Source organism: Simochromis diagramma, unplaced genomic scaffold, assembly GCF_900408965.1.
Source record: "Simochromis diagramma unplaced genomic scaffold, fSimDia1.1 OVJJ01000355.1, whole genome shotgun sequence".
Taxonomy (NCBI): domain Eukaryota; kingdom Metazoa; phylum Chordata; class Actinopteri; order Cichliformes; family Cichlidae; genus Simochromis; species Simochromis diagramma.
The window spans coordinates 2,343,216-2,458,705 of NW_024387174.1; the positions used below are offsets into that span (position 1 = coordinate 2,343,216).

General features: G+C 40.7%; 11 protein-coding genes and 1 pseudogene across 19 annotated transcripts; 8 read left to right on the forward strand and 4 right to left on the reverse strand.

Moving 5' to 3' along the window:
• Positions 1 to 943: 943 nt before the first annotated feature.
• Positions 944 to 8,171, reverse strand: LOC120744766. The gene is made up of 2 exons (XM_040049306.1): positions 7,983 to 8,171; positions 944 to 5,520 (listed from the first exon to the last, which is right to left on the reverse strand). The coding sequence occupies exons 1-2, from the start codon at positions 8,080 to 8,082 to the stop codon at positions 1,844 to 1,846; spliced, it is 3,777 nt and encodes a 1,258-aa protein (XP_039905240.1). The 5' UTR covers positions 8,083 to 8,171; the 3' UTR covers positions 944 to 1,843.
• A 13,015-nt stretch (positions 8,172 to 21,186) lies between these two features.
• LOC120744795 lies at positions 21,187 to 23,475 on the forward strand. The gene is made up of 2 exons (XM_040049362.1): positions 21,187 to 23,070; positions 23,187 to 23,475. The coding sequence occupies exon 1, from the start codon at positions 21,332 to 21,334 to the stop codon at positions 22,994 to 22,996; it is 1,665 nt and encodes a 554-aa protein (XP_039905296.1). The 5' UTR covers positions 21,187 to 21,331; the 3' UTR covers positions 22,997 to 23,070; positions 23,187 to 23,475.
• A 2,041-nt stretch (positions 23,476 to 25,516) lies between these two features.
• Positions 25,517 to 28,272, forward strand: LOC120744881. The gene is made up of 2 exons (XM_040049472.1): positions 25,517 to 25,585; positions 27,246 to 28,272. Exons 1-2 carry the CDS (start codon positions 25,517 to 25,519, stop codon positions 28,266 to 28,268), a joined length of 1,092 nt encoding a protein of 363 aa, XP_039905406.1. The 3' UTR covers positions 28,269 to 28,272.
• Positions 28,273 to 33,190: 4,918 nt separating this feature from the next.
• Positions 33,191 to 35,532, forward strand: LOC120744796. The gene has a single exon (XM_040049363.1). The coding sequence runs from the start codon at positions 33,389 to 33,391 to the stop codon at positions 35,051 to 35,053; it is 1,665 nt and encodes a 554-aa protein (XP_039905297.1). The 5' UTR covers positions 33,191 to 33,388; the 3' UTR covers positions 35,054 to 35,532.
• Positions 35,533 to 39,257: 3,725 nt separating this feature from the next.
• On the forward strand, positions 39,258 to 41,071 carry LOC120744882 (annotated as a pseudogene).
• A 4,805-nt stretch (positions 41,072 to 45,876) lies between these two features.
• crfb16 (cytokine receptor family member B16) lies at positions 45,877 to 54,015 on the reverse strand. 2 transcript variants are annotated; one of them, XM_040049429.1, is made up of 8 exons: positions 53,720 to 54,015; positions 53,514 to 53,641; positions 51,614 to 51,740; positions 49,457 to 49,647; positions 49,102 to 49,226; positions 48,567 to 48,714; positions 47,804 to 47,958; positions 45,877 to 47,515 (listed from the first exon to the last, which is right to left on the reverse strand). In XM_040049429.1, exons 2-8 carry the CDS (start codon positions 53,563 to 53,565, stop codon positions 47,387 to 47,389), a joined length of 927 nt encoding a protein of 308 aa, XP_039905363.1. In that variant the 5' UTR covers positions 53,566 to 53,641; positions 53,720 to 54,015; the 3' UTR covers positions 45,877 to 47,386. The 2 variants fall into 2 exon arrangements, with proteins under 2 accessions (XP_039905363.1, XP_039905364.1); XM_040049430.1 differs by lacking the exon at positions 53,720 to 54,015 and having other exon boundaries at positions 53,514 to 53,713.
• Positions 54,016 to 57,104: 3,089 nt separating this feature from the next.
• Positions 57,105 to 62,845, forward strand: cldn15la (claudin 15-like a). Its single transcript, XM_040049440.1, has 5 exons — positions 57,105 to 57,987; positions 59,880 to 60,044; positions 61,185 to 61,266; positions 61,552 to 61,659; positions 61,768 to 62,845. Exons 1-5 carry the CDS (start codon positions 57,771 to 57,773, stop codon positions 61,844 to 61,846), a joined length of 651 nt encoding a protein of 216 aa, XP_039905374.1. The 5' UTR covers positions 57,105 to 57,770; the 3' UTR covers positions 61,847 to 62,845.
• Positions 62,846 to 65,652: 2,807 nt separating this feature from the next.
• On the forward strand, positions 65,653 to 76,872 carry saga (S-antigen; retina and pineal gland (arrestin) a). Of its 4 annotated transcripts, XM_040049408.1 has the most exons (16): positions 65,654 to 65,827; positions 67,504 to 67,586; positions 69,438 to 69,498; positions 69,875 to 69,919; positions 70,220 to 70,419; positions 70,904 to 70,963; positions 71,048 to 71,115; positions 71,215 to 71,350; positions 71,551 to 71,635; positions 71,743 to 71,815; positions 72,264 to 72,401; positions 72,484 to 72,561; positions 72,743 to 72,757; positions 72,922 to 72,974; positions 73,502 to 73,511; positions 75,989 to 76,872. In XM_040049408.1, the coding sequence occupies exons 2-16, from the start codon at positions 67,539 to 67,541 to the stop codon at positions 76,113 to 76,115; spliced, it is 1,197 nt and encodes a 398-aa protein (XP_039905342.1). In that variant the 5' UTR covers positions 65,654 to 65,827; positions 67,504 to 67,538; the 3' UTR covers positions 76,116 to 76,872. The 4 variants fall into 4 exon arrangements, with proteins under 4 accessions (XP_039905345.1, XP_039905342.1, XP_039905344.1 ...); XM_040049410.1 differs by lacking the exon at positions 73,502 to 73,511; XM_040049409.1 differs by lacking the exons at positions 65,654 to 65,827; positions 67,504 to 67,586 and adding an exon at positions 69,023 to 69,370.
• Positions 76,873 to 78,253: 1,381 nt separating this feature from the next.
• On the reverse strand, positions 78,254 to 83,632 carry LOC120744798 (inner ear-specific collagen-like). Its single transcript, XM_040049366.1, has 5 exons — positions 83,426 to 83,632; positions 82,017 to 82,488; positions 81,728 to 81,808; positions 81,257 to 81,337; positions 78,254 to 80,876 (listed from the first exon to the last, which is right to left on the reverse strand). Exons 1-5 carry the CDS (start codon positions 83,447 to 83,449, stop codon positions 79,963 to 79,965), a joined length of 1,572 nt encoding a protein of 523 aa, XP_039905300.1. The 5' UTR covers positions 83,450 to 83,632; the 3' UTR covers positions 78,254 to 79,962.
• A 4,358-nt stretch (positions 83,633 to 87,990) lies between these two features.
• Positions 87,991 to 95,330, forward strand: proca (protein C (inactivator of coagulation factors Va and VIIIa), a). 2 transcript variants are annotated; one of them, XM_040049395.1, is made up of 10 exons: positions 87,991 to 88,118; positions 88,352 to 88,415; positions 88,495 to 88,578; positions 89,542 to 89,699; positions 89,888 to 89,912; positions 90,286 to 90,396; positions 90,766 to 90,906; positions 91,731 to 91,846; positions 92,208 to 92,325; positions 94,394 to 95,330. In XM_040049395.1, exons 3-10 carry the CDS (start codon positions 88,509 to 88,511, stop codon positions 94,981 to 94,983), a joined length of 1,329 nt encoding a protein of 442 aa, XP_039905329.1. In that variant the 5' UTR covers positions 87,991 to 88,118; positions 88,352 to 88,415; positions 88,495 to 88,508; the 3' UTR covers positions 94,984 to 95,330. The 2 variants fall into 2 exon arrangements, with proteins under 2 accessions (XP_039905329.1, XP_039905330.1); XM_040049396.1 differs by having other exon boundaries at positions 88,035 to 88,118; positions 88,380 to 88,415.
• Positions 95,331 to 96,343: 1,013 nt separating this feature from the next.
• Positions 96,344 to 112,623, reverse strand: dusp28 (dual specificity phosphatase 28). Of its 4 annotated transcripts, XM_040049451.1 has the most exons (4): positions 112,273 to 112,623; positions 107,567 to 107,632; positions 100,508 to 100,927; positions 96,344 to 98,814 (listed from the first exon to the last, which is right to left on the reverse strand). In XM_040049451.1, exons 3-4 carry the CDS (start codon positions 100,850 to 100,852, stop codon positions 98,713 to 98,715), a joined length of 447 nt encoding a protein of 148 aa, XP_039905385.1. In that variant the 5' UTR covers positions 100,853 to 100,927; positions 107,567 to 107,632; positions 112,273 to 112,623; the 3' UTR covers positions 96,344 to 98,712. The 4 variants fall into 4 exon arrangements, with proteins under 4 accessions (XP_039905385.1, XP_039905384.1, XP_039905386.1 ...); XM_040049450.1 differs by lacking the exons at positions 107,567 to 107,632; positions 112,273 to 112,623 and adding an exon at positions 101,661 to 101,934; XM_040049452.1 differs by lacking the exons at positions 96,344 to 98,814; positions 107,567 to 107,632; positions 112,273 to 112,623 and adding exons at positions 100,012 to 100,412; positions 101,661 to 101,941.
• On the forward strand, positions 103,002 to 105,801 carry LOC120744846. Its single transcript, XM_040049448.1, has 2 exons — positions 103,002 to 103,255; positions 104,256 to 105,801. Exons 1-2 carry the CDS (start codon positions 103,084 to 103,086, stop codon positions 104,702 to 104,704), a joined length of 621 nt encoding a protein of 206 aa, XP_039905382.1. The 5' UTR covers positions 103,002 to 103,083; the 3' UTR covers positions 104,705 to 105,801.
• Positions 112,624 to 115,490: the final 2,867 nt, after the last annotated feature.

Consider the following 115,490-nt stretch of genomic DNA (forward strand, 5'->3'; position numbering starts at 1 on the left):
TTCGAGGGAGGAATATCACCGAAAAGTGGGAAAGGTAAGCCCTGATGGGTGTGATAACACCATAAATGTCACTTATGGTCAAATTCTTAAACTGTGACACCAAGCATAAAATTTAGAGACAGAGAGAGAGTTCTAGATAAACATAATTTAGCAAACCCCGTAGGGATTGAGGGTGAGAATCTATACTATTTTGAAATAACACTAAATATAATGTTGACCATGTTGATTATGTTTATTCCGATGTGCAGAGATTGGCTAATGTGACCAGGGAATGTAATACACAGGACTGTCAGAACAGTCGGCGTTAAAGTCACCTTTCACAGTCCAGACTTGGATGGCGTTGGACATCCTCAGGATTGAAAAGGGTTGGTGTGATCAAGGTGTGGTTTGGCTAGTTGTATGTATATTTCAAAATCATACAGCTCTGGAGGGGCCAGTTACCAGGGCATGGAAGGATGACAGACATTATCAAATGAGGAGAAGGAATTTTCTGGGATTGAAGATCCTCTGGATGAGTGGTTGACTGATGCATGCAGAAAATAAAAGCTATTATTTTATCATTGACTGGTAACTGAGAATTGGCCATATTCACAGCTGTACTGACTTGTTGTGGACGCACTCTGTTTCATGTTAAATTAATCTACGTGTATTTGTTGATGAGTAGTGATGGGTCGGTCGTGAACGAAATGGCTCTTAGAGCCGGATCTTTGACGTGAACGACGCGAGCTGGCTCCTTATTGCCAGCCGTGGGTTTTTTTTTCTTTCTCTCACCCTCTCTCTCTCTCTCTCTCTCGCACATTTTTTCTGCTTCACGCTGGGACGAGGGGGGAGTATGGGCTCAAAATGTGGTCATAAATATTTTGTACGTGTAAATCAGGCTTTGTATGTGTAAAAAGAATTTGTGTGTGTGCAACAAAGATTTGTGTGTGGACTTAGCCCAAAAAAACTCCCTGCAACCCTATTTTTCTTCCTTTAATCTGATTGGTCAATGTCATGTCAATCACAAATGTAACAATCCAATCAGAGAACAGATGCGTTTGGCTGTCGAAGGGGCACTTTTTTGAACTGTAGTGTAGAAATGTAATATACAGATATAAGTGATTAGAAATTAAAAAAACAGCTTGAGACAAAATACAGCAGCACATATCCAGCAGGATCATTTATTATCACACCTTAATCATAACATTTGAGCTCACATGTTTTAATAATCAAATTTAAATGGGATTTTAATTCAGCATTTGTAGAAATATTTCTGATTCACATTGAATATATAAATCACAAAAATATGTGTTATGATTTCAAAAGTGACAACATATTTCACAAGTAAATTCTGCATCAATCCAAACAACCGAATGATGTAAAATGAACAACAAATGATCCTAATTACAAGACACTGCCAAACCCTTAATCCAAATTTATTTACATTTTCAGTGTATGTGATTCTAAAGATTCAATGTTCTAAGTACTATAAGTTGTATTACTACAAAAAGCAGGAAATGTTACTTAAGTTCAGCCTTTAAAGATCTGTCTAGAACCAATGCTACACCCGTCAGAGACTATTATATGTTTTAGATATGACATGGCATTCACATTCATTTGGCTTTTGATCTATTAAGTGGCTGTGGAAAAATTACAATGAAAGTCTTTTCACACCCTGAAAATGGAATTTTAAGTCCTGGCATCATGATAACTTTAGTTTGACTTGGACAAAAACTTCAATTGTAACATATTTATTTAATCCAGGAGTTTTCTTTTAAATCATTTAATGTCCTCTTAATGCTGCTGACATATCTGTAGACCTTCGTAATATTAACCTGAATATCCAAATAAATTTAGAACTTTCTTAACAAATGCCTTTCTTTTCCTTCTTCTCCTTTCTTTCCTCGGATAATTCCTCCTCCGTTTTTGAAAGTTTGTCTCGTCGCGTTACCTTGGAGATAAGATTTGCCCTCTCCTTCATTGCCTCCAAAGATTTGATTCGAGCCTGGTAACCCTCTTTGGCCTCTGATCTTTCTCCCTCAATCATCATGTCAATGTACTCTGGGGTGGTCAGAGGGTTTGGCCTCAGGCTGATCTCTTGAAGTCGAGTTATACACTGAGCTGACTGATCTATGAGGGACACCATCGTGTCCTGAAGGTGAACAATCTCTTCTTCCTGCCTCTCAATCAGTTCCTGAACAGTCATCTTTTCTTTATTAGCTGTTTCATACTTGCGTTTCAGCTCTTGCACTGTCTGCTTCTCTTTCACTTGAACATACTCCCAGCTGTATTTCTGATTGAAATGCACACTCCAAATGCATTTTCCAGGACAGACATTGCACATCCCGTCCATATCCATTGATGCACAGCCACGTTTCTCACTATCTTGTGCTATTGCACATGGGTAGTGACATGTTATTGAACATTTCTGGCAGTTGGTGATGAATGCTCCTTTCTCTGTGATTGGCTTTTGGACTGGTTTAATAACATCCACCTCAATCTCAAAGTTTTCATTTGAAGTTATGACTGCTTCATACTCTTTGATCTTTTCTTTGGTTGTCTTAATTTCTTCAAGCTTTGCTAGTCCAGTTCTAACTTGTGGCTGCAAACCTTCGATGGCTGTTTCAAGCTGTTTGCGCTCCTTTAAGACTTCTTTGGTCATCAGCAAGCTTTTGGTTTCCATTTTACCCAAAGCAGTGAAGAACTTCTCCATACTTTTGGCTCCCATCTTCCAAAACATTTCATCAAAGCTGGCATCATCTTCATCAAAATCCACTTCACAGTCTCTGTTGCATCTGTTGTCTGCAAATAATGCTGAGTTATTGAACTTGAAGTGAACCGGAAGCCCTAACTCGTTTTTTGGACACGGGACTGCAGAAACGGTTATTGCCTCAAGAACTGGTGGTTCTTTGCCATCAGCAAAAGTCACCAGCATTTCAATGTTCTCTGCCACATCTTTGCCAAAAATGGAGAGCACCGAGTCAAACACATATTTCTGTGTTGCTGTTAGTCGTGCAAGAGAGGCCTGAGTAACAAAACACACTGCATCAATCTCACTGACTCCATTAGGAGAGGTGAAAAGCCTGCGGATTTGCTCTGTGATCTCCTTGTCTCTTGCTACTCCTCTTGTATCTCCAAAACCTGGAGTGTCCACAATGGTCATGGAGAACGGGATTTTAAAGCCTTCCTGGTGGTGGATTTCATACACAGTGACTTCAGATGTCTGACTGTGAGCTTGTGAACTGGTTGGATCCTCATCAACTAACTTAAATCTGAAACTGTCGTTCCACTCTACACCAACAATGTAGTTGATCATTCCATTGATGAGAGTAGACTTTCCTGATCCTGTTGCTCCAAGAAGCATTATTGTACGATTCTGCCTCATGCTTTCTTTGCCAAAGATATACCTCCGACATCCATCTATGTCCATATCTTCTTCTTCCAGGGGCAGTTTGTAAACTGAGGGCAGCTTTGAGTTTGTTTTCTTGCTGATATGTTTTAGGTACTCAGCCAGACGTGCAAATTCACGCTTTGTTGTGCAGACATTAACAATGATGCTTTCCTTGCTTCTTCCATCTACACCACAGTCACATCTGACCCTGACTGCATATTGTGTCTCTGACTGAAGCCCTGAAATGATGGCCTTCTCACCTCCTGAAATTGCTTCATTCCACTCAAGGTCATTTATTGTTGAGCTGCTATCTGTTTTTGCGTATTCCACTATGTAACTCAATATCTGGACATCCTCTCCAAGCTCAACAGGCTTCTCCCAGCTAACGGATATCTCACTTGAATATGGCTGAGCTTGAGGTTTTCCAGGAGGGCCGCATGGTAAAGTTTTAATGGCATCACTGATTACATTAGCCGGTCCGACACCTGCTGAGGTCACTGCTCTGCATCTGAACACATACTCTGTGTTTGGCTTCAGATCTCTCACTGTGACTTCTTCAGCCTTTGCTTCTGTCTTCTGCTGCCATCCATCCTCTCCACTGACACAGTACTCAACAGAGTAGGAGGTGATGTTCTCTGCTCCAAACCTGGGTGGAGAAATCTTCAGTTTCACACTGTTGTGGTTTATGTCAGCTGCAGTCACAGTTTCAGGCTTTGAAGGAGGCTCAAAGTTCTCACTGACAGCAAATCCACCTTCATAAAGGTAGATGCTGGAACTTTTCTGAGTCTCATTAGTTAACCCCACTGTCAGGAACTTAATGTTCTTGTTCTCCTTGTTGGCCTCTGCAAAATCACTGAAGAGTTTTGCTTTCTTCCTCATTTCATCTGCTACTTCTTTTGAAAGGTACCATTGTTCCTTCTCTACATTGTAAGTATGATAAACGTGAACGTCTGTTTTGGTTGTTTCTTTCAGGTAGTCAGATAAAGCTGAGAGGTACGGTTCATCCTTCCCCAGTGAGGTGAAAACAAAACACAGGCCATGCTCTGCACTGAGAAGTTCCTCATGTAGATTATTCTGAGATGGGACAGTCTTGGTGTTTTTCATCATGTTGGTGAAAGACTTTAAGATACTGATTTCTCTCTCTTTACAGTCCATCCACTCAGTCAGGTTTTTGCTGTTGAAAGGTGAAGAATGTCTCTTCTTCAGGATCTCAGCGAGTTCAGCCTCCTCTTCTCCTCCTCCTCTGATTGATGGAAGTCTCTTCGCTAACATTCGCTGAAATCCCAGCTTGAACTCTGAACACATTTCTTTAAAACTTTTCAGTTTTTTGCTAATCTGTGGGAACTGTTGGACAGTGGAAGTTCTCAGTGCATCGTTACACCTCGTTTCCAGTTCACTGAAGTCCTCCAGGACGCTCTGTGATTCCTGAACTAGTCTTATACTTATCTGACGGACGAGTTTAGCAGCACAAGAATCTAAACTGGTCAAAGGTAACAGCCAGACCTTCATTGGTACGGCCTTTTCGCCATTGGTTCCTAGTAGTGTTGGAAGGCTTTTGTAGACTTCTACAGCTTCCTGAAATGTTGTTGGAGGTTTCTTAAGGAAAAAGTCTCCATAGAATCTGCAGGAGAATTTCTCAACACTTTTTTTGTCCTTATCTTCCATTTTCAGGGACCCTTCACCCTCTATGGAAAGCAAGGGGATCTTCTTGATCATCACCTTCAAGCTGCCCTGGATGTCTTGATGAGTTTCCTCTTTAGAAACCTCACGGTCAAACACAAAGAAAGCTTGAGCCCCATAAAGGATACCTGTGACTACATGTGTTGCTATTCTTTGCTCAAAGACATAGGGATGTTTTACGTTGCCTCTTCCAAGGTGATTCATTGACAGTTCCTGGAACTTTGTTGTAGTTTTGTAGTTCAGTGTCACTCTGGCCTGATTTTTGGATGTTTTGTGATCATTGAGGTATTTGGCTGATCCTCCAACCTCAACCAGTCCACCCAAGAAACTTGCCTTCAGGGATGCCTCAACATTTAATGCTGAAGATTTGTCCTCAATTGATTCAGATGCCACTATTTCAGATTCAGTGTTAGGTTGTTCTTGTTCTCGTCTATCTTTTTCCAGGTCATTACAGTCCCACAGTGTCATTCCTGTTAAAAAATACAAGTTAAAATATTTTTTTTATTTTGGATAGAAACACACTGTGGGGATAGGTTAATTGATTAATCCAAATTGCCCATAGGTGTGAATGCGGGAGTGAATGTGAGCGCGAATGGTTGTCTGTCTCTGTGTGTTAGCCCTGCGACAGCCTGGCGACCTGTCCAGGGTGTACCCCGCCTCTCGCCCTGTGACAGCTGGGATAGGCTCCAGCGCCCCCCGCGACCCTGAAGAGGATAAGCGGAAGCGAATGGATGGATGGATGGAAACAATGAAAAATGACAAGAACATCGATGCTTTTGTGTTTTTCATTGTGGAGCTTCAGAATACTGGATATTTTCTTTGTAGCTTTAACCAGATGGGTTGCCTCTTTATTTTTAGTAATAAGAAAGTTGTTTTCAAGCTCAGCAAAACAAATTACATGTTTGAGAACATGAAAAATGATCTTTTCAAAAGTCTACCTTTAAAAGCAACAAAACTTCACTAAATAGCACCTCTTGCCACTGGAATGCAGATGGTGGCTTAAAATGAGCATCTGTGCACTAAAGTTAATATATTTAACTAAAATTGAACAAAGACAAGTCGTGAAGATAAACTCCAGTGAGCTAAAAAAAAAAAGGCATTTAAAAAGAAAACTGAACTTGTAAAGCTAGCTAAAATAATAACAGTACAGGAAATATTCTTAGTTTTAAGTATTTGTTAAAGTGTATAATCTTTACTTTTGTAAGTTGCGTGACACATGCTTATGACACTTTGGGTGTCTCCAAGCCTGGTAAACACAGCATATTGTTCACAGACAGCTGGCATTAGTCTAATTTTTTTCCACATTGAACAATTTTCTCATCCCTCCCTCTATACATCCATTTTCCAGTTCTACTTATCAGTTCAGTGTTATATGTCTTATCTGTCATAGTACACTGTGCTGGAGGACCAACACATAGGGACAGACAACCATTCATGCTCACATTTACACATGGGGCCAAATTAGAATCACCAGTTAACCTGACATGCATGCCTCCACTCAAAAAGGGCCCGGCCTGATTCAAACCAAGTACCCTGAGGCTACAGGGCTAACCACTGAACCACAGTTTATTAAAACAAATGTGTTTATGTCAAGAACAATATTTATTTCTATTCAGAATTGATGATGGGATGTCGATTGTGGATTTTAGTTCACGTACTGTGGAAAGTTTGGGAACCCCTGATAATTTTCATGATTTTTCTTCATAAAGCATTGGTTGTTTGGATCAGCAATTTCATGTAAATATATCATATAGCAGATGAACACAATGATATTTGAGAAGTGAAATGAAGTTTATAGGATTTACAGAAAGTGTGCAATAGTTACTTAAACTATAAGCAAAACTTAAAATATTAGGAAGATGCATAAATTTGGGCACCCTTGTCATTTATTGATTTGTTTACCTTTAGCACTAATTATTGGTAAACAAAATTTGTTTGGTAAGCTCATTGACCCTTGACCTACATACACAGGTGAATCCAATCATTAGAAACGGTGTTTAAAGTGGCCAATTGCAAGTTTTTCTCCTCTTTGCATCTTTGAAGAGTGGCAGCATGGGAACCTCAAAAAAACAGCTCTCAAATGACCTGAAAACAAAGATTGTTCAACATCATGGTTTAGGGGAGGATACAAAAAGCTGTCTCAGAGATTTCAGCTGTCAGTTTCCACTGTGAGGAACATATTGAGGAAATGGAAGACCACAGCACAGTTCTAGTTAAGGCCCAAAGTGGCAGCTCAAGAAAAATCTTAGATATCAGAGGCGAAGGATGGTGAGAACAGCTACAAAGACCTAGAACATCACCTTGTTGCAGATGGTGTCACTGTGCATTGTTCAACTATTCAGCGCACTTGACAACAATGTTCAAGAATCAGTGACATAGTTGATTTTGCACTGAGGCTGGATATTTCAACAAGACAACGACCCGAAACACTGCTCAACATCCACTAAGGCATTCATGCAGAGGAACAAGTACAACGTCCTAGAATGGCCATCTCAGTCCAGACCTGAATATTATTGAAAATATATCGAACCTGACTGAACTGGAGATGTTTTGTAAAGACGAAAGGTCCAAAATACCTTCAACCACAATCCACACTCTCACTGGAAGCTATAGGAAGCGTTTAGAAGCTGTTATTTCTGCAAAAGGAGGATCTACTAAATATTGATGTAATTTTTCTGTTGGGGTGACCAAATTTATGCACCTGCCTGATTTTGTTTAAACAATTATTGCACACTTTCTGTAAATCCAATAAACTTCATTTCATTTCTCAAATACCATTGTGTTCATCTGCTATATGATATATTTACATGGAATTGCTGATCCAAACAACCAATGCTTTATGAAGAAAAATCATGAAAATTAATTAATTAAAAGTTAATGAATTAGCTTTTGCATACCACTGTATATTGAGTTACTACGCATGAATCCTTACCAGGTATGACTAAATCCTGGCGGCAGTCATACAGCATCCCAAGGCTGAAGGGCCGGCCGAGCGTCGCGACCTCCATCGTTCTGCTAGCTTCAGCATCCATCTCTGTATCTGAGCAGATAATACAAAGTACTGCTTCAACTTCTTTACTCAAGTACAGGCTCTGAAATGTACTCAAAGTAAGAAAGTAAAAGTAGCTCCTTAAAGCTGAGTACATTTTATTTCTAAAAAATGCACTCAGCTTGAATCGGTTAAGTAGAACATGAGCAGAGAAAAAGAAGGAAAATAAAACACATCTCTATTTTCTGTTGCCTCCATTGTAGAGGGTCACTTTGCCTCTAAACAGGAATTTGAGTAGCCTAAAATCAGCAGTAGTGGCTCAGCGTGGGGAAAAGAATCATAACTCACAATAATTTCTATTGAGAGCTCCAGTAGATTTCCTTAGTGTGCAGGCTGTGATCAGCTGACCTGCTGCTGTTTGTGGATGTACACAGCTGAATTCAACCAGATGTCAGCAGATGTTTCACGAGTTCTTTTGGCTGATTTCCATCCTCCACACTGACAGTACGCTGTTTATGCTGTTTATGTTAAACACTCTAAAGTTGAAGGTGGAATTCAGCCAATGGATCTCAGCATCATCAGCTAAAAATCATATGAATCTCTGCTACAGTTGATGTAACCGAACTCTGACCATGAAACCACAGCCACTGTGCACCAGTCACACATTGTAGCAACCTAACCTGTTTATCCTGCACTAACCTGCAGAGGATTTTCATGTAACCTTTAAATAACACAGTTAGTCTGCCCCAGTTTGTTATATGAAATATATATATGTAATATGAAACAACATAATGTAACTTGTACAGACCCAACATCTGATTTAAACACATAAGGACTTGTAAGCTTTACATGTCCAGTTTATCAAACACCACGGAGCAGTCTTATCTTTAAATCTAAGCTCTCTTCTTCCTCGCCTGTCATGTCTTTCTTATTTTTCTCCATCTCTGACTGAAGTGAGCTCTTTCTTTTCTCTCCCTGTGAAATACAGCAGCTTGACCTTGAGCTGGCAACACACTGTGACACAAACGGCACACAAACAGTTTGTGTGTTTGCTGTTGTTTGTTGAACTGATAGAAACGCTGCACTTCAAATTACCTGCCACAGCGACAAGACGTCACTGCCTTTCGTCTTCAGTAGGGGTAGCTGTGCAGAAGTAACTTAAGCTTGCAGTTGTTCTTGTGTTGTGCCAAAAAAGATAAATTAAACAAAAACACCAGCCCACTTTAACACCCCCCACTAACAACCCAATATGGCACACGATTTGGGGTCTTTCATTTCTTTTTATGCAACATCTCCTGGTGATTAATACACATTCACAGGAACACATTCATGTGTTACTGTTTAGGCTTAAATCGTCTGATCTTTGAAGGCTTGGAGTAAATCCGTCAAACCAAAATTAATGGGCCTGTTTTCAAAAAGTTAGGAGTAAATAGGGAGTAAAAGTAAAAAGTTGTCAGAAAAAATAACAAAAATTCTACTTAAGTATAGTAACAAAGTAACAAAAAAAAAAAAGGTTAATATATGCTATTTTTGAGACAGTATGCAAAATACCAGGGCCATCCAAATGAAACGTTTGAGCGTTTCAGAGGTGAAGCATTGAGTCTGCATGTGGTCTTTTAGGGATTTTATTTTTTTTAAAAATGACCAGATTCTCTACGCTGTGTTCGACTTCCTATTCTCATCATTTGATATTGATAAGTATTGTGATTCTGATTGATTTGGTTACTGTATATAAAAGAGACCCAGTGCTGGGCTAGAATAATGTTGCCTCTGCTGTAAAATATGTTTATAGTTATTTATATAACTTACAAAAGGTTTATTTTCTGATAAACCTCAGTCTGTAAACTCAAACACATCATATTGTAAAGGTTACATTAAACATCGGTAACTGTTAGTTATGTTCATGTATTTTCTGACATATTTGATCAAAGAAGAGAAGCAAAGAGATCAAAGAGAAGCAATTTGCATAGGAATTGCATTTCTTGTCAGTCAGGTCAGAAATATTAAAAATCATTTTCATAATTACTAATGTAGAGTACACTTTTTCCTTTTTCCATTGTGCCAGAAAAAGCTAGTGAGTGAAAATACGACATATTTTATGCTTCCTTAAGTCTAAACTACAAAAAAATCCATAATATCCAAAAGTAGTTTATTTTTTCTACAGCTGACACCAGAATATCATTCATCAAATATAATAAACAGTAAATTGTGTTTTAGTTAGATTTGTACATTTTTTTATAAGCATTACTCTTAACCAGAAATGTTCAACCATTTGTCTGAATGTCAGACTGTTCCCCGCTGATCCTCCTACACATTTCTCTTGACTGGCTGATTTCTTTAAACGACACCATTTCATGACATACGTCAGTCTTTAGTCTTTAGAGTGAAGATCACAATGACTCACGCTGATCCAAGCACAAGGAGCTATTAGTGGTGAACACAAAAATAAACCAATATCTTAAGATTTGAAATGCTCACCTACTTCAAAGTTCCAATGATCAGAGATGATGCTAATGTGCATGTGCAGGACCAAAATGAGAGTTCAGGTTTGTTGCACATGTGAGTTAGATGACCCTCTGTTCCAACTGTGCTCAGTTCATCCTACGTATAATTATTTGTGACAGAGTAAAAGTGGCAGAACTCACAGCACAGCTAGTGTACGTGATGAACACACTACAGTCATGGTGTGGTTCAGTCTAAGTCTAATGAATAAATAATTAGCTTGGCATAAAGAAGATGGAGAATCTTTTGAATACTGCACCGTACATAACGTCTGTATAACAAACAAAAACAGATTTAAAAGCAAGTTGTGCTTTAAAATGTAAAATGTAAAATAAATGAATAACTTAAGATACACTTTAGCTTTAAAAAACTAATTTTGATATAAAGCTCTCGTGCACATTTCTTTTTTAGATTCAGTCCTTACCTTCATCAAAACCAATGGAAACGTTCAGCAAACACTAAAACGATGCATATTTAAGTAAGAACCAAAACACCAGGTTACACACAGCATTCACCTTTGCCCTGTGACCTTTGTGAAATGACTTAAATGATGACAGAATTTAGCAAAGATCCACAGCAGTGTGTACAGGAGAACATTAAAAAGACGGAGAGAGCATCAGCGTACTTACAGCAGGAATGTTTGAGTGTCCTAGGGAAGGCTGCAGTTTCACACACTATATCCTCTTTCATAGGGACCGCCCCCAGATCTTTAATCAGGTGGCAGGACAGAAAAATCACATGACATGCTGACTGTACAAAGAGAAAAGCAATAATATATTTAAACTTTATGAGCATTATCTGCAAACTGAAGATGCTCAGACAAAACTAAAATGTGAACTTTCTGGAAAACAACATGGTTTGGGGAGTGGATTCTCTAACTAAGAAACAAAGGTTTACATTATTGAACATTCATGCTGATCAGTTATTTGTCCACAGGTTCAATGTGCCATATGACAACTGCGAAAACAAGATTTATTTTTACGATTGTTATAAACATGACGGCGGAAAATGAAGCAGTTTCTTTCATTTTCTGTCAAAGCCGACGGTCTTCTAACGAGGGTTTTGTGGTTTTTACTCTTAAGTTCTGTTGTTGGTAAATATCTTCGTTTTGTTTCTTAGTTTGCTTTTGGTTTATTTTTTTCACTTTTCCATCTTTCTGCTTCGTTTGTTCTTGAAAATGTAAACTTTTTGTAATTACAGTTCGTTTCCTGAGTTTGTTTTCCTGTCCTCTTGTTCTCTGTGTCGAGTCCACTTTTCTGTTCCTGTATTTTGTGACTTCCTGCTTCATCTTATTAGCATTTTGTCTCTTTGCTTTCTATTCAGACTGACATCCCTTGCCTTACTTCTCAGTTAGGTTCAGCTGCCCTCCCGGATGCTTCCTCTCCAGTTTTTTCTTCGCTCACAGTTTTGTGCTCCCTTGTTGTGTTTTCTCCTAGAAAAACACAAAAAGGTCGTCCAGTCTTCCTCCCCTAACCCCAACCAGTTTCCTGAGCCTGGTTCTGCTGGAGGTTTCTTCCTGTTAAAAGGGATTTTTTCCTTCCCACTGTCACCAAAGTGCTTGCTCAAAGGGGTCATATGATTGTTTTTTTTCTCTTTTTGTTGCTTTGTTGTGCGATCTTTACCTTACAATATAAAGTACCCTGAGAAAACTGTTGTAGTGATTTGGTGCTGTAAAAATAAAACTGAATTTGAAATTCAAAACTACTTCTAGTATTTCAATTCCTGCTTTCAACACTGTCGTTATTTTTAATTTAAAATATTTTACAATTATTTTTAGATTTTTAAAGTTGTTTTGAGTTCATTTGGCCTGCAAAACAGCCATTTATGACACTTTCAGGTTTAAGTGCAATACTGGTGGAGTGTACCTGAAACAGTGGTAAAGTCAGTCTAACATTTAGTCATTATTTGTGCAGTCTATTATACCTCGTATGTAAACTTCTCCCTGTGATTTGTTTAAATAGGCTTAGAAAGCCACAGCTTGTCAGTGAACCCTGGTTCTTAAACATGTAACACAAAACCTGTGCATGAGCAACATTAACATTACCTTTCAGCATCTTTTTACAATATTTTAATCATTTACATAGTAAATTTAATTATGATTAACAAAAATCAGCATATCCATGGTTTTACACATAGTCTATGGACAGTGTAAGTAAGTCCTTTATATGTTTTCACGAGCTTTTACTCGTGTAACTCTCACTGCATGTAAAGCTTTTTTCCTGAGAGTGAGACACATAATCTAATAAGGAATAATAACTCACTGTTTGTAGGTATACATTAACTTAATGTTACAATTTCATGTGTCAACAGATAACAAAGTTTGATGGCTTTTACAAAAACTTTGTATGCTGAGAACAATTTGGTCTTTTCAAGGCACCAAAGTGCATCAACAAAAACAGTGATTTTATTATTATTATGATTATTTTATTAAAGTTAGTAGTCGGTTTCTGGCCTCTGGTTTGTGTGTTTAGACCCAACATAAGCCATAAAGACAGGAGAACAGCACAACCCCCCTCAAAGCAGCAGTAAACTGTTTTGTGAAATACAATTATTTTGTCACTGGAGTTTGATTGAGTAATAACATCCTTGAGCACACATTTAAACTTGCATTCATTCTTATATGTGCTTAAAATCTTGCAGCTGCTGCATCTACAGCAGTGCATATGTGGTTTTAGTTGGTTTTAACTGATGCTGCTGCCCACCTGCGGGCAGACGCTACAGCAACCTGCTGCAAATTACACACTGACTGTGGATCAGAGTCAAACTACCCCCACTTACCATACGTAGAAAAAAAGAACTAGTGTATAACCAGCTGTGGAAACTGTTTACCCAGTGAAATAGAGAATTAGAGAATTTAGAGGAGAAACAGACAAAGGGATTCTGACTGGAAAAACCAACTGTCATTTATGACTTTTTGTCTTATTTATATGTTTCAATTGAAAATTCTTGTCACATTTCAAAACAAATGAAAACAAACAAAAAAAGACCAAAGTGCTCCTCCAACAGCAGGTCCAATGTCTACTCTGATTATCAACTTGCCAATAACAAATGACTAATGACTCTCCAAGTGAGGAAATCAAGTTGAAATTCAATAGTCAGTGTAGAGTGTCACAGCCTTATCTATGCTTTGACATTTAACCATACTGTTATGTTCATTTCTCAGGGACAGCAGTAATTCCCCCCCCCAAAATTTAAATAAACATTATTTATATTTCATTATTAACTCAATTACTAACTGTTTCAATCAATATTTAGTGCAGTGGTGTTATGTACTTCTCACTGATCATGATTAATTGAGGATATATGACGTGATTTCCATAAAACAACCCATTCCTCTGTCTCCTTCTTGGTCTGTATGCTTGTTGGTCTGCCCTAACCTTCAGTCTGAGTGTTGTCTAACCATGATAGCAATCACCTTGTCAGCATGTAAGGTACTCTGTTTTTCTTCACTCATCTTCCCCTTTGTTAACGATGTCCCAGTGGAGGTTATGGGAGAGAGTTTTTGTGTGGCTAAAAAGGAGGAATTAGTTTCTGGAAATGCTGGAAACCTGCATCCGTTGGAGGTGATTCCAAGAGTGTTTCAGTGTATTTTTAGTGTATTTTAGCGTACAGAGTATTTTACAATGTTAAGAGGTAGCTAGTTAACTATGACAAGGAATTGTTTTTGATGAAGGTCATGAGAAAAAACCTTGTAACTAATGATAATGGTGAATGTTTGAAGACAAACAGCTGAGTTAATTCCTGGTGACCAGGCCTGGTACTTCACTGAAGACATTAAGCAAGTCATCCTAGAGTCTGCAACGTCTTCTGGCCTAATTTCTGTGTCTTGCCTGGAATTTGGGCAAAAAAAACCCTGAATGATAAATTGTAACAGTGATAATAGTATAACTAATGTAATTCTTTTTTTGCTTAGATTTTTTTGTCAGTCAGTTGGTTAAACTGAATTGTTTTCATCACTGTTATAAATAAAAATGCCCAGATTCTTAAAATGTTGTGTTTCAGAGACAAGAATTTGTTGCCATGGAAATATGTTCTTTAACAGTTACCCTACTAGTGTTTTTGTCAGTAATTTCTAATAACAATAAAATACATTTAAAAATTGAGCTCTACTCTTACTTGTTGTATATCGGTAAAGAGACTTACTCGATTTGAAATATTATTAAAAATGTGTATAAATCATTTTCATGAACTTTTGTTCATTTAATGTGTTTCTAAATTTGTGTAAATCTAAAAAAAATCTTTTAAAAAATTGTTTGTGGGATGAACTGGATGCTTTAGCTTTACCTTCCCCCACTGATGATGTGTTGTTGCACTTGTAATGCTGCTGGTGTATGTGCTTGGCTTTGGGAGTCAATGGTGCGAAGCTACAATCTGCAGGATTATGACTGAATGCTTCTAAGTCAGAATCCTGGGTAGACGCAGTGATACCGTAGCGCTGTGGATCTTCGGTTGGTCTTGGATCGTCAGCCGGCCGGTAAAGGAGAACCATTTGTGATTGGGCTGGGGGATGGCCAAATGATGGTCGCCCCTCTCCAATCGCACACTGATGTTTGTGGAGAATCTGGTGCTAAATTACTTGTAAATGACCTTTTGTATGATCCTCTAAATTTGTGACACGCCATGTCCTCTCCAGCTTACGAGTCATCTGCTTTAGGCTACGTGTTTGAGAATTATACCACGGAGTCAGGTACTTATGGTTTGAGGCCTTAGTTTTCACAGGAGCTACAGTATCCAGAGTCGTACGTAGTGAGGAGGTAAAATTATTAACAAGATAATCGACCTCTGTTGGAGTAGTATTCAGATAGCTGCTCTGCTCTATGTTGGTACAGGGCATTGAAGATGATAACAGTGGGTGGATTATATTCTTAAACTTAGTTACAGCGCTTTCAGAAAGACATCTACTGTGATAAACGTCTACTCTCCACTGCTGGGGAGCTAAGCTGGTGAATCCCTAAAGACATACTGAGTGAACACAGTGATTATATTTAACAGAGAGTGTGCTTTGGATAAAGCAAGTGAACATTACACTCTGAAATAAGACATTATATATAAAGTTCTTAATTAGATTGGCTACTCAGATAAGCGCCACAAAAAACCCCCACTGTATTTTAACAGGAACAGGAAGTGATACTCTGCCACAGAGAGAGCCACCATCAAGTGAGCGCACCACCCACAGCCAGGAGGACAAATGCTTCTTCGAATGCTGGATCTCTCGTTGTCTTCGTCTTTCTTATCCTTGGGAGGAGTTCAGTCCTGATTCAGACAACTTATTAGAAAAGAGCTGCCCCAGAAACTTTTGGATGAACTTACCTTGTTTTATATTTTCATTCATGGTTTTTTTCCTATTTCTCTTTTCTTACTTTCTTGTTGTTACAAAAAAATAAATAAATCACTAAATTGTAAAACCTGGTCTGTTCATACTTCTCAGTTTGCTCTCCCTGTATCATATGTGTGTATCAGATCTGTATAACATAAGTGTGCATGAGGGGATGTGGCAGTGGGATGGTGTCGTTTCCTTTTTTAAATCTTTTGGTTTGTCTTCCATGTAATAACTACTGTCCTAATTGGGAAGAATGAAAACAGAGCAAAAAAGTTAAAATAGTAGTAGTATTAATAATTATACAAAGTGAGTTGCACATACTGATAATATTGGGGTGTTGGTGTTCTTGTTGTTGTTTAGCAGACAAATGATTGTATCAAACAAAAGGGGCAAAGAAAAGAAACCCTCATAAACACTAATATTGCTGTCAACCCCCCCAAGTACACAAACGTACAACACACTGACCACAAAGAATTCCTTTTCTGGAAACGTTGAATCTCTAGAAAACCTGGAAGCATGAAATCACCTCCCTTGTTGGACCTTGTAAATAAGAGACTCTTGAACTGTGAATAACTAGAAGATTTTATAAATAGCACAACTCACCTTCACTGTAAATAAAATCACTTTACTTGCACAACTGAGTTTCTACGTCTGAATCTGGTCGACACGTGACAATATTTTTGTAACACTGATTTAGAAAAGAAAGTATTTAATAGATGCGAGCTTGTCTCTCAATTATCAAATCGATTACTCTGGAGAAAATACGAAGTCTCCAGAGACATTATGGCACAAAGTAACCACAGACTGGCTGTCGATTCAGCCAGGATTACGACATCTGTCCTTCCAGACTAATTTGAATGAATTAGAGAATTTCGTGATTCTCTGTACCGATTTGGGGATGACGAGCTCGAACGCTGACTTGACGCGTGTCACAGAAGTTCCTGCCAATCTAATGTGTTTCAAATTTGAAGATTTTGAATTGTACATGTACAAATGTTAAATATACATTTTAAAAATTATCTTATTGACAAAATTATTATTTTAAATTAATAAGTATAAAAAGGAACTCTAAACTCTATGTACCTCTAAATGTGATTACTTTTCTTTTTGTCTTTCTTTTTTCTCCAAGTATAAAAATCAGTTGCAATTCAGTCATCGCTGAAGAGTCTGCACAAAGTGAGTCTTTTAACTCATATGTTTCACTTTTTCTTTTTTTTTCTTTTCTTCCCCAGCACAAACAAAGATAGAAATGTGTTCTGAAAACTTCCCTGAAAACTTCAGGTTCTCTCGACAGCTGCTTTTAAATATGACCTGTAACATTTTGTGATTTGACAAAATGTGTCAAATTACACATTTTGTCAATCATGACAACTTGAAAAAAGTTCCAAAGTTCTCCTCCAACAATTGTCTACTCTGCACTCTCTATAGCTACTGTTATCACTAGCTTGCCAATAACTGATAACTTGGATTGGCAATAGTTAAACATGTGACAGTGGACCTCTTTCAGGCTTCGATGTAGTGCTGCTGGAGTGTACCCAAAAAACACGTTTTTCACGCTGCATGAAATGAGCACACTACACACTGTGTGCACACTGCATAAAAGCCCAAAAGGAGCCACAGAGTAAAGCAGACTTGCTCTCCCTTACTGGTCAGAAGCATACTAAGTGGTAAGTTGACAAATAAACTGAGGGGTTATTTTACTGTTTATCTGTTATTGAGTTGTATAAACTGAAAAAGGGGCTATTTATATAGTAAGGGGTGCCTGAGCACCACGTGCCAGTGGAGGTTAAGATCAACACAAGGTTTATGTAAAGTTTGTATTGTTTGGATAGGTTTTCTTTTAACATTGCATGCTACAGTAATTACAAGCTTTATAACTTATAAGATTTTTTGTTACAATTTAATGTAATAAATATTTTATTTTCACTCCATTTTGTGTTCTGTAATCTTGTGATAATCAAAACTAAAAGGAATCCTAATGATAAATGAATCTGATGGGTTTTTCAGACAGGACAGAGTTAGACTGAAAGGTGACAACTGATGATGTTAGCTTATGGCATAATGCACTAGCATGAAGTTAAGTTTGGTTAGAAATGTACTACCCACGTAAAAGTGTAAACATTAAATATTCAAAATGAAAACAATGCTAGTGCTGCTTGTTTCTGTACACTTTTAATCTTACAGAGGCAGGAACTTCACTGATCTGCATGTGGAAAATCTGCTTATAAAATTATTACATTCAGAGGTTTCAGGATAAATTACAATACAAATGACTATGTACCATGTGCTGCCAGGCACGTTTTAAACAGACATTACAAGACACTCGTGGTTATAAGTGGATAAGATACTTTAGTTCTATTGCAGCATATTCATGTTTACACATTTTCCTTTCCACATATAAATACACACACACACACACTCCTCGTGCCTATGGTACGACAACTTTTCTCCATGCCCCTGGTACACTGCGTAGAAGCACTTTGCCACCCACCCACACACACACACACACGCGCACACACGCGCACACACACATGCACACACATGCACACACACACACGCACACACACACACACGCACACACACACATGCACACACATGCACACACACACACACACACACGCACACACCCACACACACACACACATATACATATGCAGATCAAAATAAAGATCTAATTGATAATAATGATACAATCAATAATAATAATCATCATCATCGTCATAGTGTCACCAATAACAATAACATTAATGGGGACATGAAATGCTACACACATAAAGGCTAGTGACAGAATCGATAACTCAGAGGAAAATAAGGACATTAAAAGTAAAAATCAGTCTAAGGGGATCACTTACATGCTGCTCCTGGCTGAAACAATAAGTTTTATGCTAAGAAAGAAACAATAGACTGTCCACTTTTACTTTCATGTCTCTTTAGTAGTGATGTGCGGATCGATATTGAAATATCGATTCTTCCGATACTAGTAATTTATGTTCTAGAATCGATTCTCATATTAAAATATCGATATTTTAGTACTTTGGGGTAAATTTGTAGTTTTTCATTTACAGGAACGCAGTGGGAAGAAACTATAACATTCGGATCATCTAAATTGGAAGGAACTACTTCCTCTTCCGCCATTCATAGTCGTGTGCGAAATACGGCTGTATAAATGTGTCGAAGCCCCTGCTGGCGTGCGCACTCACAACAATGGCTGAGCGTAAACGGAGTCACATGTGGACGTAAAATACGTCGAAATCAGTGGTATCACACATCACTACCCTTTAGCAGTAAGTAGGTATGCGCCGTTTGGCTAGCTGCACTCATATCGTACTGTGTATGACTGTGTACGTGACAAATAAAATTTGAATTTGAATTTGAATTTGAAACAGGAAAATCCAGCTGTTAATAGTAATGTTTGTTTGGAGAGCACTTTAAAAATAAGAACAGTGTAGACGAGAGCCTGTTTGAGTCAGGTGACAGGTGGTTCACTGGACAGAAAATGATTTTTCCTCCTTTGGCCGAGGAGCTGCACAATTAGCCAATGCAATCAGTCTAATCTGACTCCTGCAAATCGGTGCCTGCTACACGGGCTGCCTTGACAGAAAGACATGACCACCATCGACCCAGCAGACTCTAGTTTGTTTGAGAGGATTTGAGTAGGATGCCTAAGGTCTGTCAGTCTCCCGGCTTGGAGAGCTCATTGTACATTGGACTTAACAGCATATCTACTTTAATAGAGGAACTCTTTTATTACTCCAGTTTCCTGAGACCTCTGTTTTGATCAGCACTGATGTTAAAGAGGAACTACAAGCCAGGGACCTGGCTCTCTCCTTTGCCTCCTTTGAAGTCAGCAAGAGTCTGCTCCTGAAGTTTGTGTTTCTAAGCTGGCCGCTGTATTTTTTGTTAATGAGCCACTCTTTTACAAGAATGTGTCTTTGATTCCTCGTTGGTGCGTCCCATTCAGAGACTGTAACTCTGCCCTCGGCCTCACCAGAGACTGGGCTGGGCTCAAACTTCTGTCCAACTAGATCTCTATGTTGGGTCTAGCACATGGTGCTAATTATCATTGCAATAAAACTGTTTTAAAAAAACGGTCTTTTTGAGTAAATAGAGATGACACAGCCTTTACCAACCAGTAGCTCTGGTAATACCTGATATTGCATTTTTTCTGATAGGCCACACCTGCTCCAGCCTCACCTTCAACTTGTCATCACAGCCAAGTACATATGCCATTCAAGGACCCCAGGAAGCAATATCACAACTGATCTGGTTTTATCGTCACAGCCAGGTAACAAGTGTTATTTTTTCTATAATGTCAGAGTTTTTTTTATCGGGTGCAGCATGTGCTGCTAATGCTAACTGCTAACTCAAAGCCAAGGATCCAGGATTTGTTGCGCTGGCTGCTGAGCTCTGTGGGTTTTTGCAGCAGCTCTACCTGTATTAGATGCACCTGCTCCTTGTCGTTTCCATCTCTGACTTTATGTCCTCTACAAGAGTTTCTGTTTTTTTTATCTTCAAATGTTCAATAAAAACATGTATCGCTAATTCATAACGAAGAAAGCTTTGTAACTATCCCCACTTGTGAAGACTGTGTCATTTCCACAACACTGCCCCCCCAGGTCCGCAGCGCTGTTGAAAAGGCTCTGGAGGTCCCTGTATTAAACACGTAGTCCTGTGACACAAAAATCACCAAACTCAGACGACCACAGACTGTTTTCCTTCCTGGTGATGAAGGAAAACGCTGGGCTGGCATGTAAAGGGCATTTATTCCCTTCAAGGACCTGAAGCTCCATAAAGCACCCCTCCAATAGCCAAACCCATCTGTTCTCTGATTGGATTGTTAAATTTGTGATTGACATGACATTGGCCAATCAGATGAAAGGAAGAAAAAAACTTATCTTTTCATTAGCAAAGCACCCTTGCAGAAAACAGACAAAAGTAAAATTTTACTGCATGCTTTGAATGGTAAAAGTCACACCACATTAAAGAATAATATATAAATTTAAAACTGAAAGTGAGTAGTCCAAACTAAAATCTTAACATAAGATTTTATTTTCAGTGGGGATAATTTTTGGGCTTAGAATAAAATGTGGTGGTTTTTGTGTAGTTTAGCCATTTTAAGCTAATTTAAGGATCTAAGGCGACAATTCTACATAAAAAAATAGATCGTTTTTTTCTTCGACATCTCCATGAGTACAGCGATAGAGCAGAATGCCATTCCCTCAATATCGATATAATGTCTTCCCTCACTTAAGATACACAGTCATTGTTAAGCATAGATCATTCCTATTTAAACTTGATGACTCTAATTCTGTGTATTTATATTTTGTACATTTCATATTTCTTCAGATTTGGGCCTGAACAACACCTCCAGAGCAGAAGATATTGATGCTGACTGCACAGAGCGAGAAAGATCAACGAAAGATCAACGTCTTCATAGTAACTTTAGTAATTAATATAAAACAAAACGAGAATGTTCAGCCGCTTTAAGGGAGAAAAAAGCCCCATAAAGCTTTCAGATGCTGTTAAAAAGATCAGCAAACTGCTGGAATCACATTCAGGACATCTCCCGGTTTATGTCATTCCCCTAAAAAATGATAAATTCAATGTCGATGGATGCAAGAGTTTTAGTTTTGGAGAAGAGTCCAGTAAATCTAATCGCACCATAATGGTTCTTGGAGCTACCGGTGCTGGGAAGACAACTCTCATCAACGGGATGATCAATTACATTTTAGGTGTTAAATGGGAGGATCCATATCGCTTTAACTTAGTGAATGAAACTCAGTCAACATCACAAGCTCACAGTCAGACCTCTGAAGTCGCTGTGTACAAAATCAACCACCAGGAGGGATTTCAAATCCCGTTCTCTCTGACCATTGTGGACACTCCAGGCTTTGGAGATACAAGAGGCATAGAAAGAGACAGAGAGATCGTAGAGCAGCTACGTAATCTCTTCACTTCCTCACATGGTGTCAGTGAAATCGATGCTGTGTGTTTTGTAGCTCAGGCTGCTTTAGCACGACTCACACCAACACAGAAATATGTGTTTGATTCAGTGCTCTCAATCTTTGGCAAAGATGTGGCAGAAAACATCAGCATTGTGGTGACATTTGCAGACGGTCAGCGACCTCCAGTTCTCGAGGCGATCAAAGCTGCAGGAGTCCCATGTCCTAAAACAAAAGACGGACTGCCGGTTCACTTCAAATTCAATAACTCAGCGCTGTTTGCAAATAACAAATCAGCTGAAGGAGACAGAATGAGTGATGATGATGATGAAGGAGACTTTGATCAGATGTTTTGGGAGATGGGGACAAAAAGCATGAAAAGGTTTTTTGCTGCTCTGAATAAAATAGAAACTAAAAGCTTGACACTGACACAGGAAGTCCTCAGAGAAAGAAAGCAGCTCGAGATTTCAGTTGAGAATCTGCAGGTGCAGGTGAAACTTGGGTTAGCCAAGCTTGAGGAGATAAAAGAGACGAGGGAAAAACTTAAAGAATATGAAGCAGAGATCAGCAGAAATGAAAACTTTGAATTTGAAGTTACTGTCAAAAAGCCTGTTCAGGAGGACATTTCTGGCTCTGGAAACTACATCACCAACTGTCAGCAGTGTCATGTCACCTGCCACTACCCTTGTGCCTATGCAAATGATGCAGATAAAAGGAGCTGTTCAGCAATGGGATCAAATGGATACTGTAATCAGTGTCCAGGGAAATGTGTTTGGAATGTACACTTTAATCAGAAGTACAAATGGGGCTATGAAGATGTTAAAGAAAAAAGAACAATAAAGGAGCTGGAAGAAAAGTATCGGGAAGCCACAGGAGAGAAGATGACTGTTCAGAAAGTGATTGATAAACTGAATGCTGAGTATAAAAGTTTGCAGGCTGACGTAGTGAAACTGATGGAGAGATCTTCCAAGTGTCTGAACAAACTTAAAGAGATAGCACTGAAGGCAAACCCTCTGTCCACTCCAGAGTACATCGACATGCTTATTGAAGGAGAGAAATCTGAGGGCAAACCAGGCTGGAAGCAACGAGTTCAGTCTCTGATGTCCATGAAGGAAAAAGCAGAGACAATGGCTAAAATAGAGCAAGGCAAGAAACTCCTGCGTCATCAAGAATCACTTGATGTCAATCCTTAGCCAAGTCAACAAGGCAACTCGTCCAGAGTCAGAGAACGACTTCACCACAGTTCAGTTTGAACTTGTTTTGCAATGTAAGTGCGTGCTTCACCACTTGGCTGTACTACTGCAAGTAATTTAAGATGTAAACACAGCACAATGACAAAAATGATTTTTTATTTTCTGGTTGAATTTGTTCTGCTCTTCTCCACAGTCTGCTTGACACACGCTACTCTCAGCTTTGTGTTTATTTCAATATCATTTCTTAATCTGTTTTGTTTACATTGAACTAAATTGTAATTATTAATTTTCTAACCTTAACTCTTCAAAGTAAATTTGGGATAAAAAGATAAATATAGTGCAAAGTCACATTTGTGCAAATGTAAATGTTACTAATATATAAAATCATTTTATGAGCTTCATTATGTTTTTGTCCATGATAGCATTCACGTCTGTTGTGGTGAATGATGGATGCATCAATAAATGTCAAACTATAACTACGTTTGTATTGTTGTGATGTTTGTGTTGTTAGCTAAGACATCTGTCCTCCGTCCACCCACATTAAAAATTCACTCCTTCACCTACTGGGTCTTCACCCAATCACTGCTGAAAGTTATGATTGTCATTTTACAGCAAATCAAATGTTAAGAAATTAGAAAAAGCCAAAATGAATCAAACTTGTGCACCAAATTATTTTTGTTCACAGTCATACAGAAAAGTCAGAATGCTGTCTAAGGAAGTTTTTCCTGAAACACTACTCCTGCATTTCGGCTTAGTTCTTTAAAAGGCCATGTTACTCATATGAGATTGTATTTACCTCATTTACCTCACCTGGTAAGTACTAGATGAAGTCATAGATCAACATGAAACCAACTCCATATCCAAGACATTACATTTTGGTCCATTGAATATAAACTTGAATTATTTTCCTCTTGGTTTTACTGCGGCTACTGTAAGTGCATTGATGTGAGCAGTATTTATGATGTAATTTAGAAACAGTAATTGTACAGATCTTGTGCTGTGTGCTGTTCTTGGGCCTATGGAAAACATCATTTAGTGTATACATTCTGGAATAAATGAGTTTAGTCCAGTTTTATTTGGCATTATATTTGTCTAAATTTCACATGTGAGTGTTAGTCATGAAGACCCTTTGTGTTCATCTGAAGCTCATGTAGGCATCAGGCGCAATTCTCCTGCAGCAGCTCTTCTTTCACTTTCAGCTTTGCTGTAAATGAGGGTGTGGAGGACTTCTGAGAATTCATACTTGTTTACACAGTCGCTGTCCTGTTCACTTCCACCATACGTTCTTCTTCCTTCCTTCTTCCCAGGTCACACACGGCGCAGATGTTCCTGTATAATATGCCAGCCACTGGGTTATGGCATTTCATGTATGCCCTGCCTGCTAGCATCTTGCACCCTGCTGTTATGTGCTGGATTGTCTCAGGGGCATCTTTACACAGCCTGCACCTGGGGTCTTGCCTGGTGTGATAGACCCTAACCTCTATGGATCTTGTGCTTAGAGCTTGTTCCTGTGCTGCCACGATTAGTGTCTCTTTGCTGTCTTTCAGTCCAGCTTTGTCCAGCCACTGGATGTCAGCCACTCCAGAGGTACATATCGTGCAGGGGCCCATCATTTCATGATGATTCCTCCTCTTGTGCCTCTTATTTCTCAGGTTTTTGGTGCCTGAGGTATTCACTAAGCACATGGTTAATAGTGGCCATCTCGTGATGTACTCATGGATGTTTGTTGTCTCACCCTGGACAGTGCTTCTGACAATCACTAGTCCTTGGCCTCCTTCCGTTCACTTAGTGTACAATCTTAGGGTGCTGGATTTGAGGCAAAACGCTCCATGCATGGTGAGGAGCGTCCTTGTCTTGATGTCAGTGGCTTCTTTCTCCGGCTTTGGCCACATCATTATCCCAGCAGGGTATCTGATCACCGGCAGGGTGTATGTGTTGATTGCCCAAATCTTGTTCTTACCATTCAGCTGACTCCTCAAGACTTTCTGCAGGTATTTGGTGGTTGCAGCTTTAGAGGCCTCATTGTGGTTCTCATTTGCTTGTGGATTCCCAGGTACTCGTCGCTGCCCTCGATGTCTGCAATGTTACCTTCGGGTAGTTTGATCTCCTTAGTTCTTTCTCCATTCCCTCTCTTAGTTACCATCCAAGTACACTTCTCCAGTCCAAATGACATTCTGATGTCATTGCTGTAAATCCTAGTGGTGGGTATCAGTGAATCGATGTTTGTTTTCTCCTGGCATACAGCTTGATGTCATTCATGAACAGGAGGTGGCTGATGATGAGCTCCATTCCATAATCAGAATCCGTAGCTAGTCTTGTGAATGATCGCACTCAGAGCATTCAGGCCTATGTAGAACACCAATGGGGATTTCCTTGGTAAATCCTGCACTTGATGGTAACTTGTGCCATTGGCTTGAAGTTGGCCATTCCTGTTGTTTCTCATCCATGAGCAGCTGGTTCGTTTCTGCTGCCAGAGACTCATGGAGTGAAGTCAGCATCTTTAGCCAGTAGGCGCGGATCATGTCAAGGCAAGGTGCTCTCCAACTCTTCATGCTTGAGACTCTTTCTTGGATGTCTACCACAGTGATGGTTAGTTGATCCTGCTCAGGGAGGTTGCTGTGACCTGCTCATACATCCACTAGCCACTGAGCATTGCTGTTATGTGTTGTGTTATGTCATGTGCAGCTGTTTAGTTTCCATGGTGATCGCAGTAGGGACTGTCCATAAGGATGCATTCACATCTTTGACTTTCAGAGGGTTCTTCAAGTAGTCTTGGTAATTGACCATAATGAAGTAGTATCTCAGGTCAGCTTCTCTTACACTCGACGCCCCTTCAGTCACACCTGGGGCTTGGTACCCAATCTCGGGGGGGGGGGGGGATAATGATATCTTCCCCCCTGACCTGATGTCTTGGCTCCCCCTTGCTATAGCATTTGTGTTGTACCTCATCAATCTCCAGTTGGGATTACAGTTCCTTCTTCCGAATGTTGGAACACTGAGCTACTAGTTGTTTCGCCGTCAAACTGGAATTTGGGTGTAGAAGATCCAAGAGGTCTGACATCCTCGTCATGTAACCCCTTCCGCTGGGGTTGCTTGCATAGTAGCATTCCAACAGCTCCCTGTTCTCATCCCTTGCCCACTTATGCCTTCTTGTTCCAGTAGCCCACTTCTCATTAGTGTGTCCTGGTTCCTCAACACATGACGCATACCTTTTTTAATCTGGGTGGGTATGGCTTCAGTTATCTCTCTCTACACATCCTTACTGAAGAATGCACTTAAATGAAGTACAGTATGTACTAGTAATATTAATATATGGCATTATATGGCATTAAAAGTAAAGGTGCTGTCACAAATAATACAATAAAGCATATTTAAAGCATGAGGATTAAAGATAAAATTAGTATATGGTGCCAATGGTTTGATGTTCTCCTCAGTATCCTACCTAACCACATAAGACTCTTTCTGTTTCATCTGGATAAACATAATTTGTTATCACTTTATGACGTATAGCTGCATGTTTCTTGCATTTTGATGAAGAACGAATCTGGAAATTGAAAATTCCAAAGTGGAACAACTTTTGTCAACTTCTGTGCAGTTACAAAGCATGGAGTCCACAATTTTTGATGGCATCACAAAAATGCCCAATATTAGACTGTTGTTGGTCTCCGTGCATATTGTTTCATCGTCTTACAAAATTATCTCTCTGTGTTGTAATGCAGTCTTTTCAGGTTAAATAGAGATCAATTATGGTTAATGATACTGTATTTGAGCACCACTTCATCTTTCTATATGTCATATTGATCTGAGTCTGTGCCAGTTTGTATTATGATTGAATTCTGAGTATTTGTCTTTTTGCAGATTTGGGTCTGGCAGATAGAATAGAATAGAATAGAATTCAACTTTATTGTCATTGCACATGCACAGGTACAGGGCAACGAAATGCAGATCTTCAGTCACTTCGAGACCAGAAGACATTAAGTTGACTGCACATAATTTCAAATATTTGCTTTTTTAGAACTAGAAAAATAACGTTTCCATTAAGTTCACAAAATAATATACAACACAACAGGAAATGTCTGGGCTTTTTAAAGAAGAAGGAGGCTCCATAACGCTTTCAGATGCTGTTAAAATAAAAGTCAGCAAACCACTTGAAACACCACCAGGGTTTCTCCCTGTTTATAGGATTCACCTGGAAAAGAACATGACATTCAATGTCGATGGATGCAATAGTTTCAGTATTGGAGAATAGTCCAGTAAACCTAATCGCACCATAATGCTTATGGGCGCAACCGGTGCTGGGAAGACAACTCTCATCAACGGGATGATCAATTACATTTTAGGTGTTAAATGGGAGGATCCATATCGCTTTAACTTGGTGAATGAAACTCAGTCAACATCACAAGCTCACAGTCAGACCTCTGAAGTCGCTGTGTACAAAATCAACCACCAGGAGGGATTTCAAATCCCGTTCTCTCTGACCATTGTGGACACTCCAGGCTTTGGAGATACAAGAGGCATAGAAAGAGACAGAGAAACTGTAGAGCAGCTACGTAATCTCTTCACTTCCTCACATGGTGTCAGTGAAATCGATGCTGTGTGTTTTGTAGCTCAGGCTGCTTTAGCACGACTCACACCAACACAGAAATATGTGTTCGATTCAGTGCTCTCAATCTTTGGCAAAGATGTGGCAGAAAACATCAGGGTTCTGGTGACATTTGCCAACAGTCAACGACCATCAGTTCTCGAGGCGATCAATGCTGCAGGAGTCCCATGTCCTAAAACAAAAGACGGGCTGCCGGTTCACTCCAAATTCAATAACTCAGCGCTGTTTATAAACAACAAACCAGCTGTGGCAGAAAGCATGAGTGATGATGATGACAATGATAATGATGATGATGAAGAGGACTTCAATCAGATGTTTTGGAAGATGGGGACGAAAAGTATAAAGAAGTTTTTTGCTGCTCTGAATAAAATAGAAACTAAAAGCTTGACACTGACAAAGGAAGTCCTCAGAGAAAGAAAGCAGCTCGAGATTTCAGTTGAGAATCTGCAGGTGCAGGTGAAACTTGGGTTAGCCAAGCTTGAGGAGATAAAAGAGACGAGGGAAAAACTTAAAGAATATGAAGCAGAGATCAGCAGAAATGAGAACTTTGAGTTTGAAGTTACTGTCAAAAAGCCTGTTCAGGAGGACATTTCTGGCTCTGGAAACTACAATCACCAACTGTCAGCAGTGTCATGTCACCTGTCACTACCCTTGCCAGATAGCAAATGATGCAGAAAAAAGTGGCTGTGTAGCAATGGGGGCCAGATGGATTACTGTACTCAGTGTCCAGGTAAATGTGTTTGGAATGTACATTATAATCAGAAATTCAAATGGGTGTATAAAGAAGTTAAAGAAAAACGAACAATAAAGGAGCTGAGAAAAAAAGTACTTGAAGGCCAAAGGAGAGAAGATGACTGTTCAAGCACTGGTTGACAAACTGAATGCTGAGTACGACTGTTTGCAGGCTGAGGTGGTGAAACTGGTGGAGAGATCTGCAGAGTGTCTGAACAGACTCAAAGAGATAGCACTGAAGCCCAACCCTCTGTCCACTCTAGAACACATCGACGTGCTTATTGAAGGAGAGAAAACTGAAGCTAAACCAGGCTGGAAGCAACGAGTTCAGTCTCTGACGTCCATGAAGGAAAAAGCAGAGCTCATGGCTCACGTGGAGAAATTTAATTAAACATTCTTGATGCTACATCTTTGACAATTCACAAATAAAATAAGATAAATAAAGACAGAAGTAGCATCAAATATTTAGAGGCATTAAATCTCAGCCAGCAACAACAATATTAAGTAATTTTAAGTTTTTACAACCTGTGCAATTCTAAATGTTTTTTTTTTACAGTTTAATGCTTTATCATTTTTTACATCACTTTAGACAACATAAAACCTAAATAACATACAACACTGATCACAACATAACTGTTTTATTTCTTCATTCAATTATTTTATTCCCTCCTAACCGTTTATAATGCCTGACACACACACACTGTTCTCCATGTTTTTAAAAGATGGCGCCGGTGAGGTCGGCTGCCGTCACGACTGCTCCGACCACTTTTTCTTTTGTCTTTGTTTTTTAAGTTAGTTTTCAGCGTTTCTAAATCGGCAAAAATCATCACCATTGGGTACATTAGGTATGACAGTGACACTCTTGTTTCTATTGGTTTACAATGTACTCACAATTCGAAGTTTTTAACTCCGGATCCGAGCTGGCCGAGTGAGATCTCGAGGGAGAACAAAGGGAAGCGGAGGCGGCCTAGAGGGAAGCGAGCCGGCGTCAGGAACAGGCTGAGAGCTCGTGCACACCGCACACCTCTGCCTAGCATCCTGCTCGCCAACGTCCAGTCACTGGAGAACAAGCTTGACGACCTCAGGGCCAGGATAAAGTTCCAGAGAGACATTCGGGACTGCAATCTCCTCTGCTTCACCGAGACATGGCTGAACCCAGCGGTGCCGGACCACGCCATCCAGCCGCCCGAGTTCTTCTCGGTTCACCGCATGGACAGGACACGGGACTCGGGGAAGTCAAGGGGAGGCGGCGTGTGTTTAATGGTGAACAACAACTGGTGCAACAGTGCGAACGTTGTTCCTCTCACACGCTCCTGCACACCAAATCTGGAACTACTGTCCATCATGTGTCGTCCTTTTTATCTACCTCGGGAATTTACATCGGTCATTCTAAGTGCGTTTATATTCCACCACAAGCGGACACGGTCACCGCCTTATGCGAGCTGCATGAGGCACTCACACAGCACCAGACACAACACCGGGACGCTGCGCTTATTGTGACGGGGGACTTTAATAGCGCCAACCTCAAACGCGCAGCGCCGAACTTTTATCAACACATCACCTGCCCCACCAGAGGTGAAAGGACACTGGACCACTGCTACACTACGGTCAAGGACGGCTACAAGGCACAATCCCGCCCCCCGTTTGGCAAATCTGATCACGCCGCCATTTTCCTCATGCCAAAATACAAACAAAGGCTGAAACAGGAAGTTCCGGTTCAGAGGAAGGTCGCGCGCTGGACGGACCAATCGGTGGCCGCGTTACAGGACGCACTCGATGACGCAGACTGGGACATGTTCAGGAACAGCTCCGACGATGACGTCAACGTGTTTACGGAAGCGGTTGTGGGATTCATCGGGAAACTAGCGGATGATACCGTGGAGACAAAGACTATCACAACGTTTCCCAACCAGAAGCCGTGGGTGGATAAAACCATCCGCGACGCTCTGAGATCCCGCACCGCTGCCTACAACACGGGACTCATGACGGGGGACATGGACCCGTACAAAGCCGCGTCATATAAACGTGCGGAGGGCGGTGAAAGAGGCGAAGCAGCGCTACGGGAGGAAACTAGAGTCACAACTCCAACAGAGTGACTCTAGGAGCCTGTGGCGGGGACTAAGGACAATAACGGACTATAAAGCACCAACAACCGGTATGACGAACGCGGCCGTGACTCTGGCAGACGAGCTGAACACTTTCTATGCTCGCTTCGAGGCTGCAGCTAAGGTCTCCAACAATGCTAGTGTTAGCGGCGCTAACGGCTGCAGACAGGAAGATACTGCCAGCACCGGAAACGTGCTCGTCATCTCCGAGCATGAAGTAAGGAGAGCCTTCAAGAGAGTGAACACCAGGAAAGCAGCAGGACCAGACGGCATCCCAGGTCGTATCCTCAGAGACTGCGCATACCAGCTAGCTCCTGTGTTCACTGAGATATTCAACATCTCTTTATCTCAGTCGGTGATCCCCACATGCTTCAAAGAGTCCATCATTGTTCTATGCTAAGAAAGAAACAATAGACTGTCCACTTTTACTTTCATGTCTCTTTAGTAGTGATGTGCGGATCGATATTGAAATATCGATTCTTCCGATACTAGTAATTTATGTTCTAGAATCGATTCTCATATTAAAATATCGATATTTTAGTACTTTGGGGTAATTTGTAGTTTTTCATTTACAGGAGCGCAGTGGGAAGAAACTATAACATTCGGATCATCTAAATTGGAAGGAACTACTTCCTCTTCTTCCGCCATTCATAGTCGTGTGGCGAAATACGGCTGTATAATTGTGTCGCAGCCCCTGCTGGGCGTGCGCACTCACAACAATGGCTGAGCGTAACGGAGTCACATGTGGACGTAAAATACGTCGAAATCAGTGGTATCACACATCACTACCCTTTAGCAGTAAGTAGGTATGCGCCGTTTGGCTAGCTGCACTCATATCGTACTGTGTATGACTGTGTACGTGACAAATAAAATTTGAATTTGAATTTGAATTTGAAACAGGAAAATCCAGCTGTTAATAGTAATGTTTGTTTGGAGAGCACTTTAAAATAAGAACAGTGTAGACGAGAGCCTGTTTGAGTCAGGTGACAGGTGGTTCACTGGACAGAAAATGATTTTTCCACCTTTGGCCGAGGAGCTGCACAATTAGCCAATGCAATCAGTCTAATCTGACTCCTGCAAATCGCTGCCTGCTACACGGGCTGCCTTGACAGAAAGACAGACCACCATCGACCCAGCGACTCTAGTTTGTTTGAGAGGATTTGAGTAGGATGCCTAAGGTCTGTCAGTCTCCCGGCTTGGAGAGCTCATTGTACATTGGACTTAACAGCATATCTACTTTAATAGAGGAACTCTTTTATTACTCCAGTTTCCTGAGACCTCTGTTTTGATCAGCACTGATGTTAAAGAGGAACTACAAGCCAGGGACCTGGCTCGCTCCTTTGCCTCCTTTGAAGTCAGCAAGAGTCTGCTCCTGAAGTTTGTGTTTAAGCTGGCCGCTGTATTTTTTGTTAATGAGCCACTTTACAAGAATGTGTCTTTGATTCTCGTTGGTGCGTCCCATTCAGAGACTGTAACTCTGCCCTCGGCCTCACCAGAGACTGGGCTGGCCTCAAACTTCCAACTAGATCGTATGGTGGGTCTAGCACATGTGCTAATTATCATTGCAATAAAACTGTTTTAAAAAAACGGTCTTTTGAGTAAAGAGAGATGACACACCTTACCAATCAGTAGCTCTGGTAATAACCTGATATTGCATTTTTCGGATGGCCACACCTGCTCCAGCCTCACCTTCAACTTGTCATCACAGCCAAGTACATATGCCATTCAAGGACCCCAGGAAGCAATATCACAACTGATCTGGTTTTATCGTCACAGCCAGGTAACAAGTGTTATTTTTCTATAATGTCAGAGTTTTTTTTATCGGGTGCAGCATGTGCTGCTAATGCTAACTGCTAACTCAAAGCCAAGGATCCAGGATTTGTTGCGCTGGCTGCTGAGCTCGGTGGGTTTTTGCAGCAGCTCTACCTGTATTAGATGCACCTGCTCCTTGTCGTTTCCATCTCTGACTTTATGTCCTCTACAAGAGTTTCTGTTTTTTTATCTTCAAATGTTCAATAAAAACATGTATCGCTAATTCATAACGAAGAAGCTTTGTAACTATCCCCACTAGTGAGACTGTGTCATTTCCACAACACTGCCCCCCCAGGTCCGCAGCGCTGTTGAAAAGGCTCTGGAGGTCCCTGTATTAAACACGTAGACCTGTGACACAAAAATCACCAACTCGGATGACCACAGACTGTTTTTCCTTCCTGGTGATGAAGGAAAACGCTGGGCTGGCATGTAAAGGGCATTTATTCCCTTCAAGGACCTGAAGCTCCATAAAGCACCCCTCCAATAGCCAAACCCATCTGTTCTCTGATTGGATTGTTAAATTTGTGATTGACATGACATTGGCCAATCAGATGAAAGGAAGAAAAAAACTTATCTTTCATTAGCAAAGCACCCTTGCAGAAAACAGACAAAAGTAAAATTTTACTGCATGCTTTGAATGGTAAAAGTCACACCACATTAAAGAATAATATATAAATTTAAAACTGAAAGTGAGTAGTCCAAACTAAAATCTTAACATAAGATTTTATTTCAGTGGGGATAATTTTTGGGCTTAGAATAAATGTGGTGGTTTTTGTGTAGTTTAGCCATTTTAAGCTAATTTAAGGATCTAAGGCGACAATTCTACATAAAAAAATAGATCGTTTTTTTCTTCGACATCTCCATGAGTACAGCGATAGAGCAGAATGCCATTCCCTCAATATCTATAATGTCTTCCCTCACTTAAGACACACAGTCATTGTTAAGCACAGATCATTCCCATTTAAACTTGATGACTTGAACTCTGTGTATTTATATTTTTTTATATTTTATATTTCTTCAGATTTGGGCCTGAACAACACCTCCAGAGCAGAAGATATTGACCCTGACTGCACAGAAACAGAGTGAGAAAGATCAACGTCTTCATAGTAACTTTGCTAATTAATATAAAGCAAAACAAGAATGTCCAGCTGCTTAAAGGGAGAAAAAAGCCCCATAAAGCTTTCAGATGCTGTTAAAAAGATCAGCAAACTGCTGGAATCACGTTCAGGACATCTCCCGGTTTATATCATCCCCCTAACAAACAACAAATTCAATGTCGATGGATGCAAGAGTTTTAGTTTTGGGAAAGAGTCCAGTAAACCTAATCGCACCATAATGCTTATGGGCGCAACCGGTGCTGGGAAGTCAACTCTCATCAACGGGATGATCAATTACATTTTAGGTGTTAAATGGGAGGATCCATATCGCTTTAACTTGGTGAATGAAACTCAGTCAACATCACAAGCTCACAGTCAGACCTCTGAAGTCGCTGTGTACAAAATCAACCACCAGGAGGGATTTCAAATCCCGTTCTCTCTGACCATTGTGGACACTCCAGGCTTTGGAGATACAAGAGGCATAGAAAGAGACAGAGAGATTGTAGAGCAGATACGTAATCTCTTCACTTCCTCACATGGTGTCAGTGAAATCGATGCTGTGTGTTTTGTAGCTCAGGCTGCTTTAGCACGACTCACAGCAACACAAAAATATGTGTTTGATTCAGTGCTCTCAATCTTTGGCAAAGATGTGGCAGAAAACATCAGGATCCTGGTGACATTTGCAGACGGTCAGCGACCTCCAGTTCTCGAGGCGATCAAAGCTGCAGGAGTCCCATGTCCTAAAACAAAAGAGGGACTGCCGGTTCACTTCAAATTCAATAACTCAGCGCTGTTTGCAAATAACAAATCAGCTGAAGGAGACAGAATGAGTGATGATGATGATGAAGGAGACTTTGATCAGATGTTTTGGGAGATGGGGACAAAAAGCATGAAGAGGTTTTTTGCTGCTCTGAATAAAATAGAAACTAAAAGCTTGACACTGACAAAGGAAGTCCTCAGGGAAAGAAAGCAGCTCGAGATTTCAGTTGAGAATCTGCAGGTGCAGGTGAAACTTGGGTTAGCCAAGCTTGAGGAGATAAAAGAGACGAGGGAAAAACTTAAAGAATATGAAGCAGAGATCAGCAGAAATGAAAACTTTGAATTTGAAGTTACTGTCAAAAAGCCTGTTCAGGAGGACATTTCTGGCTCTGGAAACTACATCACCAACTGTCAGCAGTGTCATGTCACCTGCCACTACCCTTGTGCCTATGCAAATGATGCAGATAAAAGGAGCTGTTCAGCAATGGGATCAAATGGATACTGTAATCAGTGTCCAGGTAAATGTGTTTGGAATGTACACTTTAATCAGAAGTACAAATGGGGCTATGAAGATGTTAAAGAGAAAAGAACAATAAAGGAGCTGGAAGAAAAGTATCGGGAAGCCACAGGAGAGAAGATGACTGTTCAGAAAGTGATTGATAAACTGAATGCTGAGTATAAAAGTTTGCAGGCTGACGTAGTGAAACTGATGGGGGAATCTTCCAAGTGTCTGAACAGACTTAAAGAGATAGCACTGAAGGCAAACCCTCTGTCCACTCCAGAGTACATCGACATGCTTATTGAAGGAGAGAAATCTGAGGGCAAACCAGGCTGGAAGCAACGAGTTCAGTCTCTGATGTCCATGAAGGAAAAAGCAGAGACAATGGCTAAAATAGAGCAAGGCAAGAAACTCCTGCGTCATCAAGAATCACTTGATGTTAATCCTTAGCCAAGTCAACAAGGCAACTCGTCCAGAGTCAGAGAACGACTTCACCACAGTTCAGTTTGAACTTGTTTTGCAATGTAAGTGCGTGCTTCACCACTTGGCTGTACTACTGCAAGTAATTTAAGATGTAAACACAGCACAATGACAAAAATGATTTTTTATTTTCTGGTTGAATTTGTTCTGCTCTTCTCCACAGTCTGCTTGACACACACTACTCTCAGCTTTGTGTTTATTTCAATATCATTTCTTAATCTGTTTTGTTTACATTGAACTAAATTGTAATAATTAATTTTCTAACCTTAACTCTTCAAAGTAAATTTGGGATAAAAAGATAAATATAGTGCAAAGTCACATTTGTGCAAATGTAAATGTTACTAATATATAAAATCATTTTATGAGCTTCATTATGTTTTTGTCCATGATAGCATTCACGTCTGTTGTGGTGAATGATGGATGCATCAATAAATGTCAAACTATAACTACGTTTGTATTGTTGTGATGTTTGTGTTGTTAGCTAAGACATCTGTCCTCCGTCCACCCACATTAAAAATTCACTCCTTCACCTACTGGGTCTTCACCCAATCACTGCTGAAAGTTATGATTGTCATTTTACAGCAAATCAAATGTTAAGAAATTAGAAAAAGCCAAAATGAATCAAACTTGTGCACCAAATTATTTTTGTTCACAGTCATACAGAAAAGTCAGAATGCTGTCTAAGGAAGTTTTTCCTGAAACACTACTTCTGCATTTCGGCTTAGTTCTTTAAAAGGTCATGTTACTCATATGAGATTGTATTTACCTCATTTACCTCACTTGGTAAGTACTAGATGAAGTCATAGACCAACATGAAACCAACTCCATATCCAAGTCATTACATTTTGGTCCATTGAATATAAACTTGAATTATTTTCCTCTTGGTTTTACTGCGGCTACTGTAAGTGCATTGATGTGAGCAGTATTTATGATGTAATTTAGAAACAGTAATTGTACAGATCTTGTGCTGTGTGCTGTTCTTGGGCCTATGGAAAACATCATTTAGTGTATACATTCTGGAATAAATGAGTTTAGTCCAGTTTTATTTGGCATTATATTTGTCTAAATTTCACATGTGAGTGTTGGTCATGAAGACCCTTTGTGTTCATCTGAAGCTCATGTAGGCATCAGGCGCAATTCTCCTGCAGCAGCTCTTCTTTCACTTTCAGCTTTGCTGTAAATGAGGGTGCGGAGGACTTCTGAGAATTCATACTTGTTTACACAGTCGCTGTCCTGTTCACTTCCACCATACGTTCTTCTTCCTTCCTTCTCCCAGGTCACACACGGCGCAGATGTTCCGGTATAATATGCCAGCCACTGGGTTATGGCATTTCATGTATGCCCTGCCTGCTAGCATCTTGCACCCTTGCTGTTATGTGCTGGATTGTCTCAGGGGCATCTTTACACAGCCTGCACCTGGGGTCTTGGCCTGGTGTGATAGACCTAACCTCTATGGATCTTGTGCTTAGAGCTTGTTCCTGTGCTGCCACTGATTAGTGTCTCTTTGCTGTCTTTCAGTCCAGCTTTGTCAGCCACTGGATGTCAGCCACTCCAGAGGTACATATCGTGCCGGGGCCATCATTTCATGATGATTCCTCCTCTTGTGCCTCTTATTTCTCAGGTTTTTGGTCCTGAGGTATTCACTAAGCACATGGTTAATAGTGGCCATCTCGTGATGTACTCATGGATGTTGTTGTCTCACCCTGGACAGTGCTTCTGACAATCACTAGTCCTTGGCCTCCTTCCGTTCACTTAGTGTACAATCTTAGGGTGCTGGATTTGAGGCAAAACGCTCCATGCATGGTGAGGAGCGTCCTTGTCTTGATGTCAGTGGCTTCTTTCTCCCGGCTTTGGCCACATCATTATCCCAGCAGGGTATCTGATCACCGGCAGGGTGTATGTGTTGATTGCCCAAATCTTGTTCTTACCATTCAGCTGACTCCTCAAGACTTTCTGCAGGTATTTGGTGGTTGCAGCTTTAGAGGCCTCATTGTGGTTCTCATTTGCTTGTGGATTCCCAGGTACTCGTCGCTGCCCTCGATGTCTGCAATGTTACCTTCGGGTAGTTTGATCTCCTTAGTTCTTTCTCCATTCCCTCTCTTAGTTACCATCCAAGTACACTTCTCCAGTCCAAATGACATTCTGATGTCATTGCTGTAAATCCTAGTGGTGGGTATCAGTGAATCGATGTTTGTTTTCTCCTGGCATACAGCTTGATGTCATTCATGAACAGGAGTGGCTGATGATGAGCTCCATTCCATAATCAGAATCCGTAGCTAGTCTTGTGAATGATCGCACTCAGAGCATTCAGGCCTATGTAGAACACCAATGGGATTTCCTTGGTAAATCCTGCACTTGATGGTAACTTGTGCCATTGGCTTGAAGTTGGCCATTCCTGTTGTTTCTCATCCATGAGCAGCTGGTTCAGTTTCTGCTGCCAGAGACTCATTGAGTGAAGTCAGCATCTTTAGCCAGTAGGCGCGGATCATGTCAAGGCAAGGTGCTCTCCAACTCTTCATGCTTGAGACTCTTTCTTGGATGTCTACCACAGTGATGGTTAGTTGATCCTGCTCAGGGAGGTTGCTGTGACCTGCTCATACATCCACTAGCCACTGAGCATTGCTGTTATGTGTTGTGTTATGTCATGTGCAGCTGTTTAGTTTCCATGGTGATTGCAGTAGGGACTGTCCATAAGGATGCATTCACATCTTTGACTTTCAGAGGGTTCTTCAAGTAGTCTTGGTAATTGACCATAATGAAGTAGTATCTCAGGTCAGCTTCTCTTACACTCGACGCCCCTTCAGTCACACCTGGGGCTTGGTACCCAATCTCGGGGGGGGGGGGGGGATAATGATATCTTCCCCCCTGACCTGATGTCTTGGCTCCCCCTTGCTATAGCATTTGTGTTGTACCTCATCAATCTCCAGTTGGGATTACAGTTCCTTCTTCCGAATGTTGGAACACTGAGCTACTAGTTGTTTCGCCGTCAAACTGGAATTTGGGTGTAGAAGATCCAAGAGGTCTGACATCCTCGTCATGTAACCCCTTCCGCTGGGGTTGCTTGCATAGTAGCATTCCAACAGCTCCCTGTTCTCATCCCTTGCCCACTTATGCCTTCTTGTTCCAGTAGCCCACTTCTCATTAGTGTGTCCTGGTTCCTCAACACATGACGCATACCTTTTTTAATCTGGGTGGGTATGGCTTCAGTTATCTCTCTCTACACATCCTTACTGAAGAATGCACTTAAATGAAGTACAGTATGTACTAGTAATATTAATATATGGCATTATATGGCATTAAAAGTAAACGTGCTGTCACAAATAATACAATAAAGCATATTTAAAGCATGAGGATTAAAGATAAAAATTAGTATATGGTGCCAATGGTTTGATGTTCTCCTCAGTATCCTACCTAACCACATAAGACTCTTTCTGTTTCATCTGGATAAACATAATTTGTTATCACTTTATGACGTATAGCTGCATTTTTCTTGCATTTTGATGAAGAACGAATCTGGAAATTGAAAATTCCAAAGTGGAACAACTTTTGTCAACTTCTGTGCAGTACATGACTCAGTTACAAAGCATGTAGTCCACAATTTTTGATGGCATCACAAAAATGCCCAATATTAGACTGCTGTTGGTCTCCGTGCATATTGTTTCATCGTCTTACAAAATTATCTCTCTGTGTTTGTAATGCAGTCTTTTCAGGTTAAATAGAGATCAGTTATGGTTAATGATACTGTATTTGAGCACCACTTCATCTTTCTATATGTCATATTGATCTGAGTCTGTGCCAGTTTGTATTATGATTGAATTCTGAGTATTTGTCTTTTTGCAGATTTGGGTCTGATAGATTCAACTTTATTGTCATTGCACATGCACAGGTACAGGGCAACGAAATGCAGATCTTCAGTCACTTCGAGACCAGAAGACATTAAGTTGACTGCACATAATTTCAAATATTTGCTTTTTTAGAACTAGAAAAAACGTTTCCATTAAGTTCACAAAATAATACAACACAACAGGAAATGTCTGGGCTTTTTAAAGAAGAAGGAGACTCCATAAAGCTTTCAGATGCTGTTAAAATAAAAGTCAGCAAACCACTTGAAACACCACCAGGGTTTCTCCCTGTTTAGGGATTCACCTGGAAAAGAACACGACATTCAATGTCGATGGATGCAATAGTTTTAGTTTTTGGAGAAGAGTTCAGTAAACCTAATCGCACCATAATGCTTATGGGCGCAACCGGTGCTGGAAGACAACTCTCATCAACGGGATGATCAATTACATTTTAGGTGTTAAATGGGAGGATCCATATCGCTTTAACTTAGTGAATGAAACTCAGTCAACATCACAAGCTCACAGTCAGACCTCTGAAGTCGCTGTGTACAAAATCAACCACCAGGAGGGATTTCAAATCCCGTTCTCTCTGACCATTGTGGACACTCCAGGCTTTGGAGATACAAGAGGCATAGAAAGAGACAGAGAAACTGTAGAGCAGCTACGTAATCTCTTCACTTCCTCACATGGTGTCAGTGAAATCGATGCTGTGTGTTTTGTAGCTCAGGCTGCTTTAGCACGACTCACACCAACACAGAAATATGTGTTCGATTCAGTGCTCTCAATCTTTGGCAAAGATGTGGCAGAAAACATCAGGGTTCTGGTGACATTTGCCAACAGTCAACGACCATCAGTTCTCGAGGCGATCAATGCTGCAGGAGTCCCATGTCCTAAAACAAAAGACGGGCTGCCGGTTCACTTCAAATTCAATAATTCAGCGCTGTTTATAAACAACAAACCAGCTGTGGCAGAAAGCATGAGTGATGATGATGACAATGATAATGATGATGATGAAGAGGACTTCAATCAGATGTTTTGGAAGATGGGGACGAAAAGTATAAAGAAGTTTTTTGCTGCTCTGAATAAAATAGAAACTAAAAGCTTGACACTGACAAAGGAAGTCCTCAGAGAAAGAAAGCAGCTCGAGATTTCAGTTGAGAATCTGCAGGTGCAGGTGAAACTTGGGTTAGCCAAGCTTGAGGAGATAAAAGAGACGAGTGAGAAACTTAAAGAATATGAAGCAGAGATCAGCAGAAATGAGAACTTTGAGTTTGAAGTTACTGTCAAAAAGCCTGTTCAGGAGGACATTTCTAGGTCTGGAAACTACATCACCAACTGTCAGCAGTGTCATGTCACCTGCCACTACCCTTGCCAGACAGCAAATGATGCAGATAAACGTGGCTGTGCAGCAATGGGGCCAGACGGATACTGTACTCAGTGTCCAGGTAAATGTATTTGGAATGTACATTATAATCAGAAGTACAAATGGGTGTATAAAGAAGTTAAAGAAAAACGAACAATAAAGGAGCTGAGAAAAATGTACTTGAAGGCCAAAGGAGAGAAGATGACTGTTCAAGCACTGGTTGACAAACTGAATGCTGAGTACGACTGTTTGCAGGCTGAGGTGGTGAAACTGGTGGAGAAATCTGCAGAGTGTCTGAACAGACTCAAAGAGATAGCACTGAAGCCCAACCCTCTGTCCACTCTAGAACACATCGACGTGCTTATTGAAGGAGAGAAAACTGAAGCTAAACCAGGCTGGAAGCAACGAGTTCAGTCTCTGACGTCCATGAAGGAAAAAGCAGAGCTCATGGCTCACGTGGAGAAATTTAATTAAACATTCTTGATGCTACATCTTTGACAATTCACAAATAAAATAAGATAAATAAAGACAGAAGTAGCATCAAATATTTAGAGGCATTAAATCTCAGCCAGCAACAACAATATTAAGTAATTTTAAGTTTTTACAACCTGTGCAATTCTAAATGTTTTTTTTTTACAGTTTAATGCTTTATCATTTTTTACATCACTTTAGACAACATAAAACCTAAATAACATACAACACTGATCACAACATAACTGTTTTATTTCTTCATTCAATTATTTTATTCCCTCCTAACCGTTTATAATGCCTGACACACACACACTGTTCTCCATGTTTTAAAAGATGGCGCCGGTGAGGTCGGCTGCCGTCACGACTGCTCCGACCACTTTTTCTTTGTCTTTGTTTTTTAAGTTAGTTTTCAGCGTTTCTAAATCGGCAAAATCATCACCATTGGGTACATTAGGTATGACAGTGACACTCTTGTTTCTATTGGTTTACAATGTACTCACAATTCGAAGTTTTTAACTCCGGATCCGAGCTGGCCGAGTGAGATCTCGAGGGAGAACAAAGGGAAGCGGAGGCGGCCTAGAGGGAAGCGAGCCGGCGTCAGGAACAGGCTGAGAGCTCGTGCACACCGCACACCTCTGCCTAGCATCCTGCTCGCCAACGTCCAGTCACTGGAGAACAAGCTTGACGACCTCAGGGCCAGGATAAAGTTCCAGAGAGACATTCGGGACTGCAATCTCCTCTGCTTCACCGAGACATGGCTGAACCCAGCGGTGCCGGACCACGCCATCCAGCCGGCCGAGTTCTTCTCGGTTCACCGCATGGACAGGACACGGGACTCGGGGAAGTCAAGGGGAGGCGGCGTGTGTTTAATGGTGAACAACAACTGGTGCAACAGTGCGAACGTTGTTCCTCTCACACGCTCCTGCACACCAAATCTGGAACTACTGTCCATCATGTGTCGTCCTTTTTATCTACCTCGGGAATTTACATCGGTCATTGTAAGTGCCGTTTATATTCCACCACAAGCGGACACGGTCACCGCCTTATGCGAGCTGCATGAGGCACTCACACAGCACCAGACACAACACCGGGACGCTGCGCTTATTGTGACGGGGGACTTTAATAGCGCCAACCTCAAACGCGCAGCGCCGAACTTTTATCAACACATCACCTGCCCCACCAGAGGTGAAAGGACACTGGACCACTGCTACACTACGGTCAAGGACGGCTACAAGGCACAATCCCGCCCCCCGTTTGGCAAATCTGATCACGCCGCCATTTTCCTCATGCCAAAATACAAACAAAGGCTGAAACAGGAAGTTCCGGTTCAGAGGAAGGTCGCGCGCTGGACGGACCAATCGGTGGCCGCGTTACAGGACGCACTCGATGACGCAGACTGGGACATGTTCAGGAACAGCTCCGACGATGACGTCAACGTGTTTACGGAAGCGGTTGTGGGATTCATCGGGAAACTAGCGGATGATACCGTGGAGACAAAGACTATCACAACGTTTCCCAACCAGAAGCCGTGGGTGGATAAAACCATCCGCGACGCTCTGAGATCCCGCACCGCTGCCTACAACACGGGACTCATGACGGGGGACATGGACCCGTACAAAGCCGCGTCATATAACGTGCGGAGGGCGGTGAAAGAGGCGAAGCAGCGCTACGGGAGGAAACTAGAGTCACAACTCCAACAGAGTGACTCTAGGAGCCTGTGGCGGGGACTAAGGACAATAACGGACTATAAAGCACCAACAACCGGTATGACGAACGCGGCCGTGACTCTGGCAGACGAGCTGAACACTTTCTATGCTCGCTTCGAGGCTGCAGCTAAGGTCTCCAACAATGCTAGTGTTGGCGGCGCTAACGGCTGCAGACAGGAAGATACTGCCAGCACCGGAAACGTGCTCGTCATCTCCGAGCATGAAGTAAGGAGAGCCTTCAAGAGAGTGAACACCAGGAAAGCAGCAGGACCAGACGGCATCCCAGGTCGTATCCTCAGAGACTGCGCATACCAGCTAGCTCCTGTGTTCACTGAGATATTCAACATCTCTTTATCTCAGTCGGTGATCCCCACATGCTTCAAAGAGTCCATCATTGTTCCTGTCCCGAAGAAACCCCACCCTGCTTCTCTCAATGACTATCGCCCTGTAGCCCTCACCTCAGTAGTGATGAAGTGCTTTGAACGCCTGGTCAGAGACTTCATCATTTCTTCACTACCAGACACACTGGACCCACTACAGTTCGCTTACCGTCCAAATCGTTCCACAGACGATGCCATCTCTCATCTCCTCCACACATCACTCACTCACTTGGACACTAGAAGGGGGAATTATGTTAAAATGCTCTTCATAGACTACAGCTCTGCATTTAACACCATAATTCCCTCCACACTCACCACCAAGCTGGAGCATCTGGGACTCAGCTCATCTATGTGTCAGTGGATCTCCAACTTCCTAACTGGCAGACCACAGGCAGTAAGGATGGGCGGACATGTCTCAGCCTCCACCACTCTCAGCACTGGAGCACCCCAGGGGTGTGTTCTGAGCCCCCTGCTGTACTCTTTGTACACATATGACTGTGTGGCCACTACCAGCTCCACCACCATCATCAAGTTTGCTGACGACACCGTCGTGGTGGGCCTGATCTCTGATAACAACGAGACGGCCTACCTGAAGGAGATTAGGAATCTGGAGAACTGGTGCCAGAGGAACAACCTCCTTCTAAACGTCAGTAAGACAAAGGAGCTGATAGTGGACTTCAGCACTAAGCAGGAGAGGAACTACCAGACCCCTGTCATCAACGAGTGCCCAGTGGAGAGAGTGGACAGCTTCAAATACCTCGGAGTTCACATCACGCAGGACCTGTCATGGTCCTGTCACATCAACACCGTGGTGAAAAAGGCCCGACAGCGTCTCTACCACCTCAGACGCTTGAGAGACTTCCAACTGCCCTCCAAGGTGCTCAGGAACTTTTACTCGTGCACCATAGAGAGCATCCTGGCGGGAAACATCTTAACCTGGTTCGGGAACAGCACCATGCAGGACAGACGAGCTCTACAGAGGGTTGTGCGGTCAGCTGAGCGCACCATCCGTTCCGAGCTCCCTGACCTGCACTCAATCTACAGCAGGCGGTGCTGGACCAAGGCCAGGAAGATCGTGAAGGACCTCAGCCATCCCAACAACAGACTGTTCTCTCTGTTGAGGTCAGGAAAGCGATTCCGCTCCCTGAAGACCAACACAGAGAGACTGAGGAGGAGCTTCTTCCCGCAGGCGATACGGTCTCTCAATCACACCACCACACAGTACTGACCCACACATATGGTTCTTACACACACACTGGACTTTCTGGACTTTGTTTTTGCACAACACTGGTCACTATATTCTTCATTTCCGGTAATACTTGTACAGCTGCTGTTATTGTGTATATATATTTATATTTAGATTTCTTCATACATTCTTATATAGTTCTATATTGTGTATTGTGTATTTTGTTGTACAGTTATTTTATTTTCAACTTTAATTTATATATTTTATCTTATTCTTCCCAGTTAAATTTACCCTTCATTCTAATTTGTGTTGTACAGTTATTTCATTTTTAACCTTAATTTATATTTTATTCCTTCCTAGTTAAATTTACCCTTTTTAATTTTTCTTTTTAATTTTTCATATTTATTTCCTATCTTATTCATAGCCTTTCCTTTTTTTGTTTTCTTTGGGTCACGAGCAGTTGTCCAAGCATTTCACTGCATATCGTACTGTGTATGACTGTGTACGTGACAAATAAAATTTGAATTTGAATTTGAATTTGAATTTGAATTTAAACCTGCTTAATGTTTTTATGTCATAAATTGCAAATATCATTGATATAAGAGATCTTTATTCTGAGTTACATGTTATGTCTATTCTTGTAATAGCCTGCTGAATGATGGTGACATCATTAAATAATAAACTTTGATAAACTTGAGAGCACATAAGCTGCTGTCTGTCGTGATCCTTCATTGCACAGATTAGCATCTCTCTCACTCTGTACTGCAGTCAGTGTAGAAAAGATGGTAGCTCGAGTTATAAACAGGTGACAAACAGTCACTGTTAATATTTTGGTTTCTGTCCTAGTATTTGTACTTTTTGAGCTCTTTCTGTTCTGTGTCTCTGTGTTCCCTCCCTGTTGCCATGTCTGATAGTGTTAAGCTCGTGTCTGTGCATACCTGTTGTATTGTGTGTACACCACGTGTAAGTAAAGCTCACTCATTGCACATAAGCCAGTGCCTGCATTTGGGTCTCTCTCTCTCCACTTCACACGGCTGTAAAACAGGACAAATTAATTTTGGGGTTTTTTTTATTAATGATATCGTTTCAAATGGTGACAAGTGACATAAAAATGACCAAAATATGACGTAAATTGCTTCATACAATGCCGTGAGAAAAACAAATTTCTGTAAGTGAGTAAAATGTCTGCAGATTGAGTTACCACCAAATAATTATAATAATGTTGAGCTAGTCTGGGAACATGCAGACTAAGGGCAAAACACTGACTTACGCTGTTGCCCCCAAATAATTCAATTTTCACAAATTTACGACAAAGCAAAACTATAAATACTCATCTTCTAGAGTGTTTCCAATGATAATACCTGACATGGACTATTGCCCTGCTGTAAGTTTCCTCATAGGTTATACAGTGCAATAATGATACTTTCTGAAGATGCTTCTCACAATCTAGTTTCTTTTTTTCCTAAAACAGTAAATATTATCAAAAATGTGTCATATCCACACATCCATCCAATTCAGACTGCAGGGAGGCTAAAACCCATCACAACTCCAGTACGGCAAAAACAAGAGGCGCAGAACACAGAACACCTAGTAAAAAGATTTAAAGGCTGACAAACACGTTTATTCAATGAATTTACTTCATTGTATATATATATATATATATATATATACAATGAATTTACTTCATTGTATATATATATATATATATATATATATATATATATATATGGACCCTCAGGCTCCCAGGCCTCTGGTAGAGGACCCGAGCTTGAAGGATTGACCGCCCACAGGGGCGAGTATATATAAAATTTATATATATATATATATATATATATATATATATATATATATATATATATAAAACACATCAACATTGCAATGACAACATGTATATGTACATATACACATAGCTCTACAGCAGGATTTAAGCCTAAAGCAGTCAAACTATATGCCTGACATTACATACACATGCACGGACCACAATAAGTACACTGAGCTCATTACTCGGTCCAGAGTAGATCAACGTTCAACGTTTGTTTAAAATCATCTCTGTCACATTGGTTGTTTACTCGACAGCACGCTCCACGTGTGGTATAGAGTTTCTCCTAAAGGCAGAAAGTCTGGAGCACAGAAGCTGAGTGTGACCTCTCTGATACGGGTTTTCTCTGACTGAGGTTTCAGGTTTTGTTGAGCCAACAAATACCACGAAAGCCTGACAATGTTGACCTGACTTCATGGCTCAGCCCTCAGGTCCAAGATTACAGAAAATAAACAATGCTCATCTGTAAGTGTTTAGCTGTAACCCAACAATATCTGCTCCATCACAGCAAGCTTATTTCAAAAACATGACACACTGCATGTGCTTTAATTATAACTTCATCCTAACAGCACATTTTCAGCAGTGATGTGACAGCATCTCGTTCACATCGCTGCAGCTTAATTATACACGTTAACAAAGGCGACATTAACATAAAGCACCAGCTAGAAATCAACACATGCAATTTCACACTAAAAGAACTAAAGAGGTAGCACTGTAAGATAACAAGAACAGAGTCTGGCACCAGAGTGTTTTAAATACAGATTTGTAAAGCTTGCTCTAAAATGAGCATTAACAACTCTTAGTACCAAAATATTAAGAAGCTGATGAAGTCAGTCCGAGCTCCTACTGCAGATCTGATGGTTTGTTTAATATAGGCAGCATGTTGCTCACAACTTTTGAACTGAATTTTACAGACTGACACACGTAGTGAATCCTCTGGTTGGTCTGCTGGACTGATGACTTTGTAAGAAGCTCATACTGGTTCAATTCAAACAGAATGTAATCTTTAATCTTGGTAAATATATTTTCTTGAGTAATGTACTTAAATGTACTCGGTGAAAATAAGCCTGTATCCCTGCTTCATTCATTACTGCTTCATTTCACAATCAAAGCTGTGATGGTTCATTTGCTTAACAGTTTCACAATCAGCAGTTAAACAGTAATGCTTAAAATGTCTCTTCATTTCCCAAGTTTTTTTTCCCCCTACATCTTTGTTTACTACCACTGTGGATCTGCTTGAATCTTGAATAAATCCTGACCTCCTTCTGTGGGCTCCGTAGCGCTTTAAAAGTCACACAAATACCCAGTTTTTTCTTCTGAAGAGAAGTCAACAGGGAATGTAAACACTTGTCAGCTTTGTCGGGGCTCACAGGGGCTTCTTGTTCCACCTCCAACTCTGATCAGTGGGTCATAAATGGACCATTCACATGTTGCGTGCTGCTCTGTGTGACCCTCCAACAGCTATATTGCAGGACTGTAGCACGACGTTACTTCCTTGTTGTCCTGCTGTAGATTCTCAGTGAGTTTCAGCTTGGTTTAGTCTTCCTGGTGGGTTATCAGTGCAGCATCAGTCTGTGATGAGGTTTGATTTGGCTCCATCACCATCTGGTCACAAAGCTCCTTCTCCTGAGGGCTCATTGGGATTTGAATGTCCCAGTTACCTCTCTGAAGAAAAACAGACCAAGATATGGAAAACTTCACTAAACAGTAGATCATTTGACTTCACACTGAACCTCAAACTTAGTCAGTACGTGCAGTAACACTCTTTACTATGTGTATTTATAATTTAGGTGTCAGATATTCGGTAGAAACAATAATTCACCAGCAGGGTGCGCTAAAGTACTGCTGCTGTTAGGTTTGCTGATATAAATTGTGACTTCCTGGTTCAGATCTTTTACACCAGAGGGTTAGGGTTAGTCTACACTGTCTGTGTAGATGAGAGGTAGCACTGACCAGAGACTGTGGCAGAGGCTCTTTATGGAAATGTGTTTTACAGGTTTCTGGACGACAGTGAACGATGGACCAGAATAAAACAAACAGGAGTCCCGCCGTGATGATGACCGTCACCGTCAGGGTGGTCGGCGTCTTCCAGGCAGGAGCATCTGGATCTGCAGATGAGTCGGGAGTCAAAACCTCAGTGAGCGTGAGCGCTCTTTTAGTTCACTGCATACATGCTGGCTTTAAAAAATGTCTGTTCAGTGATATTAGATCAGAATTAGATTCAGACCTTTTAGTACTGCCTGTGGGTTCTTCCTGGATTTTATTGTTTTTTCTCTGCTTCTAATGTTCAGATATTTTTTAATTGAACATTTAATTATTTTGAATAATTGATGAGGAAACAAGGACCACTGTTTCCAAAACTAAGCTTCCATATTTTAATTTAATTATAAGCACAAATCTTGATGTTTCTGTGAAGTAAAGACTTTATAGGCAGATCATGTGGAATAAGAGAATGGGTTTGATGGTGAAGATCTTTTTCTAAAATTGTGAATGTTTTTTTAAAATTTGGATTTATTTTTTGCAAAGTGATGAAGGTTTTAACTTCAATGCAATACCAGGTATTATGAAAAGAGAAACATCTCTGAAACTAAGAAAATATTTTAAATTAGGAGGATATTTAAGCACGACCTACAGATTTTATTGTAATTTAGAAACATGTTCAAAGTTAAAACATTTTAGGAAAGTAAGAAGTGTGTGTGTGTGTTTACGCCTGTACCTATGATGGACACACACTGGGTGTCAGTGCTGTTGCTGCGAAACCCTGAGTTCAGCACAGTCTGCGCTGTGACGCAGTACACTGCTCCCTCCTGCAGGGCGGCGATGTGCAGCACCTCTTCCTCAGCGGGCATCGAGTACACGACAGCCTAAAAGAGATCAAAATAACGAAAATGTGAGTTTTTTTTATTTTAAACAATGAAACAAAGGATACAACAAATGCATAAAAAACAAAACTTAAGCTGTGTCGTTAAATTAAGTCAGAAAGGAGGAGACACGAAAAAGAAACAGTGTAAGAAAAGGGGACAAAAAGCAAGAGTGTGGGGGAGAAAACATGAAAATGTGAGAATAAAGGTGGATTAAAAGAAATGGAAGGACAGGCGGAAAGAAAAAAGAAAGAAAACAGAAACAAGGAAAGGAATCACAATCTCAACGAAAATAAATAATCAAGGAAAAGAAAAGAAAGGAGCAAATGCAAGAATGAAAACATGAACTAGAAATAAAGAGAAAAGTAGAAAAGGAGATCAAATAACGACCTGCAGCTTTTCGCCTTTTTTCCAAACGGTCACATCGACGGTTGACGTCAGAGGAAGAGTCTCAAACGACACCTGGAGGGCGTCGCCTGCTGACGTCACTGTCATCTTTGGTACCGACAGCTTGGCTGCACACAGGAATCACTCTTTATTACTTCTATTTAAAAATTCAAAAATTCAAATGGACTTTTCTGCACATTTACTCTCTATCAGATATTTTAAAAACAAGGCCTCTTTCTTTCCTTTAGTGCCTGACTTTCTCTTCCTGCCTGACGATACGTCTCAGCTGAAGACAAACATCCATAAACACACCGAACATCAGCCGTAAAACAGACGGAGCTGTCAGCTCTTGTCTTACTTTGTCTCCTATTGAAGGGAGGGCTGAGTTTGGTCCAGGCGGAGCGCTGCGAGCCGCAATGCGCTCTGACCCGGATGTTGTAGTCAGAGTCTGATCCCAGGTCAGAGGTCAGGTCACAGTGACTGAGCGTGATCCGCTGGCACCCCGGAGCCTCCATCCACCTGCCGTTCTGATGCTCCAGCTCAAACTCTCTGCGGACATCGAGCACAGAAAGTTTTAGTTTCCTTTTAGATATTTCTTGGGAACAGAACAGAGACTCTAAAAGTTCATATAACAGTCGTATTTCTTCATCCAGCACTTTATGGATCATTTAGTCATATTTGTGACCAGCTGTTGCATTTCAGTCCAATTATCCCCGTTTTTAATCTCCATATTTTTGTTAATCTGTTGTTTACAGTGCTTTGAGTAGAAGCGATATAAGAATCAGTCCATTTACCATCTTTAGATGCTAAACATGATGCCGACTGTGTGAGCTCATTGTCTCCTGTGGTTGAACTTTCTTCCTCTTTCTGAGAAGCTACAGTGAGGTAATAATAGATTCTTCTCAAGAAAACTATGGTGCTGGAGCTGAGGAGGAACGTAGCTCTGAACAAATACAACCAACAAACTCTCTGCAGTGTAACAGCTTCTTTGAGTGTCACTGTTTATAAATCTGTCTTTCCTGCCGCAGTGATTCCCCTCCTGCTACTCGCTGGGTAATTTTGATAAGGCTGTTTTTATTAGCTTCATTTAAAGGAGTTTGAAACTATTCACATTTAATCCTTTTAAAATACACCTCTGCACGACTCCACCTCCTCCACCACACACGCAGCAGTCCTCATTGCATTTGTTGTTTATTGCACATCACTGAAGATTTAGCACAGCAATGACTCAGGATTCAGAGTCAACCTGTTAGGTGGCATTTATGACATTTATCAGAGGATCAGAGGTGTGGCTGAGCCTGTCTATCGTTAGGTTTTGGTGTGAGCTCATAAAGCTTTTACATCAGGATGATTTTTGTCTTTAAATATTTATAATAAAAAGCAGAGGAGTAATTAAGTTTATGGTTGTAAAACTTTATAAACATCATTGCCTCTGCATGCATCTGTGTGCTTTCACTGTTGGGGTGCATACACCCATACCCGAGCCTTACACCCATAGCCAGGTCTTACACTGCTGCTACGCCTCCAAAGCAGAAAAAGAGGGTGGAACCACAGGTGAGAGTTTTTAGAACAGGTCTTATGATCTCACTGTTAGTGATTTGTTGGAAGTTGTGTTTTTTAGACGTCTCTCTTGTGTTGCAGTGAGAAAAGACACTGAAATTCTCTCAGTTATGAAACTGTTACTGACTGAACAGCTGTAATCTTTGTGGCTTACACTCAGGTGACTTAGAACAAACTGAGGCTGTAATCACTAGAATAAAGCACTAAGCAAAAACACTTCCGTCCAGCTCTGAACACAGACGTACCTGCTGATCATTCTTTGCTCCTGTTGTTTTAGGTCACATGGTTAGAATTACATCAAGAACAATGTCTCCCTGTCAGGATCATTTAGTTTTAGCTGTCGTTGTATACAAATACAAACATGCAATAAATAAACCCTGTTGGTCATTTCTGTGTTTGTCAGTCTGCAGCAAAGACACGAGAGTCGGTGCTGTTTGTCTGCTCTCAGTCTCAACACTGACGTCGTTGTTCTAGTCCAGTCTTCTTGCTCGCCTTTATGTTCAATCAGCCTCTACTCTGCGTAGTTTAAATCTGTGCTCTCAGTCCCGCTTTTAGGCCTTCATTCATTCAACCCACCTCCTCTCCATCTCCACCTCACAGACACCTCAGTCAGAGCTCCATCCAAGCCTCAGTCTTCATCTTCACCACCACCTGCATCTACACTCTGCGGCGTCCTGTCCTAAATCCTCTCACCGTGGAATTCTGACTGCCGTGATGTCTCATCGGAGTCTAATCTCCAAACTCTGCCTCAATAAACCATGTTTCAAGTCTTCAAAGTGATCTCTCTGTATTGAGCTACAGGATGAGGTCAACTGTTCTTACTAAAATTCATATTTTTAAAAGTCATCATCAGTTTGTTTTGTGTATGACTTTTTAATATGGATCATTCAATATGGATGTTCTGTTGGGGACTAGTGTAAGCAAATATTTGATCAGCATTTTTTACATTACTTACCCCTGATACTGGACAGAGTACAGAAGTGTAGTGTTGCATGAAGCCTGCAGGGGGGGCCACCTCAGCATGTGTCTCATGTCGACAGACTCCATGGAAACACTGCCAGGAGCCGGTAGCGTCCAAACATCTGCAGGCACATAAAATGTCAGATCGAATGTTATAAATCAGGTATCATAAAAAATTTAATATTAAGTCAAATTTAATATGAGCAGAACACGTCCTGATATCCTCTGGTGCCATATGACTAATCAAAACATCAGATGGATATTACAAAAGGAAATTGAAGCTCCAGCTGCAGACACGTATAAACCCAATCTAATCTAATACTGTTTGCCTGCATCTCATCGTTACACACACTGACTTATTAGTCAGAAGGTTCACTTTGTGTTTTGCACTTGTGTTTCCAGTTTTCTGATTGGTTTCATTTAGTTTGGGAAAAAGATATCTGGCCTTAACCGTGTGCCTCAAAACATACTGCACTGAAAAATGCCATAACCTGATGCTAAAGCCCAGCATGAGTCATAACGTGCTGAACGTCCATATTTGCTGCATTGCTGCACTGACTGTGCTCAAGCTATCGGTGTTTCCTTCTTACTGGTAGTTACTATTGCCACTCACCTCCCACTGCAACAAGTTAAACTACAGTCACTAAACCATCTTTTGGCACCAAATGGTATTATAGTAAAACCGACTCCAGTTCAGCTGCAGCATAACAAATAGAGGTTTTTGACATTGAGACATAATATTTGTTCTTCATTTTGGAAAATGTATCTATTTTTAAATGCATTCATTATAAATTGTTATCATTAAGTAAAGTTTCAAAAAGCCCAAAATAATAAAGAAAAGCCCCCAAAGTTCATAAATGTCATGCATGTCAGTTTTTACTTCACTTGGCTTGCTGAGCCCAGGTGAGAGTGCACAGCTCTACACGGGTATAACAGGGATAGTAATGATCAGTACTTTGAGGAGCATCCATGAGTTCTGAGCAAAGCACACTCGTCTCGGCTTTGCTTGCATGTACGTGACAGAGCGACTGACTGCATTGGCTCCACAGACGTCAGGATGAGGGGAAATAAGGCAGGTTGGTCTTTTCAAAGCGGGGTTCAGTGAAGAAAATGGAGAAAAGGAAACTCAATCATTTTCATTTATGGTCAAATTAACTGTATTATTAGTTTGTAGATGTGATGAAAACAACATTAAAAAATAACTATTGTAAAAGTTACACTTATTCAAAAGGCTTGAATTAATATTTTTTAAGATCTACTGGATGTCAGACTGGATACTGATGAAGCTGATGATCCTCCTTCAGTGACTGTGGCGTACAAGAATCCAGTGTCTGATACAAGAGTCCACTTACACTTATGTAAGATCTGCAGTGGACTTTCTTGTGTTGGTGTCACTTTTGTATTACTGACGTATTTTCTATTTTCCAAATTTTTTAGGGGGGGAGGAAACGAATATGGGCTGTAAGTATTTAATAACTCATAAATCTGAGTGGTGGCTTAGGCTGACGTGTGTGTGTTTGCACACAGACTACTATAACTTTAGAAGTGGTATATGGTTTTTAGCCTTTTAATGTTTTAATGTTTTCTACAACAGTTTTATAAACTACAATTTTTTAATCAAGTATCCAGATTTGTGTGTGTGTGTGTGTGTGTGTGTGTGTGTGTGTGTGTGTGTGTGTGTGTGTGTGTGTGTGTGTGTGTGTGTGGACTCTCCATAAACCATCCCATTCAAAAAGAAATCCTGGTAAAGCAGCAGCCAGACTCCCTCCTGGAGGATTTTCCAGCCTGTTAGTTGATCTTGTGTGAACAGCACCTAATGCTGCAGAGCCTTCATGTGATTGCGTGTTGGGCTCAGACAGGAATCAGGTCTCTGTGTCAGGTGAATGTAAACTCACCATTTGTGAAATTCAGCAGGGTCATCATCAGCAGCAGGAGACTGACAGTCATGACTGCAGCACTTATCTCCAGACCAGAGGGAGAAATGAGCCCGTCGGTTCCTTCATAGCCAAATCTGAGCAGGTACCTGCACACAGGCGGATCGTTAATATGAGATTAAAAATCCAGATCTCTGTCAAAATAACCCAGATCCTTCTGTGCTCACTCAGGTCTTGAAGACAATTGGAAGATCACAGTGAAATCACAGGTTTCAGTTCGTCTATCGTCTTTCTGCCAAACTCTTGTTTCAAACTCGTAAGAAGCGTCTTTCGTCTCTCTGTAACTCGGCTCTTCTCTGACCTGCAGAGAGGAGCTAGTGTGTCCGGATGCTGAGGGTGTATTTGGAGATCCGGTCTGACCTGTTATGATTTCCCTCAAGGCGCACAGCTGTCAACAGTAAATTACTGGCTTAACTCATAACACGCCTGTTGAGCTTCTGTAACACAAACAAAGATCATCAACGCTGATTGTTATCAGTATTAACACAGTCAGTACATAGTGCTGCTTGTCCAGTGCAAACAAGTGTCTGATTGACACTGAGATCAGATTTTAAATGTACATCATGATCTTATTTTCTGTTCAGTCCACATAGTGAGTAAGCAGATAAGCAGCCCTGACACCAGCATTTTAGAAATGAACGGTTCCTTTAAGTAACATCCTCAGATACAATCTGGGCTAAAGTGACAAAGATAACAAGCACTCGTTTTCAGCTTCAGCAGAGGGAATCCTAATCTCTCCTGGAATACATTTTATCCACTCGTTCACTTCATCCAGATGCTGTGTCACCTCAGCGTCTGGTGGTGTGCAGAGGGGGACACACTAAAAGAGTTATGGCCAAAATGCAAGATGACAAGGCTGAAGTCCGGCCAATAAGAAGCAAGCCTGAGCATGAATCCAAAGCAGAGACCAAAAATGCAAAGAGATAAAAATGCAAAGAGACACATGCAGGGAGTCAAACAAGCAGAAGACAACACAACACAATCAAAGAACACAGCCAAACAGAAGCCTTTAAATACACACAGGAGCTAATGAGGGATGGTGGCAACATAACGGTGGCGACAAAGGGCCAAGTAGGTCTGGATATCTCTGGAAATGCTGTACTTTGATTTACTCGAGGTATCATTGTCTAATATTTTTCAAAAGACATGCTGCAGTAGAAAGCCAGAGATGAATGATAACTACTGATTGAATGCAGAGAGGTGTACAACCACATGATGAGTGAGGAAAGGTGACTGAAGAAGAAACAACAAGTGCTGAAGCCAAAACAAAAAGCAAAAAGCACAAATGAAGATGCTTCACAGCCCTGCAGGGTTTTAAAGAAGACATCTGCAATATTTACACAGCTGCTCATCTTGTTCTTTCAGAGCCAAAACATTTGCTCACAGGATCGTCTGTTTGGATTTGGTGACTGCAGCTTAGAGCTCGGATAACTTAAAACAAAGAACTGGATGAACAGCACCACCCACAGGCAGGAAGCAGCAAAAGCACTGCAAATGTAGGTCACGAGTCATACGAGCTTTGTTTTATTGTCGAGTGATCATATTTCTAAATCACACCAATTTAATTTTCCTGAAAGGCCTTTTAAAAAAATAATATGGTGACTTTGTTGTGACTTATCCATTCTTTTTAAAATACCGTTATAAGTGTTTAAAACGACTAATTAATGATTAAGGCTGAATGTACAGTCGGGGGCTCCTCTCATACATTCATTTTAATATCTGTCCCGTGGTTGTAGTTTGGATTGGACTTTATCCCTGTGATGTTGTGCATTTGCAGTTAGACCTGATGTGATGCAATTAGTTGCCTGAAACTGTATCACAGGCTGTTGTCTCATGGCGTGTCTTCGACGTGCTGAGGGGCTTCAGTGCATGTTGAAAAATGGTTCTCGTGCATGAAATGCATTAAAATGTGATTAACGTTTTGTACACTGTGTGATGAGTTGAGATATAGAGCATCATGGCCAAGGAAGGGCAGAAAAGGAGATGAATAAGAGCTTTACAAACTGAAGAACTGATAAGCTGACCTGCTTCTTCACAGCAGGAGAGGTTTTGCATAGATGTCCATTTAACTGTAAAAGCAAATGTTATTGTTCATTTAAAAATAAGGACATTCAATGCGTGTATCTGGGTGTGTAACAGTTTTTTCCCTTATGTTAAATGTTGTGCACCATGTTCATGATTTACCTGTTTGTTTTTGCCAGTCTGGTGATACAAAGACCATAAAAGTCAGACTTTGGACTCTCATGATGATCAAATATTAACTGTTGTCAACCATAAAACTATAAAACCTCGAGCATCTCATACAACCTGCTAACCTGCCGTCTGCAGCCTGAAATCAGCACGTATGACTCACACACAAACCTTTCAAAGCTAATTGCATCAAGTATGTTTCTATTGCTTTCTCGTGTAGTTAGTGTTACAAAATATGTTTAATCAGGAAGATTAGCGAATTAAATGTTAAAGAAATATAGAGAATAATATTTCTGGTGGTTACACTGCGTGGCTCACGATGGTTTCAGTGAAGATTATGTCATTAGTAGGCACGGCAGGCGACTCTGGTACACTTCTCTTGTTTAGCTGACTCAGCAGTGCAACCGGGACGTTTCTGTTCCTCTCCTGTTCTCATCGACCAGAAACCAGAGAGCACCTGCTTTACTGATGAAGTATGTCAAGTATGAACTTCAGTTTAGGGTTCAGTGTGGTGAAGGATTTTAAAAACAGATGAAGTGGCATAGTTTCACTTCCCTCCAGCACAGGTTAGGTCAGAGCCACACAATAAAACAGCTGGTGGAGGTGATGTTGAGCAGGCATGTGGGGAACTCGGTTTCAAAGCAATAACAGCTGCTCGATAACTGACTTCACTCAGTCTCACTTTCTTTATTTCACTTCTTTATTGAAATTCTTTGACAGGAATTTTAAATTGGACACAGATCTGTGATTACTGATAATATGAACACTGAATCTGTTAGTCGAGGCTGAAAAAGGGGTGAAAAAATTATTCAGCGATTATTTAAATAAATAAAAATACATTTAAGTATAAAAAATAGTTTTCAATTTATGACATGTATGTAAGGTTTGTGCATTACAGCCATAACTAACAACCATTCATCTTATATAATATATATTTATATAATTATAAATGTAATTATAACGATTATGTATTGTATGCAGTAAACGCCCTCTCCCATAGAAATGTCAGTATCAGTATCACTCGCTTGCATAATGAAAACAACTCCAGCACTGGAATATTTTTGTTGACCAACCCAGAGGTGTGTTTTTGTGTTTTTCTGTAGAGTATTTGGATTTAGTGAGAAACCTTCCTGTGCCAGAAATCTTCTGAAGGTGCTAATGTGAGGTTGGCACATTTAGCCTGTGGCTCCGTTACTGATCTGCGGCTGCGGCTGTTTCCTGTCATTTAGCATTAGCAAACGTCTCCTCTGAGATACCTCAAAATTCACAAATAGGATATTTGCTGATATATTTTATCTTGTAGAACTTGTGTTACTAATAAAGCATCAAAACAAAACTCATTGAAAAACAAACTGACATCCAGATGAGCAAACTGAAAGTACAAAATGCTGGATCATTTCTACATTTCTATTTCCTGTGGCACGCTCACAGCAGCGGTTTATCAATTAATTTGAAAATATGCTTGTAAAGAACCACATTACCCTACATGTGATCTGCTAATAAAATAACCTCCAATATTGTAGGCTGTGCAACGTCGCTGCAACTCATCCACAACTTTTTGCATTTTAAAGAAAAAGAAAATAATCGAAAGCTCCAGGACCCAAGTAAGAATACCCAGTGTCCTCTGCAGAACACAAACCCTCTCAAAATAATAAAAACCTGTGGATCATTGTGACTCAGGTGTGGCTGAAGACTCGGCTACATTATCTATCATTGTCATCGATTGGTGTGTGGTCAGGGGGAAACAGAAGGAGTGGCCCTGCAATTTATGGCCCCTGTTAGAGTAAAGTCCCTGTGCTGGAGCACCAGATGTCAGATTAACAGGACGTAACTGAAAGAGCGACACCAGAGCCTCCATCACCTCCAGCCTGTTCCTGACTACCTGAAGGCTTCAGCTTAGAGGACAGAGTTACTCCCTGTTAATGCTCTTGTGAACGTTGCTGTTGTTAGGCTATTTGTGGTCGCTGGATTTTTTGGGGAGAGTTGCTGTGTTTTTTTTAAGTAATTTTTGTGGAAACATCTGTAATCATGTCGACAGCAGTGGAAGCGGTCGGGTTCATCATGTGCATAATCAGCTGGCTGGTTAACGGTTCGGCGCTGGTTAACGACTACTGGAAGGTTTCCACCGTGTCCGGCAGCGTGATCATCTCTCAGAGGCAGTTTGAAAACTTGTGGCACGCCTGTGCTGAGAACAGCGCGGGAATCGCCGAATGCCGGGACTTTGAATCGATGCTGGCCCTCCCCGGTAAGACCAGACACTCAAGTCCTCCTGTTACTTATCTCAAGCTGAGAGTCGATGTCAGACACTCTGATCAAACCCGATAACAAAATAATGTTATCATGTTTTTAGATATTTTATGACATCATTATATTTTGCTTTAAAAGCAGCATTAGTGTCTATGAAAAGCAGAACAGGAGATGAGCAAACAGAATAAAAAAACTTGTTAAACTGTTGACCAATCGTGTCCCAGGAAACAGGATGTGCTCAGAGCTTTTAGGCCCCACCAGACAAACAGTTTAGTTTCTCTCATAAAGCTATAAAGGTGTCGTATCTCTGTAAAGCTCTTTGAAACCTTGTCATACTGGCTGTTTAGAAAATAGGCCAGCGTGTCGCGTGGCAGCATTTCAGAATTTGTCGTCCAAAGGTTGCTGCCGGTTTTACAGCCGGATGTTTCCCGCCTAAAATAAAAATGAAAATAGATACTTATTAAACTGTTTGTTATAAATCTTCAGAGAAATCTTAGCTTGATCAATAAAGGTTATTATTGGATTGTGTTAGGTTGACTTTTTCTCAGTAATTGTTATACAAGGATATTTTTTGGACGCCATTTTGAGTTTTCTCTGTTGAAAGCAAAATGTGCAGAAACAAAGAAACTTCTCTGGAAGGATAAAACCCCAAACAAACAGCTCAGTATGTTTCTTCATTCTTTACTTTACTTGGACCTTAATGTGGGTTCAGCAGGTTTATCTATAAAAGCAGACTGGAGGCTTATATTTGATGGTTTTTTGTATTTTTAAAACTCATCAAATCTCTCGACACTTTTTCCTACATAGTGATAAAGACGTAAAGAGACGCCAGGTTTCCTCCTGCAATTGAGGCTCTAATGAAATACTCCAGTATAAAAGATTCAAAGTTACAATTTTTGAGAGTTTTGAACTTCTTTAGAAAGCTTGTCCACATAACTGGTGTTATAAAGGTGTTTAGTGTCATATATTTATGTACCTGTCTGAGTTTAAATGGCTGTTGAAACCAAACTCATCATCATTACTCGGTGTGACTCCTACCAGCTTACCTACCATTGCTCCTGAAATTCCCTGAAGCTCATAAAGAGGTGTGGTAGTTGTTTCTAATGATTAGCAGAGGTCATCTGGTTAATAAATGACTGCAGCAGCTGTAAAACACACAAATACACACCTAATGTTACAGCCAGTTCCTCCTTTTCCTTAAACAGTTTAGCTTTTGTGTATTTTTAATAAAAGTTTAATAAAGATGTAAACATATAAATGAGTTTTACAGTAACAGGTGGTTATATATTTATATATATATATTTACCTTTGCACAGGTAGTTATTTCCCCGTTTGTTTTATATTACATTTAAAATAAAGAGTCAAGGGAAGTTAGGACTGGTTTTACTGGGATTTATGTCACCAGCTGGAGTATTTTTCGTTCTTTTTGACATTTAAGGTTTGATTACAGCTCGCCTCACGCTTCTGGTTGCCAGGCCTGAGGTTTTGACTGAAAGGCTGCCACATCAACTTTTTTGTCTGCTCTTAGGTCGACTTTGTTTAGCATGAAAACTATGTTCACATATAAAATAAAACAAAAAAACAGGTTTCAGAATAAATTATTTATTGATTCCAACGAGTCTAGATCAGGTTTTGTCACACAGTACAATAGGTAATAACAGGGGGATGAACAGAAAGAACTCAAAGGACAAACCTGTCACTGAAAAAGTTCCCATCAAGCGCTCAGTTTCTTTGTGTTTACACAAAACTGATCATCTATTTGTAACTTGCTGGGTGTGTTTTCCATGAACAGGGCTGCAGAGGCTCTGTTTCTATGTGAATTACAGAATTACCCACAAACCCCGAGTAAGTATGTAAATAATAATTAATGACTTCTTTCTGTGTCTGCAGTCCATGTACAGGCCTGTCGTGCCCTGATGATCATCTGTCTGCTGTTCGGCCTCGGCTCCATGATTGTCGCTCTGCTTGGACTCAAGTGCATCAAGATCGGCTCAAAGACTGAACAATCCAAGGCCAAGATCGCCACCATTGGAGGAATCCTGAGCATCCTGGCCGGTGAGTGTGACGGTTCATCTCTGTCACTTCACATGCTGCAAACACTAACACAGAAAACTTTGTCTGAAGAGAAAGTCAAGAAAAGGTTAATTGATTTTCTATTATCAAGACACTCAGTAAAAATTTACTACAAAATACAAAATACTATCATAAGTTTTCGATATTTGGATATTTTTGCATTCAGTGTTTTTCTTTCCAAGCTCAACAGAGTTATTGTGGATTGTTATATATTGATGTATTACAGATGCTGGAAGTTGGAAGCTCTGCAAGTTTTTTGTTCTTCTTTCTTTCTTTTGTTTCAGTGACGTTTCTTCATTTGTTCACTGAATGCATTTACAGATATATCAAAGAAATGATTCTGCCTGAGCAAAACTGACATGACGTGTTTGCACAGTCTGCAAACCTGGAGCATTTCTCTCCATGTTGTTCTCCAACTAAGCAGATATTTGCAGATTAGTGCTGAATAACACACAAGTTAGATCCTAGTTTTACTCAGTAAAACTGGAGCACAGACTTTTTGGATGAGCTGTCAGTATAACTAAGTGCACCGTGCTATTTATTAGATAATGCATTAAGAAAAGGACCAAAATAAAAAGGATCCTCTTGAGTAACACAGACACGTGGAGGCCCTCATACGATCCCCATGTAGGGTTAAAGCACAAATGTTTTTTGCAGCATGAGATGATGTTTTCATGCTCGGTTCTCTCCCAGGATTAAAGCCAAGCTCCTTCCTCTTTTTCCTCTCTTGTGTAGTTAAAGTTTATTGATTCACGTTTGTGTTTTTTTTTATATAACACCAATTAAACGTAGGAACTGCCACCTTACAGTCGTCCATATGGCAAAGTGAAGAGCCTTCAATAAAACACTCATCAAACTCAAATTTAAAAGAGGTAAACTGAGTGTTTATTGAATGTTATATTTGTAGGAAGTGTTGAGTCAGAGGTATAAAAATAATAAAAAGACATTGAAAGTACAAACTAATACGTGCTGTGTGGTGGAAACGAAACAAAAGTAAAGTGAAACAGAAACATTTTTTAGTAAGAACTGGTGACGCGATGCTGTGAGTGCACTCACAGGTGGTGGAAAGAGACTAAGAAAGAAAGGAAGTGAGGCTGTAATACTTTGTGCTTGTGTCTGCAGGTCTTTGCTGCCTGGTAGCTGCTTCCTGGTACGCAGCCAGAGTGGTTAATGACTTCAACGATCCGTTCTACGGTGGAATGAAGTACGTTCACCACACAGATGCTGAATTTTGATCTCACGAGAAATACCAGAGTTAAAAAGAAAAGATGATTGCCATTAAGGGGCAGCTGAGTCCTTTTTTAATTCCTCCATTAATAAATTTGTTTTTGATGCTATAAACTAATATGACACAGCTGATTTTATTGTGTTATATTTGATCTTTTTTGCATTTTAAATGTAAGTAAAACAAGTAAATCTGAGCGTTTTCTGCCTGAAACTTACGTTTAAGCTGATTTCTGTCTGTTAATAATTCTCACGTCATTTCCAGGTTCGAGCTCGGCACCGGCCTCTACATGGGATGGGCTGGAGCCTGTCTGGCCATGCTGGGCGGAGCTTTTCTCTGCTCGGCGTGTAAGAGAGCGTCGGTGAAGAAAAGGTAAACACGTAACTTTTTATTGTTGAACTCTTGACATTTTCAGTTGTTCCAGTCCGGGGATGTTGCTGCTTTGAGAATCTGTCTGACTTTGTATTTCTTGTTTTGCAGCGGTTATTATGGAAATGCACCACAGAAGGTGTACACGCCCACAGCCAAATCAGAACCAGACGCCAAAGCTTACGTCTAAATGCAAACTTTGTGCTTTGGATGGTCCCCACGATGTCATAACAACACGACCATGCAGTACTGTCTGTATACACCTGATACTCAGACCGGCGTTCTGTGTTTTTCTGTCATTTTTTCTAACTTGTGTTTGAAAGAAAATCTTAAATCTTAAAGAAATCACAAAGATTTACAGATTATATTGATCGATACAACTGTTTGTGATTCTGGAAACCCTGTGTGCAGTTTGTTTTTATCGGAATAAAGTTTGTATTACATAAGAAATTGAGGTGTTGTGCTATTTTTTAACCACAATACTCATATTGAATCCAGATCTTCTGCATGGATGTGGCTTTTCTATACAAACATTCATGTACTGTATATTTATTTGGTATTTTAAAATATTCAGATATGAATCCTGACAGGTACATCTCACCTCTATAAACGGACTTCCTGAAAATCCTCTGATTTGTCAGTAAATTCACCAGTAATTATAAAAACACAGAGAAAACTGTAAAAATGCAATTAATCTAAACCAGTTGTCATTTTCATGAGATGCTTTTTGTACTAGTTTTGCTTCTGTTTGTGTTCTTTTTTCATTGCTTTCTCATCTCTTTTGTTGCTGATTTGGCCTTTTGTGCTTCTTAAATGTGATTTTAATCATTTTGAAAGTAAACAATCCTCCAGAAAACAAAAGGACAGTTAAAGGTGCAATTTGTGTAAAATTGTATATTACTGTTTGAGTTAAATGATGCTTACAGCAGTGTTACATGGAGCTTTTCCACCAGCTGCTTAATGAAGTCCTAATGTTGAAGCCAAACGTGTTTATTAAAGCAGACATTGTTAATGAGGTTGCCTGTAATGAAGTGTCTAATGGCCACTAATACGATGGCAGCTCCAGCAGTTTTTAAGCCAATAACATCCTGGAGTGCATTAAATTCGGACTTTGGATTGTATTGTTAAAGTTTTGCAGCTTCTCCTTCTGTTAAAGATCATAAAGTCATAAATCATAAATAAACATTTAAATGGCAGAAAAGTTCCCGTTTTTTTTTATCATCGTCTGTATAAGTTTGTTTGTTTCATCGTTGGTCTGAACTAAGAAACAACAAGAATTTTTTGTGGATTAATTTTGTGAAACTTTCTCCTTTCCTGTAATTTTACACATCGTTTACATTTTAAATCATGCTCACACACGTCTTTCATTTACGACAGAAACATTTATTCATAGAGAAAAACTGCACCTTCACTGCTACGGTGAAGCTTGTTATATCCAGCCACATGTTACACTACACCAGTGGCTCCCAATCTTTTTTTGCTGGGCCCCCCTTTGTTTTACAAGAAAAATGTTCGCCCCCCCCCTTCTCGAACCACACACACTCATATTTTGCTCCATTGCGGTTTATTTCACACCTCAAACATTTAGTAAACAATTAAGCAAATAAAAGTAAACTGCAATAAATTACAGATAGTAATAAAAGAAACTACTAACTCTGTTACGCTGCGTCCGCACCTACACAGGTATTTTTGAAATCACCGAGAACTGAGATTTTTTAAACTCCTTTTTTGCGTTTACGTGTGGACGAGGAATACAGAGTTGGTCACGCAACGTCAAAGGTATGCGCCTTTTTTCACGTCACGCTGTGCGCCACATTATTGTTTACATGAGATGAGTTGCAGAATGGCAGATAGAGACGAAATACTGTTAATCTGACTGTCTGCAGGTTTTACACGCAGTTACTGTCCCTCCATTTACAAAGGCAGAGGCGGTCTACGGTGTGAATTATTTTACTGTAGTTGTTTTTTTTTTCCCTGTGTCATCTGTTGAATATTATAATATAATATTCAACATTGCTGTCAATTACATTTTCCAACTAAGCTCTCGTGCAAAAATGGGTTTAAAAAAACCTCAAACAGCCGCCCCCACTTTGGGAAGGTCTGCACTAGACAATGATGCATGTTCAATCATCCAGGGAATCCTGAGGACTCAGATTATGTGTGTTTGTGCTTTTTTCTATTTCTGGTTTTATTGTGTCTCTTAATTATTTTGAGTTTCTGGCCTCATAGCAGTTTGAGACCTGAGCCTTTGTGCCAGAGGCTTAGATCATCAATATACATGTAATTATTATGTATAACTCACTGCATGCAGAAATATTTTGTCTGGGAAAACTTCTAAAGTATTTGAAATCTGCATATGAAAGCAAAATAAGTGTGTATAAGCGTGTGTGTGTGTGTGTGTCTGTGTGTATGTGTGTTCACAGGTCTATATATAGGCAGAGTGATGCTGCTGAGCTTTAATCCACTGTTCTGCCTGTCAGCAGGTAAACAGACAGGTGGATTACTGCAGCACTTTCATCATCATTATTACACCGGAGATTACAGCACACACACACACACACACCACACACACACACACACACACACACCACACACACACACACACACACACACACACACACACACACACACACACACACAGTCCCTATCAAAAGTCTGAACGTGTTTCCCTTTTTCTTTTAGTTTCACACTCAAAACCAAAGACTGTGAAATATAATAATTTGTCTCTGATGAAGGAGTGTGAAGTAAACCCAACCTGAAACGTAGCGAGACAGATTTGATTGTGTTACAAAAAGTGTTACAAAAGTGGAAGAACTTTGATGAATCTGAACTGAAAAGCACTTTATACACATTAGTTTAGTGATAAAGTAAATAAATGAATGGCCTGTTTTAAAAAGCTTGTTCTGTTGTCGTTGTGCACATGATTTATACATGTGTTAAACACAGATTTTGGTTTTTGCCTCATTTCTGTCCTCCATAAATCACATGGTTAAAGGAGCATTGGCTTAGTTTAAATGTAAACGTTAACCACTGTCTGCTTATTATATGTCTGATGTCATCGGTCATTTCTGGGTCCGAACACGGAGATGAAATGTAGGTATAAAAAATAGTAAACAAAAGAAGATGCTGACCACCGTGATGCTGAAACTGAGGCTCCTAAATGGAGCCACCTTGGCTGAGTCCATCTTTTAAAATGGTAAATGGCCTGTATTTGTATAGCGCTTTACTAGTCCCTAAGGACCCCAAAGCGCTTTACATATCCAGTCATCCACCCATTCACACACTCGTGATGGCAGCTACATTGTAGCCACCCTGGGGCGCACTGACAGAGGCGAGGCTGCCGGACACTGGTGCCACCGGGCCCTCTGACCACCACCAGTAGGCAACGGGTGAAGGGTCTTGCCCAAGGACACAACGACCGAGACTGTCCAAGCCGGGGCTCGAACTGGCAACCTTCCAATTACAAGGCGAACTCCCAACTCTTGAGCCACGATCACCCCACTTTTAGATACAGTCTATGTTTTTATGCATGGCATTTTTTTTACTCAGAAAAAAATCAAGCAAAAACAAATATGTACAATTAAACCCCAAAGTAATCAATTAACACTTTTAATAAAGGATGTTTATAATAAATCTTACAATAAAGATTATTTTTTATTATCAGTCATTAACTTATTTTGTTAATGCTCATCCTTATTTTACATCACTTTCAAAACCTTCCACTGCATGAGCTGAAGTGCATGAATACATTTGCCCTGACAGAAATAATTCAGCACCTTAAATGTGTAAAGCTGATGAAAGCTGAATGGGTTAAAAGAGATAACGTGAAGTAAAACACAGGCTGAAAGCACGTTTTGTTCCCTGCACCTCCTCACTCTGTCACGTCCGTCGGTCTAATCCAGCCTCGTTGTGCTGACTGAGGATAACCAGCTTCAATCCTCTCAGTCAGCTCATTCACTGAAGTCTGTCTCTGTCTGTCTGTCCATCTGTCTGCGCGTGGAGGTTTGTAGGTGAAGAAAGTGGGAGGGAGGTCCCGAGGGCTGGTCAAAGTTCACCGCTGGGTCACCTGATTGGCTGAGAGAAGCTGTGAAGGACAGCAGGCATTTACATATAGAGCCTCGGGGACAGACTCCTGTCTCTGATCCAGCCTCGGCACACCTGCGCACCACAGGTGAGTCCTCTGACACATCCAAGGTGTTCCTGTTTTATATTTACATTTGTAGATCCTGGAGGGTCTTTCAGATTAAACCTGTCAGTACAAAAGGAACTGTTATTAAACTGAGCTGCTAAAGTTTCCTCCAGGAGCCCTGAAAAGGAGCAAAAGCCTGTGATTCCAACAAAGACAGAGAGAGACAGAGAGAGACAGAGAGAGAGACAGAGAGAGCTCTGCTGTGAGAAACTTTAAAGACCAAAACAACAAAAAGTGACGCTTTATTTAATATCCTCAAAATTTCCCCTTGTGGGACTAATAAAGGTATCTTATCTTAAAACAAAATAATTCTTCTGCTTCTGTTTTATTATTCAGTTTCAAACTAAAATAGACACAATTATCTTCAAAGTTCAGGATCAAAGGTTTCATGTTCAAGCTTAGAAATAAATGTCAAAATATTAAAATACATAATTAAAACTCACTTTATCTGATTATTTGGGTGAAGTTTGTCACTTGGTTTTTTGTCACTTAATTTAAGACAAAGACTCAAATTAAAAAAAGTTTGTCCATGAGTTTAAAAAGTAAATGTTTATTCTTCATATTGTAGGACAAATAAAACTAAAATTAAATAAAACTAACTGGGCTACACATGTGACATGTTTTATTTCTAAGCAAAAAATGATTTCTGGGACTTCAGACACATTTAAGACTGAATGAAGAAACTACTGATTTCTCAAATTGTGGATGTTTTTTTTTTTTTTTGCTGATTACTTTTGATGTCATGAGAAATTATTTTGCATTAAAAAATCATCTTATTTCAGTCAGATTTTGGAATACAAATGAGTAGCACTGACATGTGCTCTTTATTCAGTTGTTGTTATTATTGGAAGTACGACGTTTCTTCGTGGATGCAGACTTCCTCACGTCGCCCTGGACCGATTTTGAAGATGTTAGCAGGTGTAGCTTTCACTGAGACGAGGTCACAGACTTCTGAGAAGGTTTTAACAGGATTAACTGAGTTAAGTCTGATCAAACCTCTCGGTTACCTCAGGGTAATTAAATCAGCAAGGAGAAATCGTTTATCCGTGTGGATGGACAAACAAACAAAGAAGTAGATAAATAACACATTGTGAAAATGTGACTTTTTGTACATATAATTCCATCCATCTGTCCATCCATCCTCTTCTGCTTTCAGTTCAGGGTGATAGGTGGGGTACACCCTGGTGTCTATCGCAGGGCTTGTATAAGAATAAATATGTACCTGAATGAACTTACAGTCCACATGTACATTGTGACAAACTGACTCATATTTCTCCCTGATTAACTTCCTGTTTTCTTCATCTTTGGTGTCCAAATCTCTCCTGGTTACACGTTTCTAGCAGTGTCACAGGAACTACTGACTACTTCTATTTTCAATCAGTGAAAATGTTTCTCACTGGCCATTTTTATGGAAACTGGCTTTTTTTTAGTGAAAGATATAACTGAGGTGTGTTTGTAGCTCACACGTGGAGGACAAAGACAATATTTGGTTGGCAAGAAAAGGTTTTACAGATTTTTAGTTCACCATCAACTTGACTTTTTGTTAATTTGTTGAGTAAATCAAGAATTAGACAGAATTTATTTTCAAACATTTTGAGTTTTAGACGTTGCTGTGATGTCGCACTTTGTCAGTCAAGTTATTCCTTTCTTTCATTCAGGCACCGCGGACCAGCCTCCTTCAGTCTGAACCAAGATGAGCACCAAAAATGTGATTTTCAAGAAGGTTTGCAAGGACAAGTCGGTGAGCTGGTTGAGTTTTCTCAGTAAAATTAGAACCGTGAGTGTTTTCCTGAAAGGACTTTCCAGACTGAAAGGAGCTGACAGTCATGTTTATTCATGACTGTCAGCTGAAATGTTGTCATACAACTAAACTGCATTCTCTGATATTTATCAATGAAAAGCTTCATTTTCAAGACTTCTTTTCTTTTTCTTTTGCTTCTTCCTCGTCCTTTTCTTTTCAACTCTGTACATCTACACTTTTGTTTTTGTTTTAGCCACATGACAAAGAGACACATTTACAGAAGCCAGAATCGTCTCATTATAGAATTTCTGTTAAGAGATTTTTAATTTGGGAAACAGGTGGAGGTGAACCTGAATCATTTAAAGGTTGCCTCGTTGCCTCTCTGTGAGATCTATCATCAAAGGTTCTCTGAGCCTTAAACCTGTCTGAATGTGTCGTATTGTCAGTGTTAGGCTCGTCACCGGTGACGACCTCAGGGCATTAATCCAAACCACGATGTTGCAATAAGCCCAACCCTAATAGCTGAGATTCTTAAATCTAACAAAGCAAACAGTTAAAACAAAACTTCAAATGTATAATGAGTAACAAGTCTCAGCTTTGAGGTGAGCGTGGAAGTGGCGAGCAAAGAATTCTTTTTATTGGCTGAAGCCTGGAACCAATCATCAGCAACAAAAGACAAGTGATGTCATTTGTATGTAGTCATGGCTTTATGGTTAAATTGTGGCACAGGCCTAAATCTAACTGCCACAGTGGCATTCTACCACCAGCAGTAATATCCTGTGTAATCACACTACACTGAGCAGCACAACGAGGATGTCCCAGTGAAGAAACAGGCTGTGGTTGGAGTGGAAATATAACTCTTAATGCTGCTGCTTCTGTATATAGAAGACATCATTTCCGACGCCCTTCTCTCTCTCCAGCGCTTCAATGAAAGTAACTTTAATTCTGTGAAGCAGCTCAGCTCACTGATCCTCTGAAGGTCGACACGACAACGTGAGCTGATTTATGATGGCTTTATTGCAGCGAGGGCTTCGCTCTGTTTGTCGAGCACATGTCTGACCTCAGTACAGTCTGTGCTGAGCTCTGTCAGTATAACGTGAGGCCTTCTCCCACAGGCTGGGAACACCTGGATAACAAAAACATCATGCCTGTCGGAAATGCTAACGCTCAGGTGACACTGCTGGAGAGCGCTTTGTCTTTTATTAGAAAAGATATGAATCTGAATAAATAATAACAAAGAATGAATTATTCATTATATGTTAACTTCATATTTACCAAAATGCTTCCATCGCTTTAGCTTTTGCAGTTTGTCTGTTTCACATCAGTCTGAATATTATCGAGTTTTTAATGTAAACATTTTTTTCTAAATTTTTTTCATTATTTTAATTTTTAAACAATATTCTTGTTCAGTTATTCTAAATAAACAACAACAAAACAACAGAAACAATGAATATGTCACCAGCTGGTCAGTCTCATCACACAGTTTCTGCTGAAAGGCTGAATTCACTTTAGAATTATCAGCTGAAAGTTTCTTGACTGATGTTTCCTCTGACCTCGCCTCTAACTTCTTTCGAGTGTGTGGGAGTCCCTCCAACCAGCCCACGTGTACTTTCTGCATCCGTTTGTTCTTCAGGAGGATCAGATATCAGACCTGTTGTGATGCCGACTCGGATTTATTAGTTGAGCTATGTCCCACCTGAGCTGCAGGTGTCTGCACTCAGATCACGGTCATTGTAGACCTCGGTCATTAAGCAAATTGGAGCAGACAAACTGGACAAACTGAGGTGTGTTTAGCATCAGCGGGTGATGCTTCCTGGATGTGGTGTTTCAAGTCTTTCTTTCCTCCTTCAGGTTGGAGTCTACATGGGGAAAAGAGACTTTGTGGACCGTGTTGATTCTGTGGAACCACTGGGTGAGTCTGTTGTTTAAATGGGGGAAAAACCTCGACATTGCCTGTGATGTAGCGCGGACCCCAGCACTGATGCTGCAGAGCCTTTGGCTTGTTTGGGGGGTTTTCTGTTCAGCTGAATTTTCTGTGTAATTTACTGAACTCAAAGTTGAGAATAGAAACATGACAGCTGGACTTCTGGTAAATCAAACTAATAATCAAAGTAAATAACCAGCACAAATTAAAATAAATGGCATTTATAATGTCCAGCTATGTTAGCATATGGATTGAGACTTTATTGCATCTATTTATGTCTTTACGTTGCTGTTTGAATATTTTGATCATCCTTTTACATGAAAGTGTAAATTTGTTTTATTGAAAATCTCATTTTTACCACTAGATGGCGTCATCCTCATTGACCCGGAGGCCCTGCAGGGGAGGAAAGGTCTGTACAAAACACCAGAGCTCATTTTATTGGACAGTTTCTTTTGCATATATGTCCATGGCCACAGCCACACTGGATTAAAAGAGTTACATCTAGATTCATTATTTCAGCTGCAGTTTCCTGATACTCAGCCTGACGAGTCTTTGAAAAGTTGCTTCTCATTGTTTTTTGGTTAAATATGAAAATAACGAAATCGCTGCCTACCTGACTGTTTGGACTCTGATTCAAAGAGATTCCAGTCATATAAATATAAAAATATAAAGGAGATTTTTGAACTGATTTGTCTCTTCTGCCCTCTAGTGTTCGTCACGCTGTCGTGCACCTTCCGCTACGGCAGAGATGACATGGATGTGATGGGAATCGCCTTCCGCAGGGAGCTGTACCTGGCCACCCGGCAGGTGTACCCGCCCCTGCAGGACCGCGAGAAGGGTATCCACACCAGAGTCCAGGCCAAGCTCCTGCGCAAGCTGGGAAACAACTCATACCCGTTCTTCTTCGAGGTGACACTTCAGCGGCACTGCAGACAGGCAGAAACTTCAAATAGAAATAAACTGAAAACAGCCGAAGTCCTGAGTTTAAATCTGCTGAAGTAAGCAGGGAAAAGTACTCAGAGATGGATGAGATGAAGACAAAAAAATCCTTTTAAGCACACAGTGCAACACGGACAGGAACTACAGCCTTAGGAGAAAATCACATAGACATTCAGGTGCATGCGTGTTGGGTTAAAGTCATGTTTTTGCCAAATCTCAGGTGTGTGGTGAGATTTTGTGGCAGAAAGAATAAGAATAACTGAGACGGCTCGACGTTCTGCTACCTGAGCTGAACGTTAAGGCCCAGTGTGGTGACATCATCACTGTAACCGTTAAGGACAAGTGACTGGTTCATGGATCACAGACAGACGTTAACATGCTGGCACATAAGAGGAAATGATTGGTTCTGTCTCAGTCTCCATACAGTCCATACGTTTGTTTTTCTTCTTTGCAGTTCCCCGATAACCTGCCGTGCTCAGTGGCCCTGCAGCCAGCACCCAGTGATGTCGGAAAGGTAAGATTCAAACTCATGAGTCAGCAGTGATGACACGAATGCCTCACAGGCTGGTGAAGCATTCTCGTCTCTCCTCTTCTGCAGCAATGTGCTGTGGAGTTTGAGATTAAGGCGTTCAGCGCTGAGAGCCAGGACGCCAAAGTACGCAAACGGTGAGTGTCAGCGGGTCTGATCGGACGGTAGGAGCCGGGAACACAGCTGGAAGTGAACAATATCTAACGTGGATGCTTTTGTCCTCTTTGGTACAACAGGAGCACAGTGAAGCTGATGCTCAGGAAGGTGCAGTACGCTCCGGAGGGCGAGGGGATAGCGCCCTCTGTCGAGACCACCAGGGACTTTGTCATGTCGGACAAACCGCTGCACGTCAAGGCCAGTTTGGACAAAGAGGTGGGTCCAAAGTCTGAAGCTTCAGTTGATCAGATACTTCATAGCTTTGGCGTGTTTTTATCTGCTACTCGAACATGAAGGGTTTGGCGGGTTTCATTGTTGGTTTCTGTGACTTTTTTCCCTTTTCAACTAGTTTTTGATCAGTTTCAGGGAATAATCCTGACACTGCTCACGTCCTCCGACCCTGTGTCCTGTTTCAGATTTACTATCACGGTGAGCCCATCAAAGTTCACGTTAGCGTCACAAACAACTCCAGCAAGAACATCAAGAACATCATCCTCTCCGGTAAACGCGACACTTAAGAGCTCATTTTATTTCGCAGAGGTTCATGTGGAAACACATCAGAGTTGATGTCTTAAACATCATGTCTTTTTGTGTCTTGTCTTTCCCAGTTGACCAGATTGCCAACGTGGTTTTGTACTCCAATGACAGCTATGCCAAATGCGTGGATATCGAGGATTCTGGGTAAAAGTCAGGACACACTGAACTCATTACCTGTATCGTGCAGTTTATCTTTTTTGTTGCTCCCAAAAAGAAAAACTGACTTCCACACGAGCAGGTTAATCATTAGATATTGAAATATTATTTTTATCCTTTTATCCTTTTTAGGATCTATAAATTTGAACAAAGTGGACAGAAAATACAGACACTTCCTTTAATTGTTTGATCTGAACCATTGCAATCCACTTTTAATCAGAATCGATTCGAACAAGGATCAAATTGTTTATTGTGCTTTTCATCATATTGTTAGACACCTTCAGGTTCATTGTACCTTATAGTTCTGATCTTTTAAAGTAAATCAACAGGACTTCTCAGAATTTTGTAAAAAATGTAACATTAAATTTTGCTGATATTTTAACCTTTTGATTATTTTGTGTGTTTCCTTTAAAGCTTATCTGTTCTTTCTCGTCAGGGACTCGGTGTCTCCTGGAGCGACGCTGCAGAAAGTCTACACGATGCTGCCTCTGCTGGCCAACAACAGGGAGAGGAGGGGCATCGCTCTGGATGGCAAACTGAAGCATGAAGACACCAACCTGGCCTCCTCGAGCATGTGAGCAGTCAGTCAGCTCCAAACGTTGATGCTCAGTTAGGATTTTAAAAAAAGAAGCTTTCAATCGTTTTTTCCGTTTCAGTGTCAAAGACGGCGTGCTGAAGGAGGTTCTGGGGATCATGGTCTCGTACAGAGTCATGGTGAAGCTCATCGTTGGAGGGTCAGTCTCTCCTCTTCGTGTGTTTGAAATGTGGCTTCATTTCTTGTAGTATCCTGATGTGCGTAGAGGAATGAAAAGCACTGAAGCTGAATGTACTCGTGTTCAAACGTCCTGTCCTTGTTGTCACTGCATGTAAACGTGTTTCTACTTGTTCTGATCTTTGTCTCCAACATGCTCACAGGATGATGGGCTCGAGGTGAGTTCATGTGTCCTTGTTTTCACTGATAGTTACTACGATGTTCAGTTTCTAGGATCAGCAGTATTGCTCAACATGAGCTGAAGACACTCAGCAAACTGCTGCAGGATGAATCAGACATTAAATGATGAGACAGAAATGTTTGTTCTGCTTTTACTCTGCAGCGAGGTCGGTCTGGAAGTTCCTTTCAAACTGATGCACACCAAACCAGATGCAGGTAAAACTGCAAATGTCCTCATGTTTACAGCAGCTGTGCACATCTGTACCAAAGTCAAACCAGATCATTATATAGACAATATTATATCAGTATAACACATATGCTTATATACAGTTTTATGTATGTAAGAAATTAAGTTGCAAAAAAAAAAGTTAAAGAAATTTTCCAGAGTGAGTAACTCAGCATGAAAGGAAAAGATTTCCTGAATCCTCAGTGGTTCTCAAAGTGGGAGGTAACGCCCTCTGTTGGGTCTTAAAAGAACTGCAGTTTATTTTCATAGTAAACCGATTTCAAGTGAAAACAGATCAAATAAATTAGTCAAGTCTTAAATGTCAACATTAAAGATTCGACTAAGGTGGATATCAGATAACAAAGGGTTTAAATTTAAGGTTTGGTTGGGCCAGAGAAGATCTGAAATTGGTCCGTGTGACGTTTAGGAGAGACGCTCAGAGAAAACAAAACTGTGTTCATTTTGTAGAAATTTGTTCAAACTTCTTTGTTTGTTTTTTCTTTATTGCTGCCATCAGTGAAGGAGAGGTAAATATGCAAAATAATTTCTGTTTATCTGGTCTTGTGTAACTTTGAAACATATTTTCCATCGACACAGCACTGGAGCGTAATCCACAACATGTCGATAGCTCTGCTGGAAACACTTGCATGAGTACCTGCTGCAAGAATATTAACAACTGAAAAAAAGTTAAATTTAAAAAGAATATAAACAATGATTTTATCCCCATGGAAGACACCCTGAATTGTTCTAGTGATTATGCGCCGTGTTGGTTGGAAGAGACTGAAGCAGTGAACACGATCGAGTCAGAGGCAGCAGATTAGCTGAGGACGAACATCGTCGTGTTTATTGTGCCCGATGTTGCTTTTGTTCCTTTTATCCAGGGGCAGGATTGAGTTTCAGGATCTTTATCTCTTCATCAGCATTTTTAAGGGCTTCCTCTCTGCCAGCTCCTGTCCTCATCAGCAGTATCAGCTTCCCTTTGTTTGTTCTTCAGTGTTCGGTGTCTTTGTGTCCTCTTTCCTCCACAGTGTGAGAAATGGCTGAGAGGTCAATCCAGTCTTTTTGTTTCCATCTTTTCCTTCACATCAGTCGATCAGATTACCAGAGTTACAGAGCAGATTAAAACCGAAGAAAAGTCCAGCTAAGAAAAAGTTCATCGGATTAGAAACAAAAATGGAAGATGATGAGGACTCCTAGTCGAAGACAGCTAACTGAACATCCTCTCTGAGAGAATCTTTTCAATCACAGGCAGTCACGTCATTTAAGGCAAACGGGGCCTCGTTTATCTTCGGTCACGTGATGTTCTGAAGCACGATACGGGCCTCGACACAGGCTTCATTTGGACACGCAACATCGACGTAACATCACACTTGGAAACAAAAAGCTAACACAGCTGGTTGGAAGCTCTGTGTGGCCTCCCTGACACGTTTTCTGGTTTATTCACAGCAGAATATGTGAAGAAACTGAAAATACCACCTTAAAGCTCTGTCAGGATGGCAGTAATCTAATACTTTTTACAGTATGTTGTTGGAGGAGGACAAAAAACGCCAAACAAACACTAAAAAGTATTTTGTTTTACTGTTAATGTAAAAAAAAGGTTCATGGTTTTTAAGTTCCCTCCATTGTCACAACAAACCAGTGATAAAATGTGGACAAGTTTAAAACTGAAAACAAGGCGAAGGTTAGAAAGTTGTACCCACCGAAACTGCCAGACACGCTCTTCACGTTCAAGTTCTCCAAGCTTTTTAACTTTTTTCCTGAAATAATTTCTAATTCTTCTGATTCCCTCAGTGCTGAAGAGATGAAGACTCAGGAAAAAATGACATACTGCTAAAAAATCATCTCTTTCTCCTTTTTAGGATGAATCTCAGCATGTTTCATTATTGTGGATGAACGGGTCACAGCGTAAAGTGGGAGAAAATCTCCTTCACACAGTCTAGTATATGTGACTAGATGGTAAAGACAGTAAAGGTTTACTAAGAGTCGTGCTGATGTGGTCTGAGGTCAGACACATCTGGGCTGCGTCAGTTCAGCTGCAGCTCTAGCAGATGTTGTGTGGGCTGTTTGTGGCTCAGATGCCACCTCAAACCTGACATACAGCGATTGTGAGGTGGACCTGGGCTCCATCGGTTAACACAAGGCCAAACGTGACAAAGAAGAAACGTGAAACACATCAAAGTGTTGCTCTGTGGATGCACAGCTGAAGTCTCAGGCTACGTTCACACTGCAGGCGACTTTTTTGACCCTGTGCGACCCATATCCCATCAAGGTGTGACGGTGTGAACGGCACAAATCCGATATTTTCAAATCCGACCTGGGTCACTTTCATATGTGACACTGAATCCGATACATATCTGAGGTTTCAGAAAGCGACTGCTGTTTGATGGTCATGTTGCATTAAATCCGTCTTTTACATCACTGACACAAGACAAAAGCTAATTATCAGCCCCGGAGAAGACAAACGAGAAAGCATGGCGGCGTGTTTGCTGGTTCCGACTCCGTGTCCATATATACCTCTGCACGGAGGCAGCAGCCACTGCTCCAAACAAGGCCATTGTTAAAGCTCTCGTTTTTTCTGTGTCCTTCTTTCTCTAATGAATCTGTCAAAATTCTGTCGGTTACGACTGTGCAGAAATTGACAGACTGCTGCAACAACACCTACTAACTCTGTAGCCGCTATTTTTCCGTGAACAGAGCGCACTGAGTATGACATCTTCTTTTGTGCATGCGGGCCGCTTTGAGGGCCGTGAACCGTTCACACTGGAGTGCGTTTGCTGTCACATTTTATTTGTAGGGTAATAAACCAGACAAAAAAATTGGATTTAATCAAAAAATCGGAATTCAGCATCAGGACCTGCAGCGTGAACGTAGACTAAGTCTGTAGTTTGTGCTGTCTCGTGTCCCAGCTTTCCCCATCCTGCTCTGTGTCCCTGATGTGATAACTGTAGGGCTGATGTGCTGCTTTAAACACTAACTTTCTCTGAAACGCTGCTGCTGTCTGTAGTGAGCAGGAGGAGGAGATTGTGTTCGAGGAATTCAAGCGCTCCTACCTGAAGGGGATCATCGGCGATGATGACGACGAGGAAGGCAACGTTTCCGGTGGTGACGACATGGCGCCCAAAGAGAAATAGAGGAGAGAGAGTGAAAGAGGGTGAAACAAAGAATGCTGGGAGTTTGAGTTTGTGCTAGAAAAAGATTTAAAGGCGCATACCTGTGGTTGTGCATGTTTAACCTTCAGGTGTATTTTACGTCACTGCAGGATGTTTTCATCCATCATCTCTATTTCATCTTCTGCTCGGTCTCCTTCAAGCTCCTGAGGAAACAAATATCTGTTTAGGTTCCAGATTTTGTGCTTTTGTTCATCAGGGCATAGCTGAAAAAACAAACCGGTGACCTAAAGCGAGATAAATGCTGCACAAACCCGCAGTGCTGCAGAATCACTTTGAGTTATTACCTTTGTAACTGCTTGTAAACACGTGGTTTCAGCCAGATTCAGAAATAAATAAATCCAACGTCTAAACCAATAGTCAGAGTTTTTAGACACCAGTGGACTTCAGATGTTAACATCAGATCTGAGGACAGAATAAAGACTTGGTGACAAATAATTTGAAGCTAGCATCCTGTTAAAATGCAGAACCACAGAAATGATCCTGATATTAAAAGTTAAAAAAATCCCTTTAACATTATTTAAAGGTTTGTTGTGTAGTGCTTTGGTTTTTTGGCTCCACTCTTCATGTTCAGATTTAAAGTCATTTCTGTGTCTTTTGAAAACTGCTGCAGACAGTTTCTGTTTTAATGAGGCTGAAACTGATTATAAAGGTGTTTCTGACTTTGAGTTCAGATTTACTGTAGAGACACTGATGTAGAAGGATCAATTCAATCTGGCCCTCAAACCAGACGTGTTTGTGCGACAGTGCACTTTTAACTCTGACAATAAAGCTAATTTATTCATTTCTTTGCTTCTTTGCTCATTTTCTGGTTTAAAGTTCTGAATGGCTGAAATGTGGGCGGGGCAGGAGCCGACGACTGGATCCAGCTGTTGTGTTACTGAGTCTTTATCTTACAATATAAAGTGCCGTGAGGCGACTGTTGTTGTGATTTGGTGCGATAAATAATGAAACTAAATTGAATGAAATGTTAAATAGATGAAGGATGTGGAAAATATGGATTCAGTCTCGGTCCTTCTCACCACTGTACAATAAATATTAAACCTGTTTATTTGTTAGTGTATTTAATCAATGTGTATTTACCTTCATATTAATTTATCTCAAATATTCAGCTTTTACTTCCTGGTTCTTATGTGTGACGGTCATGTGAGATACAGAGGACTGATGTGGCATTCTTTAAAAAAGTGCTTTGATATTTTTATTCTGCAGTTTCATCATCATCATCGTTTATATAGCGCTTTAAAAACACACCAAAGTGCTGAACGATAGAAACATAATAGATACCATAAGAATAATAAATACGATAAAATAATAAACATAGCGAAAACAATAAAATATAAGTAAATACAAGTCAGTCAACCACTGAGTCAAAAGCCAGTGAATAAAAATGTGTTTTCTATCTGGATCTAAAGACCAGCACTGATGTGAAGATTCGGTTTAATGTGAATTGTTTTTAAAGCCGTGGAGACTCTTCGTTTATTGTGTCGTTCTCCAAGCCCCTCGATTCCTGCTGAAGTCTTTGCAGATGCATGTTCTAACAACAAATCCTGGTCATCAAATTGAACTAGTGCAGCATTAATTATTACACAATAAAATTCAACGTGGACATTTCACACCCCTGCTGATCCAGTTACTCAGGCTCCAAATGAACATTAAAATATTAGAAATTAAAACTCTTCGTAATCTTTGCCCTCAGTGATTTCCTTCCAGCTCAGACTCTTCATCGGCAGATCTACATCAGCTCACACTGCACCGGACTCTTAACAGCATTCAAAACAAAACTTTTGTTATTGTGTGAGGTGAGTGTCATGAAATGCACAGTTAAACAAAATGTTGTATTCTTTTTGTAACAATCCATATTTTACAATCACCTTAAGTGAAAAATGATCATCGTTGGAGATTTTTTATTAGCAGATGAATTTGCAGTAAGTGCTGAATCAGAATAAACTGCAGTGTGTTAAAGTTGAGAGTTTGTTGGGAGCAGCCGGGCTCAATGTCTGGTTTTGCTCTGCACACGAGCTTCATGTCACAAGTTAATTTTTGGATTTTCAAATGAACCAGGGGACCCAGAAAATGCTGCTGAAAATAACTCCAACACAAAGTTTAGGTGAAAGTTTTTAATTTCAAACAAAGCCCACGATGCACAGATCGCAACAACCTGAAGCACAAACAGGCGACACGGTGTGGACGCTGAAAACACCTCAGAGAAGGTGAACGATGCTTTAACCTGTTACACATGCAACACACTCCGTTTACTGTCTGAACCCAAACACACGTCCAACATCACCTGATGGTGTCGCAGGTTTTACAGATTATACCTTTTATAAAGTGGAAGTTTAATGTAGCGAGACATCAGGCGGTGATAGTTTCACAGGTAGCTTCATTGTACAACTTTTGTTTTAAATGATATAATAAAAAAATAAAACCTTAAAAATAGCGAGAAAAGCCTTTAATCAGTTATCCTACATTCAAAATTAGATTTTCTTCAAAATTAAGAAAACATTAAGAAAATAATGGCACGTGTTCTCACTCTTTATGTCTTTTAAAATATTTATGTGTACTGTGGAGATCTGTGGAGATTATGATTCTTTTACTTGATGAACCTGAAGAGAATTTCACTGATTTTGTGGAGAATTTGCCGGCACTTGTCTCATTGCCGTGTCTTCAGCCTTCTTCATTTCTCGACGTCTCGTTTGCGTCGCAGCTCTGTTCCCGCTCCGTCACTGTAAACTTTTTAAAACCTCCGTCTCAACAGACCTGTGGTGACGTTATTCCATCGCCTGCAGCTGATCCACGTATTTACATTTTCTATCAAAAATATTAAAACCTCTGCTGCTAAATGAGCTTTCTGATAAAAGGGCGCTCTAACAGTTGATTAGTGCATGATCAAATGCTGGCATATACAAGCCGAGATGCATTTTCATATGAGTGTTGAATCATAGCCACATTTAAAAGGAGGGTATTATGGCTGTTCTATATCAATTTTCTTTCTTTTTTCCAATTCCGTGTCAGCTGATCCCAGCGGTCACTGGGTGTGAGGCAGGATGCATCCTGGACAGGCCTCCAATCTGTCACAGGGAATACACATCCTGTCTTTAAACTGTTGCAAGAAGACAGATAACTGAGAGGTTCGTCAAAGTCAGTAAGCACAAATCATTCAAATAGTGATTGAAGATATTTTAGTTGGAACCAGTACTTGAAGCCACTAGCATTACCAGTAAAACAGGACTTGATCTTAGGGGGAGTTTATTTTTGTCTCATCTAAGTGTGACATAAGAGACGAGAGATGTTTGCAGTCAGGAGAATGTTTGTTAGACATATGACTTCCAGGTGAAAACGTTTTTAAATTAGTATTCTGCAACATTGTAACGCTTTTTTATTTCATTTGACTTGTTTTTATTGTCCCAGGAAGAGTTGGAATTAAGGTTCATTTAGACAACGTTTGACAATAATTGCCTGGATATGCTAACATGCTAAGTGTTGACAAATACTTCAAGGATTTTGTGTGTTTATTGTTTGGGTTTTTTTTGCTGGCCTTTCCTTTTATGTGATGCCAGCTTCAACAACCAAACAGAATTAGATTTAACCCAAGAAATAAAACCTGATTTTTTTTTTAATTGAGTAGTAACTACAGTGTGGTCCTACAGTATAACTTGTATTCAGCATAACTCTGGTAGAAAAACCTATTTTAACAATTGTCATTGCTTCATTGCTAGAATACCCCTCCTTTAAAACTTGCAGTTATAAAATCACTGAGAATTTGATTGGATGCTTGTTGTGCCTCATCTATAACTGTGCAACTGAAAAGAAACTAATTTGGTGGAGGGGTGGTAGGGTCGGGACCATCCCAGGTGTAGCGTCCATGATGTGGCTGTGGGAAGTAGTGATTTCTGCCCAGAGGAAATTCGCAGGAGTCGGGGTGCAGCAGATACCCAGAGAACGTGCTAGTGCTTTCAGTATCAGTGTACATGCCATTGGTGGTGGGGTCCTTCACCTGCAGCCAAACCTGGTCTCCCATGTAGAGGTGGAGGACCACCGTGTGGCTTGTGGTGGATGGGACGGTTCCTTCTGTTATTTTAGCTACAGGGTAGAAATTGCGGAACAGGCCGACTTTAAGCGGTTTCACAGCAACTGACAGGTGAAAGGAGAAGATGTAGGTGCCGTTGACGGGGGCTGTGTAGATGCCGTTTCGGTTAAGGTGGTTTTGCTGGTTGGTAAGGATGTGTGGGAAAGGAATGGGAAAGTTGTGAGCTGGAAATGACTCGTTGATACAGGCGGAGAATGCTGACTGGATGGCTGGAGAGCAGGGCCCAGGTGGCCCCATGAGACCCATATCACCCTGGTTGCCTTTTAACCCCATGGTGCCCTGTATACCCTGGGACCCAATATCACCCTTGTCCCCCTTGTCTCCCTTTTGCCCTGGTTTGCCATCAGCACCATTTGTTCCATTTGTGCACTTACACACCCCCTGCTCACCTCGATTACCCTTCTCACCATCGCTGCCAGGGTTTCCAGGCAAACCCATGTCACCCCTATCACCTTTTATGCCCTTGGGTCCATCAGGACCCTGCACCCCTGGCAGACCACGGGCTCCAGCTGGTCCAGGTGGTCCTTGGGTACCAGGTGCACCTGGCACACTCTCGCAGGTGGCAGGGCATATACCAGATTCCCCCTGAGGGCCCGATGCACCAGGGGGTCCCATTGATCCTTGGTCCCCTTTGTCCCCTGGAAACAGCCACAGCATACATCAAGAATACGATCAAGTTAAACACTTTATTTTACTGAACAATTTCCAACAGTATTTACTCAGGTGGGTTAAATCCTAAAGAATCCCCACATTTCTCTCCATTTTCTGTATGTAGACTGATGAAGCTGGCCAGTTTGCCCAGACTCCATCTGGATCTTTCCAGGATGCACTTTGGAATTACAATCTTCCACTCAAATCATCTCATTTTTATGCCTGAACCCAAACCTTACCCACCCTGTACTAATGTTAAATCATTAAACCATCATAAAATTACATTCACACAAATGTGTGAATATCCATGTATTACCAACCACGCTTTAAATAGGGTGACCTTCTCCATAATGCCATCTAGACCCACCTTTAAATCCTCGATCTCCCTTTGTGCCAGTGAAACCTGCTGCACCTTGCATTCCCTTTTCCCCCATTTCTCCCTTCTGGCCTGTAAACAGAGAAGACAAAGGTGAGTTGATATTTTATTGAGTGAAAAACCAACAATTCTAAGTTTAAGCTTATTAGCTTTTTTTGAAAGATACATTTAAAGATGACAACAGGTTACAGTAACAAAAAAGAAAAAAATGAGATTCAGTTTGTGGTGTTTTAAGGTGGATTTCATTCAGTATCGTTTGAAAAGTACGTGAGGAGAAGAAGCATAAATTCAAATCACAGGAAGTCAGTGTCTCATTTTCTTCCCTTCTTAATTTCAGCGTTGCTTTGTGTTGCAACTCGGTTTGATTAGTTCAGTGTGGAAAGTAAAAAAAACACTTTTATGTTAAAGACCCTGATTATTGTAAATGTGCTTCTTCACACACCCCTCCGGTGTGTAACTCACCTTTTATCCCCTGAGAGCCTGTAAACCCTCTGGGACCTGGAAACCCCATCAATCCTCTACTTCCAGCGCTCCCGGGAGGACCTGATCAAAAGTTAAAGACAGGTTACTTTCAATATAATCAGATATTTGAATTTGAATTAAATCACTAAAGAGGAATCATCCTCCAAACCTTGCTGTCTGCCTTGCTTCAAGCTTTAAATCCTTGACATTTGTTCAGACATGAATGATTTTCAAGTTTTACGTTTTAATCGTTGTTTTTAGTTTGAGGTGCTTTAAGTGATCAGGTTACCTGGAAGACCTCGGTCTCCGCGGTCTCCTTTGGGTCCTACGGTTCCTTTGCAGTATTTACAGATGCAAAAAAATGGAATCTGGTCGGCCGGCGGGGGTACCGGTGCATTTAGCAGCATGTCACAGATTGTTGTGTCAGGCATGGGTGGAAAAGGTGGGTTACTGACCCCAAACACCCTGGGCATGTTGGGACCTTCAGAGTTGTTGCCATAGTGTGGAAATGGGGGTCCTGTTGGAGGCATCATAAGAGGCCCGCTGCGTGCCTCGGGTGGCCACGATGGGATTCCCGTTGGGTGATCAGGCTTCTTAGAAGTCTCATTAAACTGCCTGTCAACTGATTCAGGCCAGTGGTGGGTGTTGGGATCATATGTGGAGCCTTCCTCTTCACTAATGAATTGTCTGGTGTAGTTTTGCACCCACATGGCTGAGCAGAGGGTGGACAAGACAAGCAGTCCGAGCAACCTCGTCAGCATCTGGAGAAGGAAGAAGATGCATTTGGTACTTAGAGGTCAGAAATGTAAAATCTGTTGTCAAACATCCTGAGAGTGTAAAGATACTAAAAGAGGACTGATGTGATCGCATCTGTCGAGCTCTGTACTGTGTTCAGTGGATTTCATGTTCAGTAGTAAACAGGCCGTTAAAGTAATTCAGACCCGATGAGATAAAAGTGCACAAAATAGTCTCATTTTCAAAAAAATATTAAATAAGATTTGCTTCTGAAGCTATTTAAACACGACTGCATTAGATTTGAGCTGCGCTGTTCAAAATGCAAGAAATAAATATTCAAGAAATGGAAAACTCTTTGCAAAAGACTTGATAATGAAGAGAACCAGCTGATTGTTAACAGTTTCACAACTGATGATTTCTGTTTTTAGATCAACTAAATAAAATGATGCTGTTGTAAAAAGGCAGCTATTAAGAGAAGCCAACATTCCAGTGTTGGAGTGTTCAGGTACATGCATGTGTCATCAGCACAGAAACGCTAAGAGACGCTGCGTCCGTGACATTTATGCCCCGAGTGGAGACGAGGAGAGCATGAAATCGATCCCAGAGCCGGCCCCTGTGGCACACCACACAGATATAAAAGCATAAGTGTCCTATGTGACAAACGCTAACAAACATCTGGACACTCAACACGATGCCCTCACGGACACATCCGGGTCTGTTTCATAAAATCAGTTTTAAATAATCATTCAAGTCCGACAAAAGATTTATGAACTAAAAACATTAAAATGTTTTAAAAACACAATTTTTACTGTCACATTGTATAAAAAGTTTTCAGTCTGGATGAAACATGCAGTTGAATTTTGAAAGTTTTAGTCTTTTTTGATGCATACATTTAACAAAAATAACCTAAATTGCTCTCAGACTTGAAAATAAAATCCTCTGAGATGCTTTGGAGAGACTCACCGCCACATCCGAGCTGTGCTGCATCTTCTGGAGAAGCAGATTTGGGAAGATGAGCTAGCTGGAAGAGGCTTTGATGCATTTATAAGCCTCGGCCAAAACAAAACATCTTTCAGGTTCAGTCTCACCTGCAGACAAAGGCTGGAAACACGGGGAGGAGGGCAGCTACAGCAGGGATGTCTATTGTGAAGAAAAACTGGGCGTTCTGCCTGCGACATGATACAGAAAGAAGAGATGATTCTCTGCTTATCGTGCCATCTTTCTCCACCCTCCATTTTCTCTCAACCTTTAAAAAACACATTTAATATTTAATATTTCTATCCACACCTCTAGCTGAAGCAATCACACCAATAGTGACATAAAAACACTAAACAACATGAAAGACTAAAGAAAATGAGTCTGTTTAGTTTTCTTAGAATCAAACCATTGATGTGTATCTGTGCAACTCGTGTTTGAATGAGTGAGGAACAAGTCAGGAGCAAAACTGTGTTGTCATATTGATGCAACAGCAGGTGCTTTATCGTCCCTGTGACCACCTGGCAGTGGTTTGATCCACTCTTTACCATTATTAGATTATTGACTAGATTAGTCGTTCATGCTTCAATGTTGCTGGGCAGACACGCACCTCCAGGTTCAGGTTTATGGAAGCAGGAGGTCTGGCCACTGTTGTTCCTTTGGATTTTATATCATTTTCTGTTAGATCCACAAAGGTTTTCTCATTTTTCTGATTTCTCAGAACACCCATCGTCTAGTTTTTGCCACCTCTTTAAAAACGAATCCTGTAAACTTTGTCTGTGATTGTAAACCAAAAGCTGTGTGGCACAAATGAATTATGTGTCTATTATTTCTGACTAACTTCTATTTTATCATTAGGTTCAAATGATTAATACAAACAAGTACCGCAGCCGCCACATAATGATGAAGTTGTAATAATTTACTCAGCATGATGTTCAACAATGCAGTAATCTAACACTGAGGAGGCAGCCAGGCTTCACAAAGGGCAGCCTACTTTTTATTAGCACATTTTACTGCACGACAATGATTTTATTCTATGAAAACATCTCATGAGACTGTCTCCATACACAATATTACAAAAACGAATTATACGCCTGGGAAGAAAAACAACCTGTAGCTGAAATTTAAAACTGGCCTAATTTTAAGAGCAATGACACAATGAACATAAAGTTTAAGCTGCAGGTATTTATTTAAGCATTGAGTCTGTACTTTTATTGGATCGAACCTCAGATGCTCCGGTTTATTGCTGCACCGAAGTATTTGAGTACTCGCTGTCCTTTTTACCACGCTCTCATTGTTTCTTTCTTTTTTTAGCATCGATGTGTGAAGTTCAGAGCGCCATGATTTTCTCAGTAAAATGCTTTTTATTCTTTTTATTCTATGCTATCAACACTCAGACACATCAGGGCAATTTGAGGTTGAGTACTTTGACCACTTAGACATGTGGAAGACAACAGGTCTAATTTAATTTCCTGCTGGTGGAGAACCCTTACAACATGTGGCTTTTTATTTATTTTTAGTAAAACCAAACTTTTATTTGATTTGTTTTTTTTATGGCAGCTTCAAGAGGGCGATGTAGCTGTCAAATGTGGTGCTGCGTCCCTGGAACTAGTTATTTTGAAGTAATGTGTAAATAAAATACTAGAATTTTGTATATTTAGCACAGTGTTACCTCCAGGCCTGGCGGGTATCCACCTCAAAGCACCCAAACATTACAGTTCAGCAGAACTGGATTAGTCGAGTTCGTTAAAAACTCGCCTAGTTGGGTAAAATTAGCTATAGAGACCAAAACCATCTTTAGTAGCCTGTAGCCTGTAAACATGTTTATTTCTGCTCTGAACTGAAGCTTTTTAACATGTGAGTTTACTGGGACTGAGTCACTTTGGAGCCAGTAAACTCACGTGGCCACTATAGGAACTGCAGCTTCTGGTTGGCAGTTCTGTACTGGTTTTACTGGGGGTAGGTAAACCTCCAGGGCAGTGGTTCTTAACCTGGGTGCGATTGAACCCTAGGGGTTCGGTGAGTCGGTCTCAGGGGTTCGGCAGAGCCTCTGCCGTGACATGCTCGGCTCATTTTGTGCACCAGTAAAAAACATATGTATGTCTTGAATTTGAAAAAAAAAAAATCGTATTTTATTTTTCACTGAAGAGGGGTTCATATGAAACTGGGGGGGTTCAGCACCTCCAACAAGGTTAAGAACCACTGCTCCAGGGTTAAACCGGTGTTGCTAAAATCTTTCTTTGCTTCTGACAGGATACTTAAAGTAATAATAGATTTACCATCAATGATAAACTATGTGCAGTCTGATCATAAAGTAAAGATATACAATGCAGCAGCCAGGTCTCTCACCAGCGCAGGAAGGCCACACCCACCCACATCACTTTCAAAATCACTTAAATCGCCTGTGGAACCGGAGATGGCTCCTTTATGTCCCGAGGGCAGCTTTTATTCAGAAAAAATGAAAACAGCTGAGGACACACGAGTAAACCAAGCTGAGGGAATGAGGCTGAGGCACAAAGGAGGACACGGAGATGAATGGTTAACCTTAATAAGTGTCCTGGTTTCCACAGCAGGCGGTGCTCAGAGACACTGTGGAGGCTGGCCTGGGTTCACGCCTGTAACCGCTCGCTCTCTGGGTGTTTCCGGCAGCTGACGACGAGACCGGCTCTTTACTTCGGAAGCTTTTGTGGATTTCTCCTCCGAAAAACAAACACAAAAGCTAATTTAACTCAGACATGTCATGTTTTTAGAGGGTCACGTGACAGCTTCTTTTCATGGAGTCTCTCATCCTATTCTGGTCGTTTCTGGCTTTGAGAAAACAAAAATGAACAAAAACTAATGTCAAGGCTGAGGGTTCAGAAAGGTGCTCACAAAGTCATCTAATACCAAAATCTTACAGCTTCTCTTTCAGGTACTCTGTCCTGATATATGTTCATTCTTGTGGTTTAATTAAAACAGTGTCAAATACTTGAGTGAATGAATTTATCTATAAATGCTGATGTGAACTGTTTCCTGGGGGAAACATGAGCCCCTAAAAGCTTTTGGCTTTGGCTCAAATCTTTACAATCAGCTGATTCCTGTTAAGTGCCGGCTCTGCGTGGAAACCAGCATTTAGGGATAAGACTGTTCTATGACCAGAATAAAGCTCGTCCTGGACACTGGATCTCCAGGAGATAAATGTCAGTCAGTGCTCTGTCCTCTTTCAGAGACAAAAAGCTTTTCTTCCTTATTCTTTCTTGTTAGAAACTGTTCTCCTCCTTCTATTTGGATTTTAATATCTTTCCAATCAGAGGATTATTAGTTATGTGATGCCAGTCTCTTTACACTCTTTCTGTGCTTGTTCCATAATTTTAATTGAAAAATGTCTGCTAAAGTCCTGCTTTTCCTGCTAACTGAGCCAATATTTGTCTGGATTTTTCTTAACAATATTCTATTTTAAAAAATATTAAAGATCAATAAAATGTTTTTAAAAATTAAAAATTACATTTAAAACAAACTAATATTACACTGAAACAAAATAGCTGTATGTAAATGTGTTGAGGATGGCCACAAACCTCACAGACTATGTTTAAATGTCTAACAGCGTCAGCCTGAAGCTGATACTGAAGTGTAAAACTGCAGCCCAGAATGACCTCTCCACCCTGTTTGTGCTGTTGGTGACTGTTGGAGCCTCCAGCAGGTCTGTGCTCCAGCTTTTTGTGTGTGTGACTCAGTGGTGTGCTGGTTAGTGCTGCCTGTCGGGACCTTCCTGTGTTCTCTCATCTCCAGAGTCCAAAGACACAAATGTTGGTTAATCAGTGATTGCAAATCGGCTCCAGGTGTGAGTGTGTCCTGCCGCTCACGCTGTGGCAGCTGGGAAAGGCTCCCGCCTGGTTCCTCTGCAGGGACTTTACATTACCCATGCATGGTTTCTTCTTGTTAAAGGGGGAGTTTTTCCTTCTCACGTTTTGTGATTTGGTCTTGTATAAATAAAATTGAATTGAAAACCAGATGGTGAACTTTAAAGGAAAGGATACCAGGCAGAAAACGCTACGCCCAGGTGAACAGCATCCACTTTTTGGGATTTCCTTACCTGGATGATTGAGGATGCATCCAGGAATACTTGGCTGTGGTGTCTCCAGCTGTTTGTGCCCACAACCAAGTATGATGGTTATAACCAACATGTCTGTCTCTCAATGCATCTCACAGACTGAGCTTGCTAGCGTTAGATGATAACTTAGCACTCCAAACAGCCAACATTATCTTAGCTTTTAGTCATACCAAGGTCTAGTCTGGTTCACAGGCTTTGGGCTTTGCTCAGTATCTTTACAGATGTTTTGTAGGGTCATAGGTGTTCATGCTTCCAAAGACAGTGATTTAAATGATAGAGACGTGAAGACTTCATCCACGTCCATGTTTGTGGTGGATAACAACAGATCTATTGTGTGGTGGGTACACAGTGAAAAGTCCCACACTATCGTCGTCCTGCTAGTGTCTGAAGGTTTGTAACATTTTGTGAAAATGGGGTCTGATGTGTAGCAGAGCAGAGTGGGTGGAGGATAAAGGGCAGGTCTGTGTTGACAGTGTTGGTGGACAGCGATCAGCTGCAGACTGTGGACTCTCAGTAAACACTGGGAGTTAGTTATTAACACAGCAGAAACAGCGAAGCATCGTCTCTGTCCACGGCTCCCATTCTTCACATGTAAGTACCAAAACTCTCCTGAAAGCCCCTCGTTTCTCCGTGACTCTGTTTCATGTCCTGTGAACGTTTTAGGATGTTGTCTCTGTGGCGCTGTTGTTAGCTCACAAGGTCAAAGGTCGTAGAGGTTCACACGGTGATCGTGTCCTGCTGTGCGCCTCTGACTGGAGGCCTCTGTGTTCCCTGCTGATCAACATTGTAGAAATATTCCACTGAGAGATTTTTTTTACTCACAGTGAGGACTCGGTTTTGTCTCGTCTGCAGCTCCTCCAGAACTCAACTTTTCAACCCCTTAAATCTGTAAGTGTCATTATGCTGGATGTTAATGCTAACTGGATAAACACAAGCAGTAAAGACATAACTGTCTGATTTCCTGCAGGAGTGATCGAGGTCATGTCCCGCCTCGCCCTCTGTCTGTGTGTCGTCGTTGCTCTGTGGTCGCCGTCAGTCATCAGTCTGTCAGGTGGGTGTGATCAAAGACGAACGGGATAAGTAAACATCAATACGTCTGTAAAAGAAAGAAGAGACACGGAGGTTAGGTAGCCACAGATTTTATGTTACACGGGTGTCTTGGAGTCTCACTGAATTACATAAACCTGACGGGAAATAATGTGAGAGCTTCACTGTCAGCAGGTCAGCCGTGGAATCTGTTTTAGCAACAAAGCATTCATCTGCCAAGAAAGTGAACCTATTGTGCTTTTACCTGTTCCTAAACTGGGCGCTCATATTAAACATGGACAAAGTTTCAGGTAATGAGGTCAGCGTGCACACCTACCTGATCCTGAGCCAATCAGAAGAAAGCTGGCTCCAGTGGACGGTGACCTTAAAGCAGCGGTCCCCAACCTTTTTTGCGCCACGGACCGGTTTATGCCAGACAATATTTTCACGGACCGGCCTTTAAGGTGTCGCGGATAAATACAACAAAATAAAACCGGTACCGAAAAAAGATTTATTCATAACACACGTGAAAAGACCGAGGAAAACCGAGTAAACGATAAAAACGATAACAAAATAACGCTGAAAACCGATAAAAACCCTGAAAACCAGACATTTCACACTTTAGCCTCAACTCTCGTGGCCAGGCACCAAACGACTCACGGACTGGTAATATAATATAATATAATATAATATAATTCTCTCTCCTCTGGGAGATGCTTCAGTCTATCGAACACCTCAGACTGTCCAGATGCTCGCTGATGTCCTGGTCCAGATCTCTCCATTTGTCGTCTCATTAGGAGCATTTTCCAGGCATGCATACAACACACGGGAATCACATGAATTACTGAGAGTAAATTCACAGAATCCCAAAGATTTAAGTCCAAATGACAACAAAGTGCTTTCCAAAAACGTGATGTTTGGGGAAAAAACAGTTAAAGAAGCCGTTGTCTTAGCATTGGTCTGCATCACTGTTTCACTCTGTGTTCAGTATTCTCGGACCCGCGACGGGCTCACATGCTGCTTCGCTCTCGTCGGGCGAACTCCTTCCTGGAGGAGATGAAACCAGGAAACCTGGAGCGAGAATGTAATGAGGAGAAATGCAGCTTTGAAGAGGCCAGAGAGATTTTCAAGACCAGAGAAGCTACGGTAAGATGTCTCTTTAACACACCGTAGTTCAAAATAAGCAAAAATATCTGGCTTTTTGATTTATGGCTGATGGGAACATGACGCAGTAGTGTCGACTTGACAAATACCCACAGGAGGTGTGTGTGTGTTGTTCTGCAGCGATGACCAGATGAGTGCGATTGGTGATGTTTGTTTCTGTGTCTTTACAGCTGGAGTTTTGGACAGTTTACTTAGGTAAGACAAGTTTGTTCAGCTTGACAGTGAAAACATACTAAATATCAGCTTTAAAAATAATACCATGTATAAATTATTAAATATTATTTTAATATTTCTGATGATTGGAATGTGAATGATGTGTAGACTGAGGAGAATTCAGGACAAGGTTCTTCACAGGCTGCATCGTTTATTTCTTGGGATGGGGTGTGATATGCTTGCCTGATTACCCAAAAGCACAAGATTACAGTACATTTACAACAATACGACATCAAATAAGATTTAGCCTGCTTCTGTCTTCCTCCCAAAGCGTCACTAAGGCGAGGCTTTTGACATCTTCTTTCTTTGCAGATAGTCATGGGAAAAATACTCAAGTTATCTGACTGTATTTCAGATGGGAACCAGTGTGAGTCCAACAAGTGCAGTCATGGAGACTGTGTGGATATGCTCCGAGCCTACGCTTGCCACTGTCACTCTGGATATGAGGGCAAATACTGTGAATATCGTGAGTCAGTGTCTTTGGTTACCTAGGAGCATTTCTAACGTTATATTAAAAAAAGACTGTACAAAAGTGAAGCAAGGAGTGTTCAATATAATGAAACTGCATCAAGCAACAAACCACATCTTTAATTAAAGCTTGAGAATCAACGAAAAGAATACAAATTACCCACTGAGCACACAAACGAACCTAAGTAACAAAGCATTTACGAGGGTTATTTTTTTGCTAAAACTTGTTAGCGAGACTTTGTCTGGCAGCTGGACGTAGCTGCTGTTTGATTTCTTTTACAGGCGGAGTCACATCAATGTAACATTCACTAAAACTTAATGTGAAACCTGAAAAGTTCCCGTGTTCCTGTTTCCCATCTCCATCTAGCTGTAACAGCCACCAACTGCTCCGTGGATAATGGCGGCTGTGACCACGATTGTACGGAGAGCAGTGACGGCCTGTCGAGGACTTGCAGCTGTGTGAATGGATACATACAGACTAATGACTCCAGGAAATGTGTTCCCAACAGTAAGAGCAGTTCTAGTCTGACTTCACTTGCTGGCTGTAAACAAAATGTTTATTAGCAAGCAAAAATTTAATTCTCTCATCACTTTATATAGACTTGTTATTCAATATATCTTTATGGATTATGATTTTCTGGATAATCCTTTCGATAATGAAGAGCTGACGAGTTGGACAGCACATGCCCTGACACGATTCGCACCTACTGGCTAAAGAAGCTAACTGCACTCCTTGAGTACCTGGAAGCATAAATGAACCACCACATGATTCTTAAGGATTAATCCCATCCAACTACCGACCAATAATATGTCTCATCACCACATGGATGCTCCTGTCAGGCATCATAGGAGCTAGCATGAACAGGCACATGGCAAGACACAGACCTACTAGTAGACAGAGCAGTTGCTCGAGACTATAAGATCAGATGGACCAACCTGTTGCCTGTTTTGGCTACATGACAGCCATGTACTCATTGTCTCACACATGGATGCTAGAACAGGAGCCTTCATCAACTTAATGGGGATGTGGTGACACCATCAGACACTTCAAGCCAGTTGCACAAGTCAAGTCATCAAGTGAAACTCACTGATGCTGTTTTACTTGCTAATGGTAGCTGTGTTTCCATATGAACCACAGTTAGTAACTGATCTCAGAACAGTGAACGCAGACTAGTGGCAGTTTGCTTCACACACTGCTCATCCACAACAGGCATGCACAAACCACAGACACAAGCTGCTGGCCTCTCAGCTTGAATGAGATGAAAAGAGAGAGATTATTTTATGTTTCTCTTAATATTTTTCCATTGTAGCTTTAATACAGTGTTTTTACAGGTCGATCATCCTGTGGACAGCTGTTAGCCAGCACATCATACAGCCCACCACCGAAAGGCCTCCGTCCCTGGATGGTGGGGGGGCAGGTGGGCAAGAAAGGGGAGAGTCCATGGCAGGTACTACAAAAAAAACTCACCTACAATACACACTGGGTGTGTCATGCTGGCAACTTTAGCTTGTTAGATTTGTATCCTTACAGCAGCCTGCAGTCTGAAATCAAAGTGCTGTAATGGTGATATGGTACTACAAGGTTATTAAGATCTTAAGACTCCAACATCAGATGTTGGCAACGCCCTCTTTTTATGTTATATACATTTGAATTTGGTAAGAAATCTGCTAATTTGTTTAAATCTGTTCTGTTTTTTTTCAAAGATTGAACTAATATATGAAACAAAGCTGTTTCACAATGTCAAGATGTTATCTTGTCAGCAGAATCCAAGTTGGAGCATTAATACCTGATAGTGTGTTTATCTGTAGGTCCTGGTAATGGATTACAGGAGTCGATTTCACTGTGGGGGTGTCCTCATCGATGAGAGCTGGGTTCTGACAGCTGCTCACTGTCTTGAAAACAGCTTAACGTTCAGTGTACGACTCGGTGAGTTTCCGTTGCAGATGACAGACACTAATTATAATTAAATGAAAAATAATCATAAATGAATGACATTGAAGTGATTAGAAAGATCGACGCAGGTAACGAACTGATTAACAAACTGATTATAGAGAAGTACAAATGATTGGAGAGACTGCCTGTAGTTTTTACCTGAAAGGCTGATAGGGTCTTGTTTGTTCGCCCACAGAGAGAAAACACTTCGGTTTACCTTAAATTTAGTTTGTATGACACAGAAATAAACTAGAAGCAATATATAAAGTCATAAAAATCACCACAGTGAAGGAGTTTTTTAATTGCCTGTGATATTGGGAGAACAATAAGGACGAGACTAAAAGTGATTCCAACAAACTGAATGAATTAAATGAATAAAGAGGAGCTGGTAAACCTTGCTGGGCCTTAATCTGTGGGGTATGACCAGGCACGACCTCAAGAAACTATCGGCCATTCTGTAAACCCATCACCCACAGAGATGGGCACTGGGCTTAGATACCTGGGAACCTGAGCTGGAGCAGCACAGCAGGCTGGATCTCGTACCATCAGGTCTCTGGTTCTTAGCAAATAAACTCGATATAGTTGGTCACACCTCAGCCTATAGCCATGGGATCTAAACCCAAATCCAGGTTTGGGACTGGACTCTTTCTATTTCTGGACTTACCCAAGGAAAGAGGTGCCAGATGGGTGAAGGATACTCATGTCCCTGGCCTTTGGGGTTTTTCCAGAGTATAAGGGCGCAACTCTATGCAACTACAGGTCACGGAGGATATGGTTCTGAGTCTGCTTTTATGTTCAGTACTTCAAAATACCTGGCCTTCTTGGGTCTATATATGAAATTATTGAAGGGGATTCACTTGCGAGCTCTCGGGAGACTTTACCTCTCATGTGGGCAGTTGTAAAGAACCCCGGACCAGCTGATAAACTGCCCAGAGTTTTGTTTTTGATGAACAGACATAAATTAGCCCAGACAAACACCATGTTCATGCTCATGAGTGTAGTTATTAAAAAAGAAACACAGGCTAAAAGGTTTACAAACTGCTAGGCATGCATAACTGGTGGAGTCACGTCAGTCTATGTTTGATATTTGGGTGAAGAGAACAGCATCGCTGTCAACTGATCACCAGTATTAATTTGTATTAGATGGCAGGAAGATGCCATGGGACTGATCTGTAAACCTAAACAGGTAGTGAGAGTGAGACTCCATGGCAGAGGCAGCTGGTAGGTCAGAAGGTTGTCACTGCCCATTGTGGTGACAATCCTAAGGACTCCATACATGAACATTAATTCAACAGTGACAAATAAAGCTGGAATACTACTACTAATAATAATGGATTGCATTTATATAGCAGCTTTTCGAGACCCTCAACGTGCTTTACAATTCTCACATTCACACACTGGTGGAGGCTACAGTTGTGGCCACAGCTGCCCTGGGGCAGACTGACAGAAGCAAGGCTGCCATATCGCACCACCGGCCCCTCTGGCCATCACCAGTAGGCGGTAGGGTAAAGTGTCTTGCCCAAGGACACAACAACCAAGACAGAGCTGGGGATCGAACCTGCAACCTTCCGATTATAAGAAGGTCACCCATGGGGCGACCGTGGTTCAGGGGGTGGGAATTAAGTACATTGAGAAAACTCAATGTACTTAAATTTTGCAGTTTTTATTTTTTATTCAACTGTATATACAATTATTTGAAGTAATTTGCTATTTTGCCATTAAGCAGTAAAACCTTACAAAACCAAGGTTGCTAATAGGTCACATTGTAGTCCGGGGGTCTCGACATCCAGGCTCCGAGGGCCAGTGTCCTGCAGGTTTTAGATATCTCCCTGGGTCAACACCCCTGATTTAAATGATTAGTTCATTATCAGGCCTCTGGAGAACTTCAAGACATGTTGAGGAGGTAATTTAGCCATTTAAGTCAGCTGTGTTGGATCACGGACACATCTGAAACCTGGAAGACACCGGCCTTCGAGGCCTGGAGTTCGAGATCCCTGTTGTAGTCAGAGTGAAAACACACATCAGCTTTCATTAACCATGAGTCCACGCCCTGTGTCTTTAGGTGACTATGAGCGTCTTAAACAAGAAGGCACTGAGGTCATCCTGGATGTTGTCCAAGGTTTCAAACACCCGAACTACAACACCAAGACCATGGACAATGATATTGCCCTGCTGCGCCTACAGACCCCTGCTCCCACGACTGAGTACATCGTCCCCATTTGTCTGCCAGGAAGCGAGATGGCCGAGCGGGTGCTCCACCTGAACGGCACTAAGACTGTTGTCTCTGGCTGGGGCAAAGAGGACATGAACAGCACTAAGCACAGCTCAGTGCTCAATGTTATTGAAATCCCATTGGTCAGCCACAGCATCTGTACTCAGCAGATGTTCCCCCACACGATCTCCAACAACGTCCTCTGTGCCGGTATCCTTGGACAGAGGAAGGATGCCTGTGAGGGTGACAGTGGGGGCCCGATGGTCACTCTGTACCGGGACACCTGGTTCCTGGTTGGCCTGGTTTCCTGGGGTGAGGGCTGTGGACAGCTGGACAAACTGGGAATCTACACAAAAGTGTCCAACTACAATAATTGGATCAATAGTGTGCGTGAAGAATGGGACAGAGGCCATCGCCCGGAAGGACGCCCACGCTTCTGAACCAATTTATCCACAACAGCTGTTTCGGGCTCTGTTCTGTTGAACCCACATAAAAATGTAACACACTTTGTTAAATAAAATGATTTACAATGAAGACGCAGCTGTTTGCTTTTTTAAAACCAGTGATTTCCACTAGTTCCAGACAATTAAAATTCCCTCTGACCTGTAGTGCTACGTATCTGTTTCAAATAATGTGAAATACTCAATTAATCAATGGAAAAATGTCTGCCTATAACAAAACCAAATGGTGTTTGCCTTTAGATGCTCTAAGTGCCAAAAAATATATTTGTATCAGCTGACTCTTTCCAGAAATTACTGATGAATTACTCAAAAAGAAAATCTTTGATGAAAAATGTAGGACTTATTTTCTTTGTATCAAATTACATCCATCAAATAAAGGAAAACATGCAAACATTACAGCTCAGCTGCTCTCAGTGTTTCAAGCCTCTCACCACACAGGTCACAGCCATAGTTTTGGTAAGATATCATCGTCTTCCTTGAACAGACAGAGATTTGATCGTAGGCTAGGGTGGAGTCCTGTATCCATGAAGTGTACCTGCTAATTAGTACAGAATATGTCTTTGATTGGCTACACCACAGAGACTCTGTTAGTTTGATTCTTGGGTATTGAATATAGCTCCTGGGACATGGAACGTTACACCTCTGGTGGGGAAGAAGTCAGAACTAGTTGGTTCGAATTGTTGGCACTACGTTGGACATGTTTCTGGTGAGCCTTGGATCTGTTCATAGTTTTTTATGGACAAAATATCTAGCTGTAGTATCTCGACTTTGGCTTCAGGTTTTTATCTTTGGATTTTGTGGGATTTTCTTTGATGTGGTTCTGTGGCTTCATCGATTGGGGACCTTCAGCTTGCCCTGGAGCAGTTTGTGGCCGAGTGCGAAGGAATCAGGATTAGCATCTCCAAGTCCAAGACGACTGTTCTCAACCAGAAAAGGGTGGAGTGCCCATTCCACGTCAGGGACGAGCAGTAGCTGTTCTGTTGTGGTAAAGAGAGAGCCAAATGAGAAAGCCAATTTGTTATTTCACTGGTATATCGCACCATCGGCCCCTCTGGCCAACACCAGTAGGTGAAGTGTCTCGCCCAAGGACACAACGACCGAGACTGTCCGAGCCGGGGCTCGAACCGGCAACCTTCCGATTACAAGACGAACTGCCAACTCTTGAGCCACGATCACTAGACTAACAACTGTGAGCCTTAGTTGTGTCTTTGGAGTATTTTTAATCAAATAATGTGGTTTGCAGTGTTTTTTACTTCAGCTTCAGAAACAAACACATCTCAGGACAGGAATAAAACATAAAGTTAAACCTCGGCCAACATATTGTAGACAATAACCACAGAGCTCATTTTTGAGTGATCAACATTTAACTTTATTTTTATTTTCTCACAAACTATTGTTTACAGCAGCCTGGTCTTAAAGAGGCAGGGCAGGATTATTTCTTTAAGCGCCTGTTATGGTAACACCTTTTAGCTAACACAGACATCTGTTTGCTTTTATAATTATAGACTCATTACAATAAAAACTGAGGTCACAGGTGGTTTAAATAATATCTGTGCAAATAAAATCATTGCTTTTAGATTCAAATGGCACACCTGAGATCAACAGTAAGACTCTGCAGACACCAAAGATTTTCACAAGGTTTTTTGTTTTGTTTATTAAAAGATAATTATTAACCAGAAGCAGCATTAAAACTCACAGAACACATTTAACATATAAAACTGCTGAATTTCACAGACTTACATGTTTTACATGACGAGATCGTTCAGACTTAATAAGCTGCCAAAATGTTACAAATTCAGACAGTTTCCCACATAAGTACTTGAATATGTTTGTTTCTTTTCTACTATTTTAACCTGAGTATTTAATATGTTGTATATTTACAGAGCTTTAAGACATTTGATGGAGCATTAAAAAAACTGACAATTAATAATTCAGTGGCTCTTTAAGGCAAAACATTTTTGTTTGTGTTCTTTTGTTTTTATGCCCAGTTTCAAGATTTTGTGCTTTTTTTAGATTAATAATTAATCTTCTTTCTTTCTTTTTGTTTTTTTGTTTAATTAAATATAAAAGACCAGGAACATGTTGCTTTCCTGTTCATGTCCAGGAAAATGTTTTTCCCGTGTATCATTCAGAGGCTGATTCATAGAATATTAATATAAACTGTTACTTGATCTCGACATTATTATCAGTTTTATAAGGTGATTTAAACTAAAAAGCTTTCAGATCTCTAACTTGTAACAATCTTTGACTTTACTATGACAACATAAAAAGTTTAAAGATTTCTGTTCTGGAAAATTACAGCTTTTCACTTGTTTAAATGAACAATTCCACGTTGGCATATGTTAACCTAAGTTCAAATTAAATCTCAGGTGAAGTTAAATTGGAGCCTCCTGGGAAATAATTCTTTTACAAATAATAAATGTAAAAGGTTTTGTGTGAATTTAACAAGTTATAACAGGAGAGGCTTAAGTACCTGGAAAGCTCCATATTATCGCATCTTAACTGAAACTCTCAGTGTAACATCATCCGTGCTCTACAGTGAAACTGACCTAGGATCAGTGAGATAGCCTCCTAAGGTTACATCCTGTCAGAATAAAATCCAGGTGAGTTCTCATTTAATCAGGTTCACAAGAGAGACGCTGATGAAGATCGAAATCTCACGTCACGGTTTATTATCATCCCTGAGCTTCTTTGTGGATTTTTTTAATGTTTCAGATCAAATTAAAGAGGAGCCTGACTCGTCACGTGTTCACGGGTCTGCATTATTTTCTGTGTAAGTGATTCCACCTAGAGGTAAAAGGTGGGACTGCAGCCACGTGTGCTCAGACTTGGACAAGAAAAGAAAACTGAGTGTTTAGACAGAAAATAATCATTCTTTTTGATTTTCTTATGATTAGTGAACCACTGAGAGGACAAGCATAAAAATAATCAGTTTTTATACTATTTTGTTGCCAATTATGGTTTAAAGTATTTTATTTTAATTTAAATAGAAGTATTGGCTGCAAAGTAATCAATAGTGAAACCAACAGTGAGCAGCAACCTGATAGATCGTAACTGATAATTGGATAATAAATATACTTCTTAGTTCATATTTTGAACTTTTAGATATAAACCACATTTTCGCTCTTTTTGATGTCTTCATCTTTTATTTTCCACAAACTTGGTACAAATGTTGTCCTGTCTGTTTTTTCTGTAAGTGCTTTGTAACAAAGTAAAGGTTTATAAAAGAAATAATGTTATTGTGATTACGTACAGTAAATGAGCCTCGTTTTCTGTAGATGAACATCATGTAGCGTGTATATTCAGTACATTTAGGAGGTAACAGTTCCACCTTCACTTCAGCTTAGTTCAAATTTTATAGTTAATTTGTCTTCTTATGTTATTTGACTTGATTTTAAAACTTTCTATACTTTTTCTCATCAGCTCCACTTGTTCAGTTTTGTAATAAAACTTTCCTTAAATATTGTTTTTATCAGGTCACATTTTAGACACTCAGATATCTTCAGTATCCTAACATTAAAATAAGTTCAATACATATTTGTTGGGACTTCTTTTTAAAAACAGGCCGTAATCTAGAGGTTAATTCATTCATCTAAGCCTTAATTAAAGTGACGGCGTGTAAAATCCTGCAGAAGAGGAGGACGGAGGTGAAGAAGCTTCAGCACTGCTTCTGTTTTCAGCTGCGGACTCTGAGTTTTGTAAGAAGGATCAGGACTTTCCTCGTCTCCGCTTCAGCTCCTCTTCGTATCTCTGCAGCTGAGACATGAAGCCGGGGTTCGGGTCGATCACGTGACGAGCCGTCTTGACTTTCTGGGAAAAGTGAAATGAACAGTGACGAGCTCTGGTTGCTTCTAAGGATCTGTGGTTGCTCTGCATGATTTGTATTTCTGTACTTTACAATTTATTTTAATATTTTCTAAATATTTTTGTATTTCATAAAATTTTTCCTGTTTTCTGTTATTTGTTTTATGGACATATTTTTTTCCATTACCTGTCATAACGTTTGCAAAACTTCAGTCCTTCATTTCTGTCAAATCATAAAACTCATTTAATGTTTGAAGTTATCGAAGAAACTGTGGGAAAATATTTTAGTGAACAATATAACATCTAATTTAAACTCTAAATATAAATTAATAATAAAAAGAAATGATGATTAATAAATAGATAATGCATAAATTCAGCTTCTTCTCAACACAACAAGATGTGGAAGATTTTTTAAAGTATTTATGCTGTTTTTCAACAATTTTTTCCAAAGAAATTGTAATTTTACGGTACAAAAAGCAAAAAAGACATTAAACAAAGATGTGTTTCTGTTGTTGGGGTTAAACAGATAGTTAATGTTATGAATATAGGTCGGTAAATATAATTAATTAAAATAACATTTTTTCTTTTTCATTTGAGCCAAATCTGCAGCACAAAACAGGATCAGGGGTGTCAGCCTTCAGAGAAGGGCTGATTTGTTGTATTTGTCCCTTCTGAGCATGAATATAGCAACGCTCAGTGTGCAGCTCATCTTTCAGTGTTGTGTTCAAGGGCACTTTGGATAATAAAAGCTTCAGGGTCAGAAAACAAACCTCTCAGCTGCAGGTTGAGCTCAGTCCTCCACATTTTTGACCTTCATGCAGCAGGATTGGGCTGATTTAGACGGCTCAAAGCACAGTGAGACTTATAAATAGGATGATTGGTATTTTAAAATCTGCAAAATAATACTTATTAAATGATAAACAAAAACTGTATGTGTGAAAAACTCTGAAGCAACCAAAAGTTCAGCACTTTTTCTGTGACTTGTGTTCACTCTATTACTCTTTCAGTCCTCAGACCTTCATTTGAAGACTTGATCATTATTTATCAGCACGTTCTCACTCCCAAAGCGTAATGCTAGGTGACAAATCGTCAACATATTACGTTTTCAAGGCACCCAACACATTCCTAAATGACGAGATTGGAAAAATGAGGAAATATGACAACCGTTTGGACTCAATCTACACATCTTTGTTCATTTTCTTCAAATCTCTTGGGAAAACACTATTTAACGCCATTAAAGTGCTGGTTAAAGTTAGGAATAAAGTTATGGTTAGACTTAGGGAGAAGGTTAGGTATAGGGCTGGAATACATGGCTGGAACGTCTATTACCGCGGGAGCGTCATTCCACTGGATTTCATCCATAACCCGGTGCGGACCATAAGAACGTGGAAGGTCACCTTTCGCGTTCTCATGGTCCGCTGCGGGACGTGACAAAACGTCGAGATGTTACGTCTCGGGAGTGAGAACAGTATTTATGGAACCTAGCAGCTCCTCTAAGAGTGAACAAACTCAGCAGTTTGTTTAATCAATGTGCAGTTTATTTTCCAATAAACAAAGTGTCACATTTATAATCTGCCTCACAGTCAGCAGGAGGAGCTCGGGGTCTGTGGAGGGTGGACAAAGTTCATCACTAACACCAGATGCCAAAGTTGTAACCTGTACAAAAAGTAAAGTAGAGCAGGGTGGGATAGATCCTCACCTGTAAGGCGTCTGTCAGGGACAGTTTGCGGTGCTTCATCAGGTAGGCGATGCAGATCGTGGCCGAGCGGCTGCGTCCGTTCTTACAGTAGACGACGCTGCGTCCGCCGCGGTTCGCCTCCTTCTGGATGGCGTCGGCACAGCGGTCAAAGTGGCTGTACAGGTCCTCGTTGGGGTCGTCGTAGACGGGTATCTGCAGCTTGGTGATGCTGCTGGAGGGAAACGGCTGCTGCTTGGACACGTTGATGCAGAGCGTCACCGCCTCCTGCTGGATGAGCTCGTCGCTGCAGGCTGAGCGGGCGTTACTGATGAACAGAGCGTTGGTGACTTTACACAGCTGCAACATCCTGGCCAGGCTGTGGAAGAACTGACCCTCGTGGGCTTCCTTACACTGTCAGTGAGGCTCACAGGTAACTAGTGCCTGGAGAGAGAGCGGTGTCGGGTTCAGCAGTCTATTTAACACTGAGAAAATGATTAGTTAGTCTCTGACTCTGTCACAGAGTTCAAGGCTACACCCGTCCATCCACTCTGACTACCTCCTAAAAGTAAAACTAAAAGGAACGACATTCATTCTTTACTTTTAGTTATTATTTAAATGCATACAGGTGTCTTCTCTCTCCTACAGTTTCTTTTTTCTCATTGTTCTTCATGTGTTTCTCACAGAGGATTGTTTGATTACCTCTAATATTGTATTGTACAGCTTCTGCTGTTACCATATAAAGCGCTTTGTAGTGGTAGTGGTATAAATAATAACACATTTAATGTATTGATGAAAAATATATTTGCAAGATTAATCAGGACCTTATTCACTGGATCACATATGAGATTCTTTTGCTTTTCCTTGTTTCACATTTCTGTAAATAAAAGCTGGATAAAGTACACGTCAGGATATCAGCTCACGCTACAGGATTTTTAATCACTTTGTTCAAATAAAATAAATGTAATCATTTAACCTATTGATGATTCACAAAGAAAATAAATCTTAGTTGAAGCATTTTACTTGGCATATGTCATCTCAATAATATAATAAAAGTACAGACATTAAATATTCTCTGTGGCCCCAGTGACAGAGATTTAAGATGTTCAGTTAACCTACAGAAACAGCAGGCAGTGAACGCCTCACACTCGCTGAACACAAGGACGCCGTGACTCACGTGCGGCTGATCTTCAGGCTCCTTCGCGCTCAGTTTGTGCTTTAAAGACGCGCCATGTTCGCTTCGTGCTGACAGGAGAGCTCAGACTGCTCCGGTCTGTTCAGGCCTCCTCATGATGACCCGGAGCTGTTCTGACCCGCACACTGACACCACACACAGAACAGCGCACACACCACAATGCTGCTGACAGCCGCTCTGCTCTGGGTCTTAAAGCTGCTCATATCCATGACTAAAATAGATGAATATTTGATTTTCATTTTATTTTATTATTATTGTTTTTATATGTTTTTGGAACTGGGTTTGTTTGCATAAAGATTGAAATGATAATTTTAATTACAGATAAATTACATATAAAAAATAAGCATCTGTATTGTATAAATATTGCACGCGTTAATGCCATAAATAATTCTGTAATTTTTTTTGTTTGGATTTGTACTTTTAAATTTATATTAACTTCTATCAGGCTTCATGCACCAGTACTTACTTTACTTAAAAAAAAACTTAAAATGAATGAAACAATGACTTCACCTCATCATATTTTTATTTATTTATCATCTTAATTTACTACAATGCAAACAAAATAAAATAAAAAAAATAATATTCGGTCAATTTCATCTGCTTACTTTGCTTTATTTTCTCCTTATTGTTTGTTTTTGATCCTCTTTTCAGAAAATGATCCCCAAAACAAATTATGTGGATGAAAAGAGTCGATGCGAGCAGGTAAAGTCATCGTTTCATTGTTCTTAATTTTTTATTATTTTTTTTATTTTTATTTTTATTTTATTTTTTTTGGGGGGGGGGGGGGGGGATTTATTTATTTATTAAAGAAATTAATGATTAAACTGTTATTGTTGTATATGTATTACTGACACTTTAAGAAGAAGCAGGCAGAGTGGAGTGGGTGGATGATTTGTGACTGAAGGAGAAGGTTTACACGATGGCAGTAAGAGCTGCTGTGATGGCTGCTCAGGTGACATGACACGTGACACATACATGATAAGCTGTAAATCTTATAAATGTCGCAGTGATGATTTTTAGTAAGTCTTTAAAAGACAAGTGACATGACACCGTGACAGCGACATCAAACAAATAAACACGCTGTCAGATTATGGTATAAGACCATATTATACAGTGAAAATGGAAATGATGGCGGCCTGCGATTACTTACTTTCAATAACTGTGCCAGTACAAAAAAATAAAAAATAAAAAAACAATAATAAAATAATAAAAAACAACAATAATAACTATTCTTATTATTATTATGTAAGAAATAACGTTTGGCAGTAATTTACCGAGAGCGGAACTTTAAAAAACGTCTCAGCTTCATTCAGAACCTTTAATGGTGCAGCACACAGCGGAAGCAGATTCAGGAGAATCCGGAACTGTAGAAGGACTTGTGCTGATCGTTTAATCGAAAGTAAAAATGTCCACAGTGGAGTTTCTGATAAACTTTGTCAACGAGCGGCTGTCTGCCGCCGTGGATGAAATTTTCACGGTGTTTGAAAACACGATCGTCAAATACGAGCAGGACATCGAGCGGCAGCGCAGGCTGCTGGAGAGCTTCTGGAAGCCGGAGATCAAGCTTCAGAGGATCGGTAGGCTAACCGGGATGAATGAGTGTGAGCCTGCGGGAGCTCCGAGCTCTTCATGTCATCCTCGCAGACCAAAGTAACAATAGTAATAATAATAATGATAACAATAATATGAGAAATGTGGAGTTAAAAGCAGACACCTTCAGCTTTTAGAAAGATCAGACTGAGGTCAGAGCAGCAGAGACGCTGACGGCTCAGCATGCCCACAGGCAGGTAACGTGGCTCCGGCTGGTTAGCGGTAGCGGGCTCCTCAGGTCTGTACACTTGTAGAAATCACCGTAACTCACCGAGTCTGTCACAGCTTCTAACGCCAGACTTGTAGTGATGATACAGCACAGCTGGGTGGTGTAGCTCAGCAGCTCACCTGCTGACCAGAAGGTTGGGGGTTCCCTCTGCTCCAGAGTGTCTGTGGGCAGGATACTGAACCTGAGCTGCTGACTGTTGGATAGGTGCATAAAAAAATGTGTGTGACAGAATGGGTGAAGAGACATGTTATAGAGTAGAAAAGTGCCATTAGGACTTTTGTATTTTTGTGTGTGTTTGGTTTGTGAAATTGGATCAGAAGGAAACTAGTACCTGCACTTAGCTGATCTGTACTTGTACTCTGTACTGTATTAAATCTACTCTGCAGGTACGTTATAACCAGATCTCTCTGAAACCCAAGTCACATCAGTTCCTCCTGTGAACTTCCAGCTACTTTTTCAACAGTTGACAGAATGGAGGGAGCTTGTCTGTTGGAATGGACACAAGAGCATTTACAAAGATGTGGAAGAATATGTCAAACATGTTTACCTCTTAAAATTTTGCCAGCAGAGTAGGGAGGGAGGCAGAATAATGCCCTGGCATTTTATTTGCTTCTGACGGCTGGCACAGCTTATATGACACACGAGACGCGACCACAAGGTCTCAAACACCAACACAGAAGTTTAAATCACCTGCTAGGTCAGGATTGTACTCTGTGCTTATTTATGGACTGTTACTAACATTTATCTTGTCCCTGCAGACCACCCACAGCTCCACGTCACTGCAGCAGAGAAGGTTCTTCCTAAAAAGCGTCTCTGTAACCAGGAGAGGAACTGCAGCCTGAACCAGGAGGAACCAGGGCCTCCTCATGTTAAACAAAAACACAAGAAACTGTTGTCCAATCAGCAAGAACCAAAGCGTCCACAGATCAAAGAACAGCACAAACTCAGGAGGGAGGGAGTGCAGTCGGCACTGAAGCGTCACACCGAGAGCTTTGTGGTGACTCCTGTTTATGAGGAACATAGAGAACAGGAACCAAACGATGGCCAGATTCTCTTTCACAGCTCCCCAAACTGGAGTCTGATAGGAAGCAAGCACGTGAGGTCAGGATCAGCCGCAAAGCGTGGACGAGAAACAAAGAAGGAAGCGCAGAAGAAAGGCAATGAAAGAAACTGTAGAAAACTCTCACACGTCCAAGAGTCAGCATAAAAAAGTCTGCAAAATGTGAAGTGGGTAAAAAAAAACTTTATGAAAAAGTCCCAAATGCTGAAGCTTCCCAGGATCCGCACACGTGAAGCTGCACACGTGTGACACATAGTTGTAGGTTGTAAACTGTCACTCCACACAAGAAGTTGTGTTCAAGCAAGATTTGCACTAAATGTCACAGAAATACAGCAAACGTGTGTTTCAGGCTGCAAGAAAGCTGCACGAATATCTTTGGGGAAAAATATGTTTCGAAGTCAGTCACAAGCATTTCATACGTTTCAAAGATTTTTATTTGCAAATAAACTGCTGAACGAGTCGGTGTTTGCAGAGGCAACGTGTGCTGCAGCTCAGCTTCTGGGTCAAATCCTGATTGTTCCTGCTTTATCACAGCTCCAGGATCAGTTTGTGAGCTTCTGCTCTTCCACCTGCTTTTTAAGGTTTGACCAAACTAACTGTCAGTCGATGACCAGCTGAACGTTTTCCAGCATATCACAAGAAAGTGATACCAAGTCGCTCGGAGGAGAATCAAATGAACATTTTGGATCTGTGACCAGGAAACTCCTGGGATTTACATACATTTGATTTATTTGGCAATAAAATTCTTTTAAACGTGTGAAATGTTCCCGATGGTTCTCGATTACATCATAAAATCATGTAAAACAGCAAATTTGTGCCAGTAAAAAAAACTTTCGACCAAGTCTATAAATGCAGACTAACAGAGCGAGCTGTGAGGCCATCTTTGAGTTTCTTTGTGGTCCTGGAGGAAAAGCTTACACGTTTGCACCACGTGTGTAGTTCCTGATGTCAATACTAACAGATTAGAAACAAATTGTAAATATTCCGTTCTTTTTTTCTTTTGTTTTAATAAACGAGGTGAATTAAAGACCGAAGCTCTAAATTCTAAATGAGTTTGTTACTGAGTAACTGTGCATGTCCTTTCAGCTTTCTTTATTTTATTAATCATGTATAAATGCACTAGTTGTACATAGATTGATACGTCTGATGTTTTGAAGATGTTTTGTCATCTTTTCCTTGTTCAGGTTTTTTAAAGTGACACTCGAGTTCTGGACGTTTTCTTTAATAAATGATTCACAAACCAACAGTCGGCTCTCTGGGATCCTTCATCGCACTCGCGAGCGCTTAAGTCAAACATGGCGTCTCCTGCTGTTTCATCACTAAGCCCAGATGTTTACAGATGTTTTGCTGTGGCCTCCATGTGAGAAACAGCTCATCGTTCGTTGGGCACTCAGCAGCTTTATGAGGAGCTTCTGAAGCTCAGATTGAAATGTTGTTTTGACTAATAGACAGCAGGGGGCGCCTCCTCACATGCAAAAGGAAGCAAGAAAATGAACCTGCTCTTCTCTTGACCTCTGACCTCAGTAAATAATTTCCTGATGAGTTTGTCACAGAAACTGTGCTCCTGTGGGAAGGGTTTCAGTCAGAACAGCGATTTAAATGCTCGCCTGAGGATCCACACCGGTGTGAAGCTGCATACTTGCAAAACATGCAGGAAGTGTCTCCAAAATCACTCGAGCGTAGCGAGCCACGTGAGAATCTACATGTGGGAGAAACTACATCTGGAGAAAAAAAATCTGAAGAGGTTCAGCTTCATGATGCCCTTCGAGAGGATCATGAGAGTCCACGCAGAGGAGAAGCTGTATTCTTGTTAACTGTGCGGGAAACGGTTCACTCAGAGCGGCAGCTTGAAGGTCCACATGAGGACTCGCATGGGCTGGAAGACGTTTCCTGCGGGATGTGTGGGAAAAGTTTCAGAAGCAGCAGCAACCTGCCGGTCGACACGAGAAACACAGAGTGGAGAACGGGGAAGCTTCCAGGCGGGACGCCACAGAGCTGAAACATCAAATCACGGATGATGGAGAAATCATCTGTGATTGAAATGTCCATCACCCAGAGTCAGAGCGCTGTTAGAGGAGTTATGAATGCACCAACCCCGTGTTTGGACTGGATATTAGTCTGATGACAGAAACCGGGTCAAGTGTCCTGACAACAGCTCAGTCTGTGGGCTGATCTAGTTTTTTCAGCTCTGAGCTGTTCTGTGTTTCACAAGACGACTGCAAAGAAATAAAGTCCTGTTTTTATTTATTGTTTTACTTACTTTGAACATAAAAGAACGATTCAGTTTCTTCCTCATAGTGATGAATAAATCATTTCCTAGGTGCTGATGTCAATACTGGAAAAGTTCAGTCAGTGTATCTCTGTGAAAATACCGTCTTCAGTTTTTAGAAAATATCTAAAATACATTTAAACATCATGCTGTTAACTTTTCTAATATTTAAAATGTCAGCAGCTCAAATTCTTGGTATAAAAATGAGACGTGACAAGAAAATGAACGAGGAACTGAGACCGTCGCTTATTGAAAAAGAAATCAGCGCCTTTTGTTAGATTCACGCACCCTGTTTGACACATGTGAAGAACTGGTGATATTCTTCCTGCCTTACAATGTGTCAGATTCATGAAACAAGGTCTGTGTGTGATTCAACCCACAACCCGAGGTTTTCATTACATTTATGCTCATTATAAAAATGTCTTTTTCGTCACAGAGACCTTTGGTATTTCAGAACGGTCTCATGCACAGAGACCAAGCTGAACTTGAACTTACACGGCCGGCCTGAGGGCGCCTTGGTGTTCCCCGAGACCAGCTGGAGGAGGTGGTGGTGGAGAGCGTGGTCTGGGCTTCTCTGCTGAGGCTGAGCCGGCCCCGGATAAGCAGAAGCGAATGGATGGATGGACATTTGACATGTTTTCTATGTTCTATTGTAATGTGACCTGTTTTTACATTTTTACAGCCCATCCAGACTTTCAGGAATTTGTTTTAGTTTTATGACTCACGTGATTTTCACTTACATTTAATCTTTTTGATCCGATTCTTCTGGCAGCAGAAAACCTTCGCAGCAGTCAGACTTCATGTTTCTGTCATTAAAAACATTTACAGTCATGTCAGGGTAATAAAAAGACAGCTCTAAAGGTGTTTTCACATTTGTTTAATGCTGGTTTAAAATGCAGGCTGATGCTAATAATGCACAGCATCTTTCATTCTTTTTATTACTTTTAAATGTAATTTTGGGCTTTGACCAGCAGGAGGAACTAAACCATGGTTAAACAGAAACAGACAGGCTGACTACAATGTGCAAATTTTAATCAGGTGCCTCAGATGGAAACATAACGTAAAACCAAACAACATCATTTATATTTCATATAAAATCTGGAAAATTTCACACTTGACTCATAATCAGTTTTTCTGTACAATAGTTCAGTACGTTTAAATAAACCATGCAACACTCGTACTTTAAGCATTTTCAGAGTTACAGGCCCTCTAAGTACACAGAGGTGGGGTAAACCGTGGTCCTTATCAGTTCATCATGTTCTTCCAGCAGGTTCAGGAGAGAGAAACATTAACAGAGGTTTTCAAGTCCTTAATTTCAGATGAAACATTAACACCTCACACATTTAACAAGATCTTCTTCATTTTGACCTCCTTCACTCCTGTTGTGTAGCTTCAGTTACCCTTGCAATACAACAAAGTTATACAATTACTGCTATTATGACACCAGGTGATACTTGGAGTATAAATTACTGTTAGGTGAATGAACCTGAGTAACTGGTGCTAAAAGAATGATTGTTATCCAACGTCTACATCTAATATTGCCTCAGCTGCGTGTCCCAATCACAAACACTGCACACAGGAACAAGCTGAGACAACGTGCTCTGTACAGACATAAAACTATGTGAAACAGGAGCGATGTAACACAGAATGCAGTCATCAGAAAATCGTTTGAACGTTATATCTACCTGCAGAAAGCACACTGACAGCATTTTAAATGTTGTACAGGCCTCAGAGTACAACCCACTGAATCCATGACATCATCATACGCCCTTACAAACATCCACGTTTCAATAAGACCCATTCAATAAAAACTGAAATGCACTTATTACAGATTCACCACATCTACTGGACAATTTGACGAAGATTGATTGTGCAGTCTGACACGCTGATCCAGGCCCAGGCAGCTTCATCGAGCACAGCCTGCTATACATCGCTTAAAAACTGAAAGCTCTACTTAACGACTTCTGTTCCCAGACGTATTTTCCACTCAGACATTACAGGCCTGACTTTCCTCCTGAGAGTCTGTGGGCTGTTAAACTAACACTGAGTGAAACTCTTCCCACATGTCCGGCAGGACTCCTTCTCCTGCGAATTTATATTTTCATGAGTGCAGACACGTTACGACGATTGATGAAGCTTTTCCCACACTTTGCAAGAGTACGGTCTCTATCTATTGTGAATCCTCATGTGGACGTTCAAACCGCCGCTTTGAGTGAAACTTTTGCCACATATTGTACAAGAGTAGTCCTTCTGGCCTGTGTGGATCTTCATGTGTCGCAGCAAATGGCCACTCTGCCTGAAGCTGTTTCCACACAGTTTACAGGAATACGGTTTCTCGCCCGTGTGGATCGCCGTGTGCCGTTTGAACGCTGAAGCGTCAGAGAACTTTCTCCCACAGCTCTTACAGATGTGCGGTTTGTCACCCGTGTGGATTCTGCTGTGGACGGTCAAATCACTACTCTGACAGAAGGTTTTCCCACATATTTTGCAGGAATACGGCTTCTCTCCCGAGTGAATTAACGCATGCCGTTTCAACGCCGATGACTGAGAAAAGCTTTTCCCACAGGCATTACAAAGGTAGGGCTTCTCGCCTGTGTGGATTCTCATGTGAATCAACATTTTATCTCGAGCTCGGAAACCTCTCCCGCATGTTTCACAAGAAAACGGCTTCTCCTCTGCGATGCCACTTTGGTGATACTTCATTATATAAAGCTGATAGAACTCTTTCTCGCAGGTGCTGCAAGCGTACGGCTTCTCTGAGGTTCTGTGTTGGTTCCCGTCATCCTGAAAGTCCTTCCCACAAACGTCACATTTACTGACAGAGTCTAAACTGCTGTCACTGTTTCTGTGACGGCTCTGCTTTGGTTTCAGCTCTGCATTTCTAGTTGATCCTGAGGCTACATCAAAGCTTCCTTCGTTCAAGCTCTCAGTTTCAGGAGAGCTGGGAGAGAGGAGCTGATCACAGTTTGATTCTGACTCGCTGAGGTCACTGTCCTCATAAGCAGGAGTCACCATAAAAGTATCGATCTCCTCCTTTAGTAGGAGCTGCTTTCCCTCCTGACTGATGAAGAGTTCTTCCTCTTCCTCTTTGATTTGTGGAGGTTCTGGATCCTCCTGGTCCAGACGGGAGTTTCTCTCCTGGTTACAGAGCTCCTCTTCCTCATTCTGACTGACACACAGAAGATCTGAGGGGACAAACGGACACATGAAAAGTTCCTAGTGTGACGATTACGTTCTGGGGAATGTAACCACATGTTTTTAAACCAGCAGGGACAGTGTTTTTACCTTGAGAGAGTTTTGAAATGTGTTCTGCTGCTCTTAATTTGAATATTTCTTTTTAATTCTACTCACTTCCTCACAAGGATTTGCCCTTTGCTCAGCCCGCAGTGTGAGTAAGATTGTTGTTAATAACTTACCTGGTTAAATAAGGGTTACCCTTAGTATAAATTGGCATTACATGAAAGTACTGCATGTCTCCATTTTAAGTTCAGTTGGTCTCTCTTCCATACAAAACACAGATGTTTAGGATGTGAAGTCATAGTGGGGTTTTTTTTGTTGTTTTTTTTAATTCACATCCTGCCTCATTTTGTTTTTTAACAACTTTTAAACACAGAAATTTACAAGAAAAAAAAAAATCACGACATGCTTTTAGTTTAAACAAATGATTTGTGTCGACAGACTTCAGGCCAAACATGCACCAAATGGGCAATACTACAGGACCACACCTGCTAATCTTTAAACTCAGGTGTTTACAGTCCCGCTGCCACAGCTGTAGAAATATCAAGCATCTAGCCAAGCAGCCCTCAAACCAAACAACAGAATGTTTGGTTTGAAAGAGCTCACTGAATTTGAGCGTGGTGTTGTAAGAAGATGCCATCATTGCAACACGTCAGTTTGTGAAGTTTCTTCCTTCCTGGTTATTCAACAACCAACTGTTGATCAGATTACATAACACATAAGTCACCGATACTATTGCCTCAGTAAATGCAGAGCTCCAAACCAATTTCTTTATATTTAGATAGGAAATAGAAGCTGGGTACTGGATCAGTAGAAACATGTGCAAACATATGTGGAATTAAAGTAAATAAGGCAGAGACAGAGTTTGCACAACACACGACTAAAGCAAAGATTCTGCACTGTATTAAATCAGAGTGTAATAAAAAAATAAATGAATGCAGCATCTAATGATAATAGTAAAGTACGCAAGTATAAAGCAGCTCTTTGGAAGGGCTCCTTTTTTGCAACGCTACCTAAATCTTGTGCTAAAGTAATGTAATAATAAAATAATATCAATCAATGAGAAGATAAACTTAAAATTTTAACTAAAGTGAACTTAATAAATGTGCTCTGCTTAAACCACTCAAGTAGAAAATGAGCAGAGAAAAAGAAGGAAAATTTCCTTTGCCTACATAGTAAGGGGTGACAGGAAAATGAGTACAGTCGGAGGTTAAAGTGGATTTAAGCAGGCTGTGAAAGCCTAAAATTGGTTGTAGTGGCTCAGCTCAGGGAAAGAGTCACCACTGCTGTTGAGAGCTCCAGTGGAATTTCTTTGTGAACAGGCTGTGATCAGCTGATCCAAGGTTTACTGCTTTTTGTGGATTTACACAACTGAATTTAACAAGCATATGTTTCATGAGTTGTCCTGCTCCATCCTTTTGCATGGTTTAGAATCAGCTTGCTAAATTCACAAGGCCTTCCCAAAAACAGACGCCATCTGGATGAGAGCAAATTCCCTCATCCATTCTCTGCTGCTCGTCTGTATATACCTTTCAGCAGTGATGGATTCTTTCCAGAAGTGGATGCTGCCAGTTTCACAAGCACTGAGTCATCTCCCTCCATACATCAGAGAGGCAAGCTTTTGATCTGAACACTGATGGTTATTTTCATCTTTAGTCTTGAGGACGATTGTGTTCAAATTAAATTACCATTCGACCAAAATGGTTTTCATTCTCCCTCGGTCCATTTTAAATGAGCTTTGGCAGCATTTCTGGATCACGCTACAGCAAACTGCTCACAGACATGATTTCTGGACGCTTTCCTGAGACCATGCTGTGATTTCCATGACAGCATCATTTCTGACCTGCTGCCAATTAAGCTAATTAGATACAAAATGTTCCTCCATCTGTTTCTTCTTAGTACCACCTCCATTTTCCAGCCTTTTCTTTCTCCCTTCCCAACTTTTCTTTGAGCTGTCAAAAATGATTTTGTCTTAAAATTGTCCATTTCTCAGTTTAAAGACTTGATGTGTTCTTTGTGAATAAAATATGGGTTTATGGGATGTGCAGACTATTGCATTCTGGTTTTATTTACATTTTTCACAGCAGCCAGCTATTTGGGATTTGGGTTGTATGTAATTTGGCGTTTCTCTCCCATTTTTTTCCTCTTTGGGAAAAACCTGCAGCTCCCTGCTACCCCTAAAACCCTGCAACATGTCATCGTTTCTTACCGATTCTGTGTAACTTTATCTCAGGCTTCCAGCTGATGTCCAGCAGCTCCTCCTGACAGCGGACGAAGGTTCGCTCCACATCCGCCTGACAGAGTTCATGAGCCGGAGGAAAACACTGAGCTGAAGACATCCTGCCTCCAGCAGCTAACGCTGCTAGCGCCTGCGCCGCTGCTGTTTACGACCCGAGTGTCACACTGTCGAGTTCCGGCAGAAGAGAAGGGAGTGAACTGTAGTTCCGCCCGTGCCCGTGTTTTTATTGGAGCTCCACGCTGAGCTCCCACTTTTTAAAGGGATTCGGCCGTGAAAGTACATTTTATATTTCAGAAAATCAAGAAGTTTAAGGTTTAGAAAGAGCCAGCTGCGCCCATAAGAAAACATTTAATTAAAAATAATAAATAAGTAACTAAATAAATAAACAAACAAAAATAAAGGAGAAACATCTGCGATCGTTTAACAGTGAGCTACTCATCCCATAATGCACTGCACATTAGTGTGTGATGTTCCTCTTTTATAGAAAACTATATTTAAGAGCCTGCAGGTCTAAAAAGACTCCCGTGTGATATTATACAAAGTTTGTTTCAGTATTGATGCACTGACTGTGCAGTATTATTTCTACAATGTTCCTAGAAAACCTAAATGTGTTACTTTATCTCATCTTTAATCTTCTTTTTAAACTTACAGTATTACCTTTTGTGCCAGTGACAGAGTTGCACTATATTTTGTTGTATAGAATAACATAATAGGCGAGCACATTGGAAGAACCTGGCCAGGTGCAGGAGTGTGGTGGTTAGTTTGTGAGCCACCAGAGCTAACCACCACACTCCTGCACCTGGCCAGGTTCTTCCTGTTTGTGTGGATTGTCTCCGGCTTCCTCCCACACTCCAAAGACATGGGGTTAGGTTAATTTAGGTTCATTGGTGATTTTAAATTACCCATAGGTGTGAATGTGAGTGCTAATGGTTATCTGTCGCCCCACAACCCTGAAAAAGATAAATGATAACAGTAATAGAACGACAACAATGCTATTCTGTTGTAATGATTTCAGCCTCATGTCAGCACTAATGATGGTGAGTCGCCTCCTGGAACACCCAGATTAATAACCTGGGTAGACTTTCCCACCTAGCAAGAAACAGTCCACCAGCAGCCAAGTCAAAGTTTCGACATGTTTATTTTTTAAATATAAAAGATTGCTGTTATATCAAATATGATACAATATATGAATTTAGTTGTTTATGATGCTTTGGAAAAACAAAGAAACACCTGAAACACAGCTCGTTAGTCGGCTCAGATATGATGTTACTGTACAATAAACCTTTGTTTTAAACTTAGATTAAATAAATCACCACAATGCATAATGGATTTTTACAAGATGGACAAGATTATACAGAACTTCAAATGAATGACATTTTTCAAAATACTTCTGAGAAAAAAAAGGATTACATTGATATTAAAGGTTATTTGTCAGCAAAACTCAAGCACAGAAGTTAAACCTCATAATTAGAAGACGTCTTCATTCGTTTGTGATTCTGTAACAGTCGTTAAGGATAAATTATTTGACACCTTAAAATTTGCACTTTGTTCTGCCTGACACAGATTTACACTTCATTCAACCCGTCTCACACAGTGTGACACAACAAACTCTTAAACATCATCACTGTTAAAGTCAGAAGGCACTTGGAGTCTGAAAGCTCTGCTGTGAATCGTGCTCACTCAGAAATATTTGATGAAAGGGATTTTTTTTGAAAATGTAGCTAAAGAGACGCTCCTCTGACCCGACAGGATTACTCACAAGTTATTCCAGAAGATTATCCGACCCTGCTGAACGCGGCCCGGGGTTTAGTGTTGGCTAACCCACCACACTAACAGGATGGTCGTGATCTTTTAAGATCCCAAAGTCATTAAATTTTAAAGAACTGAAGTGTTTATGTGGATATTTTTGGTTTTAAACTACGCACCTGATAGGATGTACTGTTACAAGCAGACTGCTGTTTGCTGATCAACAGCAGACGTGTTTCTAAGTCCCAGGTGTCAGACCGGTAAATGTGTGTGGAGCTGTGAGATGAGACGCTGCTGTAAAACCAGGAGAGCCACAGACGCCTAACTCAGACACCTCTGTGTGAAGTTAATTCAAATAAATAAAAATGAGGTGCAGTGCAAACCGCTGGGGAACAGCCAGAACATCACAGGTCTGTCATTAACTGTTAAAGTCTGTGCGGGAACGGCTTCTGCTTGAAAAACAAACACTGACCGACTGAGTACAAAGTGTAGCTGCATTAGTCAGATAAACAGAGTAGTTAGCCTGGTCACCTCACAGAGAGAAGGTTTTGGGTTCAAACCATCATAAACAGTCTCATCTCTTCTTGTGTCAAAGGCTGGCTCCTCTAAATTGGATGGCACAGCAAAGAAGAGCTGAGTGTAACAAAAGGCCTTCATGGGGGTAAAAACAGCAAAATTATAAATGTTATTAACTGTTTATATTGGTACTGGGACATACACAAGGTCTAATTTCATAACTGCCGAGCAGCTTTAATCTCTGATATACTGTCCACTAGGGCTGCCACACACGATTATTTTGATAGTCAACTAGTCACCGATTATTTTTTGCGATTAGTCGACTAATCAGATCATCATCCATTGGACATAAAACGCACCAGCAGCATCTGCTCTTCTATAACTATCATTAGCTTACAGCTTTAAGTGTTTAAGGTGCTAACTAAAAATAAAGACAAGATGATAGTTTGTTAAATTTTAATGAAATTTGCAGATTGTTTCGGTGAAGTTTAATAAACTCCTTGCTATCTAAAATATAACAGGACACCGGAGTAAATTCTCGAGCATCTCACACTTCTGATAATCAGCTGTCTGCTTGACGTTTATTCAGCTGTGTAAAAACTATAACTTTAATCTCAGCCAAACCGATTTACTCAGGAACAAATAAAATACTGAAAAAAGCCAAACAATAACATTTTTAAGTTATCTAAGTGACTTATATATTATATTTAACCTGAGTAGCGAAAGACGGCGGTGGGTTTGAAAACGATTTGCCGGGAGTCCGGTGTTCTCACGGGCTCTAGTTAGCCTAGCCCCCGGCTAGCTATCGAGCTAGTGGGTAACAGACGTCTCCGAAAACGTCGGAGCGCTTTTGAAAGTATGTGGTGTCTTGATAAACTGAGCAGATATTTGAGGTTTACACAGCTACATTCTCCCTGAAAATATGT

Bases quoted from the DNA above. Each gene is read 5' to 3' on its own strand.
- proca (XM_040049395.1), top strand. From the start codon at position 88,509: ATGTCCCGCCTCGCCCTCTGTCTGTGTGTCGTCGTTGCTCTGTGGTCG. The intron at 88,579-89,541 runs GTGGGTGTGATC...CTCTGTGTTCAG, and splicing joins GTCAGTCATCAGTCTGTCAG to TATTCTCGGACCCGCGACGG. The intron at 89,700-89,887 runs GTAAGATGTCTC...GTGTCTTTACAG, and splicing joins TCAAGACCAGAGAAGCTACG to CTGGAGTTTTGGACAGTTTA.
- dusp28 (XM_040049453.1), bottom strand. From the start codon at position 112,402: ATGTCTTCAGCTCAGTGTTTTCCTCCGGCTCATGAACTCTGTCAGGCG. The intron at 110,012-112,272 runs GTAAGAAACGAT...TTGTCCCCTCAG, and splicing joins GATAAAGTTACACAGAATCG to ATCTTCTGTGTGTCAGTCAG.
- saga (XM_040049408.1), top strand. From the start codon at position 67,539: ATGAGCACCAAAAATGTGATTTTCAAGAAGGTTTGCAAGGACAAGTCG. The intron at 70,420-70,903 runs GTGACACTTCAG...TCTTCTTTGCAG, and splicing joins CATACCCGTTCTTCTTCGAG to TTCCCCGATAACCTGCCGTG. The intron at 71,816-72,263 runs GTAAAAGTCAGG...CTTTCTCGTCAG, and splicing joins GTGGATATCGAGGATTCTGG to GGACTCGGTGTCTCCTGGAG.
- cldn15la (XM_040049440.1), top strand. From the start codon at position 57,771: ATGTCGACAGCAGTGGAAGCGGTCGGGTTCATCATGTGCATAATCAGC. The intron at 57,988-59,879 runs GTAAGACCAGAC...CTGTGTCTGCAG, and splicing joins ATCGATGCTGGCCCTCCCCG to TCCATGTACAGGCCTGTCGT. The intron at 60,045-61,184 runs GTGAGTGTGACG...TTGTGTCTGCAG, and splicing joins AATCCTGAGCATCCTGGCCG to GTCTTTGCTGCCTGGTAGCT.
- crfb16 (XM_040049429.1), bottom strand. From the start codon at position 53,565: ATGACTGTCAGTCTCCTGCTGCTGATGATGACCCTGCTGAATTTCACA. The intron at 51,741-53,513 runs GTGAGTTTACAT...ATGTGCCTGCAG, and splicing joins CCTGCTGAATTTCACAAATG to ATGTTTGGACGCTACCGGCT. The intron at 48,715-49,101 runs GTCGTTATTTGA...GATCTCTTTTAG, and splicing joins AAAAAGGCGAAAAGCTGCAG to GCTGTCGTGTACTCGATGCC.
- LOC120744846 (XM_040049448.1), top strand. From the start codon at position 103,084: ATGTCCACAGTGGAGTTTCTGATAAACTTTGTCAACGAGCGGCTGTCT. The intron at 103,256-104,255 runs GTAGGCTAACCG...TTGTCCCTGCAG, and splicing joins GATCAAGCTTCAGAGGATCG to ACCACCCACAGCTCCACGTC.
- LOC120744766 (XM_040049306.1), bottom strand. From the start codon at position 8,082: ATGGATGCTGAAGCTAGCAGAACGATGGAGGTCGCGACGCTCGGCCGG. The intron at 5,521-7,982 runs GTAAGGATTCAT...ATTTTTTAACAG, and splicing joins CCAGGATTTAGTCATACCTG to GAATGACACTGTGGGACTGT.
- LOC120744795 (XM_040049362.1), top strand. From the start codon at position 21,332: ATGTTCAGCCGCTTTAAGGGAGAAAAAAGCCCCATAAAGCTTTCAGAT.
- LOC120744798 (XM_040049366.1), bottom strand. From the start codon at position 83,449: ATGCAGCACAGCTCGGATGTGGCG. The intron at 82,489-83,425 runs GTGAGTCTCTCC...TTCCTTCTCCAG, and splicing joins AGCACAGCTCGGATGTGGCG to ATGCTGACGAGGTTGCTCGG. The intron at 81,338-81,727 runs GTGAGTTACACA...CTCTGTTTACAG, and splicing joins AGGCTCTCAGGGGATAAAAG to GCCAGAAGGGAGAAATGGGG.
- LOC120744881 (XM_040049472.1), top strand. From the start codon at position 25,517: ATGTCAAGGCAAGGTGCTCTCCAACTCTTCATGCTTGAGACTCTTTCT. The intron at 25,586-27,245 runs GTTAGTTGATCC...ATTGGAGAATAG, and splicing joins GGATGTCTACCACAGTGATG to TCCAGTAAACCTAATCGCAC.
- LOC120744796 (XM_040049363.1), top strand. From the start codon at position 33,389: ATGTCCAGCTGCTTAAAGGGAGAAAAAAGCCCCATAAAGCTTTCAGAT.